The following is a 144,179-nucleotide window of genomic DNA, read 5'->3' as shown; positions in this document are numbered from 1 at the left end:
GGAAATTGATGTGGGTTAAGGTTGTAAGGTAAGGTAAGATATATGTTGGAGAGCCTTGGTTGCATATGGATTGTAGTTGGTCTTATAAGATTTGTCTCGCATGTCCAGAATGGCATTCATACAGTTGAAATCTGAAGTTTACATACACTTAGGTTGGAATCATTAAAACTCGTTTTTCAACCACTCCACAAATATCTTGTTAACAAACTATAGTTTTGGCAAGTCGGTTAGGACATCTACTTTGTACATGACACAAGTAATCTTTCCAACAATTGTTTACAGACAGATTATTTCACTTATAATTCACTGTATCACAATTCCAGTGGGTCAGAAGTTTACATACACTAAGTTGACTGTGCCTTTAAACAGCTTGGAAAACAGCTTGGAAAATGATGTCATGGCGTTAGAAGCTTCTGATAGGCTAATTGACATCATTTGAGTCAATTGGAGTTGTACCTGTGGATGTATTTCAAGGCATACCTTCAAACTCAGTGCCTCTTTGCTTGACATCATGGGAAAATCAAAAGAAATCAGCCAAGACCTCCGAAATATATTTGTAGACCTCCACAAGTCTGGTTCATCCTTGGGAGCAATTTCCAAATGCCTGAAGGTACCACGTTCATCTGTACAAACAATAGTACGCAAGTATAAACACCATGGGACCACGCAGCCGTCATACCGCTCAGGAAGGAGACGCGTTCTGTCTCCTAGAGATGAACGTTCTTTGGTGCGAAAAGTGCAAATCAATCCCAGAACAACAGCAAAGGACCTTAAGAAGATGCTGGAGGAAACAGGTACAAAAGTATCTTTATCCACAGTAAAACGAGTCCTATATTGACGTAACCTGAAAGGCTGCTCAGCAAGGAAGAAGCCACTGCTCCAAAACCGCCATATAAAAGCCAGACTTCGGTTTGCAACTGCACATGGGGACAAAGATCGTACTTTTTGGAGAAATGTCCTCTGGTCTAATGAAACAAAAATGGAACTGTTTGGCCATAATGACCATCGTTATGTTTAGAGGAAAAAGGGGGTTGCTTGCAAGCCGAAGAACACCATCCCAACCGTGAAGCACGGGGGTGGCAGCATCATGCTGTGGGGGTGCTTTGCTGCAGGAGGGACTGATGCACTTCACAAAATAGATGGCATCATGAGGAAGGAAAATGATGTGGGTATATTGAAGAAACATCTCAAGACATCAGTCAGGAAGTTAACGCTTGGGTCTTCCAAATGGACAATGACCTCAAGCATACTTCCAAAGTTGTGGCAAAATGGCTTAAGGACAACAAAGTCAAAGTATTGGAGTGGCCATCACAAAGCCCTGACCTCAATCTTATAGAAAATGTGTGGGTAGAACTGAAAAAGTGTGTGCGAGCAAAGAGGCCTACAAACCTGACTCAGTTACACCAGCTCTGTCAGGAGGAATGGGCCAGAATTCACCCAACTTATTGTGGGAAGCTTGTGGAAGGCTGCCCGAAACATTTGACCCAAGTTAAACAATTTAAAGGCAATGCTACCAAATACTAATTGAGTGTATGTAAACTTCTGACCCACTGGGAATGTGATGAAATAAATAAAAGCTGAAATAAATCATTCTCTCTATTATTATCCTGACATTTCACATTCTTAAAATAAAGTGGTGATCCTAACTGACCTAAGACAGGGAATTTTTACTAGGATTAAATGTCAGGAATTGTGGAAAACTGAGTTTAAATGTATTTGGCTAAGGTGTATGTAAACTTCCGACTTCAACTGTATCTGTCCCAATAACCAGTTGGAATTCAGTTCGTTCAAACAATATGCTGTTCAGAGAATCATAAAACATAGGAACATATGAATTTGGAGCATACATATTAATAAATGCAATTTTCTTTCCATTATGGATACATTTAAGGAAAGTGATTTTGCCTTGGTCTTTGACTTTACCATGGATGGTGATTTTGAGTTTCTTATGTGTCATTATCATTACACCCTCAGTTTTGTTTGGGGCAAATGAAAAAGCAGCCAGTTTGTACAAATGGTTCTCTATTCTATGTGAGTCCTTTTGGAGCAGGTGTGTTTCTTGGAGCATTGCTATATCAATATAGTTTCTTGCTAGAATATCAAGACAGCTGGAACATTTGATTGGAATATTAATGAAGATTTGACAGATATGCAAGCTTAAAGAAAATAGGATAGCTGTAGGATCAATATATTGTCCATTGTTCATTAATTGGCATAGTATCATCACTGTAAATGTCCTGGACCATAGGCATTATAAGTATAACAAGTTCAATGCTCAGTAATAATAGTAATATTGTTCCTTGTACCCAAACATGAGGTGTGTCCTCATTATTGTCTAGGCTGCATGACTGTGCATGGATAGCTTACCTGAATAATGAGCCAGTCATGGGGTTCCATCTGTCGGCTTGTCCCCTTGTGTGTTTGGTCTGATATGCTTCTCAAAGAAGTATTGAGCTTCCTTGGCTCTGGAAAACGTGTGTGTTGTGTTCTGGAAGGTCAAGATTAGTTTTGCCGGGTGGACGAAGTTGGGTGGATGAAGCCGCAACTGAGCTGGGATCTCACCTCGCTGTAGGTCTCCCTCTGTTTCAGCAGCTCGGCACTTCCCCGCATAGGTCAGACCCCCGGATTCTGCTGCAAGGCGAACAATTGTCACGACTTCCTCCGAAGCTGCCACTTCTCCTTGTTCATGCAGGCTTCGGCATTCGTCGTCACCGGACTTCTAGCCACTGCCGCTCCTCATCTCATCATTCCATTTGTTTTTTCTTGTTTATTACAAACACCTGGTTCATATTCCCTCATCAGTACCTGTATAAGTGTTCCCTCTGCCCCCTTGTCTTTGTGTGTGATTGTTTATTGTGGAGGATAGAGAAACTCGGTGGAGCTCCGTGTATTTTGTATCGCCTGTGTGCCTTGTATTTCCAGTGTGCCTGTTTTGACGCATTACTGCGTAACTCTGTGTTTCAGAATAAATCTGTTATTGTGATTTACTCTCCTGCGCCTGACTCCTTCGAAATCACCTCATCACAACAATTCACCTCTTGACTTCAAGGCTGTGGATCCGTTGCGGAGTTGACCCGTGCTGTGCGTAATGTTAATCAGCAGCATGGTACCCAGCTTCTCCTGCCTAAACAGTTCATAGAAAAAAATGCTCATGAAGGAAGTTGGGTTGCCTGCTTCCACACCAGTTTCAAGTCCTCTGACCCTCACATTGAATTTACAGGAATCATTTTTGAGTGATTCTGTTTTCTCTTTTAGGAGTTTGATTATCCCTTCCAGTTTACAGATCATGGAGTCGAACCTCTGTTGCATTGGCTGTCTTCTCCAGACTTTCCACTTTGGTTAAATGGGTATCTACTTTAGCAGTGAGCACTGCCAATGATTCATTTACGGGTTTTAATTGTAAATCGAGGGGAGAGGTCATCTATTCACAAACAATTGATTGTATAGTAGCGGCCAGCTCTTTCTGTTGTCTGGTGTTGAGAGCTGCTATGTTCCCACAGTTGAATTATGGATGGACAAATTCTAGCTGCTGGAGCGAAATAGACCTGCTAGTTATTTCTTGTCACACAATGAATGTCCCACACCTTAATGATGTTAAGTATTGACAAGTTTTAGGAAATAAGTCCATTAATTCATAGTAATTTGCAAAAGAAAGCCACGAAAAGGCCACGCGTTTCAATGCATGCCACTGGAGCCGGACAACAAGGAAAGCCTTTGTAGAACTGAAATTGGTAGGATCTGACCCTTTTTTTCAATTTTCGCCTTGAATGACATACCCAAATCTAACTGCCTGTAGCTCAGGACCTGAAGCAAGGATATGCATATTCTTTATACCATTTGAAAGGAAACACTTTGAAGTTTGTGGAAATGTGAAATGAATGTAGAAGAATATAACACATTAGATCTGGTAAAAGATAATACAAACAAAAAAAACATGCGTTTTCTATTTTATTTTTGGTTCCATCATCTTTGAAATGCAAGAGAAAGGCCACAATATAATATTGCAGTTTAGGCACAATTTAGATTTTGGCCACTAGATGGAAGCAGTGTGTGTGCAAAGTTTCAGATTGATCCAGTGAAGCATTGCAATAATGGACTATATTGTATCAAGTCTGCCCAAATGTGCCGAATTGGTCAACTGATACATTTTAAAGTACATAACTATAGAGAACGTACAAAAATGATATGGTAATACAAAATGTAAGTTTACACACTCCCAGGAATGTCATACATGATGGATATACACTAACTTTCACACATCTAGATGGCCGGGCGGGGTGAGTGTGGAGCCAGAGACAGCAGGGGTTCAAACTGTAGAACCCAGTTCTTACATTTGAATATATAAAAATGGATTTTATCAAACAAAACTATGCTACATTGTATCTCTGGGACCCTTAGGATGACAAATCAGAGCAAGATTACTGCATGTAAGTACAGTATTTACCTTCAGAGGTGAATGTATCAAACCAGTTGCCATGATAAGTTCTTTGTTGTTGTGCACTCTCCTCAAACAATAGCATGGTATTTTTTCACTGTAATAGCTACTGTAAATTGGACAGTGCAGTTAAATTAACTAGAATGTAAGCTTTCTGCCCATATAAGACATGTCTATGTCCTGGAAAGTTTGCTGTTACTTACAACGGTCATGCTAATCACATTAGCGCACGTTAGCTCAACCGTCCCGTATACGGGACACCGATCCCGTAGAGGTTAATGCAGGTAAAGACCAAGTATATGTTATTTTCCAATCACGTAAAAATGTATCTAATGATTTCTGCATACGTACATTAGATGATGCCCTCATTGATCATGTCCCTGCTTAAACAGTAAATATCTAGGCATATGGATTGATGATATGCTTTCCTTCAATAAGCATGTTGATGCGTTAGTTAATAATTAAATTGGCATTTTTTGTAGGAATAGGTCATTAAATAGCAGAAAACAAATCATTCAGTCAGACATTCATTCCGGTCTTAGACTATGGCGATATCAAATCAAATCCAATTTTATTTTCAAGTTTCACGTTTTTTAACGCCCAAGTACTCAAAACCCAACAATGTAAATAATCAATAACAATGTAATACTGGGAAAAAACACAAGAAATAAGAAGAAATATGAAGAACACAATAAGTAAGTAAGCATAGCATACTGTATACAGGGTCAGTTCCAATACCATATTTACAATGTGCAGGGATACCGGAGTGATGGAGGTAGATATGTGTAGGGGTAAGGTGACTAGAAAACAGGATGTAAAATAAACAGAGTAGCAGCAGCTTGTATGTGAGTGGGTGTGTGTGTGTGTTTAGAGTCAGTATAAATGTATGTGCATATTATGTATGAGTGAGCAGATGATGGAGTGAGTGTGTGTCTGAGTGTGTGGGGCCCTGTGAGTGTGCATAGAGACGATGCAAAAATAAATATAAAAGGTCAATAAAGATAGAAGGTTAACTCAGATAGTCCGTGTAGCTATTTTGTTAGCTATTTATCAGTTTTATTGCTTGGGGATAGAAGCTGTTTAAGAGCCTGTTAGTGCCAGACTTGATTCACCCGTACCGTTTGCCATGGTTGGAGTCTTTAATAATTTTCCTGGCATTCCATCCACACTGCCTGATATAGATTTCCTGGATGGCAGGGAGCTCGGCCCCAGTGATGTACTGGGCTGTCCGCACCAGCCTCTGTAGCACCATGTGACTGAGGGAGGTGCTATTGCCATACCAGGCAGAGATGCAGCCAGTCAAGATGCTCTCACTGGTAGAGCTGTATAACTTTTTGTGGATTTGAGGGCCCATGCCAAACTTTTCTGAGGGGGAAGAGGCACTTTGTGTTTGGACCATTTTAAGTCTTTAGTGATTTGGACACTGAGGAACTTGAAGCTCTCAACCTGCTCCACTGCAGCCCTGTTGATGTGGATGGGGGCGTGTTCACCCCCCATTTCCTGTAGTCCACGATCAGCTCCTTGGTCTGACTGACGTTGAGGGAGAGGTTGTTGTTCTGGCACCACACTGCCAGGTCACTGACCTCCTCCCTGTGTGCTGACTCATCGTTGCCGATGATCAGGCCTACCACCGTCGTGTCGTCAGCAAACTTGATGATGGTGTTGGAGTCATGTGTGGCCACGCAGTCATGGGTGAACAGAGAGTACAGGAGGGGATAAGCAGACACCCCTGTGGGGTCCCTCTGTTGAGGGTCAGCGTGGCGGAGGTGATGCTGCCTACCCTCCCACCTGGGGTCGGCCCATCAGGAATCAGTTGCAGAGGGAGCTGTTCAGACCCAGAGTCCTAAGCTTGGTGATGAGCTTGGAGGGGACAATGGTGTTGAACGCTGAGCTGTGGTCAATGAACAGCATTCTCACATAGGTATTCCTCTTATCCAGGTGGGTGAGGGCAGTGTGGAGAGCAGTTGAGATTGCGTCATGTATGGATCTGTTGGGGCGGTATGCAAATTGGAGTGGGTCTTGGGTGTCTGGGATGGTGGAGTTAATGTGTGCCATAACCAGCCTCTCAAAGCCAATTTGTAAGTCGCTCTGGATAAGAGCGTCTGCTAAATGACGAAAATGTAAAATGTAAAAATGTAAAGCACTTACAGAAGTGAGTGCTACAGGGCGGTAGTCATTGTGGAATGAAGCCAAAGAGTTCTTGTGGACAGGAATAATGGTGGTCATCTTAAAACATGTGGGGATTACAGACTTGGACAAGGAGAGGTGTGACTACCGTGAATATGCCTACCAGCTGTTCTGCGCATGCACTGAGAACGCGCCCAGGAATACCGTCGGGCCCCTCGGCCTCAGAGATCGAGATCACCCAATCCTCTGGGTCGGTGACGGCCCTCACACCCGGCACGATATTGTTGTTGTTATCAAAGCGTGCATAAAATGCATTGAGTTTATCTGGTAGAGAGGCATAGATCATAGTTGGGTCTTCCTTCGTAATCCGTAATGGAATGTAGCCCTTGTCACATGCGGCGGGCAGCGAAGCCTGTCTAATATGATTCCACCTGATTCCTTTTTTGTCCTTTTGCTTGGTTAATGACTCTGCAGAGGCTCTCATGAGGACCGCCACATAAATAGAAGGCCCAGAGTTACCTCTGCTGCAGAGGATAAGTTCATTAGAGTTACCAGCCTCAGAAATTGTAGCCCAAATAAATGCTTCACAGATTTCAAGTCACAGACTCATCTCAACATCAACTGTTCAGAGGAGACTGTGTGTATCAGGCCTTCATGGTCGAATTGCTGCAAAGAAACCACTACTAAAGGACACCAATAAGAAGAAGAGACCTGCTTGGGCCAAGAAACACGAGCAATGGACATTAGACAGGTGTAAATGTGTCTTTTGGTCTGGAGTCCAAATTGGAGATTTTTGGTTCCAACCACTGTGTCTTTGTTAGACGCGGTGTGGGTGAACGGATGATCTCCGCATGTTTAGTTCCCACTGTGAAGCATGGAGGAGGAGGTGTTATGGTGTTGTGGTGCTTTGCTGGTGACAATGTCTGTGATTTATTTAGAATTCAAGGCACACTTAACCAGCATGGCTACCACAGCATTCTGCAGCGATACGCCATCCCATCTGGTTTGGGCTTAGTGGGACTATCATTTCACCTCCAGGCTGTGTAAGGGCTTTTTTACCAAGAAGGATAGTGATGGAGTGCTGCATCAGATGACCTGGCCTCCACAATCCCCTGACCTCAACCCAATTGTGATGGTTTGGAATGAGTCGGACGGCAGAGTGAAGGAAAAGCAGTCAACAAGTGCTCAGCATATGTGGGAACTCCTTCAGTACTGTTAGAAAAGCATTCAAGTGAAGCTGGTTGAGAGAATGCCAAGAGTGTGCAAAGCTGTCATCAAGGCAAAGTGTTGCTATTTGAAGAATCTCAAATATTAAATATATTTTGATTTGTTTTAACACCTTTTTTGGTTACTACATGATTCCATAATTGTTATTTCATAGTTTTGATGTCTTCACTATTATTCTACAATGTAGAAAATAGTAAAAATAAAGAAAACCCTTTGAATGAGTAGGTGTGTCCAAACTTTTGACTGGTACTGTATGTTTACTATGTTTTGTAACTTTCCCCAGGTCGTTGATGTAAATGAGAATGTATTTTCAGTCACCTCACCTGGTAAAATAAGGAATACAATTTGTATTTTATTTATTATTATTATTAATATTGTTATTATTATTATTATTATTATCATTATTATTATTATTATTATTATATCATTATAGCATAGTACAGAATGGTATAGTAGCAGCAATATAAAATAGAATAGAAGTAAAAGTTCAGGAGTATATTCTTGGTAATAGTAGTAGGCTGGTACCCATCTACACACAATACCCCATAATGACCAAGTGAAAACATGTTTTTAGAAATCTTTGCAAATGTTTTGAATATTAAATACAGAAATATCTCCTTCACATAAGTATTTACACCCCTGAGTCAATACATGTTAGAATCACCTTTGGCGGTGATTACAGCTGTGAATTTTTCTTGGTAAGTCTCTAAGAGCTTTGCACACCTGGATTGTACAATATTTGCACATTATTCTTTAAAAACGTCTTCAAGCTCTGTCAAGTTGGATGTTGATCATTGCTAGTCAGACATTTTCAAGTCTTGCCATAGATTTTCAAGCCGATTTAAATCGAAATTATAACTCGGCCACTGAGGAACATTCAATGTCATCTTGGTAAGCAACTCCAGTGTATATTTCGCCTTGTGTTTGTTTTAGGTTATTGTCCTGCTGAAAGGTGAATTTGTCTCCCAGTGTCTGTTGGAAAGCAGACTGAACCAGGTTTTCCTCTAGGATTTTGCCTGTGCTTAGCTCTATTTAGTTTTTCTATCCCAAAAAAAAACCCTGTCCTTCCCAATGACAATCATACCCATAACATGATGCAGCCACTACCATGCTTGAAAATATGAAGAGTGGTACTCAGTGGTGTGTTGTGTTGGATTTGCCCCAAACATAACACTTGTCTTCAAGACATTAACTTAATTTCTTTGCCACAGTTTTTGCAGTTTTACTTTTGTGCCTTATTGCAAACACAATGCATGTTTTGGAATATTATTATTCTGTACAAGCTTCCTTCTTTTCACTCTGTCATTTAGATTAGTATTGTGGAGTAATTACAATGTTGTTGATCCATCCTTAGTTTTTTCCTATCACAGCCAATACAAACTGTTTTAAATTCACCATTGGCCTCATGGTGAAATCCCAGAGCGTTTCCTTCCTCTATGGCAACTGAGTTAGGAAGGACGCCTGTATCTTTGTAGTGACTCTGTGAATTGATACACCATCCAAAGATTAATTAAGAACTTCACCATTCACCATGCTCAAATGGATATTCAATATCAGCTTTTTTAAATTATGACCCATCAACCAATAGGTGCTCTTCTTTGCGAGGCATTGGAAAACCTCCCTGGTCTTTGTTGTTGAATCTGTGTTTGAAATTCACTGTTCGTCTTAGGGACCTTACAGATAATTGTATGTGTGGCGTACAGAGATAAGGTAGACATTCAAAAATCATGTTAAACACTATTATTTCACACAGCATGAGTCCATGTAACTTATTATGCGACTTGTTACGCACATTTCTACTCCTGAACTTATTTAGGCTTGCCGTACGTAACAAAGGAGTTGAATACTTATTGACTCAAGACATTTCAGCTTTTCATGTTTAATTAACCTCTACAGGATCGATGTCCCGTATACGGGATGGTTGAGCTAACGTGCGCTAATTTGATTAGCATGACAGTTGTAAGTAACAGCAAACTTTCCAGGACATAGACATGTCTTATATGGGCAGAAAGCTTACATTCTTGTTAATCTAACTGCACTGTCCAATTTACAGTAGCTATTACAGTGGGAAAAAAAACATGCTATTGTTTGAGGAGAGTGCACAACAACAAAAAACTTATCACGGCAACTGATTTAATACATTCACCTCTGAAGGTAAATAATGTACCGTCGTGTTCAAAAGTTTTGAGAATGACACAAATATTAATTTTCACAAAGTCTGCTGCCTCAGTTTTTATTATGTCTATTTGCATATACTCCAGAATGTTATGAAGAGTGATCAGATGAATTGCAATTCATTGCAAAGTTCCTCTTTGCCATGAAAATGAACTTAATCCCCAAAAAACATTTCCACTGCATTTCAGCCCTGCCACAAAAGGACCAGCTGACATCATGTCAGTGATTCTCTCGTTAACACAGGTGAGAGTGTTGACGAGGACAAGGCTGGAGATCACTCTGTCATGCTGATTGAGTTAGAATAGACTGGAAGCTTCAAAAGGAGGGTGGTGCTTGAAATCATTGATCTTCCTCTGTTACCTGCAAGGAAACACGTGCCGTCATCATTGCTTTGCACAAAAAGGGCTTCACAGGCAAGGATATTGCTGCTAGTAAGATTGCACCTAAATCAACCATTTATCGGATCATCAAGAACTTCAAGGAGAGAGGTTCAATTTTTGTGAAGAAGGCTTCAGGGCGCCCAAGAAAGTCCAGCAAGTGCCAGGACCGTCTCCTAAAGTTGATTCAGCTGTGGGATCGGGGCACCACCAGTGCAGAGCTTGCTCAGGAATGGCAGCAGGCAGGTGTGAGTGCATCTGCACGCACAGTGAGGCGAAGACTTTTGGAGGATGGCCTGGTGTCAAGAAGGGCAGCGAGGAAGCCACTTATCTCCAGGAAAAATATCAGGGACAGACTGATATTCTGCAAAAGGTACAGGGATTGGATTGCTGAGGACTGGGGTAAAGTCATTTTCTCTGTTGAATCCCGTTTCCGATTGTTTGGGGCATCCGGAAAAAAGCTTGTCCGGAGAAGACAAGATGAGCGCTACCATCAGTCCTGTGTCATGCCAACAGTAAAGCATCCTGAGACCATTCATGTGTGGGGTTGCTTCTCAGCCAAGGGAATGGACTCACTCACAATTTTGCCTAAGAACACAGCCATGAATAAAGAATGGTACCAACACATTCTCCGAGAGCAACTTCTCCCAACCATCCAAGAACAGTTTGGTGACGAACAATGTCTTTTCCAGCATGATGGAGCACCTTGCCATAAGGCAAAAGTGATAACTAAGTGGCTCTGGGAACAAAACATTGACATTTTGGGTCCATGGCCAGTAATCTTCCCAGACCTTAATCCCAATGAGAACTTGTGGTCAATCCTCAAGAGGCGGGTGGACAAACAAAACCCACAAATTCTAACATACTCCAAGCATTGATTATGCAAGAATGGGCTGCCATCAGTCAGGATGTGGCCCAGAAGTTAATTGACAGCATGCCAGGGCCGATTGCAGAGGTCTTGAAAAAGAAGGGTCAACACTGCAAATATTGACTCTTTGCATAAACTTAATGTAATTGTCAATAAAGCCTTTGATACTTATGGAATTCTTGTAATTATACTTCAGCATACCATAGTAACATCTGACAAAAATATCTAAAAACACTGAAGCAGCAAACTTTGTGAAGACCAATACTTGTGTCATTCACAAATCTTTTGACCACGACTGTACTTACATTTAGTAATCTTGCTCTGATTTGTCATCCTAAGGGTCCCAGAAATAGAATATGCATGGGACATGTTATAGTCTGAGTCCCAAATGGCACACAATGGGCCCTGGGCAATTACTGCACTAAATAGGGAATAGGGCATCATTTGGGACACATCCATAGAATGACAGAGGTATCCTACGTCTCATCAGACGCCCACTGTGAAGTTGATCCCTCTCAGTAGTAGATCCTTCTCTCTGATTAGGAGAAGCATGTCCAATTTACTGTCAATGGAAATGTAATTATCTCACCGTACTACTGCTCCTCACCTCTCCTCCTCTTCCCATTGCAATGAGACATTTGACAACTTAACACAAAAAGATAAAGCCAATTACTTTGCCAGGAGCACAGTGTTAGCTCCTAATTGGCTAAGATTATACATTTGAAGATGACCAATTAGAGTGTGCCTTGCCCTCACCTTTTAAGTAGAAAAAGTAATTTACTCTAATGGAGCTATGTGCCAAGGTGTATGTGGAAGTGTTTTCCACCTCAGTAACGAACAGAGTCAGATGGTCAAGGCCTGTGGCCTCACGCTAACCTAGTACTGCACGAACCCTGTGTAGAAGTGAACACCATACTTCATTTATCTCAGTCAGCTGATCCTGCAGTCTTTCACTTGCATATTGAATAAAGGAATACCTTTTTTGTGTGTTCCATTTGTGATTGTGTTTCTAATTTTTGCTTATAGAATTGCTCAATAATAACATGAAAGAGATTGCATAGGCCTATAACATATTCAGTTGCAAAGCTGGTTGTATCAAATCCAAAGTCAGGAATCTTTGAGTTTTCTTTTTCAAAGGCACTTGTTATATATCTACTGCATTTGACTGCCTTTTAAGCTTTGATCTAAGGCACACTGAGAGACATACTCCCCTTAATGAATGAGATGCACTTTTAAGTTACTTGTAATCTCAGAAGAACTTCAAATAAACAATCACATTAATCAATTACTCTTTGCAAGCTGCCACTTCTCTTCCCATAGTTCAATTGCACAAAATGAGAGGCGTGCTCATAAATTAAAATAGAATGAGAGGTTTACAGTCATAAATTAAAATAGAATGAGAGGTTTACAGAAATCAGTGGTGGGTATTTCATTGGAGTTTGTGTGAGTCTGTGTGTATGGCTCTATATCTACCAGTATAATGACTTGCGAAATTGAAGCGAAATGCTTTGATGTGCTATAAGATTTGAACAGTGGAGGATTTAAATATTTATAAGTCTTCTGCAGTGTCACTCTTTGATCTGTTGGGCTGATTAATGATTTGGTTTGTTATAGAAAAGAACACTAAACGGATGAGGGAAAGCCGGCCCACTGTAATTGCAAATTGTCTCACAGAGCGAGGGGTAAATTACACATTTTAAAGTAAAAGGGTAAACAGTTTGTTTGAAAGAAGAAAATCCACTCTTTTATTTAATAAGTCTAATGAGACAAGTAGACAGAGACTTCAAACAAACACTGAAATCTAGAGTGGAAAAAAATCTATAATCTCATATGAGAATGACATCACATCCCCAAATAGCTTTCATCATTTATTGTGATGATTAGGAATGGGGAGGCTCTCTTTGTCTCTTCTTGACGCCATTTTAGAAAATGAAGTAGAAGGACTGGCAACATGAGTATGTGTACGATGTAGGTACAGTACTATAGCACCAGGGACTGCCAGCCCAGTCCACAGGTTGGACTGAACCACCACTCATCTCTGTACACATCAGCCTTAACTCTTCTCCCGTATACCCTAATACACATCACTACAAAGACTCTGTCAGTTTGATCCAGATTATTTAAAACAGGTTTAACTGAAGGATAAGCAGCCTCCTCTCTTTCCTTTTTCTCCCGGCTGGTCAACCTTAGGTTATATATCAAAGGAGAGATAGGATACACTGCCCTTCTTAAGTCCAGTATAAATACTGCAATTGAACACATGCAGCACATATACAAGACACCCAAGATGTCCAGCAGATAGAAAGGGTCCAGGCAGTTCAGGTTGGAAACCAATTGATATGGTAATGTCTTTGGCAGAGTCAAGACCAATATATACAGTGCTTTCCGAAAGTATTCAGACCCCTTGACTTCTTCCACGTTTTGTTACGTTACAGCCTTATTCTAAAATGGATTACATTATTGTTTTCCTCATCAATTTACACACAATACCCCATAATGACAAAGCGAAAACAGTGTTTTTGCATTTTTTGCACATTTATTAAAAATAAAAAACATAAATACCTAATTTACATTAGTATTCAGACCCTTTACTCAGTACTTTGTTGAAGCACCCTTGGCAGCGATTACAGCATCGAGTCTTCTTGGGTATGACGCTACAAGCTTGGCACACCTGTATTTGGGGAGTTTCTCCCATTCTTCTCTGCAGATCCTCTCAAGCACTGTCAGGTTGGATGGGGAGCGTTGCTGCAAAGCTATTTTCAGGTCTCTCCAGAGATGTTCGATCAGGTTCAAGTCCAGGCTCTGGCTGGGCCCCTCAAGGACATTCCGAGACTTGTTTCGAAGCCACTCCTGCATTGTCTTGGATGTGTGCTTAGAGTCATTGTCCTGTTGGAAGGTGAACCTTCACTCCAGTCTGAGGTCCTGAGCGCTCTGGAGGTGTACTTTGCTCCGTTCATCTTTCCCTCGATCCTGACTAGTCTCCCAATCCCTGCTGCTGAAGAACATCCCCACAGCATGATGCTGCCACCCCCATGCTTCACTGTAGGGATGGTGCCAGGTGTCCTCCAGACGTGATGCTTGGCATTCAGGCCAAAGAGTTCAATCTTGGTATCATCAGACCAGAGAACCTTGTTTTTCATGGTCTGAGAGTCTTTAGGTGCCTTTTGGCAAACTCCAAGTGGGCTTTTACTGAGGAGTGGCTTCAGTCTGGCCACTATACCATAAAGGCCTGATTGGTGGAGTGCTGCAGAGATGGTTGTCCTTCTGGAAGGTTCTCCCATCTCCATAGAGGAACTCTGGAGCTCTGTCAGAGTGACCATCGGGTTCTTGGTCACCTCCCTGATCAAGGCCCTTCTCCCCCGATTGCTCAGTTTGACCGGGCGGCCAGCCCTGGGAAGAGTCTTGGTGGTTCCAAACTGATGGAGGCCACTGTGTTCTTGGGGACCTTCAATGCTGCAGAAATGTTTTGTACCCTTCCCCAGATCTATGCCGAGACACAATCCTGTCTCGGAGCTCTGCAGACAATTCATTCGACCTCAGGGCATGGTTTTTGCTCTGACATGCACTGTCAACTGTGGGACATTATATAGACAGGTGTGTGCCTTTCCAAATCATGTCCAATCAATTGAATTTACCACAGGTGGACTCTAATCAAGTTGTAGAAACATCTCAAGGATGATCAATGGAAACAGGATGCACCTGAGATTCAATTTCGAGTCTCATAGCAAAGGGTCTGAATACTTATGTAAAGAAGGTATTTCTGTTTTTTATTTTTAATAAATTAGCAAAGATTTCTAAAAACCTGTTTTCACTTTTCATCATGGGGTATTGTGTGTAGATTGCTGAGGATTAAAAAAATATATACATTTTGGAATAAGGCTGTAACGTAACAAAATGTGGAAAAAGTCAAGGGGTCTGAATACTTTCCAAAGGCACAGTCTACTGTATATGTATTCAACCTCCTGGACCTCAAATACATCTCCAGCAAGATAACATACTCTGTGTCATCTCTTTATCCAGAGAGAATGTACATGGACAGGAACAGGAACAGTCTACTATTGGACTTTGTTGTACAGTATGTACATAACAGAGTTCCTTAACAGGATCATTGTGGAACTGGTATTAGGCCAAGTAAAAGTTGTAGTAGTCTCCTTCACAGAAAATGTATTTAAAATTATGTGGGCCTGTTCCTATAGCTTTAGTTATGCATTCACAGCTTAAACCTTAATCATGTATTGATGTCATTTAATAATTCAAGTAAAGCTTGACAGTCATTTGACACTTTATGAAGTCCATAAGACATTGGGAGGAGGGGTAATATCAAGGTGACATTTTATGTCATTTAAAAGTGTCAGATGTGAAAATGAAGTGGAAATGGGGGGATGAATGAAAGATAACGATGTGTAAAAATATATATATAATCCCTATGCGCATGACACGTTTTCAAGAAAACGCTTAACGTGGCTTAATTACCTAGAGACAAAAGATGAAAACTGCAAGATCTTCATTCCATTTTCATTTCATTTTTGATTATTTTGTTTCCTTCTTCATGTTTTTAGAAACATCTTATCCATTTTCATTTCATGTTTTATTTATTTTTCTTCATGTTTTTAGAAACATCTTATCACAGGGGTCAAATATTCTAAGTTAACCAGGCAGATGATATGTCATAATTTTATCAGTCTATGTACTGTAATTGTTCATAACATCTCTTCTCATGTGAGAGGATAATATCCACATGAACATGGCCAATCTCTTTGTTAGATAATAGTAATGTAGTCACTAGTCGAAGGGAATATTCAGCAGGAAGTGGACATTTTCAGAATAATTTTGGTCCAATAAATACATTAAGTACGATATTAGCTTTATATGAATGTTTAAACATCCCATCCTATTTAAATGTCATTATTATCATGCTGAGAATAGAATAAATGTGTCCAGTTCATCATCTGATGCTTCAGCGAATCCACCCCAGCTGAATGTAAAAGGCTTGTAAAATGCTTACTTAATTAATTAGGGTTGCACTGTGCTTACAATACAATGCTATCTTCATCTTATAAATATTTTAAACATAGATTGGTTGGAAAACAAATATGAGCCACGGCTCTGGAGCTTGTTTGTGTGACATTAATGTTTCATTAGTTTGTGAATGTAGAAAAGTCATTCCAATTTCTCCCCTCACTCTAAGCAGCACCAAAGCCAAACTGACTCACATCACATTCATCCCACCCCTAATTGCTCCCTAAAGGCTTCCGTATGCTTCGGTTCGGCTGGAGCCTAGCCGAACTCGGCTACGTGAACCGAACAAGTGTGCTCACATACTTCCTTAAATGTGCTACACACAGAATTTTATTTGTATTTTTGCATTGTAATTTCAGAAAATATCCATAATATATCTGGCTCTCAGGGGCGCAACTTTCACTGGGGACGGGGGGAGGACGGGGACGGGGACGGAGACGGGGACGGGGGGAGGGACAGGTCCCTCACACATTCTGAAATTGCATTTTTGTCCCCCCCAGCTTTATCATTGGAATGTGATACAAAACAAGGCAACGGAGTGCTTTAGGACCATGCGGATGGCTCCGAGCGGTCGGGTAGGCTGTTTGGAGTGTTTATCCCACTTAATATTTTTTAAAAATAATTATAATGCCCCCCCCCCCACTTCTAAAACCGAAGTTGCGCCCCTGCTGGCGCTAATAGTGGAATGATAGTGTTTCACAGTATTACTTACCCACCAGTGTTGTGATATCCCCTATTGTTGACGCTGGGTACTATTTAATGAAGCTGCCAGTTGAGGACCTGTGAGGCGTCTGTTTCTCAAACTAGACACTCTAATGTATTTGTCCTCTTACTCAGTTGTGCACCGGGGCCTCCCAATCCTCTTTCTATTCTGGTTAGAGCCAGTTTGCGCTGTTCTGTTAAGGGAGTAGTACACAGCGTTGTCAGTTTCTTGGCAATTTCTCTCATGGAATAGCCTTCATTTCTCAGAACAAGAATAGACTGACGAGTTTCAGAAGAAAATTATTTGTTTCTGGCCATTTTGAGCCTGTAATCGAACCCACAATTGTTGATGCTCCAGATACTCAACTAGTCTCAAGAAGGCCAATTGTATTGCTTCTTTAATCAGCACAACAGTTTTCAGCTGTGCTAACATAATTACAAAAGGGTTTTCTAATGATCAATTAGCCTTTTAAAATGATAAACTTGGATTAGCAAACACAACGTGCCATTGGAACACAGGACTGATGGTTGCTGATAATGGGCCTCTGTACGCCTATGTAGATATTCCATAAAAAAACAGCCGTTTCCAGCTTCAACAGCCATTTACAACATTAACAATGTCTACACTGTATTTCTGATCAATTTGATGTTATTTTAATGGACAAAAAAAAACAAGGACATTTCAAAGTGACTCCAAACTTTTGAACGGTAGGGTATATTTTCAGTAACAAAAAACTGCTGTTTGAAGCTTGTGGAACAGTTTAGAATTTTAGCAACCAGGAAATGACAGAGCAATTTCCACTAGATAACACAGCCACAAAGTCAGAACAGCTTTCCCAGTTTGACAACAGATTCTGCTCCAGCAGAAGAAATCAATAGCTAAATATCACAGCCAATCACAACACTGGCAGGTAAGTAATACTGTGAAACACTATCATTCCACTATTAGCGCCAGATAGATTATGGACATTTTCTGAAATTACAATGAAAAAATCCCCCAAAATCCTAAGTCTAGCACCTTTAAAAGATCCTCGCTTGAAAAATTTCCATCTTGAGAGGCCTAACCAGTATATACTACCTCAAAATAGTCTAAATTAATCTACAATGATTCAAGAATCTGTCATTAATTTTGACGTTTCTGCCAAGGAGATCTTAGTCGAGCAATTTTTTCATCTAAACTAATGTACAAATTTAGTGCAGTATTTCTCAACTGAGAGGAAATGCATGAAAACGAGTCGTCTATCGTTGAATGACAACAAACACTTAAAAGTGGCATATGTAACTTTCTGGGCGACCCGACCAAATTCACATAGAAATGTGTGTTACATATCTATCATTCTACTTGAAAGCAAGTCTAAAAAGTGGTAGATCTGTTCTATGTGCGCTATTTCTATGCTTCCCATTCTTAAGATTTGTTTTTGCAACTTTTAACTTTCGTTTTTGTACAACAGCTTCAAACAGCTGAAACAACAGAAAGTTTGGCTATGGAAAATATATTTCACAGCGGTTTAGATGGTACAATGATTCCCTACACTATACTAGCTTATTTTGTCACATAAACTGAAATTAGGTGAAATGTTCAAGTTTTAGCAACCAGAAAATGGCGGAGCGATTTTTGCATAGTGCAACTTTAATTGAAGAATCCCTCCTGTTGTCTAATGACCGACAAAGGGGCATAAACTTCGGCTACCGAAATTCAGCTTGCCTCAAGAAGAAAATGATATGTGCAAGAACAGCCGAAAAAACCAAAACGAACCAAAACGTCACAAAATGTCACAAAATGCACAAACTGTTTCGGATGGGAAGCAAGACCTTAAGTCATCTGATGCGGACACCTCTGAAACATGCGAGAAGTAGAGGATAACTCTGCTTCCCACGCAGACAGTATGGTGAAGAAGGCGCAACAGAGCTTCTTCAACTTCAGGAGGCTGAAGAAATTTGGCTTGGCACCTAAAACCCTCACAAACTTTTACAGATGCACAATTGAGAACATTCTGTCGGGCAACTTCCCGCAACCGCAGGGCTCTCCAGAGGGTGGTGCGGTCTGCCGAACTCATTACCGGGGGCAAACTACCCGCCCTCCAAGACACATACAGCACCCGATTTCACAGGAAGGCCAAAAAGATCATCAAGGACATCAACCACCCGAGCCACTGCCTGTTCACCCCGCTATCATCCAGAAGGCGAGGTCAGTACAGGTACATCAAAGCTGGGACCGAGAGAATGAAAAACAGCTTCTATCTCAACGCCATCAGACTGTTAAATAGCCATCACTAGCACATTAGAGGCTGCTGCTGCCTATTGAAATCACTGGCCACTTTAAGAAATGGAACACTAGTCACTTTAATAATGTTTACATATCTTGCACTACTCATCTCATATGTATATACTGTATTCTATTCTATAATATTCTACTGTATCTTAGTCCATGCCGCTCTGTCATTGCTTGTCCATTTATGTATATATTCTTAAAATCCATTCCTTACTAGTTTTGTGTGTATTGGGTATATGTTGTGAAATTGTTAGATATTACTTGTTAGATATTACTGCACTGTCGGAGCTAGAAGCACAAGCATTTCGCTACACCTGCTATAACATCTGCTAAACACGTGTATGTGACAAATAAAATTGGATTGGATTTGATTTGATGCTGACTACATAACTGCCTTTTGGGTGAGACGAGTGGGATGATTCAGACCACTAAACAGTCCTCTTTCTACCCTCTTCACCACTAAGAGTGCAGCCCAAATGGCACCCTATTTCCTATATAGTGCACTACTTTTGATCAGCTCTAGTCAAAAGTAGTGAACTATAACGGTAATAGGGTGCCATGCGGAACACAGCCTAACTGTCCTCCTACAGTACCCTCTTCACTCTGCACTAGACTAGAGGGCTGTTGACCTTTCTATTGCCCCTAAATACCACAGGCCAACAGCTTTTTCTCCATGTTGATGGCCAGAAGGCTGTTGGTGTCTTAACTATTGCATTTGCGGTCTGGGAGGTGGTGGGTGGGTAGGTAAGTTGGGGGATGAGGAGGTTGAGGAGGGAGGTTGGAGGGGTGAGGAGGTGTTTGACAGTGGGTCAGTGATGATGTGTCTTCTAAAGTTGTTGTTTGTGGCTGACAGCTGAGCTACATCCCAAATAGCACCTTATTCCCTATATAGCGCATAGGGCACCATAGGGCTCCGGTCAAAAGTATAGGGTGCTATTTGGGACTCTGCCCTGACGTACTGAGCCATGAATTGCCTGTCTTAACATTTTCTCCCAGTGTACCGACCAATGTTTCAGATTGTTGTGGCATGTTGTAAGAGACAGAGCCACCTACTCGCTTTTCCGCCACCGCCTGGTCTTGATCAATGAAGACAATTCTTCCAGCGACAGCAGCAGACAGAAAAAGGCCTTATTGACATGTGCTGTCTGTGGCCTGGGTGGGTCGATAGCAACCGGTCAAGCCTCGTCTGACTGAGCAAACCCCCTAAACATCTCGGCCTTGACCATGTGACCACAGGATTAATTGATTGGAGGAACGACAAATATTGGGGAAGGTGTCAATCCGTGTTTATTTTTCCTCCAAGGGAGTCGGATAGGTGGAAGGGTGGGAGGGATGGAGGGGGAGTGAGAGAGAAACTTGAGACTTGAGTCAAGCAGACGGGACTGTTTTGGGTGTTGCAACAATTAATATTCGCTCATCTGATGCAAATATGAATTACCCAAAGAGTTACATTGCATAAATAATACCCCTATAACTGGATAATTTAAACATGGTAGTCTATGTGTGTCTTATGTTGGCTAATCACTACTATAACTGGACCTATATAACACACATATAATTTCCTTTCAGTCTACATTGAATCTACATAATGCACAAGACAACTCAACCAAGCATAATGGTGTAGATCTTGCCTGGATGACCCAAACGCTAAAATGAGCCCCCCTCACCCTCGCCCTCCCTCTGCCTGTCTTGTCAATATCGTCCCTTCAGAATGCAGGAACTACTGACAGGTCTGATCTAGTCATTGTGCCTTTTAAATATCTCTCCACACTAATCAGAATGACTCTCTGTTAAATAAATCATGAAAAAAGCTTTTTCACTAACGGTGTACTGGAGCGGAAGGAAGTCATCTAGCAGCCTGTAACACTACACGATTAATCAACAGAGTGGATTCTGTTAACCACTAAAATACCTTCCTTTCTATACACACCCTGTACAAATAGTCAATGCGTACAAATAGTCAATGCACTTCAATGAAATTAAGTAGCAATAACATCTATTTTATATAAAAAATTAAGCATTTGTTACGTCCTCGTTCTGTTAAGAGTTAGAGGATGGTGGGGGTCTACTGAAGGTAAAGGCCCAGAAGAGACTCCTGCCAGGGATAATCAGACTCTGTGCTAGCTATGCCAGGCTACTGTAGCTGTGTCAGCAATGTTTCTAAATGCTAAATGGATAGCGTGGGTGGTACTGAGAATGGTGAGATGTTGAGACCCATTGGTCTAGGTCCATTTAACGGGCTCTCTGAGACCTCCTGTCCCTACATGGTCTACGGTTCCACTCAGTAATGCAATGTAGCATTAAATGGGTTGAATCCTCACTTAGCGGCTGGAGAGAGAGGGCTAACCATAGCAATATCTCTATTGGCCAGCAGTGTGGTAGACCTGTGGTTGAGCGGCTTTGTAGGTTGCATTGAAGTGGCTGCATTTGTAGGTTGCATTGCAGTGGTGGCAGGTAGCCTAGTGGTTAGAATGCCGGGCCAGTAACCAAAAGATTTCTAGTCTGAATACCTGAGCCGACAAGGTGAAAAATCTGTTGTTGTGCCCTTGAGCAAGGCACTTAACCCTAATTTGCTTCATGGCTGACCCTGTAAGACAACACATTTCACTGCACCTATCCTGTGTATGTGACAATAAAACATCTTCATTTTTTTTGTTGTTGAGATTACAGAGTAAATGACAAAATGATGGTGATCATAATTGTAACACATTATTAATACATGACAATGTACATTTAGCGAAAATTATTTTCTGTTTCTGTTTCACATGAGTTGCCTGCTTGCTCTGAGAAATATAAAATAGACTCAGCCTTGTATTTCTGGTCAGTGGGTAAAAACAGTATTGATTAGTCATCGCCCCCTTTTCATGTTGAATGATGTAAAGACTATGTCATTCCCCATCGCCTTTCCCAGAGACCATGTTCCATCAATCCATCCAGCCCTCTACCCATCCCCACGGCCAAATGATAGACGCCATATATTTCACCTTCTCAGCCAAAGTGGGCCAGGAAGTGGAATGAGTTGGAGGGAGGGAGGCGAAGGGAGGGGGAGAGGAAAGTGACACATCTGAAGGTGACAGTTTTTTACACCTGGGAATAATGGTTTTGATAGGTGTCCTGCGTGTTTCTCTGCTGTGAACAGAGACCCAAAATGTGCAATAATAGACACAATTAGCTCACGCCGCAAAAAGACCCAGGGCCGTATCGCAAGCCGGGACGAATCCCAACTCTTAGGCTACCTCCAGGGAGGTGACAGCAAGACAGTCCATACTACCGTCTCTAGGTCCACCATGCTTCGACACATCAAGGATACAATTATTGGACCCCAAAGCCTGTGTGTCTGGTCATGTCCCAACATGCATACTCACAGCTTTGTTGGGAATTGGAAAGGTGCTTCTATTTTTCCATGTTGGTATCCCATACGATATCGCTTACACTTCACACTACAACTAGAGTACAAAGACCAAGACAAGAATAATCTCTATTCCCTATGACATATCTTCCCTATGACAGATGGTGGTAAGAACACAAATTACCAGCTTTGCAATATATACATTATCCTTGTCTTCCCTCTTTAAAGCTGACTGATTTTACATATGTGAGCCGTCTTAAAAAATACGTCAGAGTTAACATCGCTTTTGGTGCCCGATTTATCCTGTCAGAGTTGCTCCCTCCCTTGTGTTTCGTAAAGGAAATCATGGTACTTCAAGAGGGGAGCCACATCCGGTTCATGTATCATTAAAATGTGAATGTGTAGCAGCGTTATTTTTTGTTTTTTATCTGACCAAGCAGACATGCTTTCCACACAAATGTCCTGCAACGGCAGCTGTAGTTTGACAGAATACAGCGATGTAAAGTGTGATGATGGGACATTTTGATCATTTTTATGGTACACTTCACATAAGGCTAAAGACACGCCTGGGCAGAACAATGTCCCAACGATTGCTATTCACTGCCAGATTACTGCGACAAGAGCTTATGGCTGCATCCCACATGGTACCCTGTTCTCTATATAGCATGGGCCCTGGTCAAAAGTAGAACACTATATCAGAAATAGGATGCCATTTGGGATGCAACCTATCACTGCCTCAGAGCTTATATCACTGTATATAACTGCCTCTTTTATGCCTCTTCGCAAAGATAACTGTCTGTCCATAAAGAGAAGGAAAGGGAGGAAAATCTATAAAATCATGCATCTAATAAGGTGAGGAGGATTAAAGATGGCTTCTCTATTCTCCAAAGCCTTCAGGGGGAAATTGAGAAACGGTAGCTATAGTTACTCCTCCACACACCCCCATCCTCTCATCATCTCCCCCCTACGCCTTCCTTCCTTCCTCCCTCCCCCCTCCAGCCCCAGGTCGGGCTGTGGAGGTATGGGCCTTGCTCCCCCCTCCTCGCCGGCTCCCCCCTCCACCTGGCTCTGTCCTGCCCCCCTCCCTCCCTGGGTCGCTCACCCCTCCGCCTCATTCCCCAGCTCCCTCCCCGGGTCGGGGAGGTGTGGGAGTCGGGTGGTGGAGGTGTGGGACTTGTTCCTGGCAGGTAGGGGGATTAGTAAAGCCAGATCCAGCCTGCCATGTCTCAAGGCCTCTAAAGCCCAGTTGGCTAATTAAACAGTAACTGTCGAGACATGGTTCTCCTCTTGTTTCCCCCTCTCATATTCCAGGTTTCCAGCTCTGCTCTAAACGAACGTAGAGGTAAAGGGGATATGTGATGTAGCGGCCGGATAGAAAAGGAGGTACGGGGAGACCGAGGGGAGGCGAACAGGAGTCACAGGGGAAGAGCCAGGTCAAGCTATTTAAGTCAATTTCCCTCACCCCCTCTGACAGCCAGTGTAAGACCTTCGTGTTCCACGAGACCAATGGACAAAAACGAGAGAAGGGGGGAGGCGATGTTGACATCTCATCAGCAAGGAATTGCGTGCTTCCTGTACCTCCACCAGCCTCCTCCTCCATTAGAGTAAGTCTGTGTACCAAATGGCACCCTATTCCTACATAGTGAACTAATTTGGACCAGACCCTATGGGCCCTGTTCAAAAGTAGTGCACCATATAGGGAATAGGGTGCCATTTGGGATGCAGCCTAACAGTAAGGATGGAGCTGGAGAGCTGGAGGGGCCTGTAGCAGGCATGTGTCCGTGGGGCTCCCTGTAGACCAGGCTTTAGGATGAAGGGCTCCACTATTGTTGACCTAGCCCCGGGGCACATGTGTCACCGCCACGGCCATCAACCACGCCCCTGTCATCACATTTGCACTTCAAAACCATAAGGCTCCAACACAGCCTGGGAGACTCAGAGGGGACGGAGGGATGGATGGAGAGATAGATGGAGGAAGAGAGAGAGAGAGAATTTATCAGCCTACAGCCAAACAAGCAGAATTAAACAGGTGGAAAGAGAAGACACCCACTGTACTGCCTTTGTGTTCATTATGATGATATTACTGGACTGTATCTGTTCAGAGGCTTTCATCAGATCAGATTGTAAAGTGCTTTACGTTACATATTGGATATAGATTATCTGGAGAACATACCCAGATGAGATAAGGCAGATAGCATTTTGCACCGAAGCGTTGCGCATACTGTTGCACATACATTGGTTATTGTGAGAATGAGGTGAGCAGTGTAGATTCTCCCCAAACATACAGTATCCCATAGGGATCGTCATGGACCTCAAAGTTCTCAGAATGTGTCTCTAGACTTTTGAATGTCTTATTTGGTCACCTATACCAAAAACGTGGTAAATTCAAAGATAACAATAGGAACCACAAGACAACACAACACACAGGGGCTGTATGCAACACCCCTGGTTGGTTTAGGGTCAGTAGCCCCAACTCTGCAGGCTCATAAAATGTCCCTTATCAATAATTTATTTCATCAGTTGTTACCCCTGGCTAACACGTCCTACCATGGAAAGTGAATTATCAGTGGGCACAGTCACCAGGGAAAAACACTGACTGTCTGTGACTGAGAATGGCTAGCTGGTCTCAGATCTTGCTGTCTATGACGTTGTTCTGTAGTGTTATGGGGCATGAAGGGGGTGGGGTTATTATCTTAAAGTGTGCAGTCAGTTCTATCTGGGGTCCTGTTGGCGATGCTCTTGTAGGGATTATTTAAAACTAAACAATGCCCTGGGCATATTGTATCCTCCGGAGAGCTCTTGGCCGAAGTATATAATACAACACAGATGGAGAAGTGATGACCCAGATTTACAGGTCCACGGCCTTTAAGGTCCTCAGATTATTGTTACTGATAAACTAGACGGTTAGGGCTGAATGAAAGATTAGGTTTTTGATAACAGGTTAAGCTAACTTTGGAAGAACAGGTGTATGCATAGGGGTGTGTCTGCGTCAATATTCAATAAAAATAGTAGCGAGGTGACAATATTGGGAGGTACCGCTGAGACGCAATAGGTGACAGATTGGATCATGTAATGGATGCTTTTCAGTAGGTTTACTAGCTAGCTAATTGTTTGGCCAGAAGACAACATTGTTCTTTGACATTGTTTTATACTGCTTATGATCACAATTGCCAGCTTGAATGACGGCTGCTGTCTTCTCTAAGCTCTTTAGAATGGGTGTTAAAACCTGAAATGGTAGATACAGTCATTATTCATGGGTACTGGTAGTGTCATTCCCTTCACTGGTTGCCAGCCAGAAGAGTGCTCTGGTGGGTTTAAAGGGCTCTGTACTACAGAGATTATGTTGTTCATTGAGCTGCGAAGGTTCTGGAGGCAGTGAGAGAGTAAGTTACCACCCGGATCACTTACCTTTTACCTTATAAAAGTACTTAACGTGGCCATCATGCACCTCTGCACACAACTGTGCACTCAAGAACAACACACATACGCACGCACGCGCACACACACACACAATTCACTTACACACATTAATTATTTGTGCAAATAAATACATATACACTTATTATATTTCCACACCAACAAACACATAGACACAAGCACACACACACTTCCTTATAAATGCCACACAATGCCACACTGGTCCTCTGTAGCTTAGCTGGTAGAGCACGGCGCTTGTAACGCCAAGGTAGTGGGTTCGATCCCCGGGACCACCCATACACAAAAAATGTATGCACGCATGACTGTAAGTCGCTTTGGATAAAAGCGTCTGCTAAATGGCATATTATTATTATTATTATTATTATATATACCACACTGTAATATATGTCCATCACTGTAATGGTAAAAAGGTGGTTCTGTTTTCACCAAGGAAAACAGAAGTTTAGTGGTCGTGGTGACGGTGGGCACCATGTCACATCATGTCACACATTACCGACTCTGCTTTGCAGAACCACCTCTACAACCACCAGCCAGCCAGGCAAGGCAATGCTCATGTCATCAGCAAATCACAAATTGTAGCTCCTGATGCGAACCGTTGCACAGAAGCCAAGTGCCAAAGGGCTCTGGACAAAGCAGCAAGTATTCCAGCGTTAGACTTTAAAATGATTTGAAAAAAGGACAAAGGGAAGGGGCAGAATTTGCCTCTGAGGCTAACATTGACAGAGCTTCAATCTTCAATGGTATGGAAAAAATGAGAGAGAGATTAAGAAAGGGAAAAACTGAAGGATGGCCCACTCATCCATCATTCTTTCTGTCTAAAAGGTCAGGTTGATTTTGTAGGTTGGGATTGGTGGAAGAGCGGTGGATTGCAGATGCAGAGAACAGCAGGGCGTTTCACGCTGCCATGACCAGCTAAGGAGGGCTCCTTAAAACGAATCTGCCAGTAAACATTTTGGCCTGACTCTGGGTCATCTCTCCTGTCTGAGCCCAGACCTGGCCGAGCGTGAAGATAAGGATGTACAGTGGCTTGCGAAAGTATTCACCCCCCTTGGCATTTTTCCTATTTTGTTGCCTTACAACCTGGAATTAAAATTGATTTTTTGGGGGTTTGTATCATTTGATATACACAACATGCATACCACTTTGAAGATCTTTTAACAAAACAAAAAAAAATTGTGAAACAAACAAGAATTAATAAAGAAATCTGAAAACTTGAGCGTGCGTAACTATTCAACTATTCAGCAATTACAGCTGCAAGTCTCTTGGGGTATGTCTCTATAAGCTTGGCACATCTAGCCACTGGGATTTCTGCCCATTCTTCAAGGCAAAACTGCTCCAGCTCCTTCAAGTTGGATGGGTTCCGCTGGTGTACAGCAATCTTTAGGTCATGCCACAGATTCTCAATTGGCTTGAGGTCTGGGCTTTGACTAGGCCATTCCAAAACATTTAAATGTTTCACTCGAGTGTTGCTTTAGCAGTATGCCTAAATTTTTAGTCTCATCTGATCAGAGTACCTTCTTCCATATGTTTGGGGAGTCTCTCACATGACTTGTGGCGAACACCAAACGTGTTTGCTTATTTTTTTCTTAAAGCGATGGCTTTTTTCTGGCCACTTTTCCATAAAGCCCAGCTCTGTGTAGTGTACGGCTTAAAGTGGTCCTATGGACAGATACTCCAATCTCCGCTGTGGAGCTTTGCAGCTCCTTCAGGGTTATCTTTGGTCTCTTTGTTGCCTCTCTGATTAATGCCCTCCTTGCCTGGTCTGTGAGTTTTGGTGGGCGGCCCTGTCTTGGCAGGTTTGTTGTGGTGCCATATTTTTTCAATTTTTTTATAATGGATTTAATGGTGCTCCGCGGGATGTTCAAAGTTTCGGAAATTTTTTATAACCCAACCCTGATCTGTACTTCTCAATGACTTTGTCCCTGACCTGTTTGTAGAGCTCCTTGGTCTTCATGGTGCTGCTTGCTTGGTGGTGCCCCTTGCTTAGTGGTGTTGCAGACTCTGGGGCCTTTCAGAACAGGTTTATATATACTGAGATCATGTGACACTTAGATTGCACACAGGTGGACTTTATTTAACTAATTATGTGACTTATGAAGGTAATTGGTTGCACCAGATCTTATTTAGTGGCTTCAATACAATGGAATACATATGCACGCACCACTTTTTTGTTATTTATTTTTTAGAATTTTTTTTAACAAGTTTTTCATTTCACTTCACCAATTTGGACTATTTTGTGTAAGTCCATTACATGAAATCCAAATAAACATCAATTTAAATTACAGGTTGTAATGCAACAAAATAGGAAAAACGCCAAGGGGGCTGAACACTTTTGCAAGGCACTCTATATGCAAAAACAAACAGTGCTCATACAGGATTATGACTGTGCTAAGAGCTATGTAAATTAGTAATCCGTTTGGATAAGGGGATTGTAAATATAAATTACAATTGTTTTAGATCTACAGTATTTTACCTTATGATTGCTAGAGACAAATGTGAAACCAGACATATGGCAGCCAACCTTAAAAAAATATCAACATGACAGGTACAGTATTTCTGCCCCTTTCCCACAGTGAACTATAAATGCTTTGACGTTATGCAAAATTTGTATTCTATGGCCTTTTATTTTAAGAGAGATGTAACTCAAATGGGTACTGCAGCCTAGTTCATATGATCACATTTCAACAAATTGTGTGGGCCAAATTTAACCTTTGTGCACTCTCAAATGTTTTAATTATAATACAGTATATGCCCCAACTTTCTGTTTTCTATTTGTAGCCAATCACGTTGAATATTATCCACTATCAGTAGCGACTGTCAGTAATAACCACACATGCAACTGCCAATTTAGTGTTTGTTCCCTTCCGTTAGCCGACATTTCTTATCATTCCATTCCATTACAGTGTTTTGTTACCTTCATTTGCTTCCTCTGTAAATTCTGTCAGGTCCGTGTGGTTGTTGCTGAGGAACACTAGTAATAGTGGATCATATTTAATATAATACAAATTGGAAATGAAGGCTAATTAAATAATTACGGAGGACAGATCAAACCGTTCAGTACAGTTTGAACCTGACACATGGCACAATACTTGGCTGTTGTCATTACACAGTTCCATGATCGTTGATGGCAATAGGGTATATACTGTATTTATATGTACACTATTATGTACACTATTCTCCCTATTCTAATTTGATTCTAATTGTACACTAATCTTCCAACATGAGTTGAAGAACTGAATGTGTCAATTTTTTTGAATTAATCTAACCACAGTTTTTTTGTGTGTGCATAAAGTTTCTCCAACCATAAGATTCTTGAATACTTCCCTAACATACAGTGCCTTCAGAAAGTATTCACACCCCTTGACTTTTTCCACATTTTGTTGTGTTACAGCCCAAATTTAAAATGGATTAAATTTAGATTTTTTTGTCACTGTCCTAAACACAATACCCCATAATGTTAAAGAGGCATTATGCTTTTCAAAAATTTTACAAATTACACTGAACAAAAATATAAATGCAACATGCAACAAATTCTACGATTTTACTGAGTTACAGTTCATATAAGGAAATCATTCAATTGAAATAAATTCATTAGGCCCTAATCTATGGATTTCACATAACTAGGAATACAGATATGCATCTGTTGGTCACAGATACCTTAAAAAAAAGGCAGGGCCGTGGATCAGAAAACCAGTCAGTATCTGGTGTGACCACCATTTGCCTCATGCAACGGGACACATAGTTGATCAGAGAGTTGATTGTGGCCTGTGGAATGTTGTCCCACTCCTCTTCAATTGTTGTGCTAAGTTGCTGGATTTTGGCGGGAACTGGAACACGCTGTCGTACACGTCGATCCAGAGCATCCCAAACATGCTCAATGGGTGACATGTCTGGTGAGTATGCAGGCCATGGAAGAACTGGGACGTTTTCAGCTTCCAGGAATTGTGTACAGATCCTTAAGACATGGGGCCGTGCATTATCATGCTGAAACAATAGGTGATGGTGGTGGATGAATGGCACGACAATGGGCCTCAGGATCTCGTCATGGTATCTCTGTGCATTCAAATTGCCATCGATAAAATGCAATTGTGTTCATTGTCCATGGTTTGTGCCTGCCCATACACTAACTCCACCGCTACCATGGGGCACTCTGTTCACAACGTTGACATCAGCAAACTGCTCGCCCACCTGATGCCATAAACGCTGTCTGCCATGTGATGGTACAGTTAAAACCGGGATTCATCTGTGAAGAGCACACTTCTCCAGCGTGCCAGTGGCCATCGAAGTTGAGAATTTCTCCACTGAAGTCGTTTACGACGCCAAACTGTAGTCAGGTCAAGACCCTGGTGAGGACGATGAGTACGCAGATGAGCTTCACTGAGACGGTTTCTGACCATTTGTGCAGACATTCTTCGGTTGTGCAAACCCACAGTTGCATCAGCTGTCCGGGTGACTGGTCTCAGACTATCCTGCAGGTGAAGAAGCCGGATGTGGAGGTCCTGGGCTGGCATGGTTACACGTGGTCTGCGGTTGTGAGGCCTGTTAGACATACTGCCAAATTCTCTAAAACAACATTGGAGGAAGCTTATGATAGAGAAATGAACATTCAATTCTCTGGCAACAGCTCTGGTGGACATTCCTGCAGTCAGCATGCCAATGGCACCCTTCCTCAAAACTTCAGACATCTGTTGTGTTGTGTGACAAAACTGCACATTTTAGAGTGGCCTTTTATTGTCCCAAGCACCTGGAACAACACATCTATCTCAATGAGCAGTTTCTCTCTTCTTCCTGGTTCTGTTTCTCTCCCTCTCGCTATCCTTCTCTCTCTCCCTCTGACTGACACACACACACATACACACACACACAGTGTGTTTCAGAAAGGAAGGCCGTAAAGCACAAGGTGCACCTGTGTAAGTATCATGCTGTTTAATCAGCTTCTTGATATGCCACACCTGTCAGGTGGATGGATTATCTTGGCAATGGATAAATGCTCACTAACAGGGATGAAAACAAATTTGTGCAAAAAACATTGAGCTAAATAAGCTTTTTGAACATTTCTGGGATCTTTTATTTCAGCTCATTAAACATGGGACCAACAGTTCACATGTTGTGTTTATATTTTTGTGAAGTGTAAATGTAGTTGCTAAAATATACTTAAGTATCAAAAGTAAAAGCATTAATAATTTCAAATTCCTTATACTAAAGGAAAAACTCTTATTTTGTTTTTGTTTCATTAGTCCATTGTTGACATAGTCCCAAAATGTTTTGCTTGCCAGCAATCAAGTGTTCAAGTTGTGTAACTTTCAAAATACTGAAATCATCACAAAATAGCATCATATAATGCTAAATGCATCATACGGTGATGATTTCTGTATTTTGAAAGTTACACTACATGACCAGAAGTATGTGGACACCTGCTTGTCGAACGCGTTCCACTTCTACAGAGTCCAGTGGCGACGAGCTTTGCACCACTGTAGCCGACGCATGGCATTGCAAAAGGTGATCTTAGGCTTGTGTGCGACTGCTCAGCCATGGAAACCCATTTCATGACGCTCCCGACGAACAGTTATTGTGCTGACGTTGCTTCCAGAGGCAGTTTGGAACTCGGTAGTGATTTTTACGTGCTATGTGCTTCAGCACTCGGCGGTCCCGTTCTGTGAGTTTGTGTGGCCTACCACTTCGTGGCTGAGGCGTTGTTGCTCCTAGACGTTTCCACTTCACAATAAAGCACTTACAGTTGGCAGGGGCAGCTCTAGCAGGGCAGAAATTTTACGAACTGACATGTTGGAAAGGTGGCATCCTATGACGGTGCCACTTTGAAAGTCAATGAGCGCTTCAGTAAGGACATTCTACTGGCAATGTTTGTCTATGGAGATTGCATGGCTGTGTGCTCGATTTTATACACCTTTCAGCAAAGGGTGTGGCTGAAATAGCAGAATCCACTAATTTGAAGGGGTGTCCACATACTTTTGTATATATAGTGTATATATCTTGAAAACTTGATTGCTGACATGGAAAACATGTTGGGACTAGATCAACAATGGACTAATGAAACAAATACCAAAATATCGTTTTTGGGTGGAATTTTCCTTTAAGCAAACCAGTCAGTTTTTTATTTATTTACGGATAGCCAGGGGCAACACTTAGTTTACAAACTAAGCATTTGTGTTTAGTGAGTCCGCCAGATCAGAGGCAGTAGGGATGACCAGGGATGTTCTCTTGATAAGTGCCTGAATTTGACAATGTTTCTGTCCTGCTAAGCATTCAGAATGTAATGAGTACTTTTGTGTGTCAGTGAAAAAATATGGAGTAAAAATTATATTATTTTCTTTAGGAATGTAGTGTTGTAAAAGTAAAAGTTGTCCAAAATATATATAGTAAAGTACAGATACCCCCCAAAAATGACTTAAGTAGTGCTTTAAAGTATTTGTACTTAAGTACTTTACACCACCGCCAGAAAGCATGACCACAGAGGATTATTAGCTTCTTATTTTTTTTTCTTCTGTGGATTGCTTCAAATCACAAGTGTGTGGGGAAGCATGCAATTTGGGCCGCACACGTGGCAATATGTCTAGCTGATTGAGATGCGGATGTCAGTGAAAAGCATCTGTGTCTTGAGTATAATTTAAAATGTTGCAACAAGAAGAAGGGGAGGGGTGGTCGCTCTCCAGAATACATGCACTCAGCTCTCCAGAATAATGCTCAGCTGTCTCCTGCCAATTCTTGCGCATTCATTGTTTCATTCTGTGAATTGTTCGCCCTTTGATTGTTACTTGTTTTAAATCAATTCCCCATTACATATGTCACCAGTAGGCCTAGTAAATGTACTGTTAATCCCCCATCATTTGGTTACATACATTTCTGTTCATGCATGTATTAATTACAGTCATTTACTGTTCTCATTCTCGGAGTGAAAACGTTGTTTGCAGAGTTCCCAACCTGCTACACTTGAGAGAAACAAATTTTTGTTTATTTCATAACCATTACAAGTTTTGTCAATATTTTCATTGTCTTTTGTTTGGAGTGCTCCATGAGCAATGAGCAATGTGTGTGGTTTCCCTGTCCTGATAATGTTGAGGGGGCACCTGAGCACGCATAGAAGTAGGCCTACCTTGCCTGCTTAGTGCAAATGTAGGAAAGAGCCAATTTGGCAGTCTGATTTCTGATTGTCTTAACTCACCACATCCACCACTAATAAACTGAGCTTCTCAGTCATTTTTTCTTCACCTCACACATTGTCAACTAAGTCTGTTTTTTAAACATCCATTGCGAATGATAGTTCCTCAGTATTTGAAAAATCTTTCAAACACTCCCGGCTACTTGAAAATCTATGGAAAGACCTGAAAATGGTTGTCTAGCAATGATCAACAACCAATTTGAAAATAATTAAGGTCTAATATTTCACAATCCAGGTGTGGAAGGCTCTTAGAGACTTACCCAGAAAGATCGCTGCCAAAGGTGCTTCTACAGTTTTGACTCAGGGGTGTGAATACTTATGTACATGAGATATTTCTAAATTTCTTTTTCAATAAATTTGAAAACATTTCAAGAAACATGTTTTTACTTTATCATGATGGGGTACTGTGTGTAGATGGGTAAGAAAAAATGTTTTGAATCCATTTTGAATTGATACAGTATACTCAATGGGGAGAGCATGAACGGCAACAACACCGGGACACAGTGTCCTCCTCAGCTTTCACAACACTGTGACACAGGCTGTGTGATTCGGTTCACTTGGCTCTCAGCTGCGCGACATACGTCCGTGTCCGTATAACCTCTCAACAACATTGTTCTATAATGTTACAGTATTAGCAAAACCTGTTAACTTTACCAGAAGTATGCAAACGTTTGGTGGCACAGAAGAGGAATACCTTGTGAGTCTGGTAAAATAATCTGTAGTATTGTGTAGGATTTAGCTATGTTGTATTAGTTAGCTAAGGTTTGAAGTAGGTGTATCTACCTGTCTTATTTGTATTTGTTCAATGCCTCAACTGATATCATAAACTATATTGGATATATGACTGTACAGATTCCTGGTTCGAATCAACCCAAGATAATGATCCCTGGAGATGGGACAAAGTGCATGGCAAGGTTGCCCAGAGGAAGCCAGCTGTTCTCAACCCCTATACATTGCCCCATTCTTCCAAGAGCTCACTGAGTTTGAATGAAGGCCTGTAGTGAGGTAAGTACACACACTCACACACACGCACACATACACACACACACACACACACACAACGGCATCTTGATATGTCTCCTTGTCACCTATTTTTTTACCCACAGAGTAACAGTCCTGGTGCTCTCTGTCTCTAATTAAATTCTTTATTTTTCTATGCCTGTCCTAGGGGTGAGAAGCGCTGACAAATCAGAACTGAGGAGGATTATTTACGGAGCCCCATGAGGAACACCTGATGCTGCACTGACTTCTCTCTCCTGGATGCTCTCCTGCCCAAACTGTCCCGTTGTATGTTTCACCGCCTCTGAACCCCCTTACCCCGAATAGAGTTGCCCCGATCATAGATCTAGGATTGTACCTAATCCCAATTGTAACTCCATCTCCCTCTCTCTCTTTGTCTCTCTCTCCCCCACTCCCCCCACACACAGGCACACAATACAGTTTTTTAATTAGTTGTGTAATTATGCTCTTATTTGGTTACATACAGTACGTGTTAACTGTTGTTACTTCTATTGTCAATTCTGTTATTAATTTGATAATGTTGTTACCAATTTGAATAAATGTATTTTATGTACAAATGTATTGTTTTTCTTACATTTTCTTACTGTAAATGTACAGCATTATACTGCCACCAGAGTTGCCAACTTAATACTGTCGTTTTGCTTTACAGCAGAGATGCTGTAATATATTTTACAGTACTATCTTCCTTACTGTAAAACATTACAGTATAATCCCTGCTGTAAATTGACAACTATGGTGCCAGTATAATGCTGTACATTTACAGGGAAAAGCTTTACAGTGTAGCCTATCTTCTAGTGTTGTGCCGATAACGGTCGCCCCCATCGTGACTTTTTTTCTGCGTGTGATGTCAGATTTTCTCACTGTTCCAAAATATGATTGTTACGCAACAAGACAGTTAAACCGTGCTCCCCTCAAACCAAGGCTCGCTGCCTGCTAATTATCTATAGGCTATGTTTCAACTTGTCAATTTCAAATTATTTTCTATCAACTTTTATTTTCAACAATTTAACAGTTTGAATTGAGGTGTGTTCCACCTCCTCAGTAATTCAAATAGAAGTAGCCCATTTCACTGTTGCAGAGAATTTACGTTTTAGGCTTTACTGAGCCGGACAAACTTCTCTCTTCTATGAGAGCCCAAGCACAAACATTTTCCTCTCTGGCACATTTTTCAGCTGGCACCCGCATTGCCTTCACTACTGATAATAACTTTGGACATGTGTGCGTTCCTATCAAAGTGCTTAATTACGTTATCATTATAGTTTCTGTATATCGTTTTGTTGTTTCTACTGTAGCATACCATATGTATGTATGGAGCATAATGTATTTACTGTTTTATTCACATGTTTTCAAGTACTGGTGACAAATCATGCATTCTGATTCTTGCATAGAATGTAATAGACACATATGATGTGTGTAAAATACTTTTTTGAAGGTTGGACTGATTATGATGAGCTAATGCTAAGCTAATTGCCAGCTATGTGTGGCGCCATGTTTGTTGACTTCATGCAATGCATTCTGGTTGTCACGTAAACGTCTGTCAGACCAAAGATGTTATAACAAAACGAGGTGAAGGGATGGTTCACTCGTCTTTCGAGTAAACTTCCGGAAGTGATTGATGGAAGTGAATGACGGTAGACAACACACCCCCTTCAACATGCATACCGCAAACAGACACAACTCATTTTGTAACCATCTTTGGTTGACGCGAAAAAACAAACACGGCGGCGCGCACAAACTACCCGTCGTCTTAATTACTTTTGATTTTTTAAAAGTGTTTTACTCAATACATTTGATCACTGGTGAGGTCAATAGCAATAGTAATTGCTATTAGCTAATTAATATTATGATTTCTGTCAGCCAAGAGTTAGCTAAATATGACCGCTTGTGTTAGGTCACTCTTTCCTCAATTAGCACTACGACTAATGTAGCCTACATTTTCAGGTTTGAATGAGAATTGTGTCATGCTGTCGCTACTTCTGTGAATGTCAGAACATTGCATAAAAAAAAAAAACTGCTCACATTGAGGACATAACGTTGTAAAGACTGTGTTTGTGCAAAATGTGTCTGTAAAAAAAACAGTTTGGCCAGCTCAAACAGTGATTGTTGCATCAATCGTAACTGGACATTCTAAATAAGTGTTGTAATCATGCCGGTTTGAGCGTACACTGCAGGGACCACTGTAGAATTATCACACCTTTGTTTTCGTATGTGTCAAAGGGTGAAAGGGATTGCTTTAGATTATTTTTTTAATTAACGAATTCAATGAATAGTCCCTGATCAATTCTGTCGGCCACTCAGTGTGTGTGTTTTCGGGGGTTGAATTAAAAGTATTCAGTGCTGCAAGACAGCCACATCCGCATAGCTCTCTACACATCTGCTTAAGGTAAGTCTGAATACCAACTACTGAGAATTCTGAATCGGGCCCTATGAGATGTGTGAAATGAACTTTGTAAACTGATATGAAATCATATCTATGGCCACTGGTCTCAGAGGAGCAAAAGGAAAAAAGAGGAAAGAGCAAAAAAGGGGGAAAATCATCCAGAATCAGAGCCCTCAGTAGCTAAGTACCTCTTCACCTCCCTCCATCCACTAGAGAGAAGACTAAATTATATTTTCTGTTGGCAATATGGTTGGGGAAACACAACTGACTGTCTTCTAAACATGTCACTGCAAAACAAACAGGGCAGTCCTTTGAACTGCATTCTCTATGCATACTGTAAAGACATAATGCATGAGGAAGAGACAGAGATATCGTGGACGTAGGTCGGGGTGCCTTGTAAGGATCTGATGGCGAGCGAGTAAACTGCCTCTCCCATCAATCCTATTAGCCAATCTTCAATCATTTGAGAATAAATTAGATGACCTAAGATTACGGTTATCCTACCAACGGGACATTAAAAACTGTAATATCTTATGTTTCACCGAGTCGTGGCTGAACGACGACATGGAAAACATACAGCTAGCGGGCTATACGCTACATCGGCAGGATAGAACGGCTGACTCCGGTAAGACAAGGGGTGGCGGTCTGTGTATATTTGTAAACATCAGCTGGTGCACAAAATCAAATACTAAGGAAGTCTCTAGGTTTTGCTCGCCTGAGGTAGAGTATCTTATGATAAGCTGTAGACCACACTATTTACCAAGAGAGTTTTCATCTATATTTTTCATAGCTGCCTATTTACCACCACAAACCAATGCTGGCATTAAGATTGCACTGAATGAGCTGTATAAGGCCATAAGTCAACAGGAAAACGCTCTTCCAGAGGCAGCGCTCCTAGTGGCCGGGGACTTTAATGCAGGGAAACTTAAATCCTTTCTACCTAATTTCTACCAGCATGTTAAATGTGCAACCAGAGGGAAAAAAAAAACTCTAGACCACCTTTACTCCACACACAGAGACGCATACAAAGCTCTCCCTCGCCCTCCATTTGGCAAATCTGACCGTAACTCTATCCTCCTTATTCCTGCTTATAAGCAAAAACTAAAGCAGGAAGCACCAGTGACTCGGTTAATAAAAAAGTGGTCAGATGACGCAGATTCTAAGCCACAGGACTGTTTTGCTTCCACAGACTGGAACATGCTCCGAGATTCTTCAGATAGCATTGAGGAGTACACCACATCAGTCACTGGCTTCATCAATAAGTGCATCGATGATGTCGTCCCCACAGTGACCGTACGTACATACCCCAACCAGAAGCCATGGATTACAGGAAACATCCGTACTGAGCTAAAAGGTAGAGCTGCCGCTTTCAAGGAGCGGGACTAACCCGGAAGCTTATAAGAAATCCCACTATGCCCTCCGACGAACCATCAAACAGGCAAAGAGTCAATACAGGACTAAGATTGATTCGTACTACACCGGCTCTGACGCTCGTCGGATGTGGCAGGGCTTGAAAACTATTACAGACTACAAAGGGAAGCACAGCCGCGAGCTGCCCAGTGACACAAAGCTTCCAGATGAGCTAAACCACTTCTATGCTCGCTTCGAGGCAAGCAACACTGAAGCATGCATGAGAGCACCAGCTGTTCCGGATGACTATGTGATCACGCTCTCCGTAGCCGATGTGAGTAAGACTTTTAAGCAGGTCAACATTCACAAGGCCGCAGGGCCAGACGGATTACCAGGATGTGTACACCGAGCATGTGCTATCCAACTGGCAAGTGTCTTCACTGACATTTTCAACATGTCCCTGCTGAGTCTGTAATACCAACATGTTTCAAGCAGACCACAATCGTCCCCGTTCCCAAGGACACTAAGATAACCTGCCTAAATGACTACCGACCCGTAGCACTAACATCTGTAGCCATGAAGTGCTTTAAAAGGCTGGTCATGGCTCACATCAACACCATTATCCCAGAAACCCTAGACCCACCCCCATTTGCATACCGCCCCAACAGATTCACAGATGATGCAATCTCTATTGCACTCCACACTGCCCTTTCCCACCTGGACAAGAGGAACACCTACTTGAGAATGCTATTCATTGACTACAGCTCAGCATTCAACACCGTTGTGCCCTCAAAGCTCATCACTAAGCTAAGGATCCTGGGACTAAACACCTCCCTCTGCAACTGGATCCTGGACTTCCTGACGGGCTGCCCCCAGTTGGTAAGGGTAGGTAACAACACATCTGCCACACTGATCCCCCTCAGGGGTGCGTGCTCAGTCCCCTCCTGTATTCCCTGTTCACCCATGACTGCATGGCCAGGCACGACTCCAACACCATCATTAAGTTTGCAGACGACACAACACTGGTAGGCCTGATCACCGACAACGATGAGACAGCCTATAGGGAGGAAGTCAGAGACTTGGCCGTGTGGTGCCAGGATAACAACCTCTCCCTCAACGTGACCAAGACAAAGGAGATGATTGTGGACTACAGGAAAAAAAATAGGACTGAGCACGCCCCCATTTTCATCGACGGGGCTGTAGTGGAACAGGTTGAGAGCTTCAAGTTCCTTGGTGTTCACATCACCAACGAACTATCATGGTGCAAACACACCAAGACAGTCGTGAAGAGGGCACGACAAAGCCTATTCCCCCTCAGGAGACTGAAAAGATTTGGCATGGGTCCTCAGATCCTCAAAAAATTATACAGCTGCACCATCGAGAGCATCCTGATTGGTTGTATCACCGCCTGGTATGGCAACTGCTTGGCCTCCGACCCCAAGGCACTACAGAGGGTAGTGCGTACGGCCCAGTACATCACTGGGACCAAGCTTCCTGCCATCCAGGACCTCTATACCAGGCGGTGTCAGAGGAAGGCCCTCAAAATTGTCAAAGACTCCAGCCACCCTAGACATAGACTGTTCTCTCTGCTACCGCACGGCAAGCGGTACCGGAGTGCCAAGTCTAGGTCCAAAAGACTTCTCAACAGCTTCTACCCCCAAGCCATAAGACTCCTGAACAGCTAATCATGGCTACCCGGACTATTTGCACTGCCCCCCCACCCCCACCCCCACCCCCACCCTCACCCCATCTTTTTACGCTGTTGCTACTCTGTTAGTTATTTATGCATAATCACTTCAACTCTACCCACCGGCACCGGTACCCCCCTGTATATATAGCCTCCCTACTGTTATTTTATTTGACTTCTGCTCTTTTTTTCTCACCACTTTTTTGTTGTTGTTTTATTTTACTTTTTTATTCAAAATAAATGCACTGTTGGTTAAGTAAGCATGCACTGTTGGTAAGTAAGCATTTCACTGTAATGTCTGCAGCTGTTGTATTCGGCGCATGTGGCCAATACAATTTGATTTGATTTGATAATGCACATAGAGTATGTTAGTGTTCTCTCTACTTTCTTTGTCAGAGTGATAAAGAGATTGTTTTAGTGATCAGATAGGATGGTGGCAGTCAGCACAGATGTGGGCTCAGACACAAGTCCCCTCCTCAGCCCCCGTGCAGCTGCTGGAATGCCCCTGGGACCGGCACAAACATCTGGAAGGAATATCCAATGGGAATGATACAGTAACCAGAGTAATGAAAAATACATTCACCACCAAGCCATCGTATAAAAACAAGCTTACCTGACACGCCACGATATGCACTGTTATGATGCTCTTTGATTTGTGTTATTCTGCTTAGCTAATAAGCTATGTGTACATGGATACAGAATCAACAGCAAATACCATCATAAAGCAGACCACATGGACAAGGCCAGTATGTCACTGTATCTATGATTCCCACCAGACATGGCATTTTATCTACTTTGATCCTCTCTATCCAAAACACCTGTTTAAAGTTCACTTCTAATTGGATTTTTGTTGCATAGGAGCAAATGTAATTTAGTTGCAGTCACCTAATATAATATGTTTGCCATACTGGAGCTTGTCATTGCATGGTTATATGCATCTTTATATCTGAATAAATAAAGAGAGAAAGCTATGAGGTAAATTCCACTGCAAGTAATGTAATATGGTATATTTTTCCACATTTGAGTCCTTTTTTTAACAAAGAATGTATACCATAGCCATATTAAAAGTCCTTTGTACGGTTTTGTACTCTCGATTATGAATATATTATGTGCTTAAGGTTAGACACACAAGCTAAAGAGACTGTGACACATTAAACATTAAACATTTTCAGAAGGACACAAACTGCTTAAAAGCGTTGGGTGACAAGGTCAGATGAGTGGTGCAGAATGTGAGTCAGTAGGACAGCTTTAAAGGGAGGGTTTGAATGTGACTGGCTGTGCTGTTTAAAGATTGTTTGCATCCCAAATGGCACCCTATTCCCTTAGGGCTCTGGTCAAAAGTAATGCACTATATAGGGAATAGGGTGTCATTTGGGATGCATTCATTGTTTAGAGCTCAGTGATGTGAGACCGTGCCACAGGGGATGGCCTCAGGGCTCTTTTATAATGAGCTTTTGAAAATGTCGCAAATAATGTAAATGTTTCTACTTAAATGTCCACTTATGAATGTATAAACAAATCCCTGTATACAGCGAAGGGATTTACAATACCACTACGGTTGTACCACAAGAGCAACAACCACTCAAGATGATGATAATGTTGGTAATTGCTTTTCAAAAAGCCTGACACAAAAAATTATCTCATTACATTCATATGAAATTGTTTTAGTGTTTCTCTCTTCAGCTGTCTGTTTTGATTGAGGGTCCGATGTTTGCAGGGTGGTTAGACGTGATATAGTGAAGGATTACCTTGTGTGTAGGTACAGCAGACCATTGAGTCTGTCAAGCTAATGTTGCCTTTTAGTACTACACACACAGCCAATAATCCCCATAAATGTTCTCTTTACCAGCGTCTGCTATCTGCTAGTACCGCTTGACTGGCATTGAGTTCTCTAAGACCTGGCCTTGGATGTTTGGCCCCGGCCTGCCTCTCCACCCCCAGCGGCCTTTGCACTGCTGCATGCCCCCAGTTCATCATGGGGCAGCAGTGAGGCCTCAGCCTGGACAGCCAGCCAGTCCTCTTGCCCTCCTGGGACCTCTTCATTATCTGTCATTAAATGTTTTAAAGTTTGCGTAATTGATCCTCCCCCAATAAGTTGTGATTGATTTATGGCGGTCTGGGCTGTAGAAGGTAGCTAGTGATTAAAAATGAATAACCCTGTTATGTGTCTTCAAAATCCTTTAGGCGCTCCTGGGCCCAGTGTCCTCTCATTGATTGACCTTGTGCTGAGAATCTCATAGACTTCATTTTTTCCCCTCCCCTGCTAGTGTGGGAAGAGTTATGTTTGAGCTTTTTTCCCTTGATAGCTTGACTTTGATTTTCTCTTACTCCTCCTGTCTCAATCTATCTCTGTCTCACTCTCTCTGTCTCTCTCACTCACTCATTCCATCATCCCTCCCTCTCACTCTATCTCTCTCCCTCTCTCTCTGTCTCCCCATCTCTCTCTCTTCCCTCTCCTATACGCCCCCTCTCTCTTTCTCCCTCCCTCCATCTAGGCTGAAGTTACTCAGAGGGAGACGATGAATAAATAAAGCATGGTCCATAAACAGCTTTCCACTATTATTTAAGCTTCCAGGGCCTGGCACTCTGACATCCTCCCTCTCCTGCCATCAAATTCAAGTGTGTAAATTTTCTAAAAGGCTCTGAATGTTTTATGATGATTTCAGGGAATGACGGAGTAATAGCTGAATAGTGAAGCTATTAGTTTTAATATTTATATTGAGTGCTTTGAATCATTTATGTAACAGGATGTAAAATCAGAGCTGCGGGATGTATGTGCTTCACAACCACAGCCACTTGGTAAAAAATATTTGTTTTGTTGAGGAGCGCAATGCAGGCTGCAGTCATCACCAAACTGTTGTGATCTAGCTGGCTGCCCATCGGGGTGAAGGGCGACACGCTCCTCCTCCATCAATTTTAAAAGCACTTCTTGAAAATAGTTTCTTAAAATATAGAGTGTTCCTGAAAAAAGGAACACATCTGAAGCATGTTTGCGTTTATAATTCAGATGTTAAGTCCTCTGCTACTGGATACTGAATTGATTTATCCTCAAGCCTAGTAATGTCATGTTTGTAATACTTAGCCTACTGTAGATATTATAGTTCACTAAACCTTTTTATGCAGTTTCCGTCAGAAAGCATACAACTACAGAGTTCTTCTCCTTATGTTTTATTTCCGTGATCCATTGGCTTGGAAATAAAAATAATGAACATTCTTGCCTAATATTAACAATGTAGATGAAAACATTTACACTATATCTAAAAATATACTACTGTCAACATTACACTTTATTTAACTGAACATTTATTTGATCAACATAATTAATTTCAGGATTTAATAAAATAAGATATGTTTTTTTTTAAAAATGCAAAAAACATGCAAGGGTTTTAACATAAGAGTTTGTATCATAAGTGTTGTATGCATCATGACACAGCTGCCACTAAAGAAGGTTCCCCTCAGTCAAATCCTTCCAGAAATATAGAGCCACAGTTTGGTGTTGCTCTTTCCCCTTGGCACATGGAGCTTGAAAAAAGGCCTGATGTATTTTCTGCTCTGCAGAGCTCTGTGGAGTTAAAGGCCAGTTTATTCTTGTGGGTATCAGACTTGGCGGTCCTGAGGGGGACCAGACTCTTTCATGCACAGTTAGTGCATTTGACTCAGCCTGGAGATGCTCTCAGATGGAAAAGCCATGTTTAGAGGACATCTTATGAGACATTAAAGCACTGCTGCGCCATTGTTTTAGCCCTTCCTAAATGTCACTTCCGTCTCTGGAACCTGCCCTTCAGTAGAGACACAGTACAGCGCGCGGCAACGTAGCGGCACAGAGAAAATATTTATTGTTGTTGTTGTTCCCAAATAGGGTCCATTTGGAGACGGGGAAGCATAATGTAAACTGGATAGGCTAGTCCGTCCGGATGGCCATCGTGTGTAACAAGTTCTACACCACTTTTGGTCCACTATAAGGTGTGTACAGGAAGGTGTGTAAGTGGTCACCAAGCCCATCCCACACCTGCTCCTGATTTCTAAAGGTGGCTACAAGCTCCAATCCATCGATCGACGTGCGTGCATGTGCAAGGGTGGAGTCTGTTTTTTGGGGGCAGCGCACATTTTTGTCCACATCGTCGTTGCGTTCCACCCAGAGAGGAAGTCCGACTTGTGTAGTGTATATCCACTAGGGGGCTTGCGGAGCCAGAGTAGGTTACCAAGCAAGAGGGGCCGAGGCACTCTTTGACTGTAGCTAGCAACGACATTTAAACTTCCGGATCCGGTGTTAATGCCTTTTTGTTTACAAATACTAACTACCTACCTACACGTCTGGCTAGTCTGGTGTTCTATGCTTTACGACGCTACTTTTTAGCCACAGAACCAGAAGCAAACATGTCTCTCTATGAATTGCAATTCCTAGAGCTTTAACTCCACTGAACACTACAAGAGGGGACGATGGAGAATACATGTCTCATGTCCAACCTATGCGAAGCATTGTTGAGGAAAGACATTTTCAATACTTTTGGATATGGGTTGCCAAATTTGACGACTTGATTCAGCGGCTTGTCCCTAACATTTCGCCCGAGAGAACTCACAGCTTGTCTGTGCTGCAGAAAGACTGTCTGTGACCCTTCGGTCTGTGGCGAGTGGCAGCACACAGCAAAGTATCGCTGTGAGTTATAAGCTAGGAATCTCAACAGTTTGTGCCATTGTTACGGAAGAGTGCCAGGCTATATGGCATGTCCTGAAGGAGGATTTTGTTGCTTATCGCTCCGTGGCAACATGGGCAGAAATCGCTAGAGAGTTTTGTGCAGTAGCTGTCAACGGAAAACATATTCGGATCTGAGCTCTGGCAAACTCGGGCAGAGAGTACTACAACTACAAGGGATTTTTTTCAATGACTGATGGCAGTCTGCGATGCAAAGTACCGCATCACCATGATAGACGTGGGTGCATATGGTCGGTCGAGAAGTGCGGGAATCTTCTGACGAAGCAAGTTCGGCTTCCAACTCATTGCAGGCTAGCTGTCGCTACCAAGGCCAGAGTGCTTGCCAGGGACCCAAACACAGAGCATATATGTCTTTGTGGGAGACAAGGCATTCCCTCTGATGGTAAAGATGATGCGACCATATCCAGGTAAGATACACTAAATACATGTGACTATACATATGATGTGAAAATTATACCATTATAGACGTTGTAATTATATGCCTCACATAAAAGTGATCTGGCATCCCAGTAAGAGGATGGGGGCCTATGTCCAAAGCATAGGCTACACAGTTGTTGCAGTACACATTTGATAGCCTTCATGTTCCTGTTCAATACTAATGGAAAAACGTATTTTATTCAAAGGTTCTTCTGGCCTTGATGATGCCAAGAAGATCTACAATTACCACCACTCAAGAGCCAGAAGAATTTCAGAGAACTGCTTTGGGATCCTTGCTGCAAGATAGGGATCCTGTGACGAGCCCTTGAGGTTGCCCCAGAGAAAGGCCTGCATGGCCCTCCACAGCTACCTTTGCACCACAGATACTTCAGACACTGACAACACAGAGTCATCAACACGGTACAGCCACCCCACGTTTGTTGACCACTCCACACCCACTGGGGACCTGCATCCAGGAGAATGGAGACAGGTGGTACAAGGAGACACCAGCTTCCTGGTCCCAAGAAACATGTCAGCAGACAGGGCAACCAGAGTGCTATAGATGTGTGCAACAACCTCAAGGACTACTTCCTCACACCAGCTGGTTAAGTGTCTTTCCAGGATGCTACTATCACGCATGGCACCCTACAGTAAATGTTCAGATGTTGGAGTGTGGTTTGGAAATCATGTGCGCACATATGTTCTCTTCCTCTGGCTGATGACTGTTTATACTGTTTGTCATATTGTGAGCTACACGCTTGGTTTTGGTGTTTGGAATTGGCTGTTCTTCTTATTCATACGTTACAAATCACAATAAAGACTACCATAATGACAGTCACTTCATCCTTATGTTGTTTTAGTTAGTCATATTTTGGGGAGGCTAGACCCTCAAGACATTTACCTAACCTTGTGTTATGTGTAGTGGCCTTTCAAAGAATGGCTGTCCAGCTGTAGACAATAGGGCTAGACCCTTGAGCCATTTACCCAATCAACATAACATAAGGTTGTACATGGTCATGTGTAGTGGCCTTTTAATGGAGGCCTTCCTGCTATGGTATATGGGTGAGACTGAGTGTCCAGCTGTAGACAATAAGGACAGACCCCCAAGACCTTAACCACATCTACATAGCTCATGTACAAAGCAGTACTTTTACTGAGTGACTGATTCAGAACAGTAATATTTTCTGCCACAAGTACATACAGTGGGGGAAAAAAGTATTTAGTCAGCCACCAATTGTGCAAGTTCTCCCACTTAAAAAGATGAGAGAGGCCTGTAATGTTCATCATAGGTACACGTCATTGCCATATCTTTCAAAACTGTGCTCTTCTACAAAAGTGCTTAACCTATAACCTATATACTTATTATGGACACAGTATGTTTTACATTATTTATCTTGTTGTTATTAGTTGTTATTAGTCCCAACCTTCAACTCCATTCAACCCCTCCCATCTATCTCTTAACACCATACATATTGGATTTCTATTTGCAATATATTTTTCAACTGTACTGTGATGTTTCACAAAAGTTCTGAACCCTTTTATTCTCATTGTTTCTACAGATTGTAAATTGAGTATTATTATATTATTGATCGATTGACTATGACTTTTTAGATCACCCAGTAGTGCTATCTGCAGGGTTAGCTCCTCGTCAGGGCGCGGATCAGAGGAGAGAGGTTGTGTTTTCTCTAAGCAGGAGGTAAGCTTGGCTTCTTTTATGGTGTTGAGTAAAGCTTAAACCATGTATTTAGATCGTAGGTAGGTAGTTGTAGTTAGGTATTGTAGGTAGTTTATTTAGGTAGTTATTTAGGTAGTTATTGTAGGTTTCCGTAGGTAATTATTGTAGGTAAGTATTGTTTACGGCGGAGCCCGGCGAAGCACGAGGCTAGCTAGCTAGCGGGTAGCTACCGGTAACGTTTAGCAATGGTGGAGAGTTGTTTCCAATGTTAATGTGCCAGCTAGCCAACGTTTAATTTTTGCTGCGTTATGAAAGGAACTAGACACGGACACGAATTATCTGTTTAGTGTGTTAACACACTACTGGTAGTTTGTTGTAACCAAGTATTGGTGCTAAACTGTGTGTTATTGGATGCTAGCATGCTAGTTAGCTATGGTGTCATAGTTAGGCATCGTGGGCTGTTGTGGGTAGTTACTGTAGGTTAGCATTGTTTTTCGGCAGTGCCGGGTGTAGCACGAAGCTAGCTAGCTAGCCGTTCTTCAAACAAAGTCAACACAGTAGCCATTGCTAGCTAGCCAACACGACCAGCTAACTGTACTGTAGTAGCTAAATACAATATACTTGTGCTAGCTAGCCAACGTCTAATTATTGCTGCGTTATGAAAGGAACTAGACACGGACACGAATGATCTGTTTAGTGTGTCAACACACTATTGGTAGTTTGTTGTAACCAAGTATTGGTGCTAAACTGTGTGTTATTGGATGCTAGCATGCTAGTTAGCTATGGTGTCATAGTTAGGCATCGTGGGCTGTTGTGGGTAGTTACTGTAGGTTGGCATTGTCTTCGGCGGTGCCGGGTGTAGCACGAAGCTAGCTAGCTAGCTGTTTTTCGAACAGAGTCAACACAGTAGCCATTGTGTGCTGTACTGTGGCAGCTAAATACAATATATTTGTGCTAAGCTAGCCATCGTTTAATTATTGCTGCGTTATGAAAGGAACTAGACACGGACACGAATTATCTGCTTAGTGTGTTAACACACTATTGGTGGTTTGTTGTGACCAAGTGTTGGTGCTAAACTGTGTGTTATTGGATGCTAGCATGCTAGTTAGCTATGGTGTCATAGTTAGCTAGCTGAATAAAGTGGGTTGAGTCTATTCCTTTAAACATTGGACCGCTGTGGTTCACAACAATTCTGATTTCTAAAGGTGGAAGTTGGGAGAGTTTTTGTTCGGGTGGTTCAGTGAAACAATTATAGTTTCTGAGGTGGAAGTTTTGGTGAGGGAGGCCCTGCTCTCTCCTCTCCCAGATGTTTAGTTCATTTCATTCCGATCTCCTCTGCATTATTGTAGCCATTTGCTACAGCCTGTCAACTATGCCTCTGCCTATCCCTGTTCTCTCCTCTCTGCACAGGCTACACAAACGCCTCACACCGCGTGGCTGCTGCCTCTCTAACCTGGTGGTCCCTGCACGCACCCCACACCTGGAGTTCCAGGTCTCAGGCAGCCTCTGGAACTGCCGTTCTGCTGCCAACAAAGCTGACTTCATCCCCGCCTATGCTAACCTCCAGTCCCTCGACTTCCTGGCGCTGACGGAAACATGGATTACCACTGAAAACACTGCTACTCCTACTGCTCTCTCCTCGTCTGACCATGTGTTCTCGCATACCCCGAGAGCATCTGGTCAGAGGGGTGGTGGCACAGGAATCCTCATCTCTCCCAAGTGGACATTCTCAATTTTTCCCCTAACCCACCTGTCTATCTCCTCATTTGAATTCCATGCTGTCACAGTCACTAGCCCATTTAAGCTTAATATCCTTGTCATCTATCGCCCTCCAGGTTCCCTTGGAGAGTTCATCAATGAGCTTGACGCCTTGATAAGTTCCTTTCCTGAGGATGGCTCACCCCTCACAGTTTTGGGGGATTTCAACCTCCCTATGTCCACATTTGACTCATTTCTCTCTGCCTCCTTCTTTCCACTCCTCTCCTCTTTTGACCTCACCCTCTCACCGTCCCCCCCTACTCACAAGGCAGGCAATACGCTTGACCTCATCTTTACTAGATGCTGCTCTTCTACTAATCTCACTGCAACTCCCCTCCATGTCTCCGACCACTACTTTGTTTCCTTTTCTCTCTCGCTCTCCTCCAACACTACTCACTCTGCCCCTACACAGATGGTAATGCGCCGCCGCAACCTTCGCTCTCTCTCTCCCACTACTCTCTCCTCTTCCATCCTATCATCTCTTCCCTCTGCTCAATCCTTCTCCCTCCAATCTCCTGATTCTGCCTCCTCAACCCTCCTCTCCTCCCTTTCTGCATCCTTTGACTCTCTGTGTCCCCTATCCTCCCGGCCGGCTCGGTCCTCCCCTCCAGCTCCGTGGCTTGATGACTCATTGCGAGCTCACAGAACAGAGCTCCGGGCAGCGGAACGGAAATGGAAGAAAACTAAACTCCCTGCCGACCTGGCATCTTTTCACTCCCTCCTCTCTACATTTTCTTCATCTGTTTCTGCTGCTAAGGCCACTTTCTACCACTCTAAATTCCAAGCATCTGCCTCTAACCCTAGGAAGCTCTTTGCCACATTTTCCTCCCTCCTGAATCCCCCCCCCTCCTCTCTCTCTGTGGATGACTTCGTCAACCACTTTGAAAAGAAGGTTGACGACATCCGATCCTCGTTTGTTAAGTCTAATGACACTGCTGGTCCTACTCACACTGCCCTACCCTATGCTTTGACTTCTTTCTCCCCTCTCTCTCCAGATAAAATCCTGCGACTTGTGACTGCAGGCCGCCCAACAACCTGCCCGCTTGACCCCATCCCCTCCTCTCTTCTCCAGACCATCTCCGGTGACCTTCTCCCCTACCTCACCTCGCTGATCAACTCATCCTTGACCGCTGGCCATGTCCCTTCCGTCTTCAAGAGAGCGAGAGTTGCACCCCTTCTCAAAAAACCAACACTCGATCCCAATGATGTCAACAACTACAGACCAGTATCCCTTCTTTCTTTTCTTTCCAAAACTATTGAGCGTGCCGTCTTTAGCCAACTCTCTTGCTATCTCTCTCAGAATGACCTTCTTGATCCAAACCAGTCAGGTTTCAGGACTGGTCATTCAACTGAGACTGCTCTTCTCTGTGTCACGGAGGCTCTCCGCACTGCTAAAGCTAACTCTCTCTCCTCTGCTCTTGTCCTTCTAGACCTGTCTGCTGCCTTTGATACTGTGAACCATCAGATCCTCCTCTCCACCCTCTCCGAGCTGGGCATCTCCGGCGCGGCTCACTCCTGGATTGCGTCCTACCTGACCGGTCGCTCCTACCAAGTGGCGTGGCGAGAAGCTGTCTCCGCACCACGTGCTCTCACCACTGGCGTCCCCCAGGGCTCAGTTCTAGGCCCTCTCCTTTTCTCCCTATACACCAAGTCACTTGGCTCTGTCATATCCTCACATGGCCTCTCCTATCATTGCTACGCTGACGATACACAACTAATCTTCTCCTTTCCCCCTTCTGATAACCAGGTGGCGAATCGCATCTCTGCATGTCTGGCAGACATATCAGTATGGATGACGGATCACCACCTCAAGCTGAACCCTGGCAAGACGGAGCTGCTCTTCCTCCCGGGGAAGGACTGCCCGTTCCATGATCTCGCCATCACGGTTGACAACTCCGTTGTGTCCTCCTCCCAGAGTGCGAAGAGCCTTGGCGTGACCCTGGACAACACCCTGTCGTTCTCCGCTAACATCAAGGCGGTGACCCGCTCCTGCAGGTTCATGCTCTACAACATTCGGAGAGTACGACCCTGCCTTACACAGGAAGCGGCACAGGTCCTAATCCAGGCACTTGTCATCTCCCGTCTGGATTACTGCAACTCGCTGTTGGCTGGCCTCCCTGCCTGTGCCATTAAACCCCTACAACTCATCCAGAATGCCGCAGCCCGTCTGGTGTTCAACCTTCCCAAGTTCTCTCACGTCACCCCCCTCCTCCGCACACTCCACTGGCTTCCAGTTGAAGCTCGCATCCGTTACAAGACCATGGTGCTTGCCTATGGAGCAGCGAGGGGAACGGCACCTCTGTACCTTCGGGCTCTGATCAGTCCCTACACCCAAACGAGGGCATTGCGTTCATCTACCTCTGGCCTGCTGGCTCCCCTTCCTCTGCGGAAGCATAGTTCCCGCTCAGCCCAGTCAAAACTGTTCGCTGCTCTGGCACCCCAATGGTGGAACAAGCTCCCTCACGACGCCAGGACAGCGGAGTCACTCACCACCTTCCGGAGACATTTGAAACCCCACCTCTTTAAGGAATACCTGGGATAGGATAAAGTAATCCTTCTACCCCCAAACCCCCCCCCCCCCCCACCCCCCACCCCACCCCCCACCCCCCACCCCCCCCCACCCCCCCACCCCCCCCCACCCCCCCACCCCCCCCCAAAAAAAATTTGTAAAGTGGTTATCCCACTGGCTATAGGGTAAATGCACCAATTTGTGAGTCGCTCTGGATAAGAGCGTCTGCTAAATGACGTAAATGTGCCCTTGAGCAAGGCACTTAACCCTAATTGCTCCTGTAAGTCGCTCTGGTTAAGAGCGTCTGCTAAATGACTAAAATGTAAATGTAAAATGTAAATATTGCAATCCTTCAGCCATTCCTGGACCTGTGACCAAAAACAAGCTACAAATGGACAGTACCAAAACAAATGATCTAATTATTCTATCTCTTCGCAGCAAAATCTGCAGAGCTGGGAAGATTGTATGCCCCATTTAAATAACCTTCTATTGGTAGCAAGAAATTTGTATAATAATTTAAATTCAAAAAGTTTTGAATCCGGCGTCATTTTGCGCATCAGTTCACAAACCATTTGCCATGGAATCGGTATGTCAAAAATCTCTTGCCAACTATTTTGCAATCTAAATTATATGGGACGGCTGTCAATCCTTTGGTCCTTAAATGAAACGGGTATACTTTTTTATTCATCACAATTTTCTTTAACCAATGATGGTCTTTAATGCAGGGCCGACAGACAAGTTCCTTACTATTTCCCCCTTCCACTTTCCTCTTCCATTTTCGCGGTAATGCTGCAATTATTTGGTTGTAATTGTAAATAAGCTTTTTGTGCATATGGAAAATGTCTGGGATCTTTTATTTCAGGTCATGAAACATGTTGCGTTTATATTTTTGTTCAGTATATTTGCAGTATTATAAATGCAAAAATGCAAAAATGCATTATTGTGTGCATTGGCTTTTTTAATGTTTTATTCATCCTCCAAGATGGTTCTCCCAGGACGGACGGAAGGAAGAAGGGAAGGAAGAGAGAGAGAGGTGTGAGGTGGGCCGATTGGGCTCTCCAGGCAGGTAGGTCCCTATGGTGACGTGACAACCCACTCTCTGATCCTGTCCGGGGGGCACACTTTCACCTTCTCCCCTTTCGGTGGTACACACCCCCATGTCTCTCCTCTACCTTCCTGTGTCGGGTGCGCTACTGTCACCTCTGACTGTGCCATCTTCTCCCATACCGCTGAGAATTACACACAATGTATACACAATACTGTACACACAATATGTGTGCATACGTTCATCCGTGTGTGTGTGTGCAACAAGGCAGGGGATTGTCACAGAATCAACAGAAGCTCCTGTCAAACCCCAGGTTTACTCCAGCAGGTGTTAGTCTGACACAAAAATGAAAAGGAACAGAAGCTGGGTGCTGCGTTGAAGCTCTAAATGATGATCGTCCATAACAGTCATTACTGAACTGTACGTCTTTCATCTGGCATATTTTGCAGGTTTCATTATTGCAGTATGGTTAATTACTACTGTACCGATACATACTTTTATTACAGTACTACTACATATTCATTAGTACCACTACATTCTCTTATTACTGTACTTCTACATACTCATATTCAACATATTTATTACTTTCACTTCATATTCTTATAATCTCATACTATCCACTACATGTTCTTATATTACCTTTACGTAAAATCACATGATTTTTTGTGAAAACATGTTTTTGGAACACTTAACGTGACATTTCACGTGAAAACGTGTTTTTGGAAGACTTCACGTTTGACATTTCACATGTGAAAACGTGGTTTTAGAACACTACAAACGTGAAAAAAAAATGAGACGTTATGATACACACAGTGTTTTCAACTAACATTTTTGATATACATGACTACATTATGTATGTTTATTTATACAGCAATTATTATTCAACATGTCCTCACCTGGGATTTGAACTCACATCCTCTTGGTCCACGGCATTCCGATCTTTCTGCTTCATCACCATGCCTGTCTTATTAACTGATTTCAACTGTATTTGTACACTTTGGACTTCAAAGTGAATGTCAGGTTTGTTAAAAATAAATATATTTATCATAGGGATTCAGGAGTAACATTGAAACAGAATAATATACCTCACCAACATTAGACAAATATACAGAAAACCCTCAAATTTCTAAAATAATTAAATTAAATACATGAGAGAATAGTCAGATTAATTGATAACTAAAATAGCAGTACAGATGGCACTCTTTTGCTAAGTGCCGAGATGTATTATATACAGGGTTCTTCGGTTTGTCCCTATAGGGGAAGCCTTTTTGTTGCTGGGTAGAACGCTTTGCAGAGGGTTCTATCTAGAACCCTCTATATAGAGTTCTTCAAAGAACCCCCTGTATTGTATTTGTATTTGTATTTATTATGGATCCCCATTAGCTGCTGCCAATGCAGCAGCTACTCTTCCTGGGGTCCAGCAAAATTAAGATAGTTATACAATTTAAAAAACATTACAATACATTTCACAACAGATTTCACAACACATTAAGTGTGTGCCCTCTGGCCACTACTCTAATATCACATACAATATCTACAACACAAAATCCATGTGTGTATAGCGCATATGTTATCATGAGTGTGTATGCATGTGTCTGTGCCTGTGTGTGTCTCTTCACAGTCGACGCTGTTCCATAAGATGCATTTTTATCTGTATTTTTTAAAAATCTAATTTTACTGTTTGCATGAGTTACTTGATGTGGAATATAGTTCCATGTAGTCATGGCCAATGATCCCTCAAATGTATTTGGGCATTGAGCAAATTATTCTGTGCAACTTCCAGCGCGTGTTTACTGTGAACACTGAGGCTGTACCCGCTTTAAGTTACAGTTTGAACAGTGGCCATGTAGGTTACTGTGGCTATGTGATCATAAAATAGGCCTACCAGAGTGGCCTACCATCAAAAACAATGGAGAAAATGCATCCCATAACATTTTAACATGGAAATAGCTGTTCTATCATTCAGCATACAGTAGCATCCAATGTGTGGTGTTCAATGTAGGCCTACATTCCATGAGATCTTTGAAAAAATTTGCAGGGCTTGACATTAACCTGTTTATCCACTTGTCCTTCAGACAAGGAGGTGACTGAAAATGTTGTTATGTTGTTTGATGCAAAAAAACACTTTACAAAATAAAATGCATTATTGTTCCCATGCCATTATTACAGAGAATCAGACAAAGATGACCTATTGCCTACTTAGCTTATTCAAGCCTGTCTCAAAATAAAACACTGCCCCTTTAAGACAAAATAAAAAGCTCTTTACCTGACTCGCTTTTCAAAGATGTCTAGAAATGTATACGTTTTGTGCTCTTGTAGGAAGCAATCACTCCCTTATTGCTGACTACAAATGATCTATAGCTGCTGGGCTAATAACTCACTAACTAGCAAAGGATATGCACACGTGGCTACATTCAGCTCTCGCTTTGGTCTCAAAACAAGCGCATCAACTCACAACCGCTAATGCTGTAAACACAGTCCATACAGTGAGGGAAAAAAGTATTTGATCCCCTGCTGATTTTGTACGTTTGTCCACTGACAAAGAAATTATCAGTCTATAATTTTAATGGTAGGTTTATTTGAACAGTGAGAGACAGAATAACAACAACAAAAATCCGGAAAAACGCATGTCAAAAATGTTATGAATTGATTTGTATTTTAATAAGGGAAAACATTTTTTGACCCTCTCTCAATCAGAAAGATTTCTGGCTCCCAGGTATCTTTTACACAGGTAACGAGCTGAGATTAGGAGCACACTCTTAAAGGGAGTGCTCCTGATCTCAGCTTGTTACCTGTATAAAAGACACCTGTCCACAGAAGCAATCAATCAATCAGATTCTAAACTCTCCACCATGGCCAAGACCAAAGAGCTCTCCAAGGATGTCAGGGACAAGATTGTAGACCTACACAAGGCTGGAATGGGCTACAAAACCATCGCCAAGCAGCTTGGTGAGAAGGTGACAACAGTTGGTGCGATTATTCGCAAATGGAAGGAACACAAAAGAACTGTCAATCTCCCTCGGCCTGGGGCTCCATGCAAGATCTCACCTCGTGGAGTTGCAATGATCATGAGAACAGTGAGGAATCAGCCCAGAACTACACGGGAGGATCTTGTCAATGATCTCAAGGCAGCTGGGACCATAGTCACCAAGAAAACAATTGGTAACACACTATGCCGTGAAGGACTGAAATCCTGCAGCGCCCGCAAGGTCCCCCTGCTCAAGAAAGCACATATTCAGGCCCGTCTGAAGTTTGCCAATGAACATCTGAATGATTCAGAGGAGAACTGGGTGAAAGTGTTGTGGTCAGATGAGACCAAAATCGAGCTCTTTGGCATCAACTCAACTCGCCGTGTTTGGAGGAGGAGGAATGCTGCCTATGACCCCAAGAACATCATCCCCACTGTCAAACATGGAGGTGGAAACATTATGCTTTGGGGGTGTTTTTCTGCTAAGGGGACAGGACAACTTCACCGCATCAAAGGGACGATGGACGGGGCCATGTACCGTCAAATCTTGGGTGAGAACCTCCTTCCCTCAGCCAGGGCATTGAAAATGGGTCGTGGATGGGTATTCCAGCATGACAATGACCCAAAACACACGTCCAAGGCAACAAAGGAGTGGCTCAAGAAGAAGCACATTAAGGTCCTGGAGTGGCCTAGCCAGTCTCCAGACCTTAATCCCATAGAAAATCTGTGGAGGGAGCTGAAGGTTCGAGTTGCCAAACGTCAGCATCGAAACCTTAATGACTTGGAGAAGATCTGCAAAGAGGAGTGGAACAAAATCCCTCCTGAGATGTGTGCAAACCTGGTGGCCAACTACAAGAAACGTCTGACCTCTGTGATTGCCAACAAGGGTTTTGCTACTACTAGTCATGTTTTGCAGAGGGGTCAAATACTTATTTCCCACATTAAAATGCACATCAATTTATAACATTTTTTTGTTGTTATTCTGTCTCTCACTGTTCAAATAAACCTACCATTAAAATTATAGACTGATCATGTCTTTGTCAGTGGGCAAACATACAAAATCAGCAGGGGATCAAATTACTTTTTTCCCTCACTGTATATGCCAATGGCTCACCGGTCTGTGTATAGTATGGCTGAGTAGTGCGTGTCAATGCATTAGAATCCTACTCCGATGTGTTCTGCCTACAACAAAATGTCTTGCATAGTTTGTTTTGTTTTGGTATGTTGCATTGAGTGTGGCTAATATTGCGTGTCACAATTTCCACAGTATAGGGAAACGTTGATAGTGTTAACAAGGAAAACTCTAGAACAGTGGTCACCAACCTTTTCTGAGTCAAGATCACTTTGAGTCAAAATGCAATCCAAGATCTACCGCTTTAACATTACTTTAAAAAAAGTATGCCAATGCAACATTAACCAATTAAAAACTGTTCTGTAGCAATGAGGTTTGTGCAGTAAGCTATAGGCCCAATACGTTACCATCACATATTGGCATTGCTTGAATTGCCCTGCCAATGATTTGTTGTTCGGACCATTTTGTAAAATTTTATTTCAAAATTTGAGGTAGGCTATATGATCACACCGGTAATATATCCGTTGTTGTATTACTTGTGAAGCACAGCTGAGTGAGCATACATTTAAATCATTTGCTTTGTATTTTTATTTTACTGGGCTGATGGCGCCTGCATCTGAGGGTCAGTCTCAGCGGAGGGAGGGTCCGCCTCTCAACATCCCTCCGCTCTCCATTTCCTCCGCTGACACTGACTAAAAAGAGACACCGTCTTCCAGCTGATGGCGAATCTTGAGCCTGTACAAATTCATGTTGTTACTCCTATGAACGGAGAATGTGAAATATTCCACGTTACTGCAGACACGATCATCTGAGCCATCCGAGTGGCCAACGGTAGACCTATAGTGCACTTGATTTGCTCTCTGGGCCCGGAAGGCAGAGTTTGTGCCTTCAGACACATGAAATGGTTCAAAATGGCAACAGTTCGCCTACCCGGTGGGCAGGGCAGCTGAATCGGGTGCACCTACCGCCAACAGCCTGAGACAAATACAATTTTTTGAAACAGAAGGCTTTATTGTTGTTTTTTTTAACAGAAATGTTTGGCGATCGACTAGAAATGCCTCGTAGACCATGATTGACTGGTTGGTGACCACTGCTGTAGAAAGTTGAGTGAAGTTCAATCTCGCGCTTCTTTCTGTGGGCTGATATTTCTGCAAAGCAGTCCCGGGGAGCTGCACGGCAGTCTCAGGGCTACTGCGTGAGGGAACATTGGTCATAGGTATATTTAGTACTATGCACCTCCCATAGTCTGTTCTGGACTTGGGGATTGTGAAGAGACCTCTGATGGCATGTCTTGTGGGGTATTCATGGGTGTCCGAGCTGTGTGCTGGTAGTTTAACATTTTACAGCAGTGGGCTAAATCAGGGTCACACAGTGTTTCTTGGTAGTCTTAAACAAATCTACTTTGAAAAAGAAATATACACCTCCCACAGATGGTTATGGGCTTAAAAAAAGAAAAAACCTGCACCATGTCAGATATAGAGTTGAAATGTATTCAATTTTGAGTTTGCATCCCCTCTCACAAATACAAGTAGTTAGTAAGTCAATCTCTCTTCTACTTTGAGCAAGGAGAGATTGACATGCATATTAATGTCAGCTTTCCGTGTACAGTGCATTCAGAAAGTATTCAGACCCCTTGACTTTTTCCACATTTCTTACGTTACAGCCTTATTCTGAAATTTGTCTTAATTTTTTATTACCTCATCAATCTACACACAATATCCCATCATGACGAAGCAAAAAAAGTTTTTGGGAAAGTTTTGCAAATGTATTAAAAAACAAAAACGAAATATCACATTTACATAAGTATTCAGACCCTTTACTCAGTACATTGTTGAAACACCTTTGGCAGCGATTACAACCTCGAGTCTTCTTGGGTATGACACTACAAGCTTTGCACACCTGTATGTGGGGAGTTTCTCCCATTCTTCTCTGCAGATCCTCTCAAGCGCTGTCAGGTTGGATGGGGAGTATCGCTACACAGCTATTTTCAGGTCTCTCCAGAGATTTTCGATCGGGTTCAAGTCTGGGCTCTCTCTGGGCCACTCAAGGACATTCAGAGACTTGGCTCGAAGCCACTCCTGCATTGTCTTGGCTGTTTGCTTAGTGTCGTTGTCCTGTTGGAAGGTGAACCTTTGCCCCAGTCTGAGGTCCTGGACGCTCTGGAGCAGGTTTTTATCAAGGATCTCTCTGTACTTTGGTCCCTTCATCTTTCCCTCGATCCTGACTAGTCTCCCAGTCCCTGCTGCTGAAAAACATCTCCACAGCATGATGCTGCCACCAACATGATTCACCGTAGGGATGGTGCCAGGTTTCCACCAGACGTGACGCTTGGCATTCAAGCCAAAGAGTTCAATCTTGGTTTCATCAGACCAGAGAATCTTGTTTCTCATGGTCTGAGTCCTTTATGTGCCTTTTAGCATCCTTTAGGTGCCTTTTAGCAACTCCAAGCGTGCTATAATGTGCCTTTTACTGAGGAATGGCTTCCGTCTGGCCACTCCACCATAAAGGACTGATTGGTGGAGTGCTGCAGAGATGGTTGTCCTTCTGGAAGGTTATCCCATCTCCACAGAGGAGCTCTGGAGCTCTGTCAGAGTGACCATCAGGTTCTTGGTCACCTCCCTGAACAAGGCCCTTCTCCCCCGATTGCTCAGTTTGGCCAGGCGGCCAGCTCTAGGAAGAGTCTTGGTGGTTCCAAACTTCTTCCATTTAAGAATAATGGAGGCCTCTGTGTGCTTGGGGACCTTCAATACTGCAGATATTTTTTGGTACCCTTCCCCAGATCTGTGCCTCGACACAATCCTGTCTCGGAGCTCTACGGACAATTCCTTTGACCTCATGGCTTGATTTTTGCTCTGACATACACTGTCAACTGTGGGACCTCACATAGACAGGTGTGTGCCTTTCCAAATCATGTCCAATCAATTGAATTTACCACAGGTGGACTCCATTCAAGTTGTAGAAGCATCTCAAGGATGATCAATAGAAACAGGATGCACCTGAGGTCAATTTCTCATAGCAAAGGGTCTGAATACTTATGTAAATAACCTGTTTTAGCTTTGTCACTATGGGGTATTGAGTGTAGATTGATGAGGAAAACATTTTATTTAATAATTTTTAGAATAAGGCTGCAACGTAACAAAATGTGGAAAATTCAAGGGGTCTGAATACTTTCCGAATGCACTGTACATTTAACGGCCAGCCGTTATGCCCTGTTCTGGGATAATTCTAATTTTCCTAAGTCCCTCTTTTTGGCACCTGACCACACAACTGAACAGTAGTCCAGGTGTGACAAAACTAGGGACTGTAGGACCTGCCTTATGGACAGACCTCTCCCTATCTTAGATAGTGTTGCATCAATATGTTTTGACCATTACCGTTTACAATCCAGGGTTACTCCAAGCAATTTAGTCTCCTCAACATGCTAGTGTCCACATTATTCATCAAAATATTTAGTTGAGGTTTAGGGTTTAGTGAATGATTTGTCCCAAATACAAAACGTTTAGTCTTTGAAATATTTAGGACTAACTTATTTATTGCCAGCCATTCTGAAACTGTCTGCAGCTCTTTGTTAAGTGTTGCAGTGTTTTTACTAGCTGTAGTAGCGGACGTAAATAGTGTTGAGTCATCAGCGTACATAGACACACAGGCTTTACTCAGAGCCAGTGGCACGTCATCAGTAAATATTGAAAAAAGTTAGGGGCCTAGACAGCTGCCCTGGGGAATTCCTGACTCTACCTGGATTATGTTTGAGAGGCTTCAATTAAAGAAAACCCTCTGCATTTTGTTAGATAGGTAACTCTCAATCCACAATATAGCAGGGGATGTAAAGACATAGCATATAAGTTTTTCCAGCAGCAGATTATATGATCAATAATGTCAAAAGCTGCATTGAAGTCTAACAAAACAGCTCCCACAATCTTTTTATCAATTTCTCTTAGCCAATCATCAGCCAACCCTCTATGAAGGGTTCTGCCTAGAACCCTCTACGAAGGGTTCTACCAATAACCATTTTATTATCTAAAGGTTCTTCCTACAACCTTCTATGAAGGGTTCCACCAGCCTTATTAGCCTTTAACATTGTATTATTCATGACAATACATACAGAGCATTCGGAAAGTATTCAGACCCCTTCCCTTTTACCACGTTGTTACGTTACAGCTTTATTCTAAAGTGGATTAAAAAAAATAAAACATCTCATCAATCTACACATAATACCCCATAATGAGAAAGCAAAAACAGGTTTTGAGAAATTGTTGCAAATGTATAAATCATTTAATAAACAGCAATACCTGAAGTATTCACACCCTTTGCTATGAGACTCGAAATTGTGAAAAAGTCAAGGGGTCTAAACACTTTCCGAATGCACTGTATATCATAACGCCTTTTTTTGAGGGTCTAGTTATACCCTAACACAGTGATGTTAGGAATATTCTGTTTACAGGCCTCATCAGGCCTAGAAGTCACATTTTGCTAGTTTGCAAAGTTATGTGTAATTCCTATTGAAATCCAGCCAAAGTTAGGGTAGCCAACAAGTGGAATTGTTAATCACCCCACCCTCAACCTGCATTCTGAATTACTGCCAGGATAGGGAAGGATGAATATTGAGACTACCTCAATCATCTAAACTGGAACTACCATCTCCGTAACGGGTGCAATAATTCCGACAGATTGAATTAGTGTAGAAAACTGTATGTGTAGGATAAAATGTATTAACCAATCAATGTAAATGCAAAAACACAGATATTACAGTAAAACAAACAATTCTGAAAATCTCCCTGCAATAGAGCATGCTGGGAATTATTGTATATGGTTCTAGGTAGAACCCTTTGACTTACAAAGAATCCTTGTCTTCCAAAAAGGGTCCTTCTGATCAAAACAGGTCTGGGACCATCCTGACAACTAGTAAAAGAAATGTCTTGAGAAGCTCTTAAAAACATCCTAACATGGTCCTCACCTTTACGGAAAAAATACATGAATTTCAGTGATCACATGTTTTCAAATGTCACATGAAGTGTTCCAAAACCACGTTTTCACATGTGAAAAACCACGCTTCACGTGAAATGTCACTTGAAGTCTTCCAAAAACACACATTTTCACATGAGAAAAAACACGTTTTCACATGTGAAATGTTAATTTCAGTGATCACGTTTTCAAATGTCATGTGAATTATTCCAAAATGTGATATCGTGATTTTCATCATGTGATTTTCCACATGAAATCATGTGTTTTTTCTGTAAGGGAGATTCCAACAATCGGAATTTACAACTACGCCACCAGGTCTGCCGCCACAGATTTATTGACAAGAATACATTTCTGCACTGCTAAAAGTTGCCCATAATCAAGTCAAAAATGGTGTGATTACACCAACGAAAAAGTAGCAGTGTTCAGGGACAATTGACATTAATGTTCCTGGGTTTCGACTCCCGAGTGGCGCAGTGGTCTAAGGCACTGCATCGCAGTGCTAGCTGTGCATCGCAGTGCTAGCTGTGCCACTAGAGATCCTGGTTAGAGTCCAGGCTCTGTCGCAGCCGGCCGCGACCGGGAGACCCACGGGCGGCGCACAATTGGTCCAGCGTCGTCCAAGGTAGGGAAGGGTTTGGCTGGCAGGGATGTGGGTTAGTTTCCTATGGTGGGCCAGTATGAAAAAAATAAAAATAAAAATAAAACTAACTGACTGTAAGTCGCTCTGGATAAGAGCATCTGCTAAATGACTAAAATGTAAAAAATTGATATTCCACAAATTAACTTTTAAGAAGGCACACCTGTTAATTGAAATGCATTCCAGGTGACTACCTCATAAAGCTGGTTGAGAGAATGCCAGGAGTGTGCAAAGCTGTCATTAAGGCAAAGGGTGGCTATATGAAGAATCTCAAATATAAAATATATTTGATATGTTTAACACTTTTTTGCTTATTACATGATTCCATATGTGTTTTTCATAGTTTTGATGTCTTCACTATTATTATACAATGTAGAAAATAGTAAAAATAAAGTAGGTGTTCTAAAACTTTTGACCGGTAGTGTATCCACACACTCTCAAAAATAAGAGCATGGTTACAGTACATTGTTGTTCCCTGGTTTACAAAAAGGTCAAAAGGTTATTGAAAATGTCACAGTAGCTTACTGACATCTGTCACTGATCTGCATGGTGACTAGCTGTAAGGGAATTATTGTATGGCTATTTGCTATCACATGCACTTATGTCTGCTGGAGCATTTACAAGCTTAGTGTTTCTGAACAGAATACAACAGAGCAGATTAACTGAGATTACATTCCCTCTAATGCAGGACTGCCCAACCCTGTTCCTGGAGAGCTATCGTCCTGTAGGTTTTTGCTCCAACCCTAATCTAGCACACCTGATTCTAATAATTAGCAGGTTGATAAGATGAATCAGGTTAGTAACACCTGGGGTTGGAGCGAAAACCTACAGGAGGGTAGCTCTCAAGGAACAGGGTTGGGCAACCCAGCTCTAATGGTAGACAAAAAAGAGCAAGCTGAAAGCCACGCCTCCAATAAGTCACGCCTGCAGTAAATTTGATAGGCTGCCACTGCTACAGTATGCTGCCAATTAGCAAGTAACATTTGTCAACAGAAGAACCAGTGAATGCACAATAGTTTACTGGCCTGTATTGCTAGTGGCTGCCAGTTGCCTGTAAGTTATTGTGAATTTTCCAATAACTAACTGGAAAATGGTTTCCAGTTTAGAAAAGACAAATGCCCTCCCAAATGGCACAGTGATCTAAGGCACTGTATCACAGTGCTGAGGTGCCACTACAGCCTGGAGTTTGATCACAGGCTGTGTCACAGCTGCCCGTGACCGGGAGCCCCATAGAGTGGTGCACAACTGTCCGGGTTAGGAGAGGGTTTGGCCGGGGGGCTTTCCTTGGTTCATTGCACTCTAGTAGCTCCTTGTGGTGGGCAGGGAACCTGCAAGCTGACTTCAGTCAAATCAAATTATATTGGTCACATACACATATTTAGCAGATGTAATTGCGAGCGTATCGAAATGCTTGTGTTCCTAGCTCCAACAGTGCAGTACTATCTAACAATTCACAACAATACACACAAATCTAAAAGTAAAAGAATGGAATTAAGAAATATTAGGACAAGCAATGTCTGAGGGGCATTGACAAAAATACAGTAAAATACAGTATGTAAACATTATTAAAGTGACTAGTGTTCCATTTAAAGTGACCAGTGATTCCATGTCTATGTACATAAGGCAGCAGCCTCTAAGGTGCAAGGTTGAGTAACCGGGTGGTAGCCGGCTAGTGATGGCTATTTAACAGTCTGATGGCCTTGAGATAGAAGCTGTTTTTCAGTCTCTCTGTCCCAGCTTTGATGCACCTGTACTGACCTCGCCTTCTGGATGATAGCGGGGTGAAAAGGCCTTGGCTCTGGTGGTTGATGTCCTTGATCATCTTTTTGGCCTTCCTGTGACATCGGGTGCTGTAGGTGTCCTGGAGGGCAGGCAGTGTACCCACGGTGATGCGTTGGGCATACCGCACCACCCTCTGGAGAGCCCTGCGATTGCGGGCGGTGCAGTTGCCGTACCAGGCGGTGATACAGCCCGACAGGAAGCTCTTAATTGTACATCTGTAAAAGTTTGTGAGGGTCTTACCGGCCAAGCCAAATTTCTTCAGCCTCCTGAGGATGAAGAGGTGTTGTTGCGCCTTCTTCACCACAATATCTGTGTGGGTGGACCATTTCAGATTGTCAGTGATATGTACGCCGAGGAACCTGAATCTTTTCACCTTCTCCACTGCGGTCCCGTCGATGTGAATAGAGGCGTGCTCTCTCTGTTGTCTCCTGAAGTCCACGATCAGCTCCTTCGTTTTGTCATTAGTCAACCAGTGTTTCCTCTGACACATTGGTATGGCTGGCTTCCAGGTTAAGCAAGCAATGTGTTAAGAAGCAGGGTGGCTAGGCAGGTTTTGCTTTGGGAGACATGTCTCAACCGAGCCCGGCTTTGATGAGATAAGATCATAACAAGCAATTTGGGAGAAACATTTGGAAAATGTACACAAACCAGAAATATAAATATACAAACTCACAGCTACTTCTAGCAACAAGTTGCCATTACATAACTGGAAAATGCACAATAACCTTTTTTACAGTGCAGCACATTAATGCCACATGCACTTACAACATTTGCATAACCGACTTTGTCAAAGGAGGTACTCAAATGCATCAGCATAACAATCAAACACTTAAACTGTGTCACGTTCGTTTAATGACGGGACAGACCAAGGCGCAGCGTGATATACGTACATGTTTATTAAACCAATAAACACTCGACAAAACAATAAACGAAACGAAACGAAACGTGAAGTCCAAGGTAGCACACACAACATACCTTACAAGGAACAAGATCCCACAACTAGACAGTGCCAATAGGCTGCCTAAGTATGGTCCCCAATCAGAGACAACGAGCGACAGCTGCCTCTGATTGGGAACCACACCGGCCAACATAGAACTATATATACTAGACAAGCCACATAGAAAAAGCACAACAAGGAATATACACACCCTGACTCAACATATAAGCGTCCCCTGAGTCAGGGCGTGACAAACTGCTACAACACTTCCACTGATGGTTGGCACAAATACACATATATTTGACCACGTCCCCAAATATGCTAATGAGCCCCACCAGTACATTGCCTACTGTCATTTTATAGAAATAACACCTTCAAGTTGTTGTATATACTTTAGGCAAAGTACAAAAAATTTATAATTAGCAATACACTGTATGTACAGTCACTCTCCATTATATCCACACACCTGGGGGCGCAGCAGGAACTTCAGGTACCTAGCAACAAAGAGGTTGTGAGATCAAAACCCAAGTGAGGTTTAATCACAAGTAATCCAGGGGACAATGACACAATGTTCTAAAAACGTTCTTGGTGATGTCCCTGGAACTAATCGGGAACTAGAGAAAACCTGCAGGGGCCCATAAGTTACCGTGTTATCACAGTATTCTGGATAATAGCTCATATGCCACTTAAGGTTGTATTTGGGATAAACTGTTTACATGCACCTTTGATATCCTGCTCATGAATAAACAGAATATTCCTCTTTTAAGTATATGGGTTAAATGGAATAGTAACTGAAATATGGACACTGACTGTAGGTCTATAACCCTCACATGTAGCGTAATATAATATAAACTCCTGCAAAAATGATACAACAAATTTTTATTTTGTCTCGGGAACAGGAGTGGAGAAATGTGATTTCTTTCTTTCAGCATCTCTAGAGAAAATGCAAATGCACGTGTTATCCTTGACACTGTTATGCAAGCAGTATTTCAACCACATAAAATATGCACACAAGACGAACTGAAGACTTATCAGAAACGTATTTCGTTGTTTTCTCAGCATTTCCTTAAAACCAGTCAAACTGATGACATTTGGACTGCGCAGACCGCAAAAACAACAGTAAGATGTTTACATGCCTTAGATCAGCATATCCCAGGCATCTTATCCGGGTTTCTCATAACCGGGATACAAGCTTTTTCGGGTTATTGTAAACGGGATATGATGTTTATATGCGTCAAATCAAAAACAGAATACTTGAATATCCCAAATAATTATGGGATATCGGTGTGCATGTAAACGTGGTCAGTGATTGAATTAATGTCACTTATGCATTACAAAGTAAAACATTCTCAATGACATTTGACACCAGGGTTTTCATATGTGCTCAAATGTTGTGACGTGTATCACATGAGATCATGTTTTCACATGCTCAAATGTTGTCAAATGTTATCACATTAACTTCACAAAACATCACGTGGTTACATGAGATCACACGTGAAATTCATGTGTTTTTTCCATAAGGGTATGCTTAGAAGAACGGCACATCCAGGGCCTTTACAGATTTCATATCATGTCCCAACGGCTGTATTGTCAGCATGCTGTAAGAGACAATCCCAGAAATCTGTATATCAATCTGCAGTGTGTGATACATGCAGTCATGCAGGTCCCAGTCCCAGTCCACTATGGCGCTATACAGCAGCATCCCACTTTAACACTAGATGACTGATTGACAGGCTACAGTGGTCTCTCTGAAGAGTGTGAACCTGTGAACTTGGTTAATAAAACATTAGAGACAGCCTGAGAGGACCAACTGAGAGGGGTGGAGTGGGGGAGGCAGGAGGGAAGGCAGGGGTCACTGGTGTTCAACAGCCTTACAAGGCCCCTCCACTACACTACGGATGCATCCCAAATGGCACCCTGTTCTCTATAGTGCACTTCTTTTGACCAGGAACCCATAGTCAATAGTACTGCACTATAATGAGAAAAGGGTGACTTTTTGGACTCAACCTACCTCTCCTGGATCTCCCTACCCCTTTAGAACACATCACAGGGGGTCTGCACGGCACGACGCCGAGTGAAGGGGAGCGGGCCTCATTAAAATCAAGGCGATCACATGTAAGGACCAGAGGAAGAGGGGTGGGTACTCCTGGCTCAAAGCACCAGAGACTCCCAGGGAATCAGCTCTTTGAGGAGGAAGTCGAAGGAGAACATAGGGATAAAGCCTCAAACGGTTAAAACAATGGACGTTTAACATCAGCCTTTTGCTCTCTCTTCCTCTTCGTACCTCTCCTATAGTACTCATTCATTCAGCCTGCTGCTTCAAAGCTAAGCACGACGAGAGAGGAGAGGAGATTGAGAGAGAGAGAGTGAGATCCCCATCTTCTATTGGAAGTGAGCCATGTCAAGTTCACCTGGTTTTATTCCTTAGATGTTCTTGTTTGGTGGATAAATAGAGACTGGCAGGTATCTGTTTAATGTGTCCTCTCTGTTTAGGACTTATAGAGGATTCAATACGCTCTCTGACACATTCCTACACACACACATCCCTCCTTCCCCTGTGCTGTTTTCTAGATAAACATCCCATCTTTTTCATTACCATAGAAGAAGAAATAACACTGGATATTAGCAGCTAAAATGCATAATTGGGGCTTGGCAAGTCATTATTTTATTGAACTATTTATTTTTCATGATATTTCAATAATTTACATGGTTGATTGTGTAAAGAGTGGGGGGAAGAGCCAGAGCGGTGGAGCTGTTACAGATGACGTATCTTAATTTGATCTGCATAGCAGGAAATGCAAACTTGTAGTGTATTCAAGATTTTTTTAAAATTATAACGTTTTGTAATTTCCTCTTTAAACTGTCAGACTTGATCTGACATAATGAAAAATGTATCATCCATTAATTATAATCCACATTAAGATCCTACACAAATTAAGAACCAACATCTGTAGGCTCATTGCGTTTGTTCAGCTGTCTGCCTCTCCGTCGTTCATATTTCATCTTTCCCTCTCTTATTTACAGAGGGCTTTGGCCGTCTTCCCAGTCATGTACTGAAGCTTTGCAGCCTTGTAGGGACATGCAGTGTGGCGGTCAGTGTGTGGCATCCCAAATGGCACCCTTGCACTACTTTTGACCAGAGCCCTACGAGCCCTGGTCAAAAGTAGTTCACAAAATAGGAAATAGGGTGCCATTTGGGACGGTGACAGTGTGGCACCTCGCATCACTATTGCTTCTAATGGGTGACATCAACATCGGGAAGGCTCTGACGAGGCTTTACATTTCAATCGTCTTAATAGTTCCTGAAAATAGAGCCCTACCCATGCCCGCGATGTTCAGGCCCTACCCGAGCCCGGTTGCTTCTGCCAAATTTAAGGCCCTGCTCGAACCCAAAACTGAAATAACATCCTCCATTAGTATATGTGACTCGTTTCAGGAACCTAGGTGGATGGCACAGGTCACTACTTCACAGGAGAGCCATTTTAACTTTTTAATTTGTTTTATCTAAATGAGTTTTTTGGCAGAAATGCCTTCTGGAACATGTGAACTTTCATTGCTTTAATAACAAACTTGTATGCCATCTGTAAATATGAATAAAATTGTTAAATTATGAGCCTAGTTGGTTTAGCCACGGAAAAAGACAGCAGCCTTCCCGCTAGCCATGATTGGCTGAGATAATGAGTGGGCTGGACATGCCGAGAGATGAGTTCGGATTGGTCTGCCATGTAGCACGCTTCTGTCTATAACATGCAGCTTTAAAAAATATATATTACGAAGTAGAACTGCATAAGTGTTGCTCTCCACTTTCTGGAGGACCGAGTTTTGAAATCAGTGGAATTAGAGTATGATAGCTAAGGAGATTGAGAAAATTCAGGTGTTTGATTGCAAATATGCAGACGGAGTCGAAAAGAGAAAACACAGAAGGCTGTTGTATAAAACACCTGTCTCCAGATTACATCTTCAAACTAAGGGCAACCATGGCATCTGTGACAGAGAGGTAGAAGCGTCCATCCATGTATACAGGTAAGATAGTCTAGCTACCTACATTTTCAGATATTACATGTTTCTACTTTTGTCAGAAAGTCCTTTTAATTTCAAGTTAAAGTGTACTGTTAGCTAGCTAACGTTAGCTGGCTGGCTGGCTGGCTCGCTACCTAACGTTACGTGTATCATCTGTGTAGTAATATTATTCGTATCTCAGAGTTATTTGCATCACTAGTTAAAGCCTAATGTTAGCTAGCTAACATTGAACCTGGTTGGTTAGCTACCTGCAGATTCATGCAGGGTAGTAACGTTATGAGTTTATGTTTCATTGTTTAGCTAGCTAGCTACATGTCTAAACAAAAGACTCCACTATGCAAGTAACCTTTTCAAGAATGTTCATGTGTCAGGTCGTGTTGTAGGTGTTGTGTAGGAATCAAACGCAGGAAGCAGACTGATATTCCAAAAGGCTGTAATACTGCCTAAATACAGGCAACAGGACAAAATAAGCCTGACAGCAAAATACGCACGAAGGCGAAAGACTATGCGCACACACAGGTGCGACAAAACGAATAAGTGCACATACAAGTGCAACGTAACGCTCCAGCAAACAGTGGAGGAATAACGCTCAACCGAGCAATACACAAACTGACGGTAACAATCACACACAACACAAGACAAACACAACGAGAAACTTATAGGACACTAATTACTACAAAACAGAAACAGGTGTAGAAACAAACAGACAAAAGCAAACGAACATGAAACATCTATCGGTGGCAGCTAGAATTCCGGAGACGACGAACGCCGAAGCCTGCCCGAACAAGGGAGAGAGGCAGCCTCGGCCGAAACCGTGACAGTACCCCCCCCTTGACGCGCGGCTCCAGACGCGCGCCGACTCCGGCCTTGGGGACAACCCGGAGGCCGCGGCGCAGGGCGCGTCGGATACCCCCGATGGAATTCCGTCAGGAGCGACGGGTCCAAAATGTCTCTCCTCGGCACCCAGCACCGCTCCTCCGGACCGTACCCCTCCCACTCCACTAGATACTGAAGACCCCCTCTCCGACGTCTAGAATCCAAGATGGATCTCACGGTGTACGCCGGTGCCCCCTCGATGTCCAACGGGGGCGGAGGGGTCTCCAAGATCTCATGTTCTTGGAGTGGGCCTGCTACCACCGGCCTGAGAAGGGACACATGGAACGAGGGGTTAATACACTTATACTCAACTGGTAACTGTAATCTATAACATACCTCGTTCAACCTTCTCAGGACTTGAAATGGCCCTACAAACCGCCGACCCAGCTTCCGGCAGGGCAGGCGGAGGGGCAGGTTTCTGGCAGAGAGCCAGACTCGATCTCCAGGTGCGTACACTGGCCCCTCACTGCGGTGTAGGTCGGCGCTCGTCTTCTGTCGACGTATGGCACGCTGCAGATGGACGTGTGCAGCGTCCCACGTCTCCTCCGAGCGCCGCACCCACTCATCCACAGCGGGGACCTCGATCTGGCTCTCATGCCATGGTGCCAGAACCGGCTGGTACCCTAAAACACACTGAAAAGGGGTTAGTTGGGTGGAGGAGTGGCGGAGAGAGTTCTGTGCCATCTCGGCCCAGGGCACATATCTCGCCCACTCCTCCGGCCGGTCCCGGCAGTATGTTCTGAGAAACCTGCCCACATCCTGGTTTACGCGTTCCACCTGCCCATTACTCTCCGGGTGGTAACCCGAGGTGAGACTCACCGAGACCCCCAACCGCTCCATAAAAGCTCTCCAGACTCTGGAGGTGAATTGGGGACCCCGGTCAGCCACAATGTCCTCGGGCACCCCGTAGTGCCGGAACACATGAGTGAATAGTGCTTCGGCGGTCTGTAGGGCAGTAGGAAGACCCGGCATGGGGAGCAAACGACAGGCCTTAGAGAACCGGTCCACAACGACCAGGAGTGTAGTATTCCCTTGAGAGAGGGGAAGGTCAGTTATAAAATCCACCGAGAGGTGGGACCATGGTCGTTGTGGAACGGGCAGGGGCAGTAACTTACCCCTAGGCAGATGTCTAGGCGCCTTACACTGGGCGCACACCGAGCAGGAGGAAACATAAACCCTCACATCCCTGGCCAACGTGGGCCACCAATATTTGGCACTAAGACAGTGCACTGTCCGGCCGATACCCGGATGTCCAGAGGAGGGTGACGTGTGAGCCCAATAGATCAATCGATCCCGACACTCGAGCGGAACATACCTCCGACCCTCCGGGCATTGTGGTGGACTAGGGTCGGTGCGTAATGCCCGCTCGAGCTCAGAATCGAGCTCCCACACCACCGGTGCCACTAGACACGACTCCGGCAGTATGGGAGTGGGCTCCACGGACCTCTCCTCCCCGTCATACCGCCGAGACAGTGCATCTGCCTTACCGTTTTGTGACCCAGGGATGTAGGTGATCTTAAAAGAGAAACGGGTCAAAAACATACTCCATCTAGCCTGTCGAGGGTTCAGCCTCCTCGCTGCCCGGATGTACTCCAGGTTACGGTGGTCCGTCAAAATGAGGAAAGGGTGTTGAGCCCCCTCAAGCCAGTGCCTCCACACCTTTAGGGCCTGTACCACAGCTAACAGCTCCCTGTCCCCTACGTCATAATTTCGCTCTGCCGGGCTGAGCTTCTTGGAATAGAAGGCACAGGGGAGGAGTTTAGGTGGCGCGCCTGACCGTTGGGAAAGCACGGCGCCAATACCGGCTTCAGACGCGTCCACCTCTACCTGAAAGGGTAAAGAGGGATCCGGATGCGCCAGCACCGGAGCCGAGGTGAACAGGTCCTTCAGCTTCTCAAACGCCCTGTCCGCCTCGACTGACCACTGCAGACGCACCGGGCCCCCCTTTAAGAGAGACGTAATGGGAGCTGCCACTTGCCCAAAACCCCGGATAAACCTCCGGTAGTAATTCGCAAACCCCAAAAACTGCTGCACCTCTTTCACAGTGGTTGGTGTTTGCCAATTACGCACGGCTGACACTCGGTCTACCTCCATCTTCACCCCTGACGCAGACAACTGATACCCCAAAAAGGAAATCGACTCCTGGAAAAACAGACACTTCTCTGCCTTCACATACAGGTCGTGCTCCACCAGCCTCCGCAACACCCGGCGCACCAGGGCTACATGCTCGACACGGGTAGGTGAGTACACAAGAATGTCATCTATGTACACAACGACTCCCTGTCCCTGCATGTCCCTGAAGATCTCATCCACGAATGATTGGAAAACCGATGGAGCATTCATCAACCCGTATGGCATGACTAGATACTCGTAATGGCCCGAGGTGGTACTAAAGGCTGTTTTCCATTCATCATCCTTCCTGATGCGCACCAAGTTGTACGCGCTCCTGAGATCTAATTTCGTGAAGAAGCGCGCCCCATGCAACGACTCAGTCATGGTCGCAATCAGCGGGAGTGGATAACTATACTTCACCGTAATCTGATTGAGACCACGGTAATCGATGCACGGACGCAAACCACCATCCTTCTTCTTCACGAAAAAGAAACTCGAGGACGCGGGGGAAGTGGACGGCCGTATGTATCCTTGTCTCAGTGATTCGTCTATGTAAATCTCCATAGCTTTCTTCTCCTCCTGAGACAGAGGATACACATGACTCCGTGGGAGCGCAGCTCCTGCCTGAAGGTCTATCGCACAATCCCCCTGCCTATGGGGTGGCAACCGCATCGCCCTCGCCTTACTAAACGCAATAGCCAAATCCCCATACTCAGGTGGAATGTGCAATGCGGGCACCTGGTTTGGACTCTCCACCGAGGTAGCCCCTAAGGAAACGCCCAAACATCTACCCACACACTGAGCAGACCACTCCATCAGAGCCCTCTCCTGCCACGAAATAGCGGGGTTATGGGTACTCAACCAAGGTAGGCCCAGCACCACCGGATACGCAGGAGAGTCAATCAGGAACAGCTGAATCATCTCCTGATGACTCCCCTGCGCACACATCCTAAGTGGCGCCGTGACCTCCCTGATCAAGCCCGTACCCAACGGACGACTATCTAGGGCATGAACGGGAAAAGGAACGTCAACAGGAATATGGGGAATCCCTAACCTTAAACAAAACTTTCTATCAATAAAATTCCCAGCCGCGCCTGAATCTACCAGCGCCTTGTGCTGGGATTGAGGTGCTACCTGTGGAAAACTGACAGGTATACAAAAATGGGCAACAGTGAGCTCTGGGTGAGTGGGGCGCCTACTCACCTGGAGGGAATCCCCAGTGCGGGACCTGTCGTCATCTCCCCTAGGAGGCCATCCCCAGCACCTAGCCGCGGTGTGTCCTCCCCGACCACAGTTGGTGCAGTGGATGGACCCCCTAGTCTGCCGACTCCTCCTATCTCTAGCGCCAGCGCCCCCGAGCTCCATAGGGCACGGCTCGGATGCGCTGGAGGATGGAATGGACGGACCCCCCTCAGGACGTCCGCGGGTAGCCAATAGGTTATCTAACCTGATTGACATGTCGACCAGCTGGTCGAAAGTGAGACTGGTGTCCCTACAGGCCAGCTCCCGACGGACGTCCTCTCTGAGGCTACATCGGTATAGATCGACGAGGGCCCGCTCATTCCACCCTGCATCTGCCGCTAGAGTACGGAATTCGAGTGCGAATTCCTGGGCACTCCTCCTCCCCTGCCTGAGGAAGACCAGACGCTCCCCCGCCGCTTTCCCCTCCGGGGGATGGTCGAACACCGCCCTAAAGCGGCGGGAGAATTCGGTGTACGTAATCGTCGTGGCGTCGATCTTCCTCCACTCCGCGTTGGCCCACTCCAACGCTTTACCGGCCAGGCAGGAGATCAGGGCGGACACGCTCTCATGCCCTGAAGGTGCCGGATGTACTGTGGCCAGGTACAGCTCTACCTGGAGCAGAAATCCCTGACATCCAGCTGCGGTCCCGTCGTAGGACCTCGGGAGAGACAGTCGGACTCCGCGAGGTTCCGGCGCTGGACTGGGTGGGCTGGCCAATGGTGCTGGCAGGGCGGCTGGCGGTGGAGGCGGACCCCAGCCTCGGATGGTGGTCATCACCTCCTGCAGGGCGGCCCCCATCTGCAGGAGCTGCTCTTGCTGGTCCCGAACCTGGGCTTCCAGTCTTGTCTGTGCTGCTTCGGCTCCTGCTGATTCCATATTGTTGGTGTGTGATTCTGTCAGGTCGTGTTGTAGGTGTTGTGTAGGAATCAAACGCAGGAAGCAGACTGATATTCCAAAAGGCTGTAATACTGCCTAAATACAGGCAACAGGACAAAATAAGCCTGACAGCAAAATACGCACGAAGGCGAAAGACTATGCGCACACACAGGTGCGACAAAACGAATAAGTGCACATACAAGTGCAACGTAACGCTCCAGCAAACAGTGGAGGAATAACGCTCAACCGAGCAATACACAAACTGACGGTAACAATCACACACAACACAAGACAAACACAACGAGAAACTTATAGGACACTAATTACTACAAAACAGAAACAGGTGTAGAAACAAACAGACAAAAGCAAACGAACATGAAACATCTATCGGTGGCAGCTAGAATTCCGGAGACGACGAACGCCGAAGCCTGCCCGAACAAGGGAGAGAGGCAGCCTCGGCCGAAACCGTGACAGTACCCCCCCCTTGACGCGCGGCTCCAGACGCGCGCCGACTCCGGCCTTGGGGACAACCCGGAGGCCGCGGCGCAGGGCGCGTCGGATACCCCCGATGGAATTCCGTCAGGAGCGACGGGTCCAAAATGTCTCTCCTCGGCACCCAGCACCGCTCCTCCGGACCGTACCCCTCCCACTCCACTAGATACTGAAGACCCCCTCTCCGACGTCTAGAATCCAAGATGGATCTCACGGTGTACGCCGGTGCCCCCTCGATGTCCAACGGGGGCGGAGGGGTCTCCAAGATCTCATGTTCTTGGAGTGGGCCTGCTACCACCGGCCTGAGAAGGGACACATGGAACGAGGGGTTAATACACTTATACTCAACTGGTAACTGTAATCTATAACATACCTCGTTCAACCTTCTCAGGACTTGAAATGGCCCTACAAACCGCCGACCCAGCTTCCGGCAGGGCAGGCGGAGGGGCAGGTTTCTGGCAGAGAGCCAGACTCGATCTCCAGGTGCGTACACTGGCCCCTCACTGCGGTGTAGGTCGGCGCTCGTCTTCTGTCGACGTATGGCACGCTGCAGATGGACGTGTGCAGCGTCCCACGTCTCCTCCGAGCGCCGCACCCACTCATCCACAGCGGGGACCTCGATCTGGCTCTCATGCCATGGTGCCAGAACCGGCTGGTACCCTAAAACACACTGAAAAGGGGTTAGTTGGGTGGAGGAGTGGCGGAGAGAGTTCTGTGCCATCTCGGCCCAGGGCACATATCTCGCCCACTCCTCCGGCCGGTCCCGGCAGTATGTTCTGAGAAACCTGCCCACATCCTGGTTTACGCGTTCCACCTGCCCATTACTCTCCGGGTGGTAACCCGAGGTGAGACTCACCGAGACCCCCAACCGCTCCATAAAAGCTCTCCAGACTCTGGAGGTGAATTGGGGACCCCGGTCAGCCACAATGTCCTCGGGCACCCCGTAGTGCCGGAACACATGAGTGAATAGTGCTTCGGCGGTCTGTAGGGCAGTAGGAAGACCCGGCATGGGGAGCAAACGACAGGCCTTAGAGAACCGGTCCACAACGACCAGGAGTGTAGTATTCCCTTGAGAGAGGGGAAGGTCAGTTATAAAATCCACCGAGAGGTGGGACCATGGTCGTTGTGGAACGGGCAGGGGCAGTAACTTGCCCCTAGGCAGATGTCTAGGCGCCTTACACTGGGCGCACACCGAGCAGGAGGAAACATAAACCCTCACATCCCTGGCCAACGTGGGCCACCAATATTTGGCACTAAGACAGTGCACTGTCCGGCCGATACCCGGATGTCCAGAGGAGGGTGACGTGTGAGCCCAATAGATCAATCGATCCCGACACTCGAGCGGAACATACCTCCGACCCTCCGGGCATTGTGGTGGACTAGGGTCGGTGCGTAATGCCCGCTCGAGCTCAGAATCGAGCTCCCACACCACCGGTGCCACTAGACACGACTCCGGCAGTATGGGAGTGGGCTCCACGGACCTCTCCTCCCCGTCATACCGCCGAGACAGTGCATCTGCCTTACCGTTTTGTGACCCAGGGATGTAGGTGATCTTAAAAGAGAAACGGGTCAAAAACATACTCCATCTAGCCTGTCGAGGGTTCAGCCTCCTCGCTGCCCGGATGTACTCCAGGTTACGGTGGTCCGTCAAAATGAGGAAAGGGTGTTGAGCCCCCTCAAGCCAGTGCCTCCACACCTTTAGGGCCTGTACCACAGCTAACAGCTCCCTGTCCCCTACGTCATAATTTCGCTCTGCCGGGCTGAGCTTCTTGGAATAGAAGGCACAGGGGCGGAGTTTAGGTGGCGCGCCTGACCGTTGGGAAAGCACGGCGCCAATACCGGCTTCAGACGCGTCCACCTCTACCTGAAAGGGTAAAGAGGGATCCGGATGCGCCAGCACCGGAGCCGAGGTGAACAGGTCCTTCAGCTTCTCAAACGCCCTGTCCGCCTCGACTGACCACTGCAGACGCACCGGGCCCCCCTTTAAGAGAGACGTAATGGGAGCTGCCACTTGCCCAAAACCCCGGATAAACCTCCGGTAGTAATTCGCAAACCCCAAAAACTGCTGCACCTCTTTCACAGTGGTTGGTGTTTGCCAATTACGCACGGCTGACACTCGGTCTACCTCCATCTTCACCCCTGACGCAGACAACTGATACCCCAAAAAGGAAATCGACTCCTGGAAAAACAGACACTTCTCTGCCTTCACATACAGGTCGTGCTCCACCAGCCTCCGCAACACCCGGCGCACCAGGGCTACATGCTCGACACGAGTAGGTGAGTACACAAGAATGTCATCTATGTACACAACGACTCCCTGTCCCTGCATGTCCCTGAAGATCTCATCCACGAATGATTGGAAAACCGATGGAGCATTCATCAACCCGTATGGCATGACTAGATACTCGTAATGGCCCGAGGTGGTACTAAAGGCTGTTTTCCATTCATCATCCTTCCTGATGCGCACCAAGTTGTACGCGCTCCTGAGATCTAATTTCGTGAAGAAGCGCGCCCCATGCAACGACTCAGTCATGGTCGCAATCAGCGGGAGTGGATAACTATACTTCACCGTAATCTGATTGAGACCACGGTAATCGATGCACGGACGCAAACCACCATCCTTCTTCTTCACGAAAAAGAAACTCGAGGACGCGGGGGAAGTGGACGGCCGTATGTATCCTTGTCTCAGTGATTCGTCTATGTAAATCTCCATAGCTTTCTTCTCCTCCTGAGACAGAGGATACACATGACTCCGTGGGAGCGCAGCTCCTGCCTGAAGGTCTATCGCACAATCCCCCTGCCTATGGGGTGGCAACCGCGTCGCCCTCGCCTTACTAAACGCAATAGCCAAATCCCCATACTCAGGTGGAATGTGCAATGCGGGCACCTGGTTTGGACTCTCCACCGAGGTAGCCCCTAAGGAAACGCCCAAACATCTACCCACACACTGAGCAGACCACTCCATCAGAGCCCTCTCCTGCCACGAAATAGCGGGGTTATGGGTACTCAACCAAGGTAGGCCCAGCACCACCGGATACGCAGGAGAGTCAATCAGGAACAGCTGAATCATCTCCTGATGACTCCCCTGCGCACACATCCTAAGTGGCGCCGTGACCTCCCTGATCAAGCCCGTACCCAACGGACGACTATCTAGGGCATGAACGGGAAAAGGAACGTCAACAGGAATATGGGGAATCCCTAACCTTAAACAAAACTTTCTATCAATAAAATTCCCAGCCGCGCCTGAATCTACCAGCGCCTTGTGCTGGGATTGAGGTGCTACCTGTGGAAAACTGACAGGTATACAAAAATGGGCAACAGTGAGCTCTGGGTGAGTGGGGCGCCTACTCACCTGGAGGGAATCCCCAGTGCGGGACCTGTCGTCATCTCCCCTAGGAGGCCATCCCCAGCACCTAGCCGCGGTGTGTCCTCCCCGACCACAGTTGGTGCAGTGGATGGACCCCCTAGTCTGCCGACTCCTCCTATCTCTAGCGCCAGCGCCCCCGAGCTCCATAGGGCACGGCTCGGATGCGCTGGAGGATGGAATGGACGGACCCCCCTCAGGACGTCCGCGGGTAGCCAATAGGTTATCTAACCTGATTGACATGTCGACCAGCTGGTCGAAAGTGAGACTGGTGTCCCTACAGGCCAGCTCCCGACGGACGTCCTCTCTGAGGCTACATCGGTATAGATCGACGAGGGCCCGCTCATTCCACCCTGCATCTGCCGCTAGAGTACGGAATTCGAGTGCGAATTCCTGGGCACTCCTCCTCCCCTGCCTGAGGAAGACCAGACGCTCCCCCGCCGCTTTCCCCTCCGGGGGATGGTCGAACACCGCCCTAAAGCGGCGGGAGAATTCGGTGTACGTAATCGTCGTGGCGTCGATCTTCCTCCACTCCGCGTTGGCCCACTCCAACGCTTTACCGGCCAGGCAGGAGATCAGGGCGGACACGCTCTCATGCCCTGAAGGTGCCGGATGTACTGTGGCCAGGTACAGCTCTACCTGGAGCAGAAATCCCTGACATCCAGCTGCGGTCCCGTCGTAGGACCTCGGGAGAGACAGTCGGACTCCGCGAGGTTCCGGCGCTGGACTGGGTGGGCTGGCCAATGGTGCTGGCAGGGCGGCTGGCGGTGGAGGCGGACCCCAGCCTCGGATGGTGGTCATCACCTCCTGCAGGGCGGCCCCCATCTGCAGGAGCTGCTCTTGCTGGTCCCGAACCTGGGCTTCCAGTCTTGTCTGTGCTGCTTCGGCTCCTGCTGATTCCATATTGTTGGTGTGTGATTCTGTCAGGTCGTGTTGTAGGTGTTGTGTAGGAATCAAACGCAGGAAGCAGACTGATATTCCAAAAGGCTGTAATACTGCCTAAATACAGGCAACAGGACAAAATAAGCCTGACAGCAAAATACGCACGAAGGCGAAAGACTATGCGCACACACAGGTGCGACAAAACGAATAAGTGCACATACAAGTGCAACGTAACGCTCCAGCAAACAGTGGAGGAATAACGCTCAACCGAGCAATACACAAACTGACGGTAACAATCACACACAACACAAGACAAACACAACGAGAAACTTATAGGACACTAATTACTACAAAACAGAAACAGGTGTAGAAACAAACAGACAAAAGCAAACGAACATGAAACATCTATCGGTGGCAGCTAGAATTCCGGAGACGACGAACGCCGAAGCCTGCCCGAACAAGGGAGAGAGGCAGCCTCGGCCGAAACCGTGACATCATGATATCACTGCGACAACTGTTGATAGACGTAGCTGGTAAATTCGCTCTGGCTAGCTACTCCGATTTCAAAGCACTCTGGTCTGAGTGTGCCAGAGCGCAGAATAACTGACGATTTTACGAACTCTCAACACCCATTGAATATGGCCGGTGTCAGTAAACATTGGCAAAAAAGTGTAATTAAATTGTTTTCAGCAGCACAGTTGCAGTCACCAACGCTCTGGATAACATAAAAACAGCCTAACCAGCTCTGCTAGGGCGAGTAAAATGGTCAGAGTGATCTGTTCTCTCATTTGTGTCTGGAAGTAGCTAGCAAGCTAGCCAACGTTAGCCAGTTAGCTTGGGTGCTTGACCGCTGTTGTTAGATCAGAACGCTCTGATCAACCCTACTCCTCGGCCAGAGCGTCCAGTGTGCGCTCTGAACCCTACGAGTGCGAAACGCTCTGTATTTATGAATGGACAATCTGACAATGCTCTGAGTTTACGAACGCCCAGAGCACACTCTGGCAATCCAGATTAAATTTACGACACAGCTGTAGTATAAACCAGCCTTTAGTCTTGAAATCTTTGGTTGTTCACATGTGAATCCTTAAAGAGATTGGTAGGGCTAAAGCTTAAAATTAAATAAAATAAAAATCAGATTTATTGGTCACGTGTAGCGAAATGCTTGTGCTTCTAGTTCCAACAGTGCAGCAATATCTAGCAAGTAAGTAATATCTAACAGTTCCACAACAAAAACCTAATACTCACAAATCTAAGTAAAGGAATGGAATAAGAATATATAAATATTTGGATGAGCAATGTCATTATCAGAGTGGCATAGGCTAAGATGCAATAGATAGTATAGAATACAGTATATACATATGAGATGGGTAATGCAAGATATGTAAACATAATCAAAGTGGCATTATTAAAGTGACAATCGTTCCATTTATTAAAGTGGCCAGTGATTTGTGGGTTCGTTTCCCACGGGGGACCAGTATAAAAAAATAATGTATGCACTAATTGTAAGTCGCTCTGGATAAGAGCGTCTGCTAAATGACGTAAAATGTAAAATGTAAAAAATGATTTTTAGGTCTGTATGCAGCAGCCTCTCTGTGCTAGTGATGGCGGTTTAACATTCTGATGACCTTGAGATAGAAGCAGTTTTTCAGTCTCTCGGTCCCAGTTTTGATGCACTTGTACTGACCTCGCCTTCTGGATGATAGCGGGGTGAACAGGCAGTGGCTCAGGTGGTAGTTGTCCTTGATTATCTTTTTGGCCTTCCTGTGACATCGGGTGCTGTAGGTGTCCTGGAGGGAGGGTAGTTTGCCCCCGGTGATGCGTTGTGCAGACCACCCTCTGGAGAGCCCTGCGGTTGTGGGTGGTGCAGTTGCCGTACCAGGTGGTGATACAGCCCGACAGGATGCTCTCAATTGTGCACCTGTAAAAGTTTGTGAGGGTTTTAGGTGACAGGCCAAATTTCTTCAGCCTCCTGAGGCCTGGGGGCGGCCAGTCAGGAAGTCCAGGACCCAATTGCACAGGGCGGGATTGAGACCCAGGGCCTCAAGCTTAATGATGAGCTTGGAGGGTGCTATGGTGTTGAATTCTGAGCTATATTTGATGAACAGCATTCCTACATAGGTATTCCTCTTGTCCAGATGGGATAGGGCAGTGTGCAGTGTGATGGCGATTGCGTCGTATGTGGACCTATTGGGGTGGTAAGCAAATTTAAGTGGGTCTAGGGTGACAGGTAAGGTGGAGGTGATATGATCCTTGACTAGTCTCTCAAAAAACTTCATTATGACAGAAGTGAGTGCTACAGGGTGATAGTCATTTAGTTCAGTTACCTTTGCATTCTTGGGTACAGGAACAATGGTGGCCATCTTGAAGCATGTGGGGACAGCAAACTGGGATAGGGAGAGATTGAAAATGTCCGTAAACACAGCAGCCAGCTGGTCTGCGCATACTCTGAGGACGCGGCTAGGAATGCCGGGTGTGAACGATGCTGAATGGGTGTAGACAAAGAAGAGCTCTCCAGTAGGTGTACCAAAACATTCAAGGGCCATTTTCTCAAACGTGAGGTTACAAGTTTATCAACTTTCAAAGCAGAATTACTTTCCCATTGTTCCTCAACTCTAGTGTATGATATACCATTTTCTAGCTCAGAGTCTCTACTTTTATTCAATGTAAAAAACACAATTTCAAATGTTGCTACATAAAACCGAATCGAGCCGGTCGGTCACATATTGGATGACTGTCAATCATATTCCATTCACCCAGTTCAATGTAACATCGATAGGTTTAGGCTACTATATGATACTCGAATTTTCCCTATACCCATCATGAGGTTTCTACAGAAGTGTACTTACTGTGATCAAGATGTGGTTGTCCCACTGGCTATCCTAAGTTGAATGCACATTTGTAAGTCGCTCTGGATAAGAGCGTCTGCTAAATGACTTAAATGTATATGTAAAATTCCATCTCCCTCCCCAAAAGTGCCCAGAGGGGTGTCCTACGAATCAGGTTTGAGGAGTTAACAAGGTAACTCTGAGTTCAACTTGGGAAAACTAGTCATACAAATGTGGCTCACCTTTTAGTCAGGTACATTTATATGGCAACGAATCCTTCAGAACTAACCTGTTCTCGTCAGGCTAACTCAGGGCTAACTCCATTTATCCAGCATGAAGTGTCTGAGCCGCAAGTTGGGGACCAATTAAATCAGATTCCCTCCCTCTCGCAAAGATCATTTGAGGAAGAAGAATTATGAAATATTTTATTAATCAAATGTTTTTTTTGTGTGTATAAAAATAATAAAATGTTAAAATACCTATCACATTATCTAGTAATGACAGAATGCATTTGAAACGTCACGCACAGTAAAACTTTTCGATGAAAAAACAGCTAGGTCATTATTCAACGTCCATCCATGTCTGAGGACGTCTGGCGATGACGTGTTAACCGGCCACTAGGGGCAACAGTAAGCGCTGTTACCTTCAAGTAGGTTTCGGTTTTGCTAGGGCGTTGTGGATGGGGATGGCAAATGGGTGTAAATACTGTATCTACCTCTGGTGCCAAAGGTTGAATGTTTGAATCCACGGATAGAAAGTCATTTTTTAGATTTTTGTTTTAAGCCTATCCCAAACCTTAACCATTCGGACTTAATACATAACCTTAATGATTTCTAAGTTAATGCCTAAACTTAACCCTAACCTTAAAAAATCGGAGATAATGCCTAAACTTACCTTAAACACTTCAAAATTTGACAACTTCAAAATTTGACGTTTTAAAAAACATGGATAAACGTCTAATTCTGACGTGAGACCGTGAGAACTTGTTGGGAAAAAAAGGTGCTCTTGTATTGATAAGCATATCAAACACAGCATTAACGATAAGTAATTCAATAAAGACGGCACTTCTGAAGCTCTTTAACATTGTTTTCAGAGATGCATTTTATGCTTCAAGTGCCCTTGTATAGCATCAAAATATTATGATAAAAAAGAACATATTTGGCAACTATGCTATACTAATCACAATAAAGTGTGTTCGTGTGTGTGCATGTACACTGAGTACACCAAACACTAGGAACACCTTCCTAATATTGAGGAATATGGCTGTACAATAATCTGTGTTTTGGCTGACTTACAAATAGATCATCATGTATAATACATGTGTAGTCGTTCAGCTATGCATAAAAGCCAGATGTTCTTTTTATCAGTGGGGTCCTGTGTGGTAAACATGCTGGAACGAAATGCTGGGAAAAAAACTAACATCAACAGAAATGCTTTCTGTTATTTTGTTATCAATATGAGCCATTTTGGAACAAACAACAAAAGGACTGATTGAGTTTCTTAATGGCATGAGCCCCAAAACTGGTGCTTCCTAGTTGAGTTGTATTACTTGGCTCCAAATCAATCACACAAAAGACTGCTGTTGTGATCTCTCTAACACTTCCCAACTTTCACACCTCTCTCTCTCTCTCTCTCTCTCTCTCTCTCTCTCTCTCTCTCTCTCTCTCTCTCTCTCTCTCTCTCTCTCTCTCTCTCTCTCTCTCTCTCTCTCTCTCTCTCTCTCTCTCTCTCTCTCTCTCTCTCTCTCTCTCAGGGATTTATTGGCATGGGAAACGTATGTTAACATTGCCAAAGCAAGTGAAGTAGATAGTAAACAAAAGTGAAATAAACAATAAATATTAACAGTAAACATTACACTCTGAAGTTTCAAAAGAATAAAGACATTTCAAATGTCATATTATGTATATATACAGTGTTGTAACAATGTGCAAATAGGAAACAAGTACAAATGGGAAAATAAGTAAACATAAATATGGGTTTGTATTTACAATGGTGTTTGTTCTTCACCGGTTGCCCTTTTCTTGTGGCAACAGGTCACAAATCTTTCAGCTGTGATGGCACACTGTGGTTTTTCACCCAGTAGATAAGGGAGTTCATCAAAATTGGGTTTGTTTTCGAATTCTTTGTGGATCGCTGTAATCTGAGGGAAATATGTGTCTCTAATATGGCATACATTTGGCAGGAGGTTATGAAGTGCAGCTCAGTTTCCACCTCATTTTGTGGCCAGTGTGCACATAGCCTATATTCTCTTGATAGCCAGGTTCTATTCTTTCTCAATAGCAAGGCTATGCTCACTGAGTCTGTACATAGTCAAAGCTTTCCTTAAGTTTGGGTCAGTCACAGTGGTCAGGTATTCTGCCACTGTGTACTCTCTGTTTAGGGCCAAATAGCATTCTAGTTTGCTCTGTTTTTTTGTTTGTTCTTTCCAATGTGTCAAGTAATTATATTTTTGTTTTCTCATGATTTGGTTGGGTCTAATTGTGTTGTTGTTGTTGTCCTGGAGCTCTGTGGGGTCTGTTTGTGTTTGTGAACAGCGCCCCAGGATCAGCTTACTTAGGGGACTCTTCTCCAAGTTCATCTCTCTGTAGGTGATGGCTTTGTTATGGAAGGTTTGGGAATCGCTTCCTTTTAAGTGGTTATAGAATTTAACGGCTCTTTTCTGGATTTTTTTGCAGAATTCTGCATGCAGAGTCTCAATTTGGTGTTTGTCCCATTTTGTGAATTCTTGGTTGGTGAGCGGACCCCAGACCTCACAACCATAAAGGGCAATGGGTTCTATAACTGATTGAAGTATTTTTTGCCAGATCCTAATTCAGGGGTGTCAAACGTCCGGCCCGCGGGCCGGATCAGACCCACAAACGGGTTTAATCCGGCCCGCGAGATGATTTTTTTAAATTATTTTTTTTAAATAAAAAAAATATATGTCTAATAATTTTGTAAAGTATAAAAATGCGCTGCAATTTTTCAATCAAATAAACTGCTGTTCCAATTGCGTCCACTGGATGGCGCAATAGCAATTGTGTTAAGCAAGCAAACTGTTTATACCGGGGCAGAGCAAGTAGGTCAAGCACGTATAGCCAATGAGCTACTTTGTTTTGCCCGCTATATTTATTACGGCTTCTACTTTTAACATTATGTGCTTTGGCACCCTCATTGCCCCAATATGTCTCTGTCAAAAAAGAGAAAAGTGGACGCAGAGTGCAGAGTGTTCCAAGAAAAATGGTCATCCTATTTATTCACGGAATTGAATGGGAAAGCTGTATGTTTGGTGTGTTCAGAGCATGTTGCAGTGCTGAAAGAATATAACCTTCGTCGCCACTATGTGAGTCTTCATGCCGACAAATATGACAACTTTCAAGGACAGCGGAGATGAGAGAAGGTGAATGAACTGTTGGCGGGTCTGAAGAAACAGCAGTCTGTGTTTACTCACAGCCGAGACATCAGTGACGCTGCAGTGAAAGCTAGCTACCTCATTGCTAATGAAATCGCAGTGGCTTCAAAACCATTTAGTGAGGGTGAATTTGTAAAAACATGCATGATGAAGGCAGCGGAGATTGTGTGCCCTGAAAAGCGGCAGGCTTTTGCAAATATCAGCCTGACAAGAAACACAGTTGCAGACAGGATTTCCGATCTTTCAGTGGATTTGGACAGCCAGTTGAAGCAAAAAGTAAAGTCATTTATTGCGTTTTCGGTTGCAATTGATGAAAGCACGGACATTACAGATGTTGCACAACTGGCCATTTTCATCCGCGGAGTTGATAACACATTGACCGTCACCGAGGAGTTCGTGGAGTTGGTGCCGATGACAGATACAACGACAGCAGCTGATATTTTTACCGCACTCGTCGGCGCGCTGGACAGGGTCGGAGTGGACTGGTCCCGCGCTGTCAGCCTGGCTACAGATGGTGCGCCCTCAATGATCGGGAAAAAAGCAGGCGTTGTGACAAAGTTCAGAGAGAAAGTGCAATCTGCAAATGGAGGACGTGATTTTTTGACTTTTCACTGTATTTTGCACCAGGAGGCTTTGTGTTGCCAGTCATTAAAGATGGATAACGTCATGAAGGTGGTCATCCAAACTGTTAATTTCATCCGATCCAGAAGCCTGAATCACCGTCAGTTTGACAGCCTTCTCAGAGAGAAAGACCACATCTATGGCCTGCCATACCACACTGAGGTAAGATGGTTAAGCCGAGGTGCTGTGCTGAGGCGTTTCTTTGATTTACGAGAAGAAATTGAACAGTTCATGGAAGAAAAGGGCAAACCAGTGTTAGAATTTCATTCCGCAGAATGGATGCAGGATCTTGCATTTATGGTGGATGTTACAGAGCACCTGAATAACTTGAACAAACAGCTGCAAGGGCGCAACAAAGTTGTCACGCAGTATTATGACAGCATACGTTCTTTCAAGTTGAAGCTGTCATTGTGGGAGACGCAACTTGCCGGTGGTGATGCAGCTCACTTCCCCTGTCTGAAAATGTGTGCGCGACCCAACATGTGGCAGACATGAAGCGGTTCAAAGATAAAATAACGGGACTGTTACGGGAGTTTGAGCAACGCTTTCAGATTTATGTTTATATGTTTTAATGTTGATGTGCTATTGTTTTTAATTGATTTTATTTTATTTGTATATTTAACCTATTCTTGACTCTGTGGTTCTTGCACTTGTTTGGGGAACAGGATTTCATTATTTTTATCTACATTTCTGCCTGAGAAATGACACCCTGATATAGTTCTGTGATCTGTGATATACTTCTGTGAATCATTGAGGCATTGTGTGTTTGTGGGTTCTTTGTCCTCAGAACTTTCAAATAACTTGAGGTGTTTTATGATTAATAGTGATGTTGTGCTTTTGGACACTGTCCTCAGGCTCCAGCTTTATGTTTATATGTTTTTATGTTGATGTGCTATTGTTTTTAATTGATTTCATTTTATTTGTATATTTAACCTATTCTTGACTCTGTGGTTCTTGCACTTGTTTGGGGAACAGGATTTCATTATTTTTATCTAAATTTCTGCCTGAGAAATGACACCCTGATATAGTTCTGTGATCTGTGAAACAGTTCTGTTAATCACTGAGGCATTGTGTGTTTGTGTGTTCTTTTTCTTTAGAATTTTCAAATAAACTTGACGTGTTTTATGATTAATAGTGATGTTGTGCTTGTACTATTTTGGACACACTGTCCTCAGGCTCCAGCTTTATGTTGTATGTTGATCGTATTAAAACAAAGAAAACAATCTGAAGTTGTTGTTTTTAAGTTATATATACCATGATTTTTCCGGTCCGGCCCACTTGGGAATAGATTTTCCTCCATGTGGCCCCTGAGCTAAAATGAGTTTGACACCCCTGTCCTAATTGGTAAGTCAAATTTTATGTTCCTTTTGATGGCATAGAAGGCCCTTCTTGCTTTGTCTCTCAGATCGTTCACAGCTTTGTGGAAGTTACCTGTGGCGCTGATGTTTAGGCCGAGGTATGTATAGTTTTTTATGTGCTCTAGGGCAACGGTGTCTAGATGGAATTTGTATTTGTGGTCCTGGCAACTGGACCTTTTTTGGAACACCATTATTTTTGTCTTACTGAGATTTACTGTCAGGGCCCAGGTCTGACAGAATCTGTGCAGAAGATCTAGGTGCTGCTGTAGGCCCTCCTTGGTTGGTGACAGAAGCACCAGATCATCAGCAAACAGTAGACATTTGACTTCAGATTCTAGTAGGGTGAGGCCGGGTGCTGCAGACTGTTCTAGTGCCCTCGCCAATTCGTTGATATATATGTTGAAGAGGGTGGGGCTTAAACTGCAACCCTGTCTCACCCCACGGCCCTGTGGAAAGAAATGTGTGTTTTTTGCCAATTTTAACCGCACACTTGTTGTTTGTGTACATGGATTTTATAATGTTGTATGTATTTCCCCCAACCCCACTTTCCATCAATTTGTATAGCAGACCCTCATGCCAAATTGAGTCAAAAGCTTTTTTGAAATCAACAAAGCATGAGAAGACTTTGCATTTGTTTTGGTTTGTTTGTTTGTCAATTAGGGTGTGCAGGGTGAATACATGGTCTGTCGTACGGTAATTTGGTAAAAAGCCAATTTGACATTTGCTCAGTACATTGTTTTCACTGAGGAAATGAACTAGTCTGCTGTTAATGATAATGCAGAGGATTTTCCCAAGGTTGCTGTTGACGCATATCCCACGGTAGTTATTGGGGTCAAATTTGTCTCCACTTTTGTGGATTGGGGTGATCAGTCCTTGGTTCCAAATATTGGGGAAGATGCCAGAGCTAAGGATGAAGTTAAAGAGTTTAAGTATAGCTAATTGAAATTTGTGGTCTGTATATTTTATCATTTCATTGAGGATACCATCAACACCACAGGCCTTTTTGGGTTGGAGGGTCTCTCGCTCTCTCTCTCTCTCTCTCTCTCTCTCTCTCTCTCTCTCTCTCTCTCTCTCTCTCTCTCTCACTCACTCACTCACTCCCTCTCCCCCATTCCCATTCCCTCTCTCTCTCTCTTTCCCCCCTCTCTCATCTCTCATCTCTCTCTCTCTATCTCCACCTCTCCCTCCCTGCTCCAGGTCAATGAGGTAATAGTGTTACCGTATGTGTGTATTGTGTTTGTGTGGTATGCTGCTTTTTGTGTTTATGTGAATGTGCTTTCCAGGTGTCTTTGGTAACAGATATCTTTCCCAGGGTCAAACAAAGAGCTGTGACATATGGATTGGCGGTACCACCACGTTTCAGCCCGTCTCATCATGTCTCACCCAGTCTCAAAGAAACAGAGAGAAAGGCTGAGCGAGAGAGAGAGAGACAGAGAGAATACTATACTGAGGGATGCCAAACTACAGCAGTGCGGTCTGACCTGGCTCAGTGTCTGTTTTAAGGGTCTGTATGGTCAGTCTCAGTCTAATGCCCCAGTGAGGCGGGGGGAGTTGGTATGAGGTGTGTGTGGGGGGGGGGGGGGGGGGGGGGGGGGGGTGTACTTGGTGCTTGGCGCAGCCATGTAGACCAACCCCTGGGCTTCCATCACACACAGCTCTGCTGGGCTCGGCTGCCACTCGGGAGATGGAGAGAAACCTGATAAATAAATCAACTTAGAGGCCTGCTGAGGTTTCAGAGCCTCTTCATTCCTCTTCATGAACCAACCAACGCCTCTAAGTCCCAGTAGGCATCAAGGACCAAAGACACCACACTCTGTGATTCTTTCAAACATTAAATATATTCACTTATCTGAGTGAGCTCAAGATCCTCATCATTTTCTTTAACTGTCCAAGATAAAAGTCCCAGGACTTTCCTCCCATTGGCCTTCAATCTGTACCTCTTTCAACATTCATACTCAATGATTAGAGGGTCTTTTTAAGAACCTACTTTGGGACAACAGTTTCTGAACTGGCCCTTTTTATGTGGAGATGGATATCTGAAAGCATCAGGGAGCTTAAAATTACCCCAACTTTACAGCGAGCCAGATGTAGTTATTAAGGCTTAATTGAACACAAGTCGTTTTAGTCCACTCTGAAAAGTTATTTATATATTACAGACCAAAGTACCAAAGTCTTTCTCCAATTTTGTCTGTTTTCTTTTTCCATATAGCATCTTTCAAATGGAGGCTTTAGACAACAGGGAAATTAGCAACAAACAAAGTACAGTACAGTGCAGTGCCGTTGTGTGTTGGGATGTAGAGACAGAGGTGAGGGGACGTAGCTGTGTGTTTACTGTGTGTTTACTTTAGGAAACATTTCATCCCATTTTCCTATCACTTCTTCCTCATTCCGTTTGTTGTTCTCAGCATCTGGCTGTTAAGTTTGCAGCAGTTTGGCAAGACAGTGTTCCAGGTTGCGTCCCAAATGGCACCCTTTACCCTACATAATGCACTACTTTTGACAATAGTGGTGTACTACATTGGGAATAGGGTGACAATTTGGGACTCAGCCCAGTCTAGTACATAGCCTGGGTGGGAGTTGATGTGTCTTTAGGCACATTTTCCCTCCCTGACAGGGGCTGGTATACAGAGGTGACAGCATCTGCTGGGAACTCTTTCTTCCTTTGTGGTTTAGATAAGTAAGTGTTGCGAAACACCCTTGTGATTAGAATTTCCTTCAGATATTTCTATCACGATTTCAAAACAGAGCAGCAGGGAGACAGACAAGACAGGCAAATTCATCTTACCTGACTGAGAGATGAGATCCCTACCGTCCAAAGGAATAGAGAAGCAGGTTATTTAAAATATTTAAACCAAGCCGTTTGGCATTGTTTGTCATGGTGGTGTATTGTTTGGTGATTACATTTGCGGCATAGTTTGCATCATTATACATTTGCAGGAGAAGGATGCTGCCAAACACTCAGCTACACGTGTGTTTCTGTGTGTATGTGTGTGTGTGTGTGCGACACGTCTGGTGTGAAACCACGGATGTCACTCTGAGGGAACGGAAGGAAGTGACACAGAAGGAACACCCCTGCTACGCTGTCGCTGACAGCCATCCATACCAGTGTATCATTTCACTGTGTCTGCATTATACTTCACAGGTAGAAGATACACACACACACACACACACAACTACAACAATAACCTGCATCGGCCTGTCATCTCCTAAGCATCTGGTAATGGTGTTTCTACCAAACAATTATCTAGTCTGAAGATGGAAACAAGAGCAGGATTCTCCTTCCTCCCACTCCTCTAACTATTTCATATTTTCACCCATGTGTGTCTGCAACAAAATAATAATTTACATTTCCTTGGGCGAGGGGGGTCTTTCTCTCTCTCTCCTTCCCCCCCTCCCTCACTCCCTCCATCCCCCTCTCTCTCTCTACCAGAATCTTATTTAACCCAAGGTTAGCTGACACCAGTGTAGTGGTTGTCTGGCCCTGTTCCAAAGCCCCATTATCACAGAGGTCAGCCACCTAATCTTGAAAAGCTGCTCTTCTCTGCTCTTCATTAATGCATTATTAACAAGCTACAGTATAATGTAGGGAGATGGCGCTATACTGGGGATAGTAGGGCTTAATAAGGAGGGCCGGAGAGCTCTGTAGGAGGAGGTGAGGAGAGAAGGGGCATGGGATGAGAGGTAGGGGGGCAGGGGGGCACCCCTCATCAACCCTTACATGGTGAACTCCTCTTTAACAATTAGTTTAATTGCATATTTGGAATGTTAAATGGGATAATTGAGGGACATGCTCAAGTCCCCAAAAGACTAGATTTTAATTGATCTGGATTTTTCTTAGATTATCGGAGGTGAAGAGAGTTATTGTATTTTAAAGATATTGTAAAAGTCGTTATATAGCATACTGTACTTTTACTATAATTAATAGTAAGAACAATACAAATATTGTCTGAAAGTCCAGAAATTACATTATATTAGTCTTATTCTTTCAGCGATTTGGTCAAGCACGAAGCAAATTGTCATTCAAACTAAAATATCATCCTCACAGACAAGACAATGGACCTTTAGTTTTAGTAATAATCTATTTTCCAATTTACATTTTCACTCTCAGTAATTGCCATACAAGGTTGTTCCTATTTTCTCACATGACCTCTACTTAAGTACAGTGTCTGCTACATCCTCCCTCACGTACATATGCGCTCTCTCTCTCTCTCTCTCTCTCTCTCACTCTCTCTCTCTCTACCTCCCTCACCCTCTCTCTCTCTTCCTCTCCCTCCCCCCTTTCTCGCTTTACTCTTTACACTCCTTCTCTTCTCTCTAATTGACTTCATGCCTGATCATGTTGAGGATCTGTCCGGTTTCCACCTTCTCTGCCACTCTTCACAAATGAACACTGTTCTCTCTCTCTTTCTCTCTCTCTCTCTCTCTCAAACTAACACTGTATTATCCTGTCCTCTATTAACACAGAGTATATCCACATTCTGCTGGCTGTTACTAGACCAGCTAGGGAATGATGCTAAAAACTAATTTTCAACTCCATTTAACCTGTTTCACCTCCAGGGAGGAAGAGACGATTCCACCCTCCTACTTCCCGACCAAACATTACAATTAAGATAAGAACAAACATTATGTCGCGATCGTTGAGAGACGGGTCAGACCAAGGTGCAGTGTGAAAAGCGTACATGTTTATTAACTAAATAAACATACAACAAAACAAGCAACAACGTAATGTGAAGTCCTCCGGCTATACACATACAAGCCTAAACGGAACCAGATCCCACAACTAAGGTAGGCAACCAGGCTACCTACGTATGATCCCCAATCAGAGACAACGAGCGACAGCTGTCTCTGATTGGGAATCACACCCGGCCAAACATAGAAACACAACCTAGATCTACCACCTAGAAATACACTAACATAGATCTCAACAGAAAACTCACACCCTGACCCAACCAACGAGAGTTCTCTCGATCAGGGCGTGACACATTATGAAAAGTTAGGTATAGGCTATTGCTCTTTAACAACTTACAAACTCAACAAACAAAAACAAACAAAGGCTCAATAAAGACAATATTCATACCTGTGCGGTATCTCTGAATGCACCAAAAAGCCCAATTGCATCGTTCCACTTTTGTGTTACTTCTGTAGGCCTACATACAACATCGACGGGTGGGTCCCATGTTGTACAGAGTGTTGTGTTGGAACATATTGGAGTGTTACGATGGAACATAAAATATTGGCAGCAGAAACGCCACTCCTTCCTGCTCCACATGAAGCCTCCAATGGTGTAAGTACAGAGGATTTAAATCGTTACTTATTAATAAAAAATCCTCAATTCTTTGATTCCATCTTTTCAAGTAGGTATCCCAATTTTGTTGAATAATTCAGAGACCTTTAAGCAATTAGTTCAACTGACCTAGATAACTGTGGCTGGAATTCAAACAACTGCTTTCTTTCTTTTTTCAAACAACTGCTTTCTTTCTTTTTCTTTCTTCACTTCTTCAGAAAATGGAAACAACCCCAGTTTCCAGACATTTTACCTGGCTTCAGGAAAATCCACCGTCTAATCCACCTTAACGTGCTATTCCATTATACATTCAATGTTTTGTTGTGGGGGAGCATTTCATACAAAAATGTTTAATATAGTTTGTCAATTTCTCTGCTCATGATAATAACCATCACCTGAAGTGCAGTGGTGTCACATTGAGGGTAAAACAACAGGACGTTTACACTCAGAAAGAGCATGATTGGACTTTGATTTCACCACCACCCAACCTATGTGTCCCAAATGGCACCCTATTCCCTATACAGTGCACTACTTTTGACTAGGGCTCACAGGGATCTGGTCAAAATAATTGCACTATAGGGAATAGGGTGCCATTTGGGATGCACATTGGAGTATAGCCTATGTGATGTAGAATAGCCTCAGTAGATAACAGCCATGGCAGAATCTACATCAAGATCTTTCAAGGTATCACTCTGTTCCCTTCAAACCAGAGTTAAACATGTCGTTTACCAAGCCCTCCTTGTGGAGCTTGTCTGTAGCTGTTGCTGTGAGCTTCCCTGAAGCAGATACACAGATCCTTAGCATAGGCACTTTAGCACTGTGGTTAATGGTACACCCATACCAGGATCACTCTCCTGCCCAAGCTCCCTGTGTAAGGGTACAGCTTTTGAATGGTGTTACAGGACCATCTGTGTGCCTAAGTGCTCTGACTGCAGTTACCCCCAGCTTTGGTATGTTACCCTCAGACATAATGATGATCTTAATGAAGCCACATGTGTCTTACTGTCAATTAATAATTAACCATGATGTAGCTGCTGAAGTAACTTTTATCCAGAGCTATCTGAGGTTACAGAGGGCTGCAGAGTTTACCACTTAGCAGGCTGGAATGTATTCTAATTCCAAACTACATTTAGATGTTGCCCATCTACTAGATTTCCAGCACCACCAGTAATATTCCAATGCACCAACTCTGTATGGAGTATCACACGCATATAAACACACACGCACACACGCATGCACACATGCAAACACACACACACACACACCGTTTGATTTGTATTGATGGTCTCAGATGTTTCTTGGTTTGCTCATTTTCACCTCATTCTCACCTCATTCACACCTAGTGATGTATCTGCCCGCGATTAACACTAGGTCATAGCCATGCTCCATGGTTGACACCCGCAAGCAACTAGCAACGCAGTACTGTACTGTATATCCAGCGGACAAACAGCAATATGACCCTACTGTCACCATTGACAATGAATTCAGTCACTGTCCATTGTTTGGCTGGTGATTTCTGTATTCCTTTTCGAGGCTTAATGATTATATCACGATAATGATCATCAAGCATCCATTCATGCTTACAGAACATTCATTTTTACATCACTGTCCTCAGAACATACATTGTTTCTGTAATTACAAATAGATTACTTCAAATACATATTTTTTTGTCAGGAACCCTTTGTGTAACACATGATACTACACACTGGCATAGTCGGCAGGATGAGCTTTTCTTCTCTTTGACATTCAATCCCCCACGTTACTCATTGATCAATCAGTCTGATTTCGTGGCCCTAATCTGTGACCTTAACATGTTACCTTCCATGTTTTATCATGTGTCACCATATTGTGCCCACAGATCTTGCCAACGATTGGCCTGCTTTAAAATGCACCAGGAAGCAATGACACTCTTGAAATGAGGCATGAATTTAACATTGGGCTCAGCTCAGTGCTTGTAATACACAGAACATCAGTTTGGCAGCCGCGACTGCCTGAATTCTTTGAATGTTTTTAGTTGACTGGGTTAAGCAGCTGAGAGCAGCGCTTTCTCTTCCACCCGTATTCTACAGAATTCCCCACAGGCCAAACTAACGTCTCCTGGTACTGTTAGCTCTCTTTATCCCGAGACTCCTCTGACAGAACAGACTTCAGCCTACTCAGCTACAGCACTACTTCTCTATGGCCTGCATCCCAAATGGCGCCTTATTCCTATATAGTTCACTACTTTTGACCGGAGCCCATATGGGTTCTGGTAGTGCACTAGGTTGGGAATAGGGTGCCATTTGGGGCACAGAATGTGGCATCATCACTGAGTCAGTGGCGACATGTAAATACACAGGGAAGATGAGGGAGATCTGCACGTTCATCCATTATTAATGAACGTGTTTAGCAGCAAGGATATAAATGCTTCTTCCTTCGTTATGGGGTACTTGGCCTTTTGTACCCCATCCTCAGACTGTGGAATCTTTTCAGAGATAGAGAAGATTCTGGGTCTTTCTACTTGTGGTTATTATTTATGTATCCAGTATGATATGGTGTTTGTCTGGTCTTGGGGAACTGGTCCAGTACGAAGTCAAGATTGCAGTTATTTATGATTCAAACTATCATTTACATAATATGTATACAACTATGATTGTATATGCATGCCATGTGTAAAGAAAACATGTACAGCACAACAATTGACTTATAAGGTTAACTGTCTGGGGAACTGGTCCAACATGGGTTAAGCTGTATGTATGTGTATACCATACCACCAATGAATACATGCAGCGTTTACATACCATACAGCAACAACAAATTACTTTGCTTAAGATGTGGCCCATGATCATTCCAGAGCCAGATGTGAATCCAGTGACCAAGGAGAAGAACAAACTGAACAGCAGAAAAATAAGCTCAGTCCTCCAGCCTCTTGGGAAGAACCAAATCCATCTCCACACAAACTCTCCCTTAATAAGCTGGCCTGTGTGTTGTAATGGGAGAACTGCAGGGTTGGGTGTGAGGGGAGTGTGTGTGTATTTGTGAGTGTGCGAGTGCGTGCATGTGTGTGTGTGTGTGTTTGGAAGTTTGAGTGACAAGGTCCCGCTCTTGCCTTTTGTTTGAATTAAGAGAGGATAGACCGCAGAAGGTTTGGTATATTGAAACTGCCATTTGCATATTTGCTGGCGTTATTAAAGGGATCAGTTTTAGCCATGCATGCCACAACAAACAGAGAGTGGGAGGACAGAGGAGCAGCATGGTTTAATATTGCAGATGACACCCAGGGAACGACCTCACCCACCCCCGCCCCAGATCAGAGACTGATTAGAAGCTACTTAATTAGGAAAAGCTTCCCATCTCTAACACTTCCCAACTTTCACACATCCCCCCCCTCCTCTCTCTCTCTCTCTCTCTCTCTCTCTCTCTCTCTCTCTCTCTCTCGCTCTCTCTCTCTCTCTCTCTCTCTCTCTCTCTCTCTGTGTCTCTCTCTCGCTCTCACTCTCTCTCTCTCTCTCTCTCCATCCCTCCATTTCTCCACTAGCTTCTCTCCTCTCTTCTTTATGTACGCCTGGAGTTTAGTCATAGATTCAACATTTACCCAGCGCTCCTCCTGTACTTTTACCAGGAGTTTCTACACAGAGGACCTTGGTGTGTGGGTGTGTGTGTGTGTGTGTGGTGGGGGGGGGGGGGGGGGTATTAATAATAAAATCTGCTTGTGGCTTGAATGCAGGTGCAAACCAATAACCAACTGCCATTTAGAGGACTTTCATTAATATTTTGTCACAGATAACATTTTATGTCTGATGTGTTTATACGCCTGTACCATGATGAGGGTTTTAGCCTCCCTCTGTTGACAGCTCATAATCTTTACTATCATGTACTTGTCCAAAACATAAATGCCTGTTTAAGTTTTCCATTGCAAAACGTTCTGAATAGTTTCGCTACTATGTGCTCCAATGTACCTGACCTGCTAGGGTAGGACTTCACTTGAGTGCCTTTTTGCACCTGCTGTTAGTGTTAAAGATCAGGGGTCAACTGTCAGGGCCTATCCTCTAGAGTAATGATTCTAGAGACCGCTCTCCTCAGACACCAAGGCCAGGGTTTAGCAGGGTTCTACAGGGTTTCACAGGTCAGACCCCCCAGCTGCCTCGGGGCTAGAATGCAATTACCTGTTTATAGGACACTGTGGTACCTACTGTAGTCGCATATCCTAATGCGTTCCCCCTCAAGACTCCTTGTGGTCCTCTCAGTGCAGATGTTTATCAAGGAAGCTGGATAGTCGTAAAGTATATGTTTCACCCCTAAGACCTAAAACCTTGTGTTACCTTCCAGAATTAATGCTTAGACTAAAAGGGGAAGTTTACCTAAAATCCCACATTTCCCAAGTGATTCCATACATTGAAACTAGTTAGGTGGAGTTTGCCTTCACCCCCTCTCTCTCCCTGCAGTCTAGAACTGGAAAGCTGCAAAAATGGGTCACGTGACTTGGGACGTTTCTTTGTGCACTACTAGCTCTGCTCTGTTGTCAGTCAAAGAGCGATTGAGAAATCTGCGAATTCCGGACACATTCTTTGTTTTATTGAAAGTGTATGGCCAAATGAGCTATTTTTTATCAAAATAATTATCCGTTATGAGTCAGGAAATGTGTACCTTTCCACCTAAAACCATTGCGATGATTTTACATCATTATTTTCTGTGGCCGACTACAACAACAGCGAAGATAGGTAACAACTGCGCATGTGCGCTCTCATGGGGCAAACTCTGTGATGTATTTGGAGCTTGAAGTCACAGATGTGAATTTTATGGGGGGAAGAAGGAGCTGGCGGAAAAGTTGAAAGACATCACAGGTATCCTAAAGTTAGTTCTGAAAGTGGAAATCCAAAGAGATGGCAGCAAGCGCAAGCTGGTGTTCGGTGCCTGGCTACACTTTATATAAGAAATCTAGGAAAGAAGGCATAACGTTTCACTGTTTTCCGTTGAAAGATACAGACAGATGCAGAAGATGGCTAGTAGCAATAAAAAACAGGAAATACAATGTAAACACTCCTACATCCAATCTTGCAAATCTACCTGTGTGTAGTAAGCACCTCATCGATGATGACTACAAAAGAGATATACAATCTGAGATAATGGGAACAAAATACAGAAGAAAACTCAAGGACACAGCTGTTCCTTCTGTATTCCCATCGACTGGACATTCCAAAACACAGAAGAAAACTCAAGGACACAGCTGTTCCTTCTGTATTCCCATCGACTGGACATTCCAAAACACAGAAGAAAACTCAAGGACACAGCTGTTCCTTCTGTATTCCCATCGACTGGACATTCCAAAACACAGAAGAAAAAAATAAATGGAATAGAGCTAAGCAAAGGCAAAATCCTACAGGAAAACCTGTGTCAGTCTGCTTTCCAACAGGCACTGGGAGTCAAATTCACCTTTCAGCAGGACAATAACCTAAAACACAAGGCCAAATATACACTGGAGTTGCTTACGAAGATGACATTGAATGTTCCTGAGTGGCCTAGTTACAGTTTTAACTAAAATCGGCTTGAAAATCTATGGCAAGACCTGAAAATGGCTGCCCAGCAATGAACAACTGCCAACTTGACATAGCTTGAAGAATTATTTAAAGAATAATGTGCAAATATAGTACAATCCAGGTGTGCAAAGCTCTTAGAGACTTACCCAGAAAGACTTACAGCTGTAATTGCTGCCAATGGTGATTCTAACATGTATTGACTTAGGTGTGTGAATACTTACTGTATGTAAATTAGATATTTCTGCATTTCATTTTCAATTAGCCACCGTGCTTCTACACCTGCATTACTAGCTGTTTGGGGTTTTAGGCTGGGTTTCTGTACAGCACTTCGAGATATTAGCTGATGTACGAAGGGCTATATAAAATAAAATTGATTGAATTGATTGATTGAATTAATTTGCAGAAATGTCTAAAAACATGTTTTCCCCTTTATGGGATATTGTGTGTAGCTGGGTGAGAATTAAAATATATTTAATCCATTTTGAATTGAGGCTGTAACACAACAAAATGTGGAGTGAATCAGGGGTATGAATACTTTCAGAAAGTATTGTACCTGTAACTTTGACTATTCACAAGTCCTGGGAGTCTTCCACTTCCTGAAAACCAGTGTAGGCGATGGATATTTTGCTCGGATGGCATTAACCACGCAGGATGGGAGAGGAATCCGGACTCCTGGACCCAGTGTCTCATCGCGGAGGACCAACTCTAAAACAATGTGGTATGAGACCAGACTGAACTGTTTGTAATGACAATTATAGATGAAAAGGCAAAGTGGATTTGGGAATCTGGAGCAGAAGTCATGTACTTACTTATTTTCTGTTCTTAGATTTTGCTGTTCAATATGTAGGCCTATATTTCCTATATCCTACTCAAATAAAATATGCCAAAAACATTGTAAACATATCTGGATAGTGTTTGGGCTAATATGAAAACATAAACCCACTAAATGTCCAGCTCATAGAGGTTTATGATAAGCGATCATTCAATAAACCAAAGTTTTGCTACTTACTCATTGGATAACAGTCCATTTGGCCCAGCTGGAACGGGGTTGCATCTCCAATTTCTTTTTGGGATACAGATTTTATTTCCAGGACACCAGAGTTGATGTGGGCAACAAAATCCATGTGGTTGCAAAAGCAAACTAACTGCTCCTCATCATCAATAAGTTCCTCCATATGTAATCAAATTGTCTGCAGCATAAGCAGACTTCATGAGTCGGCATTGGAGCACTGTTACCACAATTGCACCACCAATCTGCGTTCATCCTGGGGATTGGCCAGGGCTGTGGGCCTGCTGCAGCCTCGGTGGCTAGAGCGTTGGTGGTCATCTGAAGCTCAATTTGCCTAAATTCTTCGTCAGAATAGTCAGGCTCAAATAAATATGGTTTGGCGCCCCTCCAGTAGTTTTCCTCAATACTCATGAGAATTTAGTCAGTTTGTAGGTTGTTGTTGCATCTGTGATTGTGAATATGGGCCTTATGTGCAGTTTTTACGTAAAGGGATTCCCATAAGAGCGCATATGTGAAGTTGTTACCTATCTCCGCTGTTGTTGCAGTTGGCAGCATAAAATAATGATATAAAATAATCGCAATCGATTTAGGTGGAGAAGTACACATTTCCTGACTCAAAGCCGATAGTACTTTAGATTTTTTTTAAATAGATAATTTGGCTTTACGCTTTCAATAAAATAAAGAATTTGTCCACAATTCGCAGATTTCTCAATTGCTCTTTGATTGACAATGGAGAAGAGCTAGCAGTGCACAAAGACACGTCACGAGCCACGTGACCCGTTTTGGAAGCTTTCCAGTTCTAGACTGCAGGGAGAGAGAGGTGAAGGCAATCTCCACCTAACTACTGTAGTTTCAATGTATGGAATCACTTGGGAAATGTTGGATTTTAGGTCAACTTAAACTTAATAAAAAAAATTTTTGGGGTGCAGAGAAAACCCAGGTTCGATACCCTGTCAGTCACATGTGCATAGGCTTTGAACCCTGTGGCTAAAGGACAGTGACCTATACAGTCTATGAACCAAGTGCTTTGCCTCTCTTATCTTTATAGCAAATATTTGGATTGCCATAATAAATAGATACGTTGATAAAGGACATCCTTGTCTTAAACCCCTAGAGAATGTAATATTCAGTCAACACATGCAACTATACATCCAGCGACATATTATTTGAGTTGCATTTAGAGTAGACTGCTCTCATCTGCATGTTGATCAGCCTGTGTTTGTAAAGCATACATTAAAAGGATACTGGGAGATTTGGGGATTTAGATTAACTCATGGATATAATTTGTGTGTCTCTGCGTGAAGTTTGAAGATAATGAATGTTAGCTTATCATTAGTTTAGCGCAATTGCTGGAAGTCTCCGGGTACAGTAGCCAGCTCCTCTCAAAAGCAGGGAACTAGACCTTCAGAGACTGGTCCCGAAGCCACTCCTGCGTTGTCTTGGCTGTGTGGTTAGGGTCGTTGTCCTGTTGGAAGGTGAACCTTCACCCCAGTCTGAGATCATGAGCGCTCTTTAGCAGGTTTTCATCAAGGATCTCTCTGTACTTTGCTCTGTTAATCTTTCCCTGGCGTGGAAAAACATCCGCACAGCATGATGCTGCCAACCCCATGCTTCACCATAGGGATGGTGCCAGGTTTTTTCCAGAGGTGACGCTTCACATTCAGGCCAAAGAGTTCAATCTTGGTTTCATCAGACCAGAGAATCTTGTTTTTCATGGTCTGAGAGTCATTAGGTGCCTTTTGGCAAACTCCAAGCGGGCTGTCATGTGCCTTTTACTGAGGAGTGGCTTCCGTCTGGCCACTCTAACATAAAGGCCTGATTGGTGGAGTGCTGCAGAGATGGTTGTCCTTCTGGAAGGATCTCCCATCTCCACAGAGGAACTCTGGAGCTCTGTCAGAGTGACCATCGGGTTCTTGGTCACCTCCCTGACCAAGGCCCTTCTCCCCCGATTGCTCAGTTTGGCTGGCCGGCCAGCTCTATGAAGAGTCTTGGTGGTTCCAAACTTCTTCCATTTAAGTATGATGGAGGCCACTGTGTTCTTCGGGACCATCAATGCTGCATACATTTTTTGGTACCCTTCCCCAGACCTGTGCCTCAACACAATCCTGTCTCGGAGCTCTACGGACAATTCCTTCGACCCCATGGCTTGGTTTGTGCTCTGACATGCATTGTCAACTGTGGGACCTTATATAGACAGGTTTGTGCCTTTCCAAATCATGTCCAATCAATGTAATTTACCACAGGTGGACTCCAATCAAGTTGTAGAAACATCTCAAGGATGATCAATGGAAACAGGATGCACCTAAGCTCAATTTTCGAGTCTCATAGCAAAGGGTCTGAATACTTATGTAAATAAGGTATTTCTGTTTATTTTATTTTATAAATTTGCAAATATTTCTAAAAACCTGTTTTCGCTTTGTCATTATGGGGTATTGTGTGTAGATTGATGAGGAAAAAAATAATGTAATACATTTTAGAATAAGGCTGTAATGGAACAAAATATGGAAAAAGTGGAGGCGTCTGAATACTTTCCGAATGCACTGTATGCTTATAGAGTACAATAAATAGAGTACAAAGTGCTAACCACCAAACTTTGGATTGAGCAGTTAGAATGTTGATTTCCCTGCTTTTGACAGGAGACTTCCAGCAATTGAGCTAAGCTAACAATAAGCTTACGGCAATTATCTTCAAACTGCACGCAAAGACATAAAAATGGTATCCGTGAGTTCATTTGACTCTGGGTAAGTAGAAAAAATACCTAATCCCAAAATGTTGCAGCATCCCTTAAAGGATTGGGAAGCCACTCAGACCTAAACTGTGTTTTCTCAATCCACACACAGTCCAAAAAAACTAATAGCAAAGATAAATATGTATGGGTTGTAAGAGAGTGTAATTATGTGTGTCTCAGGCAAATTGTTGGTAATGAGTCAAGAGACTGCACTCGTTCACATACATTAAATCAGCTATCATTACATACATTAAAAAACATAATTACCAAATTAGGGCCTTGATTAATCCCGTTAATGACACGGTGGAGCTCGTGGGAAAAGACACGGCCTCAGATGTCTGCTTACCTCGCTGTGATGAAGCATCGCCTGCATAAGATCTCTATCTCTCTTTTTCTCTCTCTTTGCTCTCTTCTGCGCTCTCTATCATTTCTCTCTCTCCCCCTGTATTTCCTCTCGCTATCTTTCTCTCTCCTCTGTTTATCTCTCTTTCTATTTCTCTCTACCTCTTTCGCCTCTGTCTCTCTTTCACTCTCTTTCGCTCTCTTTCGCTCTCCCCACTCTCTTCCCACTCTCTCTCTCTCTCCCTCCCTCTTTCCCCTTATGGTAATACAGGGCTGCTCTTGCACAGCACAGCAAATGCAAACGAGGGGAATGCATGCAGCCGACTGCTAATGAGAACAGATCCCCATGATAAGGAGAGAGAGAGAGAGAGAGAGAGAGAGAGAGAGAGAAAGAGAGAGAGAGAGAGAGAGAGAGAGAGAGAGAGAGAGAGAGCGAGAGAGAGAGAGAGAGAGAGAGAGAGAGAGAGAGAAGGGAGGGAGGGGGGCGAGAGAGAGAGTCGGAAAAAGAGGGGGAGCGAGAGAGAAGGGGAAAAAGAGGGAGGGAGGGAGGGAGGGAGGGAGGGAGGGAGGGAGGGAGGGAGGGAGGGAAGAAAGAGACAGATCGGGAAAAAGCAAGAGAGAGAGCAATAGAGAGAAAGAGAGGGATCGAGCGAGAAAGGGAGAGCGAAAGCGAAAGAGGGAGAGACGGTTAATAAATGGGTGAATACATTAAAAAAGTGAGGGAGAGAGGAGATCTGAACGGAGGATAAGAAGCAGCAGAAGGAACTGTGATGTTCCCAATTGGAGTTGTGTCACCCCCTGTCTGGGCCTCAGTAATAAAGCCCTCACTCTGTATTCTCCCTCACATGGGTCCCTCTCTTACACTCTGTTAACATTCTTATGTCCTGGCCGCCTGGCCGAGGAGCCCCACATTAATTACTTGGCTGTTTCGATGAACCCCTCAATCTCCTTCATGTTTGCATCAAAATGGAAATCTGAGCTCCGGATTAGGACCGTTACATTAAAAACATAATAAGTACTATTTACCCAACTAGCAAGCATCTGCAGCTTATTAATACCGTGCGATGCAGCTGGTGCGGTCTTTCCTTCTTTCCTTATTGACTGTTTGGATATAGCCCCATAAAAAGGTTATTATGATGTGATCCCTGTGATATTCCATATGTTCTGTCTCTTTCTGGCCCTCTTACAGACAGCCTAATGTTTGAGAGAGGCCATGATATGTTTCATTTTCATTACAGGTGTTTTAAATGTATGTACATCCCCTCCAATCTATTCTTAACAGGCAGATCCAGTGATTTAAGGCAATGTCCCAAAACAATTTCTGCTAATTTAAAAATGTATGGTGGTCACTTGGAGAATAATAACCGTATTGAAAGGCATGTCTGTGTATGAAAAATCTATCTTTCTTGGCTTTTATTTCTCTGTCTATCTCTGTCTCTCTATCTCTATTTGTCTCTTTCTGGCATTTCTCTGTGGAGAACAATCGTCTTGTTCTGTGGTCTCTTATGTACCATAGTAGATAGGAAATGGCAGCGGAATGGACATTCTTTAGATACACTGACTCCAAATTGACAACTTTCCTCTGGTAGAAACCACGGCTGCTGTATTGTTTTCAGAGTGTAGTGAACCCAAAAAGAAAGGGTAACCCATTTTGGTGTGTGTATGTGTGTGTATGTGCCTGTGTGTGTTTATTGGTTCGTGCACGAGCGTGTGTGTCACCAGAGACGTGTTCTTTGGGTGGTAATATACAAGAGAAGACCCTAGATAAAGGGGAAAGATTACATTTGTCCCCCTGTGCAGTGGTGCAGCGGTGCAGAAGTGCCTGTGAGAGGAGGCTGAGAGAGGAGAGTCAGAGCAAATGGAATGGTTGTATTACTGCACTCCACCATGCATTATTAATGTTAACGTGATCAGGACAGGTGGACAAACCCAGGAAAGATATCACTGCTTAATGAACAGACCTTGTTCTTTCTTCTCTCTCTCTCTCTCTCTCTCTCTCTCTCTCTCTCTCTCTCTCTCTCTCTCTCTCTCTCTCTCTCGCTCTCTCTCTCTCTGTCTCTCTCTCTCTCTCTCTCTCTCCCCCCCCCCCCTCTCTCTCTCCCTCTGGAACAGGACCTAGCAGCTGTTATTGTTGCATTGAGAGGTGTTAGCTCCTGTACCACAGTGGGTGAGGTAGCCCCTCTATTTAATTTACAAATAACATAGCCTCTCCTAATTGACTCTGTTCATAGCCCAGCAGTGTGTCAGCGCTGTGGTCACGCCTGTCTGCATTTTAAATGAGGAGGTAAATAGGTTTTAGTGCTACATGGATAATTTGTGTTTCCAGTCAGTCGGAGCATATCAAAATTGTCAGTCAATAAATTACCCCGATAACTGGTTTTTGATATGTCTTATTTTATATTTTCCAGGAATTGAAATGATGAAATGAAAATTATTTGCCTTTGCATGGTGATTCTTTGATGGCTACATCTTTCCGGGCAAAAAGAACACCCATTAGTTAAAGGATACCAGCCTAGACATAAATTAAAACATAATGTTGACACACAAGCCCCCCCCAAAAAAACTACCATACAGCCACTCAAAATGGAATGATTTGGTTGAATGCTAGATATATTTTTTTCAGTGGGGGGATTTTGTGGCAGTTGGATATGATGCTTGTCTCTTTGGGAAAGCGTAGGGTCTAGTAAAACAGTATCAAACATATGGCCAGGAGAGTGCTCTCCTACTATTAGAGCTGTATTTTATAGTGCAGTGTATAACGTTATGTATTTTGTATGGAGTGTTCACTAAGAAGTTATCGCTGCTCACATTCCGGTAGACTGGTAAACATGAGACCTGAGTTTTCCTCCATCTCGGCAAGAACCGGCTGGATGAGGAAACCTTGAGCTGCTCTTTTATAAGTATAAAATCAAATCAGAATTTATTTGTTTTATTGGCACTATCATCACCAATATAATGTACCAAATGTATACTATTCAGAACATAAACTATTCAGACGCATCAAACTATGTCCAAATGTACACTATTCATACACATCGAACTCAAACCAAACATACAATATTCAAATGTATAAAACTTCATACAGTATTCATACGCATTAAGACTTTGAAAAAATTGTAAACGTCCTTTTCGCCCACACAAAGGCCCTATGCTCTTTGTGAACGGATTCTATGTTGAGCTGAGGTAGCATACAGCCTTGTCAGTCCAACACACTCTACAGTGCATCTGTTATATTTTCTGGTGTTTTAGAGGAGATCCAAATATGCAAGGTAACACACTAAAAACCTACTTGACTTGTTTAGGAATCAGTGTAAGCAATGCTTTTACTTAGGAGAACATAGAGTCAATCTGGTTTCCTTCTTCTTCAAGTCTAGAATGGTTCTGAGGCCCTCCACTGCCACTATAATAACCTATAATATGTTTTTAAGTCCTTTACTGCCCCCTGCTGTGTTGTGGTGGTATTATAGGGATAAATCAGAGCAGCTGACTGAGTGGATGTATGTCTGGCAGGTGGCTCCTGTGGGAAATGCATACCTCAGTGAATCCAGAACCATTGTAGCTCGAAGAGCACTGATCTAAAGAAGGAACAAAATATATGCTTGTCGGTAATCAAAAAGCAATTTTACTGGCTTAGAGATGGACACAGATGGGGTTTGTCAGTTTCCATTATTTCACTGAAAGCATACAGCATAGGTATGATTGTGCTACACAACAGTTATTCTGTCCCTGCATGCATGCCTGTGTGTATTATTTGAGGGAGTAGGCCTTTACACAAATGTGTTGTTAGTTTAGGTACCAGTAAAATATTTTACAATATAATTGAGCACACTAACATACACACACACACACACACACACATACAGTGGGGAGAACAAGTATTTGATACACTGCCGATTTTGCAGGTCTTCCTACTTACAAAGCATGTAGAGGTCTGTAATTGTTATCATAGGTACACTTCAACTGTGAGAGACGGAATCTAAAACAAAAATCCAGAAAATCACATTGTATGATTTTTAATTTGCATTTTATTGCATTTTATTGCATGACATAAGTATTTGATCACCTACCTACCAGTGAGAATTCCGGCTCTCACAGACCTGTTAGTTTTTCTTTAAGAAGACCTCCTGTTCTCCACTCATTACCTGTATTAACTGCACCTGTTTGAACTCGTTACCTGTATAAAAGACACCTGTCCACACACTCAATCAAACAGACTCCAACCTCTCCACAATGGCCAAGACCAGAGAGCTGTGTAAGGACATCAGGGATAAAAGTGTAGATCTGCACAAGGCTGGGATGGGCTACAGGACAATAGGCAAGCAGCTTGGTGAGAAGGCAACAACTTTTGGCGCAATTATTAGAAAATGGAAGAAGTTCAAGATGACGGTCAATCACCCTCGGTCTGGGGCTCCATGCAAGATCTCTCCTCGTGGGGCATCAATGATCATGAGGAAGGTGAGGGATCAGCCCAGAACTACACGGCAGGACCTGGTCAATGACCTGAAGAGAGCTGGGACCACAGTCTCAATGAAAACCATTAGTAACAGACTATGCCGTCATGGATTAAAATCCTGCAGCGCACGCAAGGTCCCCCTGCTCAAGCCAGCGCATGTCCAGGCCCGTCTGAAGTTTGCCAGTGACCATCTGGATTATCCAGAGGAGGAATGGGAGAAGGTCATGTGGTCTTTTGAGACAAAAATAGAGCTTTTTGGTCTAAACTCCACTCACCATGTTTGAAGGAAGAAGAAGGATGGGTACAACCACAAGAACACCATCCCAACCGTGAAGCATGGAGGTGGAAACATCATTCTTTGGGGATGCTTTTCTGCAAAGGGGACAGGACGACTGCACCGTATTGAGGGGAGGATGGATGGGGCCATGTATCGCGAGATCTTGGCCAACAACCTCCTTCCCTCAGTAAGAGCATTGAAGATGGGTCGTGGCTGGGTCTTCCAGCATGACAACGACCCGAAACACACAGCCAGGGCAACTAAGGAGTGGCTCAGTAAGAAGCATCTCAAGGTCCTGGAGTGGCCTAGCCAGTCTCCAGACCTGAACCCAATAGAACATCTTTGGAGGGAGCTGAAAGTCCGTATTGCCCAGCGACAGCCCCGAAACCTGAAGGATCTGGAGAAGGTCTGTATGGAGGAGTGGGCCAAAATCCCTGCTGCAGTGTGTGCAAACCTGGTCAAGACCTACAGGAAACGTATGATCTCTGTAATTGCAAACAAAGGTTTCTGTACCAAATATTAAGTTCTGCTTTTCTGATGTATCAAATACTTATGTCATGCAATAAAATGCAAATTAATTACTTAAAAATCATACAATGTGATTTTCTGGATTTTTGTTTTAGATTCTGTCTCTCACAGTTGAAGTGTACCTATGATAAAAATTACAGACCTCTACATGCTTTGTAAGTAGGAAAACCTGCAAAATCGGCAGTGTATCAAATACTTGTTCTCCCCACTGTATATATATATATATATATATATATATATATATATATATATATATATATATATATACACTGAGTGTACAAAACATTAGGAACACCATCCTAATATTGAGTTGAACCCCCTTTTGCCCTCAGAACAGCCTCAATTCGTCGGGGCAAGGTTTTGAAACGTTTCACAGGAATGCTGGCCTATGTTGATTCCAATCAATTCTTGATACACACGGGAAACTGTGGAGCATGAAAAATCCAGCACCATTGCAGTTCTTGACACACTCAAACCGGTCCGCCAGCACCTACTGCCATACCCCGTTCAAAGGCACTTAAATATTTTGTCTTGCCCATTCAATCTCTGAATGGCACACATACACATGTCTCAATTGTCTCAAGGCTTGAAAATCCTTCTTTAACCTTTCTCCTCCCCTTCTCTACACTGATTGAAATGGATTTAGCAGGTGACATCAATAAGGGATCATAGCTTTTACCTGGATTCACCTGGTTCGTCTTTGTCATGGTATACTGTATATAGTGCCTTCAGAAAGTATTCATACCCCTTTACTTTTTCCACGTTTTGTTGTGTTACAGCCTGAATTTAAAATGGATTAAATTAAGATTTTGTGTCACTGGCCTACACAATACCCCATAATGTCAAAATGGAATTGTTTTAAGAAATGTTTACTAATTTATTAAACATGAAAAGCTGAAATGTCTTGAGTCAATAAGTATTCCAGTGGTGGAAAAAGTACCCTATTGTCATACTTGAGTAAAAGTAAAGATACCTTAAAAGGAAATGACTCAAGAAAAGTGAAAGTCACCCAGTAAAATACTACTTGAGTAACAGTCTAAAAGTATTTGGTTTTAAATATACTTAAGTATCAAAAGTAAATGTAATTGCTAAAATATACTTAGGTATCAAAAGTAAAAGTAAAAGTATAATCATTTCAAATTCCTTATATTAAGCAAACCAGATAGCGCCATTTTATTGTTTTTACATTTACAGATGCTCCAACACTCAGACATAATTTACAAAGAAGCATGTGTTTAGTGAGTCCGCCAGATCAGAGGCAGCAGGGATGACCAGGGATGTTCTCTTGATAAGTGTGTGAATGAGACAATTTCCCTGTCCTGCTAAGCATTCAAAATATAACGAGTACTTTTGGGTGTCAGGGAAAATGTATGGAGTAAAAAGTACATTATTTTCTTTAGGAATGTAGTGAAGTAAAAGTAAAAGTATTCAAAAATATACATTGTAAAGTAAAGTATAGATACCCAAAAAAACTACTTAAGTACTTTAAAGTATTTTTACTTAAGTACTTTACACCACTGACGTATACAACCCCTTTGTTATGGCAAGCCTAAATGAGTTAAGGAGTAAACATTTGCTTAAGAAGTCACACAATAAGTTGCGTGGACTCTGTTTGCAATAATAGTGTTTAAGATGATATTTTAATGACTACCTCATCTCTGTACCGCACACATACAATTATCTGTAAGGTCCCTCAGTCGAGCAGTGAATTTCAAACACAGATTCAACCACAAAGAATTGGGAAAATGTCCAATGCCTCACAGAGAAGGGCACCTATTGGTAGATGGGTAAAAATAAAAAAGCAGACAGTGAATATCCGTTTGAGCATGGTGACATTATTAATTACACTTTGGATGGCGTATCAATACACCAAGTCACTACAAAGATACAGGCATCCTTTCTAACTCAGTTGCCGGAGATAAAGGAAACCGTTCAGGGATTTCACCATGAGGCCAATGGTGACTTTAAAACACTTACAGAGTTTAATGGCTTTGATAGCAGAAAACTGAGGACGGATCAACAACATTGTAGTTACTCCACAATACTAACCGAAATGAAAGACTGAAAAGAAGAAAGCCTGTACAGAATACAAATATTCCAAAACATGCATCCTGTTTGCATTAAGGCACTAAAGTAAAACTGCAAAAAATGTGGCAAAGAAATTTACTTTACATCCTGAATACAAAACATTATGTTTGGGGCAAATCCAACAAAACACTAAGTACCACTCAAGCATGGTGGTGGCTGCATCATGTTATGGGTATGTTTTTCATCGGCAATGACTAGGGACATTTTTGGGATATACACCACAAGTCAAAAGTTTGGACACACCTACTCATTCAAGGGTTTTTCTCTATTTTTACTATTTTTTGCATTGTAGAATAATAGTGAAGACATCAAAACTATGAAATAACATATATGGAATCATGTAGTAACCAGAAAAGGGTTAAACTAATCAAAATATATGTTTTATTTGAGAATCTTCAAATAGCCACCCTTTGCCTTGATGACAGCTTTGCACACTCTTGGCATTCTCTCAACCAGCTACATGAGATAGTCACCTGAAATGCATTTCAATTAACAGGTGTGCCTTCTTAAAAGTTAATTTGTGGAATTTCTTTCCTTCTTAATGCGTTTGAGCCAATCAGTTGTGTTGTGACAAGGTAGGGGTGGTATACAGAAGATAGCCCTATTTGGATAAAGACCAAGTCCATATTATGGCATGAACAGCTCAAAAAAGCAAAGAGAAACAACAGTCAATCATTACTTTAAGACATGAAGGTTAGTCAATATGGAACATTTCAAGAACATTGAATGTTTCTTCAAGTGCAGTCGCAAAAACCATCAAGCGCTATGATGAAACTGGCTCTCATGAGGACCGCCAAAGGAATGGAAGACCCAGAGTTACCTCTGCTGCAGAGGATAAGTTCATTAGAGTTACCAGCCTCAGAAATTGCAGGCCAAATAAATGCTTCACAGAGTTCAAGTAACAGACACATCTCAACATCAACTGTTCAGAGGGGACTGTGTGAATCAGGCCTTCATGGTCGAATTGCTGCAAAGAAACCACTACTAAAGGACACCAATAAGAAGAAGAGACCTGATTGGGCCAAGAAACACGAGCAATGGACATTAGACCGGTGGAAATTTGTCCTTTGGTCTGGAGTCCAAATTGGAGATTTTTGGATCCAACCGCTGTGGCTTTGTGAGACGCGGTGTGGATGAACGGATGATGTGTATTTCCCACCATAAAGCATGGAGGAGGAGGTTTTATGGTGTGGGGGTGCTTTACTGGTGACACTGTCTGTGATTTAATTAGAATTTAAGGCACACTTAACCAACATGGCTACCACAGCATTCTGCAATGATATGCCATCCCCTCTGGTTTGGGGTTAGTTGGACTATTATTTGTTTTTCAATAGGACAATGACCCAACACACCTCCAGGCTGTGCAAGGGCTATTTTACCAAGAAGGAGAGTGACGGAGTGCTGCATCAGATGACCTGGCCTCCACAATCCCCTGACCTCAACCCAATTGAGATGGTTTGGGATGAGTCGGACCCCCGAGCGAAGGAAAAGCATCCAACAAGTGCTCAGCATATGTGGGAACTCCTTCAATACTGTTGAAAAAGCATTCCAGGTGAAGCTGGTTGAGAGAATGCCAAGAGTGTGCAAAGCTGTCATCAAGGCAAAGGGTTGCTATTTGAAGATTCTCAAATATAAAATATATTTTGATTTGATTAACTTTTTTGGTTACTACACTTTTTTGGTTACTACATTCCATATGTGTTATTTCCTAGTTGTGATGTCTTCACTATTATTCTACAATGTACAAATAGTAAAAATAAAGTAAAACCCTGGAATGAGTAGGTGTGTCCAAACGTTTGACTGGTACTGTAAATAAATGGTTTAGAGGCAAATTCCTAGAAGAAACCTAGTTCAGTGTGAGACAAATTCACCTTTCAGCAGGCCAAATATACACTGGAGTTGCTTACCCAGATGACATTGATTGTGTCTGAGTGCCCTAGTTACAGTTTTTAATTAAATCGGCTTGAAAATGGCTCTCTAGCAATGATCAACAACGAACTTCACAGATCTTGAAGATTTTTTAAAAGAATAATGTGTAAATATCGTATAATCCAGGTGTGAAAAGTTGTTAGAGACTTACCCAGAAAGATTCTCAGCTGGAATCACTGCCAAAGGTGATTCTAACATGTATTGACTCAGGGGTGTGAATACTTATTTAAGGGATGGATTGAAATTTAAAGAGTGGTTACCTGGGGGAAGGTCATGATTTTTTAATTTCCGTCAAGGGGAGGTTTTAGTATATATATATTTATTACATCTATTCCAGGGGAGGGTCATGTAATTTGTAATTTATGACATTTTTCAATATTCAATTTTCAATATTTCTCAGTGTTTTAGAATTAGTTGATTATTAGGCTATATATCGATGTGTGCCCAATGGCATCCCTCATCTCTGATTCTCTGCTGGGCGCCCAATATCAAGTGCGCATATAGGCTATTTAGTGTGGTCTCAATCAAAGATCCATAGCCTATGTGCTATAGGACACGAAGTGCATGCTCGAAGAAGCACAGAGCAACGTTATATTTCTAAGATAGCTGCTGGGATGGTCTAAATACTTAGAAATATAACTTTGCTCTGTGCTCCTTCGAGCATGCACTTCGTATCCTATAGTATATAGGCTATGGATCATGGTCTAAATACAACTAGGCTGCATTACACACTCTTCATATTTTCAATGGATGTTCCAACCCTGACCCTTGGCCTCCTCTGCTCTTGCTGATCAAACACGTTTTTTGTGTGATGCCTAACCAATGGCTGTGCTGTGTGGGCCTACGGTGGCAGTTTATAAGGAGAGTCAAAGGTTTCTTCCGAAAGTAATTTTTGATTAGGCCTAGTCCAAAAAATGCAAAAAACACTTGCGCACGGACTAGCCTATTGGCTATGTTCTGTTCAGTTTGAGAAGGAGAGCGCGAAGATGAGAAGGAGGACCGGAGGTCAACTTTCATAGCTTGCTACTACAATAATTGATTCTATTAAAAACAATATGTTTCTTGCCCATTATGTATTTATCAGAGTTATTGACCTCACAATAAGCCAGATTCGAGTAATGTACATTGTGGTGCTGAAACTTCAAGCAGCAGCCGCGGCATGTACAATCGGAAATGGACAGCGCATGGCGCTGAAATGAGGCAAATTTAATTAGACTTTACTAACAACAAGAGGGCTTTGTGTTGGAGACTATTTCTTCCTATTTAAGGCATAAGAGGTATGCCTACCTGTTTGACAAACGCAATTAGGCTATAGGCTACTATATCCATAGATGTGTCGGTCAATTCCTCCACCCACCATGCACTCTTTAAAAAGCCTACCTCAGTGTCAGTGAAGGGCTGTTAAGACCAATACTCGAATTGACGGGGTATGAGAGGGTATGCAATAGGCGTACCTTTTATCAAAGCAAATTACAAAAAGCAAAGGCCTTGTTAGCTTAAGATTTTTAGGAAAATAAAACGGATCCAATTATATAAAGTGATCTACTGTATAACTATGCTTTATGCTAGAAACAAGCTGTAAAATACCCAGAAAAGACTTGACTCTGATGTATATGGGAATATAATTTTTACGTTTCATTGACAACCTGAGCTACAACCTTCTATAGCCGAGGAGACAAAAAATTGACTGTGCTTGGAAAGTAATCTAATTTTGTCACTATCAATTCATTAAGCTATTCACTTTCTGTACAATAGAAGATGTTTAAACCCAGACAACTTTTAGGGAAACACCTTCTCTCGTTGGGTTAAGCAATGGAAGAAGAGTAGCCAACAGTTAAACTTACCATTTTCTGCGTCTGTAGGGGTGGAAAGGTAGGCCCTACTTTTGAAAGTACCATGCTCAGATTCCTAATGATGTCTCAGATTTAATTATTTGCAAACAGGGACAGTTTCGTTGGAAACAAGACACACTGATTTGGAATTGGAGGAATATGATAAAATGAACACACAGGCCTATCTCTCTGTCCATTCTTAGCCTGTAATTTCAGTAATTTGTGAGGTATTAAAAAAGATTCTGCTAATATGTAAAATTACATAGAATTGCATGAAATGTTTATAAAAGGCTTTTCTTTTCTCGGACCTGCAAATATAATAATATATTAATGCAATGCTTTGACTATAAAGGACATCTTTCCACCCCTACTCTTGTCCCCGGTGGTCTGCGAACCCACAATCTTCTGGACCGCAGCCCTGTGTGCTATCACAATTAATGCCTTGCCATATAATGCTCATAGAATGAAGAAAAGTTTATATAGGTTCTGGTCTGTCCAAGAAGTGAGCGTAAATGGAAGACATGTTCTCTGCTATCCACTTTGTTTTAATAATTATTTTGGGTATAGGTGAGGGTCACATTTTCAAGCGTTCAGGGAGGGTTTAGGTAAAATATATTTTGCTGGAGGGAGGGCCATCCATTTTCATTGAAAAAAGGTCCGATTTTCTCCATGTAACCCTTATTATAAATAACGTTCACTCCCTAAATGAGATATCTGTATTTCATTTTAAATAAATTAGCAAAAAAATAAAAAAATATGATTTGCCTTTTCATTATGGGATATTGTGTCTAGATGGGTGAGAAATACATTTTTTATTTTTTTATCATTTTGAATTCAGGCTGTAATACAACAAAATGTGGAATAAGTCAAAGGATATGAATGCTTTCTGAAAGCACTATTTGCAAATGTATTGAAAATGAAATACAGAAATACATGTTACAATCACTTTGGGCAGCTATTACAGTTGTGATTCTTTCTGGGTGATTATTATTTTTTTAATTCTTCAAGCTCTGTCAAGTTGGTTGTTGATCATTGCTAGACAGCCATTTTCAATTTAAGTCAAAACTGTAAGTAGGCCACTCAGGAACATTCAATGTCAACTTGGTAAGCAACTCCAGTGTATATTTGGCCTTGTGTTTTAGGTTATTGTCCTGCTGAAAGGTGAATTTGTCTCCCAGTGTCTGTTGGAATGCAGACTGAACCACATTTTCCTCTAGGATTTTGCCTGTGCTTAGCTCTATTCCTTTTCTTTTTTATCCTAAAGAACTCCCTAGTCCTTGCTGATGACAGGCATACCCATAACATGAATTAGCCACCACCATGCTTGAAAATATGAAGAGTGGCACTCAGTGATGTGTTGTTTTGGATTTGCCCCAAACATGATGCTTTGTACTCAGGACATTAAGTTAATTTCTTTGACACTTTTTTTTTCATTTTTACTTTAGTGCCTTATTGCAAACAGAATGCATTTTTTTGAATATTTTATTCTGTACAGGCTTTCTTCTTTAATATTGTGGCGCAACTACAATGTTGTTGATCCATCCTCAGTTTTCTCCTATCACAGCCATTAAACTATGTAAGTGTTTTAAAGTCACCATTGGCCTCATGGTGAAATCCCTGAATGGTTTCCTTCCTCTCCGGCAACTGAGTTAGGAAGGACACCTGTATATTTGATGTGACTGGGTGCATTGATACACCATCCAATGTGTAATTAATAACTTCACCATGCTCAAAGGGATATTCAATGTCTGCTTTTTTATTTTTACCCATCTACCAATAGGTGCTCTTCTTTGTGAGGCATTGGAAAACCTCCCTGGTCTTTGTGGTTGAATCTGTGATTAAAATCCACTGCTCGACTGAGGGACCTTTCAGATAACTGTATGTGTGGGGTACAGAGACGTGGTAGTCATTCAAAAATTATGGTAAACACTATTATTGCAAACAGAGTCCATGCAACTTATTATGTGGCTTGTTAAGCACATTTTTACTCCTGAACTTATTTAGGATTGTCATAACAAAGGGATATAATTGCCATTCAAAAGACTACTAATTGCCATTCAGCTTTTCATTTTTTATTAATTTGTAAAAAAATCTTTAAAAAAGATTCCACTTTGACATTATGGGGTATTGTGTTTAGGCCAGTGACACAAAATCTAAATTTAATCAATTTAAAAATCTGGCTGTAACAGGGGTGTGAACACTCATAATGCACTCAATATATTAACCCTAATATATTACATTAAGTGTTCTGTTCTATTCTGTTATCTGTCAGTATTTCTCAGGTTGATAGTAAAGATATTAACATGAACACAGATAAAACCGATGGAACTCAATTATATTGTATTGCTATATTGTTGCGAATAGATTAGGAATAGAATGTGAGTGAGTAGCCCAATAGTAATACTTTCTCTAAATAGGTGAGGGTTGCCCCCGTGCAAGTCCTGCCTGCTTGTTTGGGGAGGAGGACAGGTTTGGCTATGTAGAAGAGTCCAGGGTAGACTGGGCCAGGGAGGCAGAAGCAGAGGGGGTGAAGTGCAGACACTCAGCCACCCAACACTTTGACAGGCAGCTCAGGCCTTGTTTACCACCTGGATCCCCATCCATGCTGATGAGGATGGAAGACGGCAGAAATAATGCATAAGGAGGGCTACACACAAACACACACACACACACACACACACACACACACACACACACACACACACACACACACACACACACACACACACACACACTTAGCTTTGCACACACACAGCTCCTCAGATAGGTATGACTGGAGTTAATGTAATACTTATGGAGGTGTTATGGGAGGGATGGGTACGGGGGGATGATTTGGGTCTGTGTGGAGGAAGGGATGGGGGATAGGGGGGAAGGATTTGGGTCTGTGCTGCCGCTTCCTGCCTAGCGAAGTCCTTGCTAACCGACTGAGCGCAGCTCCTCATCAGCCTGGAATAGCTGCATGTCAGGATGGAGGAGACATGAGAGAAGCCCGGGGTTTATAACACACTGCACCACCACTGGCAGCCAGACACATACAAACACTCTCCTCCTCTATATCCTTCTCCTCCTCTTCCTCCTCCTCCTCCACCACCACCTCCTCCTCCTCTCCCTGTTACAGGCTTTAGTCATGGGACTGCGTTAGGAGATTCCAGGAACAAGGAGACGCTAGGAAAATAATGATGGGATTAGATATCCTGGATGAGCTGTTGGAAGCCGTCAGTATGTTATGAATGTAAATGAGGGATAGTGTCTGCATCCCAAATGTTCCCCTATTCCCTATATAGTGTACTACTTTTGACCAGAGCCTTATTGTCCATAGTCAAAAGTAGTGCACCTAATAGGGAATCGGTTTTAATTTGGGACAAAGCCTATATGTGTGTTATTATCATGTCACCTTACGTGAAGAGCAGGTTATGTTGTAGCCACTGGGTCACACTTATCCATTGTCTATTATGTAGAAATCCCTATCTCAGATATCAAATAAGGACAATTGTATTTCCAGGTGGCAACAATCCAGCTATGTTTTGCCGGGTAGGTTGTTAGTAACAGGTATCAGAGGTCTACAGTCGTGGTCAAAAGTTTTGAGAATAACACAAATACTAATTTGCACAAAGTCTGCTGCCTCAGTTTTGATGATGGCAATTTGCATATACTCCAGAATGTCATGAAGAGTGATCAGATGAATTGCAATTAATTACAAAGACCCTCTTTGCCATGAAAGTGAACTTAATCCCAAAAAAACATTTCCACTGCATTTCAGCCCTGCCACAAAGGACCAGCTGCCATCATGTCAGTGATTCTCTCGTTAACACAGGTGAGAGTGTTGACGAGGACAAGGCTGGAGATCACTCTGTCATGCTGATTGAGTTAGAATAACAGACTGGAAGCTTTAAAAGGAGGGTGGTGCTTGAAATCATTGTTCTTCCTCTGTTAACCATGGTTGCCTTCAAGGAAACACATGCCGTCATCATTGCTTTGCACAAAAAGGGCTTCACAGGCAAGGATATTGCTGCTAGTAAGATTGCACCTAAATCAACCATTTATCGGATCATCAAGAACTTCAAGGAGAGAGGTTCAATTGTTGTGAAGAAGGCGTCAGGGCGCCCAAGAAAGCCCAGCAAGTGCCAGGACCGTCTCCTAAAGTTGATTCAGCGCGGGATCGGGGCACCACCAATGCAGAGCTTGCTCAGGAATGGCAGCAGGCAGGTGCGAGTGCATATGCACGCAGAGTGAGGCAAAGACTTTTGGAGGATGGCCTGGTGTCAAGAAGGGCAGCAAAGAAGCCACTTCTCTCCAGGAAACACATCAGGGATTCTGTAAAAGGTACAGGGATTGGACTGCTGAGGACTGGGGTAAAGTCATTTTCTCTGATGAATCCCCTTTCCGATTGTTTGGGACATCCGGAAAACACCTTGTCCGAAGAAGACAAGGTGAGCGCTGCCATCAGTCCTGTGTCATGCCAACAGTAAAGCATCCTGAGACCATTCATGTGTGGGGTTGCTTCTCAGCCAAGGGAGTGGGCTCACTCACAATTTTGCCATGAATAAAGAATGGTACCAACACATCCTCCGAGAGCAACTTCTCCCAACCATCCAATAACAGTTTGGTGACGACCAATGCCTTTTCCAGCATGATGGAACACCTTGCCATAAGGCAAAAGTGAACTAAGTGGCTCAGAGAACAAAACATCAACATTTTGGGTCCATAGCCAGGAAACTCCCCAGTCCTTAATCCCATTGAGAACTTGTGGTCGATCCTCAAGAGGCGGGTGGACAAACAAAAACCCACAAATTCTGACAAACTCCAAGCATTGATTATGCAAGAATGGGCTGCCATCAGTCAGGATGTGGCCCAGAAGTTAATTGACAGCATGCCAGGGCGGATTGCAGAGGTCTTGAATAAGAAGGGTCAACACTGCAAATATTGACTCTTTGCATAAACTTAATGTAATTGTCAATAAAAGCCTTTGACACTTATGGAATGCTTGTAATTATACTTCAGTATACCATAGTAACATCTGACAAAAATATCTCATAACACTGAAGCAGCAAACTTTGTGAAGACCAATTCTTGTGTCATTCTCAAAACTTTTGACCACGACTGTACAGTAATACCACTGAGAGTTAGGCCAGGACACCCTCTCTGAACAACTTGTCCAGTGAAAGCTGTCGTTATTTTTCAATAGAGCAAAAAAATTAACATAATAGTTAAACCTAGAATTTATTGTGGCTTTTGGTAGGAGTAACATTGTAGCTACGCCCGAGACTAAAGCTTACCTGTGCTTTTATACATACTTTATTCTTACCTGTTCTCTTGCTACGTCTTGGACCCTGCATGATAGCTTTCTGCTTCAATTCCCCAGCCATAGCAATCTGTTTGAATTCACAAGGTTGTGAATAAAACAAGCCTGGCCTGTTTCTTCTGCTCAACTAGCTTAGTGTATAATTCAGGATCTTGCCATTGGTTATAAGTTGACAAAGCCCACATAGAGAGCAACAATATCCCACCTCTCAGGTCTGGTATGATGGCTAGAACAACACAAACAACAGACAACTGTCCATCAGGCAAACAGAAAGTAGAAAATGGGAGTTATCCAATAAAGTGGAAGAATTTGGCGTGGTGATAACCACATAATGAAGGTTGGTGTGTATGGTGGTGTGGGTGAGTTGGGAGTGGACTAACACCATAGCACAGCTTAGCAATAGTCAATGGTTTGTGGTGTTAAGGAGAGGACTGAGGAAGCTTGGTGTGGACAGCAGTATGCAGCTAGCTGGCTTAATAATAATAATAATAATAATAATATGCCATTTAGCAGACGCTTTTATCCAAAGCGACTTACAGTCATGCGTGCATACATTTTTGTGTATGGGTGGTCCCGGGGATCGAACCCACTACCTTGGCGTTACAAGCGCCGTGCTCTACCAGCTGAGCTACAGAGGACCTGTAGCGAATGAAGGTTGGTATGTATGGTGGTGTGGGGTGTGTTGGGAGTGAACACCATACCACAGTTTGTCAGTAATCAGTGGTTTGTGGTTGTAAGGAGCACTGAGGACGCCTAGCATGGACAGCAGTATGCAGCTACATTAGCTGTGTCTCACCACAGCGAGCTGTCTAGCTGCATACTGCTGTCCACACCACGCATCCTCTCTATCAATACCACCACAAACCACAAATCACTGATTATTGCCAAGCTGTGCCGTTATGGAGTATGCAGCATGGACAGCAGCAAGCAGTAAGCTACCCTTCCCATAGCGAGATACAGCAGAGAGTTGAGAGAGCAGCCTGGCTAACAAAGCCACCGCCACCAGCCTGGTCTGAGGGAAACATGGAGCCTGAATATTTTATGACTCTTCCGAGCACAGAGAGACTACAGAACTGGACTGGCTATGATTGGAGAGGTGTTGCTCAGTGCTCACCAAAGGTCAAGACAAGAACCAACGTAGAGAAACAGAAGCAAAAGGCTTGTCTGAGGAACACCAAAACAATACGTCTTCCTGATAAGTACTGTATACAATGCTGTAAAGCACCACAGATGTAGTTCTTCTATACATTGCTAATGCTCTATCTCTGTTACAACCAAACACATACCGGTAACTGCCAAAATAAAGGAAACATTTTATTTCAAAGGAGCATAGGGGGTTTAAAGTGTGTGTGTGTGTGTGTGTCTGTGTGTGTGTGTGTGTGTGTGTGTGTGTGTGTGTGTGTGTGTGTGTGTGTGTGTGTGTGTGTGTGTGTGTGTGTGTACGTGTGTGCGCGTGCGTGCGTGCGTGCGTGTCTCAGTCACCAGATCTCAACCCAAATGAACACTTATGGGAGATTCTGGAGCGGCAAAATTATGGAATTTCTCATGGAAGAATTATGTCGTATACCTCTAATAGAGTTCCAGACACTTGTAGAATCTATGCCAAGTCGCATTGAAGCTGTTCTGGCAGCTCGTGGTGGCCCAACGGCCTATTAAGACACCATGTTCATGTTGGTGTTTCTTTTATTTTGGCAAATACCTGTACATACAGACCACCGTTTTGAGTTTGTATGTCATTGTGATGTAAGTGCAGTGTTTGTAGTACACCAAATACAGCAAAAAAGAGAGAGACACAAATACAACACAATATTCATATCATGTCATAGGGTGACCAGAGAATGATTTTGACTTGTAAACATCTGGAGTGAGAATAAAATTATAAAAACTAATGACATGCAGAAATACAAAATAATTTATCTAATTTGCAACGAAGAAGATGCATAATCATTCCCACAGTCCCATTATTTATTTAAGTGATAATGCCTGAGAAGCCAGTGTTTGGAGGATATTGGCACAGGTGTTGTTAGGCCCGAGACGAAGTCAAGGGACGGCAAACTGTGTCAATATATCCTCCAAACACTGTCTTCGAGCATTATGACATAATGTCTAAATGCTTTTTATAGTGGAGATCAAGTTTATAAATTCCTTGGCTGGACTGATGAGACAGTGGATTGCGCAGTCAGATGGAACAGAGTAAATAGGCATTTTAACATCATAGATTTAGCCGGTGGTAACTTGTGGAATAGACACAGGCTGGAATGCGGTTTTAACCAATCAGCATTCAGGATTAGACCCACTCGTTGTATAATTGTTTGATATGTAATGACATGCTCTGACTATGAGTATAAGCTCTTGATATGCTTAGACTTTGTGTCCCAAAATAGCAACGTGAATGCAATGGCATTCCTCACTGAGAACTCTTGCAATGTGAGCAGAAGGATATCAATTCATTTTCCAAATCAGTTCTCTAAAAGTGGACTAAATGTAAACCAACCTGCATCCATTACTGTCCGTCTCGCAATTCTTTCTGCTCCGTATAGTGTAGAATAGATGGAGAAGGCTATGGAGCTCCTGCAGAAATTGTATTTATGTATTTTATTGTCGTAATCCCATCCAGTAAAACACAGAATTGATGGACAATTGATACGTTTTGCACACTCAAACAATCCACTAGCCACAGACAGACCCATGTCAGACAATTAGCTAGACTACTCCTCTCAGACCCACGCCCGGCTACCAGTCTGCCTGTATGCTATCCAGCAGTGTTTCAGTACAGCCTGCTGCCTATATGCCTGGCTGCCGACTGAGACTTGGTACTGGTCCAGTCCTGACCAGATGTAAGCCTGAGGGGAGATCTGTCCATGGCCACACTATAGGTCAGGGTTAATGGTTGTTCAGAGGATCCATGTTTGGCGCTGTTGAAGTCCAGCCTCTACAGTATGTCACCCTGCCAGAGCCCTGCCAGGTCCTAGTTCCCATCCCCGGGAGAGGTCAGAGGGCAGAGGGAACATTAGTCTCCGTCCTGCACTTCATTAGCCCTGGTTAAATATGGGTTTCCTCTACAGGGATGGCAGCAGCATAATGGCTGGAACCTGCATGGGCTCTGTCTAGCTTTACTCTAGTGCCTGGTCTGTCTCTGTGCTGTACGTGACCATAATAACTGCCATATACTGCATGTGGTCTAACTGTCTCTCCTGTGAGAGGAGGCTAAATTAAGTCAGATTATTATTAATTGTTTTACATATACAGTAGCTTTGAATGTGGCCAAGTTCTGTCAAGTCAACATATCCACACTTACTTATAGATCCAGTGACATATGTATACAGCTTTCCTATCAAATCCTCGATGCACATCCGTGTATGAACTTTCCCCTCAGATATGTTTGTCAGTTATAGACTGTCATGGAGGCCTAGAGTGTTACGCATTGACAGGCCCTATATTTCTGCTTTGAGAAAACACTCTTATGGGTCTTTTACACTGTCACCGATGGAACAGTGGCCTGCCACTATCCCTTTGGCCCTTTCTCTCCACTGGTGGTCCTGGAGAAGGACATCTCTCCAAAGTGCTACCAACCTCTGATGTCCGACGCTGGCCGCTACCTGCTGGGCTAGGTGTCTGCTAGGTGTCAGAGCTGTGATTGCTTTCTGACCTAGGCTGCCTCTATTATGTCCATAATGAAACCTCCTCTTCCTCTGCAGCTGAACTTTAAGTGGGAGAAGCCGCTTGCTTCGCCGCACACCTTTCCCTTTGATTTCACATGGCCGCTGGCATTTGATCCATAACATGTCTCTTCTTCTGCGACCATGCGTCGTGATACCTCCGGGACCCTCGGGACCTGCCATCATGGTACAGTAGCCTTGCTGGAAGGCTTTGGTCTCACCAACACTCATCCCTGGCCTTTACTACAGCTCTTTGATGAAGGGCCTTTTGACCGGATTCAGGAGGCCATTTTAAGGACCTTTAAGGAGAATCTCATTTCTCTTGACAGAAGAACATGACCTTGATGATGGAAAACTAACCTAACTACCGTTCAAAGTTTCCGTTCCGTTGCACAAGGAGTGACAAGGTTTTGATATGACAAAAATGTCAGATGGCAAAAATGTCAGATGACAAAAATGTCAGTTTATCAAAGTAATTACCAGAGGTTAGAGAGAAACAAATCACTGCCTTCAAATGGACATAACGTCCCCTGGTGGAGGAATATTCCTGTGGATGGGCAGTCTTCTGTACCACTGTTATTTCCTTATTGTTTTGACGGTCTTTGATCCTGATGTTAGCTCAGCAGCACGTCTATCAGAAAAAGCAGCTGACTGATGCAGTGCTGTAGGAGACGAACTAGACGGCAGGCCGATATCTCGCTTTACTGGGGGTACGGATTTGTCATCTAATGCTTTTGGAGGTGGAAGAAAGAGAAAAAGAGAAAGGGATGGTCACAGTGAGAGATGGGGGGAGTCATAGGGTAGGAGAAGGGGAGAGAGGGGTGAGAAAGCAGAGAAAGGGGGGTCTTTTTGAAGAGCATGGAGGCATCATCCTATAACTCGGCGAGTTGGCTGCACACAGGCCTGTCTGTCTGAAAGGGCCCATTGATCAGACCTGAGTCTCGTGTTCAACTCTAACCACCATCCTTCATCCCAACTGTCACTAAGCCATCAACATCAAATCCAGCCGCTTTCACATTAATTCGGCAGGCCTGAGAGCAGAGCAGAGCGGAACTAGCTTTTTCTCTGATTCTCCTACAACCCCAATAGGCATGGCAGCGATAGAACAGAGCCCACTAGACTAGAAACACCCTGAACTGCTGCCTGCTGCTACGTCTCTGGCAGCCATTACTGCCTTTCTTGTGATTTTGTGACAGTTTTGGATATGTCACCTTCTGATCTGATGCGGTTTGTGCTGGTCTTGTCCCGATCAAGGGCTCGAGGGTGTGGGCTGGAGTAGAGAAGACGGAGTTGAAAACGAGCACTTTGAATTCAATGACTCCCTTTTTGGTCGTTGTTTCTCTACCATGTGAAGAACAAAGACACACAAACAGATATCCAGAGGTGCTTTCTCCCATTTTTCATCCCTGTTGTCAAATTAATTTAGGTCTGTACAGTTGGACGGATGACGTGATTTATTGAGAATCTTTCCCTCTCTTCCATCTCTCCCTCCTTCCATTCGGAGGCTTGATGGAACAACAGGGAGGGTTTGTGTCCCAGAAGAGAGCTGTGTAGTGTACAATTCTGTACACGCCACTTTACACCAGCAGTCACTGTCGGGAGCATACAGGAGAATTCAATTTACACTGCTTTTAGACAAATGTAAACATCCCGCATGCAGCTGCAAATCTCCAGAGCACAGGGTCGTCAACCCCAGGCACGCTGGAATGTGATTTTGTGAATATGATTCCACAAAGGAAGTGTAAATTAGACCAGGTATACAGTATATTATATGAAAAATCATGCATAATCTCTCCAAAGCCCCTTTGCTGTGAAAACACTTTATTTCACTGGTCGCCTTTAAAGTTCAAATTATGCCATGGAAAGTACTGTCAAACTCCTTTTGCAAACCCAACCTAATTATACAGATATATAACTGAAGAGAAAAAAAACGGTCACACATTCTGCGTTTGAAAATGCATGGATGTGAGGATGTTTCCGGTCCTGCTGATGTTTTGATGTTTCTGTGGCTGATGGTGTCTTCAATTAAAACGGTAGTTGTTTGAATTAATTTGTCTCCCTGTGGAGGGAGAGAGAGAGAGGGGGGGGGGGGGGGGTAGACAGACAGACTCAAGGTTTCTGGAGGAAAGTGATGTCTTGAAGAGGAGTGATCCCCTGGCGCAGAGCAGTGTCAGAAAGCCTCCCTGACGCCACTAATCCCGCATACAGACAGGGTAAAAGAGTAGAAGCCTCTCCTGTGATTAGCTTCCTAATGAACATGCCCAAAATGGAGGGATAGCGGGAAAATAGGTCAGAGGAACCGCTCGTTAGCCAGTCTGAGCATGTATCCCAAATGGCATCCTATTCCCTATATAGTGCACTACTTCTGACCATGGCCCATAGGGCTCTGGTCAAAACTAGTGCACTATATAGGGAATAGGGTGCCATTTGGGATGCATCCACTTTTGTCCTCTAATGTTATGCAGATTATATATTCTTCTTTGGCAAGCAACTCCCCGAAGAAGATTAGGCCCAATAAAACAACATGGCCACCCAGCCCTAACTGGTGTAATAATCACTCCAATGTGTATCGCTGACTTTTTCTTACAGATTTGACAACACTTCAGTGTGCTTTAGAATGCTTAATTAACAGATTAATACATCTCAACAGGACATCGGGGGGGAGGGGGGGGGGGGGGGGGGGGGGCTGGGGTGGAATCAAGCTTCACTATGTCAACACAGGCATAGAAAACGTTATAATTTCTTAACAAGAATTTGCAGAACCCACAGATACAATATATATACAGAAGTATGTGGAAACCCCTTCAAATTAGTGGATTCAGCTATTTCAGCCACACCTGTTGTTGACATGTGTAAAAAATCGAGCACACAGCCATGCAATCTCCATAGACAAACATTGGCAGTAGCCCGGCTAGAGATGCCCAGGTCAACTGTAAGTGCTGTTATTGTGAAGTGGAAATGTCTAGGAGCAACAACAGCTCAGCCGCAAAGTGGTAGGCCACACAAGTTCACAGAACGGGACCCCCGAGTGCTGAAGTGTGCAGCGCGTAAAAATTGTCTGTCCTCGGTTGCAACACTCACTACCGAATTCCAAACTGCCTCTGGAAGCAACATCAGTAGAAAAACTGTTCATCGGGAGCTTCATGAAATGGGTTTCCATGGCCAAGCAGCTGCACACAAGCCTAAGATCACCATGTGCAATGCCAAGCGTCAGCTATAGTGGTGTAAAGCTCTCTGCCATTGGACTCTAGAGCAGTGGAAACGCGTTGTCTGGAGTGATGAATCACACTTCACCATCTGGCAGTCCGACGGACGAATCTGGGTTTGACGGATGCCAGGAGAACGCTATCTGCCCAATGCATAGTGGCAACTGTAAAGTTTGGTGGAGGAGGAATAATGGTCTGGGGCTGTTTTTCATGGTTCGGGCCAGGCCCCTTAGTTCCAGTGGAGGGAAATCTTAACACTACAGCATACAATGACATTCTAGACGATTCTGTTCTTCCAACGTTGTGGCAACAGTTTGGGGAAGGCCCTTTCCTGTTTCAGCATGAAAATGCCCCTATGCACAAAGCGAGGTCCATACAGAAATGGTTTGTCGAGATCGGTGTGGAAGAACTTGACTGGCCTGCACAGAGCCCTGACCTCAACCCCATCGAACACCTTTGGGATGACTTGGAACGCCTAATTGGAGTGCCCGACCTCACTAATACTCTTGTGGCTGAATGGAAGCAAGTCCCCGCAGCAATGTTCCAACATCTAGTGGAAAGCCTTCCCAGAAGAGTGGAGGCTGTTATAGCAACAAAGGGGGGACCAACTCCATATTAATGCCCATGATTTTGGAATGGCTTATATTTCTTTTTGGTGATTTTTTTGTGCTAATATTTGTGTTGCTAAAGTTGTTTGTATCAACAGGCTTTCCCAATTGAAACCCAGTTGCAGTTAAGCCACCCTTCTTCTGGTTGCTTTTCTTAATCCTTTTCCACAGTGCTCTTCCCACAGCCTTCTGCCTCTGATCTACCAAGCTCTGTGTTTGCTGACAATTGGCAGATCGGTTTTTATACTCTGTGTCATCAAAAGAAAATCAAACAGTGGGGTTGTTGCTTTTGATGTGAACAGCTTAAACCATCAAAGATTTTAATTGTTGCTAAAACGCTTTCAGATCTTTGCTATTCCCTTTGCTGAGACTGGCTTCCATCTGTCTCCCAAACATTGCACCAGGAAAGGAATACGGCTTAAACACACACACACACACGCAGGCTAGGGGGTTTGACTCAATGATGGAAAAACAGACAAGCGGTATTCAGTTGTGAGTTACAGAAACAGAGGAATGAGAGGACTTCTGTGTATCTGTGAGGGTCATGCTGTTACTGACTGGCTAATTGAAGACGTGTCTACTCTTTGCCTAGAGCCTGGGTAGATGAATAGTTTACCTTATCCTGATGATCCTGTAGCAGCAGAGGGAGGCGAGAGATGAGTTTCCCATAAGGTGTCAGGCTCGACTCTCTCTCTCCCTCTCTCTCTCGCTCTGTATATTAGCGGACCAAAATACCTTTGATGCCGATGAGAACAGCCGTAACCACCATCACCCCTTCTACCTCCTTCTAAAATGAAAGTCAAATTAGGATTTAAAAAGGCAAAAATTGCAGTAGTGGTTGGAAGCACCACAACTTCTCTTCTTCTCTACTCTGTGCCAGTAGTCTCTCTTTCGCTCTCTCTCTGCCTCACAGTCAGCCTTGGCCCCGGCCTCAACCTCACCGCTTTTATATTTCCTTTGTTGGAGTGGCTGCACTGAGACAGTGGTTCTCCTACCCTCCTCCCACCCTCTTCCACCATCCTCACCTCTCCTTAACCATTCTTTACCCCTCCTCCTTTGTGGCTCTGAAAAAGATGACTGCCTATTAACAATCTGCCTCTCCACTTCACCACCTAACCCGTTCTCTCCTCCTTCCTTCCTTCCTTCCTTCCTTCCTTCCTTCCTTCCTTCCTTCCTTCCTTCCTTCCTTCCTTCCTTCCTTCCTTCCTTCCTTCCTTCCTTCCTTCCTTCCTTCCTTCCTTCCTTCCTTCCTTCCTTCCTTCCTTCCTTCCTTCCTTCCTTCCTTCCTTCCTTCCTTCCTTCCTTCCTTCCCTCCATGCCTACCTCTCTTTCTCTCTTTCTTTCTATCAGTCTTTCTCTCGTACCCTGGCTCTATGCTTAGCAAACATCAAAGGGATCTGTCATACCCCGATGGTTTAAATCTTTTAACAGGGAATAACAGCCGAAAAAACATCCAGATCCCTGGCGTCCCACAGTCATGTCACTGTGTCGTCTTCCACCTGCTCCCCTGCTCCCCCTGCTCCCTCCGCCGCAACGCCACCATCTCCAGGGGAGGGCCTCCCACTCCCACCGACCAGGTCTAGTTGGTGCATGTCTCTCTACTCCAGCTCTGCAAGACCATGAGGTGCCCAGGCTCTCTATGTGCTTCACTGTGATCAGTGGCTGGGCCAAATTCTGTTTGAAATGAGAATGGGCTAATTTTGATCAGCCTCCCTACTTGTCCTCCGTGGCTCCGTGGCGGCTGCGTGAAGTCCCAGGTGTCTCACAATGCCAAGGGTCATCATTAGAAAACGCATGCCGCCTTCAAAGAAAATGAAGAGAACAAGAGAAAAGCAAAGCAGACAGGCAGGCGCGCCGCCACTGCGTCTTGTGGCAATGTTTCTCTTTTATTTTTTCCCTTCAACTCCTCTCTCTTTGTTACATTTATAAACATTAATTAAGAAAATGTACACAACCCACGCAGGCTTTCCTTTCTCTCAGGCTCTCTCATGTCTCTAATTTTCTCTTTCTGTATCTCATGTTTTTCTTTCTTTCCTTCTCTTCTTTCTGTTTAATTTCACCCCCTTCTTCCTACTTCGGTTGGTGGTATATAGTAAACAAACCAAATAGTTGCAGAAAAGGGGGAGACGACCTAGCAGAGGTATTTTGAGGGGGGCTGAGGGGAGGGGAGGCTCATTTCTGATTTGGAATTCAGAAGGATTGCATGATCAAAGGGGGCTCAATATCTTTCAGCTGTTCAAAGGGACTGGTATAAAACAAATGTGATGGCACCGAGAATAGAGGAGCTAACATTAAGAGAACTAAAGCAGATAACGACAGGTAAGGAGAGGAAGACACAGCCAAGTTCTAATTCTCTCCCCTCACTGAACAGACGCATATTTGTTTGCTTTCGCCTTGCTGTCTTGTATGTCTTCCCCTCATGCTTTTGATATCGATTAGGGAGGGAATATGTTATGTTGGAATCTCAGACAGAGACACCGCTATGCTATAGCCTGTCAGAGCCAACCCTTGAGTTGATTGTTATTCTGTGCGGTGTGGTGTAGTGTGTGAGCAGCACAGGGAGTTGGGGAGGGAAGGATGCTTCTGCACACAGGAGTCGCTAGGAGCTAAATGTCTCTTATGGGCCTGTAGAGTTTTATGTCATCTCTGTGTTGTTCTATAATGAGGATGACAGTATCCATGTGAACTTAACACTCTCTTATCCTGAAGAGTGTGTGTGTGTGTATATGTGTTTGTATGTGGACGTGTTTAACTATTATTGTGGGGAGGTTAGGTTTTTGGGTTAAGGTTAGGGTTAGGGTTAAGGTTAGGGTTAGGGTAAGAGTACGGGTTAGGATTAGGGTTAGTTTTAGGGTTAGGGTTAGGGAAAATAGGATTTTGAATGGGACTGAATTGTGTGTCCCCACAAGGTTAGCTGTTCAAAACTGTGTGTTTGTGTGCGTGTGCTTGTGCTTGTGCGTGTGTATACAGTTGAAGTCGGAAGTTTACATATACTTAGGTTGGAGTCATTAAAACTTGTTTTTCAACCACTCCACAAATATCTTGTTAACAAACTATAGTTTTGGCAAGTCGGTTAGGACATCTACTTTGTGCATGACACAAGTAATTTTTCCAACAATTGTTTACAGACAGATTATTTCACTTATAATTCACTGTATCACAATTCCAGTGCGTCAGAAGTTTACATACACTAAGTTGACCTTGCCTTTAAAGAGCTTGGAAAATTCCAGAAAATGATATAATGACTTTAGGCTTTAGGCTAATTGACATAAATTGAGTCAATTGGAGGTGTACCTGTGGATGTATTTCAAGGCCTACCTTCAAACTCAGTGCCTCTTTGCTTGACATCATGGAAAAACCAAAAGCAATCAGCCAAGACCTCAGAAGAAAAATTGTAGACCTCCACAACTTTGGTTCATCCTTGGGAGCAATTTCCAAACGCCTGAAGGTACCATGTTCATCTGTACAAACAATAGTACACAAGTATAAACACCATGGGACCACGCAGCCGTCATACCGCTCAGGAAGGAGATGCGTTCTGTCTCCTAGAGATGAATGTACTTTGGTGCGAAAAGTTCAAATCAATCCAAGAACAACAGCAAAGGACCTTGTGAAGATGCTGGAGGAAACAGGTACAAAAGTATCTATATCCACAGTAAAACGAGTCCTATATCGACATAACCTGAAAGGCCGCTCAGCAAGGAAGAAGCCACTGCTCCAAAACCACCATAAAAAAGCCAGACTACGGTTTGCAACTGCACATGGGGACAAAGATCGTACTTTTTGGAGAAATGTCCTCTGGTCTGATGAAACAAAAATAGAACTGTTTGGCCATAATGACCATCGTTATGTTTGGAGGAAAAAGGGGGTTGCTTGCAAGCCGAAGAACACCATCCCAACCGTGAAGCACGGGGGTGGCAGCATCATGCTGTGGGGGTGCTTTGCTGCAGGAGGGACTGGTGCACTTCAAAAAATAGATGGCATCATGAGGAATGAAAATTATGTGGATATATTGAAGCAACATATCAAGACATCAGTCAGGAAGTTAAAGTTAGGTCGTAAATGGGTCTTCCAAATGGACAATGACCCCAAGCATACTTCCAAAGTTGTGGCAAAATGGCTTAAGGACAACAAAGTCAAGGTATTGGAGTGGCCATCACAAAGCCCTGACCTCAATCCTATAGAAAATGTGTGGGCAGAACGAAAAAGCATGTGCGAGCAAGGAGGCCTACAAACCTGACTTAGTAACACCAGCTGTGTCAGGAGGAATGGGCCAAAATTCACCCAACTTATTGTGGGAAGCTTGTGGAAGGCTACCCGAAACGTTTGACCCAAGTTAAACAATTTAAAGGCAATGCTACCAAATACTAATCTGACCCACTGGGAATGTGATGAAAGAAATAAAAGCTGAAATAAATCATTCTCTCTACTATTATTCTGACATTTCACATTCTTAAAATAAAGTGGTGATCCTAACTGACCTAAGACAGGGAATTTTCACTAAGATTAAATGTCAGGAATAGTGAAAAATGGAGTTTAAATGTATTTGGCTAAGATGTATGTAAACTTCCAGCTTCAACTGTATTTCATTATGTGTAGCCTAAGATATTTACATTTTTACATTTTAGTCATTTAGCAGACGCTCTTATCCTGAGCGACTTACATACTGGGCCCCCATGGGAATCGAACCCACAACCCTGGCGTTGCAAACGCCATGCTCTACCAACTGAGCTACTTACCTGCCGGACATTCCCTCCCCTGGGCGAATTGTGCGCCGCCCCATGGGTCTCCCGGTCGCGGCCGGCTACAACAGAGCCTGGATTCGAACCAGGATCTCTAGTGGCACAGCTACCACTGCGATGCAGTGCCTTAAACCACTTCGCCACTCGGGAGACCATAGCAGAAGAAGCTAGTGTTATCAACACCTTGATAAACATACACCCGGCCTGAGCCATGCAATCCTTTATACAGTACATAATAACAATACATAATCGACTGTGTGTATGGTCCAGTGGAGGCTGCTGAGGGGAGGTCAGCTCATAATAATGACTGGAATGGAGTCAATGGAATGGTATCAAACACATGGAAACCACGTCTTTGATGTGTTTGATACCATTCCATTGACTCCATTCCAGCCATTAATATGAGCCGTTCTCCCCTCAGCAGCCTCCACTGGTATGGTCACACTCTGAAGATAATCCAGCCCCATAATCACATGTAAAGCATAATAACAAGTCATACATCAGTATTGTGTGTACAAACATGTGCTAGTCTATGTATGGTCACACTCACACATAACCTTTGTTGTTAATAATGTAAAGCATGAAAATATGCCAGTATTGTATAAAAATCCATGCTAGTCTTTTGTGAGAATTTATTTGTATGATAAAGGACACCTCTGGACCTAAAGCAATTGTCCCACAGGAGAGAGATGTATCTGCTTATGTATGTAATAATCAGACAAAGAACAAAAGAGGAAAGGGAAAAGAATAAATATTGTATAAATTAATTTATTGTATAATGTGAGCAATCAAATTAATTAAGGGGTCCACAGCTGTTGGAGGCCAATGGAGGACATAAATGTTTCAGTGCTACCAGTTCTCCCTGCTAAGATTTCACGATAAATATTTCTGGAGGTCTTGGATTAATTTTTCATGTCTGAGTGGAGAAGATGAAAGGAGGGTGTTGGGTGGAGGGATTCAGGGGACGGGAAGAGCCGTTCCTCCTCTGCTCCACTCGGCTGCTTAGCCTGACACACACCACAGAGAGCTGCCTAGCTACCAATCTTTATCAATGATATCAACGACATCCACCGCCACATTATTGCTTTAATTACCCAACACTTTGTCTGTGTCCCAAATGACACCCTATTCCCTGTATTGTGCATTACTTTTGACCAGAGCCCTATGCGGGGCTATAGAGAATAGGGTGTAATTTGGGATGCACTCTTTGTCACGAGCCTCCACTGCGTCATTAGAGGCGGGGCAATGGAGAGGAAAGCAGCCATCCGGTTAGTTGATAGGTGAGTAAGGTGTTTAGGGGGGATCTTGTAAGTTAGAAGCATTCACCTCCAATGTGATTTCCTGTCCAGCTCCTTTAAAAAAAAAAAAATGTAATTGTGATCAAACAGAGCAGTGATCTACGATACTGCTATTGGGCCCATTCTCCCTAATGTCACTGCGGCAAACAGTACTGGAAGCTCTGAGATAATGATATCATTCAGCATGAGACTGGAAAAACACTACTATATTGTGCCTTCAAAAAGTATTCACATCCCTTGACTTTTTCCACATTTTGTTGTGTTACAAGGTTGGATTCAAGTGGATTTAGACTGTAACACAACAAAATGTGGAAAAAGTAAATAGGTGTAAATACTTTCTGAAGGCATTGTACATTCAGACTTTTCCAGACAGCCTTTCAAACACCTTGGTACATATAACTTACAGTTTCTCAAACTGTGATCCATCAACTTGTGATAGATGGTCAAAACTGATATATGTCAACATTATGATATCACCTTCTTTTATCTGCTCACAGATTGCACTCTAGTTCTGTATCAGGAAATATCGTTCCCTCCCCCACCCCATCCAGGGAAGAAGCAAAGCTAGCGAAATCAGGAGAAAACATCTGGCACAAGGGCAAGACAACAACAATCTCCTACCTGGGATACATACATCCACCGTACAATCTTTCTAGAGCTCTAACCTTCTCAAACAGCTATTCACATGTCGAGGTTTGAAAACAACAACAATTAGCTCCACATTTAATCATTTTTCACTATTCCCTGTTATTTTCAGTGGCAAAACTTTCATGTACTGCTTATGAATCCACTCCACAAGGCCAAACACTCTTACTAATTGAGATCAATCTGTGTGTAAATTGCATGGTGTCCCAGTGTCCCACTCACAGCACCTACACACAGACTCCCTGGAGAAGCAACATATCAATTAACACTTAGTTCATGTTAATTAAATCCTCCTAAATAATAACTAGAACAATATTTGACCTGCTTAAATGGAAGTCTGCCCCGAGAGAGAGGGATAGTCATGTGTAGTCCCTCCCTGACACCGCAAGACAAACTAGGTTGAAACCAATTAGTTTAATCTTAATGATGCACTTTGAAAAGTTATTCTTGAAGGGTGTCCTGCCCTAATTTGGGTGATGATTTGTAGGTATATCTGCTAGTAGTGATGGCGCCGGAGGGGATGGCTGCCGTTTTATGGACTCTTAACCAACCATGCTATTTTGTTACTTTTTTCGCATTGTTTGTAACTTATTTTGTACATAATGTTGCTGCTACCGTCTCTTATGACCGAAAAGAGCTTCTGGAACTCAGAACAGCGATTACTCACCTTGAACTGGACAAATACTTTTTCTTTAATGAGTCGGAAGAGAGGGACTTTCTCCAGACACCCGACAGGGCCCTCATCCCCATCATTCACAGTAGAAAGAAAAGGAGATATCACGGAAGGAGATCAGAGTGCCTGGTAAGGAGCCGGCGACGAGGGGCTAATCTGCCTTTGCCATCGCTACTATTGGCCAACGTACAATCACTTGATAATAAAGTGGATGAACTACAAGCACATATATCCTACCAACGGGACATTAAAAACTGTAATATCTTATGTTTCACTGAGTCGTGGCTGAACGAAGACATTAATAAAATACAGCTGGCTGGTTATACACTGTATCGGCAGGATAGAACAGCAGCCTCTGGTAAGACAAGGGGTGGCGGTCTATGTATATTTGTAAACAACAGCTGTTGCACGATATCTAAGGAAGTCTCGAGGTTTTGCTCACCTGAGGTAGAGTATCTCATGATAAGCTGTAGACCACACTATCTACCAAGAGATTTTCATCTATATTCTTCGTAGCTGTCTATTTACCACCACAAACCGATGCTGGCATTAAGACCGCACTCAATGAACTGTATACGGCCATAGGCAAACAGGAAAACGCTCATCCAGAGGCGGCGCTCCTAGTGGCCAGGGACTTTAATGCAGGGAAACTTAAATCCGTTTTACCTAATTTCTACCAGCATGTTAACTGTGCAACCAGAGGGAAAAAAACTCTAGACCACCTTTACTCCACACACAGAGACTCGTACAAAGCTCTCCCTCGCCATCCATTTGGCAAATCTGACAATAACTCTATCCTCCTGATTCCTGCTTTCAAGCAAAAACTAAAGCACGAAGCACCAGTGTCTCGGTCAATATAAAAGTGGTCAGATGAAGCAGATGCTAGGCTACAGGACTGTTTTGCTAGCACAGACTGGAATATGTTCCGGGATTCTTCCGATGGCATTGAGGAGTACACCACATCAGTCACTGGTTTCATCAATAAGTGCATCGATGACGTCGTCCCCACAGTGAGTGTACGTACAGTGAGGGAAAAAAGTATTTGATCCCCTGCTGATTTTGTATGTTTTCACACTGACAAAGAAATGATCAGTCTATAATTTTAATGGTAGGTTTATTTGAACAGTGAGAGACAGAATAACAACAACAAAATACAGAAAAACGCATGTCAAAATGTTGTAAATTGATTTGCATTTTAATGAGGGAAATGAGTATTTGACCCCTCTGCAAAACATTACTAAGTACTTGGTGGCAAAACCCTTGTTGGCAATCACAGAGGTCAGACATTTCTTGCAGTTGGCCACCAGGTTTGAACACATCTCAGGAGGGATTTTGTCCCACTCCTCTTTGCAGATCTTCTCCAAGTCATTAAGGTTTCGAGCCTGACGTTTGGCAACTCAAACCTTCAGCTCCCTCCACAGATTTTCTATGGGATTAAGGTCTGGAGACTGGCTAGGCCACTCCAGGACCTTAATGTGCTTCTTCTTGAGCCACTCCTTTGTTGCCTTGGCCATGTGTTTTGGGTCATTGTCATGCTGGAATACCCATCCACGACCAACTTTCAATGCCCTGGCTGAGGGAAGGAGGTTCTCACCCAAGATTTGACGGTACATGGCCCCGTCCATCGTCCCTTTGATGCAGTGAATTTGTCCTGTCCCCTTAGCAGAAAAACACCCCCTTAGCATAATATTTCCACCTCCATGTTTGACGGTGGGGATGGTGTTCTTGGGGTCATAGGCAGCATTCCTCCTCCTCCAAACACGGCGAGTTGAGTTGATGCCAAAGACCTCGATTTTGGTCTCATCTGACCACAACACTTTTACCCAGTTCTCTTCTGAATCATTCAGATGTTCAATGGCAAACTTCAGACGGGCCTGTATATGTGCTTTCTTGAGCAGGGGGACCTTGCGGGCGCTGCAGGATTTCAGTCCTTCATGGCGTAGTGTGTTACCAATTGTTTTCTTGGTGACTATGGTCCCAGATGCATTGAGATCATTGACAAGATCCTCCTGTGTAGTTCTGGGCTGATTCCTCACCGTTCTCATGATCATTGCAACTCCACGAGGTGAGAACTTGCATGGAACCCCAGGCCGAGGGAGATTGACAGTTCTTTTGTGTTTCTTCCATTTGCGAATAATCGCACCAACTGTTGTCACCTTCTCACCAAGCTGCTTGGCGATGGTCTTGTAGCCCATTCCAGCCTTGTGTAGGTCTACAATCTTGTCCCTGACATCCTTGGAGAGCTCTTTGTTCTTGGCCATTGTGGAGAGTTGGAATCTGATTGATTGATTGCTTCTGTGGACAGGTGTCTTTTATACAGGTAACAAGCTGAGATTAGGAGCACTCCCTTTAAGAGTGTTCTCCTAATCTCAGCTCGTTACCTGTATAAAAGACACCTGGGAGCCAGAAATCTTTCTGATTGAGAGGGGGTCAAATACTTATTTCCCTCATTAAAATGCAAATCAATTTATAACATTTCTGTCATGTGTTTTTCTGGATTTTTTTGTTGTAATTCTGTCTCTCACTGTTCAAATAAACCTACCATTAAAATTATAGACTGATCATTTCTTTGTCAGTGGGCAAATGTATAAAATCAGCAGGGGATCAAATAGTTTTTTCCCTCACTGTACATGTCCCAACCAGAAGCCATGGATTACAGGCAACATCCGCACTGAGCTAAAGGGTAGAGCTGCCGCTTTCAAGGAGTGGGACTCTTATAAGAAATCCCACTGTGCCCTCCGACGAACCATCAAACAGGCAAAGCATCAATACAGGACAAAATCTAATCGTACTAGACCGGCTCCGACGCTCGTCGGATGTGGCAGGGCTTGCAAACTATCACAGACTACAAAGGGAATCACAGCCGCGAGCTGCCCAGTGACACGAGCCTACCAGATGAGCTAGATTATTTCAATGATCGCTTCGAAGCAAGTAACACTGAAACATGCATGAGAGCATCAGCTGTTCCGGACGACTGTGTGATCACGCTCTCCGTAGCCAATGTGAGTAAGACCTTTAAACAGGTCAACATTCACAAGGCCGCAGGGCCAGACGGATTACCAGGGTGTGTACTCTGAGCAAGCGCTGACCAACTGGCAAGTGTCTTCACTGACATTTTCAACCTCTCCATGTCTGAGTCTGTAATACCAACATGTTTCAAGCAGACCACCATAGTCCCTGTGCCCAAGAACACTAAGGTAACCTGCCAAAATGACTATTGACCCGTAGCACTCACGTCTGTAGCCATGAAATACTTTGAAAGGTTGGTCATCGCTCACATCAACACTATCATCACAGAAACCCTAGACCCACTCTAATTTGCATACCACCCCAACAGCTCCACAGATGATGCAATCTCTATTGCGCTCCACACTGCCCTTTCACAACTGGACAAAAGGAACACCTATGTGAGAACGCTATTCATTGACTACAGCTCAGCGTTCAACACCATAGTGCCCTCAAAGCTCATCTCTAAGCTAAGGACCCTGGGACTAAACACCTCCCTATGCAACTGGATCCTGGACTTCCTGACGGGCCACCCCCAGGTGGTAAGGGTAGGTAACAACACATCTGCCATGCTGATCCTCAACACGGGGGCACCTCAGGGTTGTGTGCTCAGTCCCCTCCTGTACTCCCTTTTTACTCATGACTGCATGGCCAGGCACGACTCCACACCATCACTAAGTTCGCCGATGACACAACAGTGGTAGGCCTGATCACCGACAACGACGAGACTATACGGAGGAGGTCAGAGACCTGGCCGTGTGGTGCCAGCACAAAAACCTCTCCCTCAACGTGTTCAAGACAAAGGAGATGATTGTGGACTACTGGAAAAAGAAGAGGACCGAGCACGCCCCCATTCTCATCGACAGGGCTGTAGTGGAGCAGGTTGAGAGCTTGAAGTTCCTTGGTGTCCACATCACCAACAAACTAACATGGTCCAAGCACACCAAGACAGTCATGATGAGGGCACGACAAAACCTATTCCCCCTAAGGAGACTGAAAAGATTTGGCATGGGTCCTCAGATCCTCAAAAGGTTCTACAGATGCACCATCGAGAGCATCCTGACTGGTTGCATCACTGCCTGGTATGGCAACTTCTCGGCCTCCGACCGCAAGGCACTACAGAGGGTAGTGCCAAGCTTCTTGCCATCCAGGACCTCTATACCAGGCGGTGTCAGAGGAAGGCCCTAAAAAGACTCCAGCCACCCTAATCATAGACTTTTCTCTCTGCTACCGCACGGCTAGCGGTACCAGAGCGCCAAGTCTAGGTCCAAGAGGCTTCTAAACAGCTTCTACCCCCAAGCCATAAGACTCCTGAACATCTAATCAAATGGCTACCCAGACTATTTGCATTTGCATTCTGTAATTTAGGTGAACTATCCCTTTAATGACTGGACCGTTTCTTTTATACTGTTTTTCAAATTGTGTATTCATATAATGTATTCTACATATAGCTAATTTTTATATATCTACTACTGTACATGACATTTTAGTTTCACTGTTTATACACACCACGTATTTATATACTGGATTCTTATTTACTGTTGATATGAGGTTTTTATAGTATTATGGGAAAGTAGCTTAGAGTTGGTAGATAAGTGACTTGGTGCCACAGAGTTTGCATTCCTTATGTCAAAGGAGATTACTTATGTTGATCTTAGAATAATTGATGGACAGGATATACTGACTTGGGATAAAGGATAATAACATCAAAGAAGGTAATGCCCACTGATGGGTACCAGATGTTCGTGAAGAAACGTGTAACAGACGGTATACAAGCTGAGAGGATCTCTTTGTTCAAGTGAGTTCGGAGATGACAGAGGCAGGGCTATGTCCTTCTTCTGTTATAATGAACCATGGTACCATATTAAATACTAATATGAACTTTCCATCAAAAGTGTCTAAGTGTCCTAACATTCTTAATTACTTGATACATTTTACATTTTAGTCATTTAGCAGACGCTCTTATCCAGAGTGACTTACAGTTAGTGAGTGCATATATTTTTTCATACTGGCCCCCCGTGGGAAACAAACCCACAACCCTGGCATTGCAAGCGCCATGCTCTACCAACTGAGCTACACGGGGTCACAATCTACCCGAGATACCCGAGAAACTCATCATAACAGATTGGCGTCTAAACGAACAGGATGTATTTCACAGCCGAACTAAAAGTTAAGCAGACGTTCATTTTTTTGATTATGTCAAATTCTGCTTATCTGTGGTAAGACTTAGCTGTAACTGACTTTTAAAATTCAATATTTTAAAAGGGGGACGATGAGTGGTATTGAGTTATGTAAGGGGTGTAAGGAGAATTATCAAATTAGACAATACAATGGTGCTATGATTCTTAGAAGGGTTTGGTCAGAGTAATGACTAAAAAACTACAGAGGAGAAGGAGAATGGGTGTAACAAGATTGGGCGTAGGGTCTTTTAATGTGTACTACGATAACATAGGTCAGAGGTTCGAGTCCTCAACATGACGAGATTATGGAGTGTACGACATTATAAAATAATCAGAGGTTCAAGCCCTTGGTAGTAGGTTTGAGGCCTACGGTTGAAGGTTAAAATACTATAATACAATACTAAAAAGGTGAACAGTTGTGAGGTTCGAGTTATAAATTAGTGGGTTTGAGGCCCTTTTGATGTGTACAAATTAAGGAGGTTCCATCCTCTGAGAGATTAGGTCCTCTGTAGCTCAATTGGTAGAGTATGCTTAGACAAAGACGACAAAAGTATTTGGTTTGGTGATGTAGAATGTAAGGCTTGTAGCGTGTTTTGGTTCAAATAGAAATACTCACTTATTTAACAGGTATAGAGAGACGATTGCGTGGTAGTCATTTTTTGGGGGGCGTTGACTAAGGGTTTGCTAGATTAATCGATTGAGAATGGTGGCGTAATGTCTATAAATAAATTGGATATTGATAATATGGATATGAATTCAATATATGATGGTAAACTACAGCAAGTGTTTGGTGTTACTTGTAGCATACTTAGAAAGGACAGTTACCTAGATCTGATGTATTCTGATAATGGCGGATTGGTGGTTTCATAAGAGCTGTGGCTATGATCTTAGTTGATTACAGGGGAAATAGAATGTAGTTTAGGACGCACAGAGAAGTGAATGTCTTATCTTTATGGGAAGTGAAGCAGGGGAATTCGGAGAATAAAAGGAAATATAACATTGACTGAGGACTATGGCAACTTTTGGTTGAGGTCAATACAGAAGTATTATGGACATACTATCGTAACAGATAAACTGAACCAAACACAGCAATTTAGGATGGTTAATGTTGTTATGTTAGTTTTTAAACCCTACGATAGAGGTAAATGCAGAACGCTATTTGAGAATGTGTTATTTGTCTACTAGTTTTAAAAAATGGAAGTGTTTCCATGTTTTTTGTCTGCGGGTGTTAACCAGTGGGGCTCGCTGAAACATGAGAGAGCTGTAAGGGACATTATGGGTTACATTTGGTTTACAAGGATCAATGGCTGCTGAGGAGAAGGAAGTCATAGGGGGTTGAATGTTTGGTGTGAATGGGCTAGCTAGTTAGTGGTGAGAACTAGTGACGTTTAGAGTGGTGATGTAACTTGCTATGTGTGGAAGTAGTTGTTTACCTTGCTTTGCAAGGACAGCGGATTTTGTGGAGCAACGGGTAACGGTGTTTTTTCGATGGTGAATGTTGTCGATGTGTGTAGAGGGTTCCTGGTTCAAGCCCAGGTAGGGACGGAAGCAAACTCTTACATCGATAATGTTGATGTGAATTACTGGTTTAATTGATAACATTATAGGAAAGAGATTGTCTTACCAACCCATAGTGGATAGTATAACATAGTAATTAAAGTTGCATCGCTGTGAATAGATGTTTTGTTTGTTTTGACTATAATTTAAAAATAATTTGTCAGCGGTAGAGTATGATAGATATTGTTGATAATTTTCTGTGTTAGAAGAATAAAAAGGTTAATTGGGTGATGAAAAAAGTTGAATTGAATTGTTTGAAGAAGGTTAAGTAGGATCATTGGGAGATGTGAAAGGTTGACTTGGATTGTTTAATAGACTGGTATTAAAATAATTATTTATATTTAGGTGAATGAAAATATGTTATTAGGTAGTAGTGCTTTGTGGAGAAAATGTACTAATGACATGATTTCGTAAGAGGGTGAAAGAAAGTAGTGATAAGTGGGCTATATTGACATATGTAGAACGCATTGGGATGATATGAAGAACATGTCTAGATAGTTGAATATGTAATGTTCTTTGACAATTTTTTATTATTATTATTAAATTCTATAGTTTGTTTAAACAACAGTGAGTTATGCAGACAGTTCATTAATTCTAAAAACAATAATCTGTTTATGGTAGGTTGAACAATGGGAGATAGTTTTTACTATTAGGCTGATGGATTAAGTAAACATTTTTTGTAAGTTATGAAGTTATTAAACAATAGCTTTATATTTTAAAACATCAATGCAACAGGTTGCGATTATTAAATTACTAGAAAGGGGTTATAGGTTTATAGTAGAAGGTGTAGTGAACTTAATGAAACGTGGTATTATCTAGTGTCTTCTGAGTGGGAGTTTTTTTCCAGGATTGATGGAAGTCTCCTATAGTATTATGTTAAGAAGAAAGTAGGAGACAACGTATCAAACAATTTTTTAATAGATGCATGGGATAAAATATCAAGGCTTACTTACGCGGAGTACGTGATTGTATTGGCAAATGAATGAAATATGACATTTACTGGGGTGACAGGAACAATAGAAGCGGAAACAGATATGTCCTATGTTGATGATTAAGTAAACGATAATGGATCATTTGATATGGGATCACATGGAGCAGATTTAGGGGTTAAATAATCAGTGTGAGAATTACGGAGGATAAAGTCTGAAGATTAACCAATTAAAAATACACATTATCAACTCAAAGAACTTTTGAGTGGTTTTCATCTTTTGAGAGATTTTATATAATCTTTTTATGGAGTAGTTATGAGGAATTAGATTGATACAAACGATTATCGATGAGATAGGACTGTGTATATCTGTATCATGTTTTGTGTGTAATTACTATCTTTGGATTACTGATGTAATTGAATATTAATGACATGTATAAGTTCTCTTCCAGGAGAAAGGGGATTTCCTTATCTCATTGGAATGTTGCCCAGGGATAGGGGGAGCAGTTTAGTGAAGTTAGGCAGTATTAGGTCGTAAAAGGGAGCTACTACTGTAGGTGTTGCTGGCTACCTTGATGGAGGGGAAAGTAGCAGAGAGAGATACCTGCATCTATTTGTCCCACTGTAGGAGTGTTAAAAATCATAGGAGGAAGATGGAACTGCCACTGTGGAGCATTGTTTTTGTGTTTGGGTCTATGTCTGTGTGTGGTTGCAGCAGTGAATCTTGAATTCCATATTGGTGCGATGCAAGAAGGACACACTACACAGAGCGATGTGAAGAGAAATTGGGAAGTATATTAGAAATTGGTATTAAGAATAATTGTTAAAACATAATAATCTGTCAGGTGGTAAATGTTTATATGGATTTATTGGATTAGAAATGAAATCAATTAAACTGTTATGTTTGTCTTCTAGTGAGGTAAATACAGATGGTGTCTTGATGCATAGCAGGGATAATTTGGCCTAGAATGGTGTGAACCTAAATACAAGTTACAACCTATGAACCGGCTGAAGATGTATATCAGAGGCATTGAAGACGTTTTTGTAAAATACCACTTCTACATGCAACTGGTCTACAACAACCAATCGAAGCTATCAACGACTTTTCTCAGGTTTTTATCTTGAGGGAGTGGGAAAGGAGTCCACCAGTAAGTGAGAATGGAGAGATATATGTTCAGATACAACATTTCTAATGTTGTGGGCATAATGGTTGGCAAATGGACAAGACAATGAGGTTGTGGAGTTGGTGGTGACTCGAATGAGACATTGTAGTTGTGACATTGTCATGGGCAAGTCGTTTTGAAATGTGAAAATATCTGAAGAACACAATGAAGAGACGCCGAAAGATTTAAGTGCCGGGAGAATTAAAGGGGTTGCTTAGCTGTGTTGATAATAAAATTGGATTTATATAAATTTGCTAATTTGGGTAGAAGGTATATACACTGATAAATTAATAGTATTAAGAATGCATTGAGATAATGATCTGTATTTATTATCAGGATAAGGAAAGTCATAATTGAATTATGGATATTTATACTGTATGTTAATATAAGTGTACATTCTGACAGTTATAATGGGTGATAAAGTTGAGGGTTTTAATTTTCGTTGATAAGGATAAAGTGAATCAATAAGGATTGTCATTTTAAATTTGGTTGAGTTAAGTCATTTGGTTTTGGGTTATAATTTATAAGATGACTGAGTGATTTAAGTAAATCATTAGTATGTATTAGTATAATTATTTTCAAAATGAAGGATATTGATTGTACAATTTAGAACTGTTTTATATAGTTATTATGGTTAAAAACAATGATACATTATGGTAATGTCTTAAGATACACTTATATGATATATTTTGAGTAGACATTGTTTAATCATACTGTTTGAAACATGGAAGTTAATGTGAGGATTGTGACTGAAATCATGAATATGTTGATTAATTGGGTTAACATATTAACATATTAGTCATTATATATATTTGAAGTATTGGGTGATATTGATATGGATGTTTAGAGTGGTACATATCTATGTTGCTAGGCAAGTACTTAAATGGTTACTATCATGGGGTTATGCTATTTTCATATGATCTGATTGTGGTTGAATTTCTCAATCATCAACAGTTCAGGGATGTACTGATTTAACAGGGAGTGAAAATAGAGTGTTATAATGTGTATCTATCTCAGGAATAATAGGAGAACAAAGTCAGAGTTGAACATTTTATCTTTTAACAATCATGGGTTTTCAAGAAATTGGGTCTGAGATGTCACTCATTAGCCTATGTAAGTGATAATCACATAGCATTGGATGCTATTATAGTAGATAAAGAGGGAATGTATGTGATTATATAGGGGATACATGTTGGACATCAAGATTAGGAAGTTGTTAGGAATTTAACTAAAGCTATGGGAAATAATAGAGACATGCAGGAAGGCATTGGGGTTCCTCTGAATGAACATGGATGAAGAAGAATGAAGTTATTTTTATTTTGATATATTCATTTGAATATATTATAATATCCATGTAATTTAGGAAGTGTCATGTAATAATTGTATTTGTATGGATGATGTCATTATGTTAAGAATTTATTTCTATGTATGTTTTTTGGTAGCAAGGTTTAGACTCATATAGATACTAATGATTGGAGAATATTGTTTTTTTATATGAAGTTATAGGTTAATTGTTGGGTTAGGTAATATTATATCTGAGTAATGTTACTTACCACAAAAGAGAGAAAAAAAGTGGATTGATCTGAGGTTTTTATAGTATTATGGGAAAGTAGGTTAGAGTTGGTAGATAAGTGACTTGGTGCCACAGCGTCTGCATTCCTTATGTCAAAGGAGATTACTTATGTTGATATTAGAATAATTGATAGACAGGATATACTGACTTCGGGTAAAGGATAATAACATCAAAGAAGGTAATGCCCACTGATGGGTACCAGATGTTTGTGAAGAAACGTGTAACAGAGGGTAAATAAGCTGAGAGGATCTTTTTGTTCAAGAGTTCGAAGATGGCAGAGGCAGGGCTATGTCCTTCTTCTGTTATAACGAACCATGGTACCATATTAAATACTAATATGAACTCCCCATCAAAAGTGTCTAAGTATATCCTTACATTCTTAGTTACTTGATACCCGAGAAACTCATCATAACAACTCTATATACTGGATTCGGGACAATAAATGACGTGAGGCAAAACACATAGATCTGTTTAACATAATTTGAAGCTCAAATTACAATTTGAAAGACACCTTTTGCATGTGGAATTGTTGTATCATTTTGAATAATCACCTTCTGGTGTAAAAACCATGGAATTTAAAAACAAAAAACAACATTTTAAGTGAGAAGAAGGGATTGGTCTGAAGCTAAAAAAAGAAAGGAAATTCACATGAGCACCACAATGCCTACTCCACCAATGCACTACCAAGATTGTCCAGCCCACATCTTTGACCTACTACAGTAGCTACTGTATGTTGGTATTGTACTTTAAACTATGTGTATGCAGGTTGCTTTGGATTCAAACCTTCTCAAACAGCCATATATCATATTTCCCAAGATGCTTTATTGCAGGGTGATTTTGTAAATTGTTTGTTTTAATATCTGTGTTTTTGCATGTACATTAATTGGTTGAGTATTTTATGCTACACAAAGATAAACAAATCCAATCTGTTAGTAGTCAGACTTATTGCACCCATTACTGAGATGGTTGTTCCAGTTTAGATGATTGAGGTACTCTCAGTATTCAATCTTCCCTACCCTGGCAGTCATTCTGAATGCAGGTTGTGAGTGATACAAAATTCCACTTGTTGGATATCTTAACTCTAGCTGGATTCCAATAGGAATTAAAAATCACTTTGCAAGCCAGAATAATGTGCCTTGAAGGCCTGGAAACCAGGAGTTTCCTAAATCCACTGTGTTAGGGTATTACTAGGCCCTCAAAGAAAGGCCTTATGGTATATGTAATGTATTGTTATTTTACATTTTAGTAATATAGCAGACGCTCTTATCCAGAGCGACTTACAGTTAGTGAATGCATAAGTATTATTATTTTTTGTTTTTTTATTTATCATACTGGCCCCCCGTGGGAAACAAACCCACATCCCTGCCAGCCAAACCCTCCCCTACCTTGGACAACGCTGGACCAATTGTGCGCCGCCCATGGGTCTCCCGGTTGCGGCCGGCTGCAAAAGAGCCTGGACTCGAACCAGGATCTCTAGTGGCACAGCTAGCACTGCGATGCAGTGCCTTAGACCAC

This window comes from Coregonus lavaretus (genome assembly GCF_964263955.1).
Source record: "Coregonus lavaretus genome assembly, chromosome: 21".
Lineage (NCBI taxonomy): Eukaryota > Metazoa > Chordata > Actinopteri > Salmoniformes > Salmonidae > Coregonus > Coregonus lavaretus.
Note: the sequence above shows the minus strand (reverse complement) of the source record.